This window comes from Solanum dulcamara, chromosome 5 (genome assembly GCF_947179165.1).
Source record: "Solanum dulcamara chromosome 5, daSolDulc1.2, whole genome shotgun sequence".
NCBI classification, from domain to species: domain Eukaryota; kingdom Viridiplantae; phylum Streptophyta; class Magnoliopsida; order Solanales; family Solanaceae; genus Solanum; species Solanum dulcamara.
The window spans coordinates 8,713,345-8,857,523 of NC_077241.1; the positions used below are offsets into that span (position 1 = coordinate 8,713,345).

The 144,179-nt window shown below is 35.8% G+C and overlaps 4 protein-coding genes across 13 annotated transcripts; 1 reads left to right on the forward strand and 3 right to left on the reverse strand.

The window, feature by feature from the left end:
- Window positions 1-578: 578 nt before the first annotated feature.
- Window positions 579-21,259, reverse strand: LOC129888988 (protein LONG AFTER FAR-RED 3). 4 transcript variants are annotated; one of them, XM_055964073.1, is made up of 15 exons: window positions 21,047-21,259; window positions 20,799-20,959; window positions 18,773-18,874; window positions 10,534-10,606; window positions 9,303-9,409; window positions 9,099-9,222; window positions 4,941-5,135; window positions 3,931-4,016; window positions 3,442-3,549; window positions 3,083-3,178; window positions 2,895-2,993; window positions 2,693-2,767; window positions 2,280-2,411; window positions 2,058-2,173; window positions 579-1,135 (listed from the first exon to the last, which is right to left on the reverse strand). In XM_055964073.1, exons 1-15 carry the CDS (start codon window positions 21,141-21,143, stop codon window positions 937-939), a joined length of 1,770 nt encoding a protein of 589 aa, XP_055820048.1. In that variant the 5' UTR covers window positions 21,144-21,259; the 3' UTR covers window positions 579-936. The 4 variants fall into 4 exon arrangements, with proteins under 4 accessions (XP_055820048.1, XP_055820049.1, XP_055820050.1 ...); XM_055964074.1 differs by having other exon boundaries at window positions 21,133-21,257; XM_055964075.1 differs by lacking the exons at window positions 18,773-18,874; window positions 20,799-20,959; window positions 21,047-21,259 and adding an exon at window positions 13,929-14,127.
- A 17,616-nt stretch (window positions 21,260-38,875) lies between these two features.
- LOC129888990 (uncharacterized) lies at window positions 38,876-89,026 on the reverse strand. 2 transcript variants are annotated; one of them, XM_055964077.1, is made up of 18 exons: window positions 88,918-89,026; window positions 87,762-87,913; window positions 86,774-87,013; window positions 70,505-70,651; window positions 68,077-68,155; window positions 57,177-57,360; window positions 49,189-49,254; window positions 45,634-45,864; window positions 44,823-45,029; window positions 44,370-44,673; window positions 43,549-43,708; window positions 43,337-43,445; window positions 42,552-42,684; window positions 41,643-41,698; window positions 41,270-41,569; window positions 41,060-41,182; window positions 40,119-40,808; window positions 38,876-39,222 (listed from the first exon to the last, which is right to left on the reverse strand). In XM_055964077.1, exons 2-18 carry the CDS (start codon window positions 87,889-87,891, stop codon window positions 39,049-39,051), a joined length of 3,333 nt encoding a protein of 1,110 aa, XP_055820052.1. In that variant the 5' UTR covers window positions 87,892-87,913; window positions 88,918-89,026; the 3' UTR covers window positions 38,876-39,048. The 2 variants fall into 2 exon arrangements, with proteins under 2 accessions (XP_055820052.1, XP_055820053.1); XM_055964078.1 differs by lacking the exons at window positions 87,762-87,913; window positions 88,918-89,026 and having other exon boundaries at window positions 70,505-70,634; window positions 86,774-86,953.
- A 13,479-nt stretch (window positions 89,027-102,505) lies between these two features.
- Window positions 102,506-112,710, reverse strand: LOC129888991 (uncharacterized). Of its 6 annotated transcripts, XM_055964083.1 has the most exons (12): window positions 112,310-112,710; window positions 108,472-108,589; window positions 108,021-108,355; window positions 107,802-107,933; window positions 107,621-107,719; window positions 106,554-107,463; window positions 106,170-106,359; window positions 105,827-105,929; window positions 105,481-105,609; window positions 105,262-105,391; window positions 102,986-103,076; window positions 102,506-102,662 (listed from the first exon to the last, which is right to left on the reverse strand). In XM_055964083.1, the coding sequence occupies exons 1-6, from the start codon at window positions 112,690-112,692 to the stop codon at window positions 107,046-107,048; spliced, it is 1,485 nt and encodes a 494-aa protein (XP_055820058.1). In that variant the 5' UTR covers window positions 112,693-112,710; the 3' UTR covers window positions 102,506-102,662; window positions 102,986-103,076; window positions 105,262-105,391; window positions 105,481-105,609; window positions 105,827-105,929; window positions 106,170-106,359; window positions 106,554-107,045. The 6 variants fall into 6 exon arrangements, with proteins under 6 accessions (XP_055820058.1, XP_055820059.1, XP_055820054.1 ...); XM_055964084.1 differs by having other exon boundaries at window positions 102,986-103,070; window positions 105,262-105,609; XM_055964079.1 differs by having other exon boundaries at window positions 105,262-105,609.
- Window positions 112,711-134,237: 21,527 nt separating this feature from the next.
- LOC129890448 (agamous-like MADS-box protein AGL62) lies at window positions 134,238-134,834 on the forward strand. The gene has a single exon (XM_055966001.1). The coding sequence runs from the start codon at window positions 134,238-134,240 to the stop codon at window positions 134,832-134,834; it is 597 nt and encodes a 198-aa protein (XP_055821976.1).
- The last annotated feature ends 9,345 nt before the right edge of the window (window positions 134,835-144,179 follow it).

The window sequence follows — 144,179 nt, forward strand, 5'->3', positions numbered from 1 at the left end:
CTTTTTTCTGTCCATTTTTTCTCTTTCTTTTTCTTCCTCTTTTAAAAATAATAATTAATTATCCTAATTTAAAATTTAATTTTGGATTTGATATTACAGAAATGATGATTTTACAACTTCTTAAATTAGATGATTTTTTAAATGTAATACATATATAATGCATTTCTAATATAATAAAAGAAATAAATATGAATGATAAGTGTAATATTTTTTGAATTAAATATATTATAGGTATATTTCAATGCAGGTGGTGAATATATAACTAAAACATTTTTAATACAAATATATTATAAGTATTATGTGTGACTTTCAAATATTGCAGTACTATTCAAATTAATTTACGTTGTTAGAAATATATTATATTTGTTGAAATAACAACAGTTGATTTCATAACAATGTATAATATTAGATTCTAATTGTAATACATTTTGAATATAAAATATTATGCATATTATAATCATGTTTCAATGCACGTCATGAATATACAACTAAAATATTTTTAATAAAATAATATATTCCGTTAATAAGAAAAAAATAAAAAATAATTATAATAGATCTTGAATTCAATATAATAGGCATGTTTCAATACACGTGGTGAATATATAACTAAAATATTTACTTTAAAGAGTTGTATATGAGCTCCTAAGTTCGCTTCCATATTTATACATGAGCCCCAGATTTGTATAACAACAAATTTTATTAAACTGTGGCTATGATTCACAATTATGTGAAATTATAGTTATATTAAATAATACACTAGTAATGTTTGCCAATTTGCATAGTTTTTCCTAAATTTTACATATTCCTTTATACCAGTTTCAAGACTCGTTATAAAAGTGAAGCCAGCCAAGTTCAATTAGCATATCGCGCTTCTTGACTGGTGCAACGATTTCCATTTTATGTAATCCATTTTCAGCATAATTGTCGTTGCCTGTGCTATTCACTTTTATCTTCAGGTCTTATGGAGTAAGCCTTAGAACCACCAACATATGTTGCCTCCACATCAGCAGAAACTTCAGTTGCAAAGTCTTCCCATGAATTAGTTGACAAAACCACAAAATCCGCGTATTTTCCCGGAGATAGTGAACCAACATATTTTTCAAGAAAACATGCATGAGCAGCCGAAATGGTGTACCTGCCAGAGAAAAAAAAGCCACGAAACGTAATGACAACAACATACCCAATGTAATACCACAAGTAGGGCCTGGGGAGGACAGTGTACACAGAATTTCAAGAGGCATGTTCTTGAAAAAAATACAACTCAAGGATATAATGAACCTCGTGATGGGTCCAAGTTCTTTCTGTTACACTGACTTTGTTCACCAGATATTGGAAAACATGCCAGCGACATTTAGAAATGTTAGTTTTGGTGGGAAAGAGTAAATGAATTGCAACTATTCTGTTTATCTTTTTCTTTTTTTGGTTAACGATTGGTGCCGTGGCCAACTTGCACGAACCTCGCCTATTTCACCGGGTACTAGCTGCCACCCACTAGCACAGGTATCGAGTAACTGGTCACTACGGTTTACGAAGATGAGAAGAAATTATCTAGTGTTTTTTTAATCTCTATTGGATTTGAATCTTGGCATCTAAAGTTTGAACCCACTTCATTATCGATTAAGACACACCCTTGGTTACAAAAAATGAAGTGCACTTTGATTTCGAAGCAACAATTTAACACATACTCGGCCCAGCATGTGTCATTGGCTTAACTGACTACTGTATCATCTATGAAGATTTCTATCTTATCACTGTGTACCTTTTATGAAATGAGACCTTAGCTGTAACTAATTGTTGCTACTCATCATTTCAAATGTCAAATTAAATTCAACCAGAGAGCTGAACTAATAGCGGCAGATTAGTTAGTCGACTATGATATTGATTTCCCCCCTATTGATAAGTTAAAGTGGCTTCTCACTGGTCCTGCTCAAATGAGTTCCAGGTTCACAGGAAAAACACCATAGATTTGCTACATAAAGTATTACTATATTAATGAGCAGATAAGAGTGGACTGCCGAAAAAATAAATAGGTTGAGCAGAATAACACCACTACTTACGCTTCTAACGCATTTTCGAGACACAAGCACTCTGATGGAATCCAAGCCTTTTCCCAACCAGGAGGTATTCTCTTCATCGATGTCTTTATGCTTTTCAATGGATTAATGTCTGCTACCTGAAAGGGGACAGCAACAAATACATGACATAACAATAATTAACAAGAAACTGAGTACTGAATTACTGAAAGAAACATAAACAGATGAAATCCAGAAATCACATACTGGCCAATCTGAGCCGAATGCCAATTGTGCATTGTTTGTCAGGAGTGACTTGAACAGATAAGATCCTCTTTCTGCCCTTTCAGAACCAAGTTTTTTAGTTGCAGAATCAGCATCATCCAATAAGTGATCTGGCTGTTCATTTGGAATTTTTTATAAAATATTATTCGAGGTCTTGAAAACTTAGAAATTGATATCAATTGCTCAATGCTGAGAAAAATGGATACGGATAAAGTTTGTTAGTCCTGGGTTCTTTCATATAATTTACATAGAGATTTAAATGTGAGTTTCTAAACATTTAATCAATGCTGTGACTTAAAAGCACGGATGCCCCAATCCTCATTATTTATTATATATATGAACAGAATTAGTCTAAACAGGAAAGAATGAGATAGAACAACCATCTGAAAAGTAACCTGCACTGAAGCAATTACAGATTGTTCACCAAAACGAGCCACTGTTCCTGGAGCCAAATGTTGAGCATGCTCAATCTGTGTAGTAGTAGCAGCAATATTTAGAGATAACTTGAAGATTCTACTCCTCGAAGGAACAACTGACCTCAAAAGTAGAGTTTTAATTGATTGATGAATCTCTAGTCTTTTGAGCAAGTGGATATACCCTATATCGTCGGTCTCTAATTTGTTTCTCAGATACCAAAGAAGCATACATGTCCAATATCAAGTCATTAGCTCTGTCACCTATAGCATGGATGCTGACCTGAAATGTAACTTGCAGCCCTAAGACCAGTCAATTTTGCAACTTCAAGAGAGTTGAAATGGTAGATAAAAATAAAACAAGCTAAAGACCTGAAGGCCATATTTATCTGAAGAAAGAGTCATGTTGTATAGACCATCCAGATCCACCACATGTAGCCCGTAATTGTTTTGATCATCAGCATATGGCTACAAGACACATGAAAGATATCAGAAGACCAAATACAATGAAGTCCCCCACCCCCTTCCCCTGGGTTGCATCCCAATGGGCCATGTTACTTTGAATTGCCCATGCAGAATGAAAATGGAATTGGTATTCAGAATAGTACTTGCCAAACAAGCAGGTCACGATGTCCAACAATGCATAGAGGAGATAGAATCCACAATAGAGAATTGAGAGAAATTTGTGTTTTAGAGAGGCTCTTCCAAAGCACAAAGCAGCTTATTCTTACCTCATGAAACAATGCACTGTTAGATCCTAAAGATCCATCAGCAAAAGCCTTGACACCCCCCAAATATATCCATTGGCTCAGCACGCGGCCTGACTTGCTGATAAGATCCTGAATACCAGTAGAAGATAATCAAGCTTAGTAAAAATGCATTTGAAGAGAAATGCAACATGATATTCTAATCCTACAAGGGTGAAGGAGGGGTTGGGGAGGTACTTGCAAAGATAAATACGAAACTTTAGAACCTCAGAATCCTTTTTAATCAGAAGATCTGCACCTTTTCCACATTTTTCTATACTCACTGACCAAGATAAGGTACAGAACCATCTGCAACATTAGCTTATCCCATTTCAGTTTTTAGTATGTTCGTAAAGCAATTTTACATATTCTGAAGGGTCGCACATGAGATCATGTTGACTGGTTTATCAAAAAATCAGATCTCCATATGCAAGGAAAAAATCTAAAAGTAAAGCACTGTTAATAATGGCATACCACTAACCGCGACCAAGTCTCCATTGGAAAGAATAAGCAAACTCTGGTCATCATATTTCCTGACAAATCTCCCCATTTATATACATCTGCAATTATAAGGGAAGCATTGACTAAGCTAATGATTACATAAATGTTCTACCTATAGCTAGAAGAATAACTAAATGAGCATGACAAATTGAGAGGCAGTTGAGGTAGATCTTCAGTGTTTAGCATTCGACCACCCAGCCCTGAACCATTCTTTGTGGCCTCTCGCTCTAAGCCCACAGCCCGCTTTCAGACTCCCTTTCCCCTCCAAGAAGTGGATGCAGTTTCTGATTATTTTCGGAGGAACCCCAACTTCCAATTTCCACCAAAAGAGTGCGAAAGCAAACGACCAGCCAGAGGAGAGGGGAGGGTGTTGATATAGAAATAGATGTCATTGTAGTTTTACCTTAGACCTTAACTAATCTGCATGTTAACAGAGACGTTCTTTTCCCTTTATTTTTTCTCTGTATGTGATAAATTTTCAGTAACTGATTTGGTTCCCACGCTTCTTTCATCATCTTAGTTACATCTTGCCAAGAAACTAAGCAATACAATCACGGCATACACTGCTATATCTTACTGGAAATTCCATTGGGTCAGGTTTCAATGCTGAGGCCAACAGATGCTTAACATCTTCTCAGTCCCCCAATACCTCGCCCCTGCTGGATTATGGAGCAATTCCCTCAAAACTTTGGTCCATTGCGATACTTCAGTTAGTGAAAGAGGAAAAGAAACTGTAGTTGTTAAGCTTCTTTTTTAACATGTTCAACAGACCAACTTCTATATCCTAGTTAAAAAGCTAGAAAGTTGGACCAATTTGCTCATCTCATCTCTGATCAAGTAATTTATCTTTGAAATGTTTAAAGTACCTATATTACAATTATAAAAAGGCATTATCATTTCTAGTTAAGTAACCAGACCATAGTATTCCTAAAAAGAAAAGAAAAGTGATCTAATTCCATCTTATTTCTTGTTGAAACTGAAACCTGAAAAATCCTCCCATGGGTACTCAGGTGAAGACCCTGGAAAATATCTGCCGAAGTCTACAACTGTTGTCACACCCCTCTTTAATGCATGATTGCTAGCTCTTAACAGAGCTTCCCTCCTTTCATCAACTGAGGCTTCTGGGATGTGGGAAAGGACAAGCTTCATAGCAGAATCGATCAACAGACCAGTAGGTTCTGCAGTAAAAGATCCAAAGAAAGTAAGGATCTTCTCTAAACTTGTTTGAGCATGTAAAATTTTAGCGAACTTCATTCCAGTTGATCCGGTTAATTTTTTTCATTTATTTTTTATAAGGCAGTCGATCTGACTACTTCATCGATTCCAGACTGTTAATCATAATTGTGACCATTAGTTTTCACTACTACATTTTAGTATGAATGAAAAGGTAAAACCATATATGTATGCATAACTGAACAACTTTCACAATAAAAAACCGAAAAAGATTATAGACATGCTTCAGAAATATTAAAAATCACATTACATTGTGTTGAGTTGCAGAACAGACACTTCGCTCAACACTAATGCAAAGGCAATGGCTATCTTAATCAAACACGGAAGCATCAAAAAGTACATAGATCCATTTCATTGGGTGCTTAAAAGATGAATGATATTTGACGCAGTATAAGGTTCTCATAGTTATAGATTACTGCCTCGCTTATTTTCTTGACCCACATGACCTCAAAGCTTAGTAAACTATATAAGAAACTTAGACTGTGACAGGCAATACATGACCTAGGTTAGCTGAAACTAAACCTTGACACTTCCATGATATTGGCGATTAACAAAAGATGCCAAACTATTGACAGATTATACACCCAACAATACTGCTACAGGTAAAGGACGTCCTGAGTGCATTTAATTATTTCCATTAATATAGAAATTAAGAGGAGCCTAAACACATATTTTGTTGCACTTACACCGATGAAGAATGGGAAATTTTACATCCTTTAGACGTACAAGTCAACTGGAAAACATCTATCATATTTTCACAAAAACGCTTTAATTTAGGCTTAAGAAGGCCATAGATTCCATGATGACAATATCCCGAAATACTTTTATGGAAGGAAGACAGATTTTAGATGCACATTTAATAGCAAACAGTTAATGGACTCCAAGATAAAAAGTAGGGAAGCATGTATACTGTGCAAATTGAATCTAGAAAAAGCATATGACAATGTTAAGGAGAACTCGTGGACTTCGCATGGAGATGATGGGGTTTGAAGAGAGATGGACACAATAGATAAATTTAGGATGACTGCTGTCAAATTCTCAGACCTAGTTTCAGAACCACAGAGGTTTCTTCGAAAGTTCAGCGGGTCTACAACAAGGTGATCCTACATCTACACATGCTGTTCATTATGGTTATGGACTATGTTGCTCAGACTCTTCAAAAATCTCAACGGGTGCGTGTTGGATTCTCCAAAACCAGTGTATTTTTGGAGAATACGACACGGATGCGGCATCAAAAGTGAAGAGTCCACACAACTTAGGTTATGAAAGCACCTAAGAAGATAACGGAATAGAGCAATTGTTGAAGGGTGCTTGAGGGGATTCACATTTCACACTACCAAATAAAGGAAAGACGGTGTAGTGATTAGCTCCGACACTTGAAGAAACTGTTATGATTTTAGACAGTCTGAGCTTGAAAATAAATCTGAAGAAGGACAAGATCATTCCAATGGTGACATACAGAACATTGAACATTTAGCAATGGTCCTGAGCTGTAAGATTGGCTCTTTTTCGGAGTCTTAAACAACCGTATGGAATCTAATGACGAGAGAGTTGAGAAGAGGCTAGCAAGGTGACAGAAAAATATCCAACGAAAGTGGAAAGAGAGCACTAGGAGAGCGACTACTGCTAAAGAGCACTCTTTCCAGTACACAAAAATGCTACTCATCTTTAGTATCCGCACTAAGAATTGTTGCAAAAAGATTAGAAAGACTGTAGAGAAATGCTATAGAATACCATCTAGTGAATTGGAGAATAGAAATATCCTGCATGAAAGTTATGTGTTAGGGTTAAGAACTTGATGGTTGTCTTACAAACTCCCAGGGAAAATAACTTGATGGTTGTCTTACAGAACTCCCAGGGAAATCCATTTAGAGGTTTTGGCAAGGAGTGTCATGTGTTGTAGAGGACAGTCATTATCGACAAGTATAGAATTCAAGTGGGATAGGAGGACTAACCAGATTATGTTGCCACACAATGCAACTCTTTGGATGAAGACAATAGAAGTGTGGGGATTTTAATGGATATGCTAGTTTTATACACCAAGGAACTAGAACAATTTCTAAAACAAACTCTATGGAGAAACAGAGTGATGACGTCTCTTCATAGATGCCTTCCAGTCCATCTCCAATATCCTGATCAGTAGACACCAGCAATGGCGCAATTTAGAGGGAAACAGAGGTGGAATTTTATGGGACCTGAATTTTAGGACAAACCTCCAAGATTAGAGATGGAAGAGCTCAACAGGTTGGCTGGATTACTATACCAACAAAAGAATGTCATTTATGGATAAAGAAAATGAGAAATGGGAAAAACAGAGGAATGAATTATCACATTTAAGTTTTTATGTCATAACCTAAAAGGAGTGATAGAGAATCCCCTCACTCTTCAATGAGGGTTCTTAAGACAATGAGATAAGTGTCTTAATTCACTTTAACAGAGGCATGGGAGCCACCCTAACAGTACAGAATTTGAGAAGGATAATCTACATCAGATGATGCTTTATGTCAAGAAAGTGAAAGATGATGTCAATCATTAATTGTTTCGTGCTCCATTACATACTGGCTATACTATATCTTGAGGAAACTGTTTGGAGTTGAGTTGCTGCTGCCATCACTATGAGAAGAAGGGCATGGAAAGTAGCTCTTCTGTACTCATGCGAACCAATAGGACGAGGATAGGAGAGGAAAACAAGAGCTCTTGAAGGAATTGAAAATAACTTTTGTACACATTAGTTGACTATTTTTTCTTTTTGTGAAGTGCAAATATGACATTCCAAAGACTATTGATGATTGAATGCTCTTATAGAAAGACATGTTTTGGGGTGGGATTCTTTACTTCTGTAAACATCTTAGACAGGGTTCCTATCAGTTCAATAAACTAATATCTTTATTAAAAATGATTCCAAACACAAAAAACCTTTCAAACTTATTGTCATGGTTAACCAGAATAAAAAAATGAATCATTTTGGTGATTTATAAACATAGAAAACGTAGGAAAGCCAACACCTACAAATTCCAGTTGCATGTAATGGTCCAAATTCAGTAGAAAAATTTAATTTATTTTAAAGAATCTAGTCATCAACAATAATCAACCACCAAAGTTATCCTAAATAAAAGTATTTATTTATAGCAATGGGATTAAGATTTAGGTATAATTCAAAAAATAAATGTGAGCCTTACTGGTTAAATATAGCTGCAATCTTTAGGTGAACTGAAAATAGTCTAGGTTCAAGTGAGAAAATATTTCCATTGACCTACCTAATGGTTGTTTGTAAGGGGCCATTTGACAAGATCTGCATTGCTGAACAAAGAAACGGAGTGATATATGTGTTGGAAAAACGCGGACTAACACAAAAATATATATGGTCAAAGTAGTAGAAATAAAATGAAAAATATAATGACACCAAGAATTTTACGTGGAAACCCTTTTAAATAAGGGGAAAAACCACGGGCCAAGAGGAGCAACTGATATCACTGTAGTAAGAAATTTTACACTGGGTAGTACCAAGTACAATACTCAAAAAATGACTACCGCACACTCAAAAGGAATTACACTCTTTGGATCTCCCACCTTACTAAAAATATCGCTCACACTCTATTTTTTCTTCACAGGCTATTTTTTTATAGTCTATGGAATACCTCACTTTGTTCTCTAATATTTTTCTCTCTTTGAATTTTTTGGTGTGTTAAATAAGGAGCTGAAGAACTCCTTTTAGAGGAACTCTTCCCACCAACCTTGCCTACCCTTTTTGACAAAAACGCGGAGAAAATTGCAATTGCAAATTGCTAAGCAGCAACATTTGACTTTAAGAGTCTGCAGTCTTCTTTTGTTTAACTTGTTATCAGCCTTTTATGACAAATAAAAAGTAGGGACTGGACCCCACAATATGAAGATGAGAAATGAATTACCCCCGTCATTATTCCTAACAATAGCTCCACCATTTGGATTCTCATTGTTACGTGAAATTCCACCAAGTGTTAGAGCGAATGTATTAGCTAAGCCCATATGACCATCCATCCTAGTTAAGAAGACCTGCATATGAAATACCCAATCTTAAACAAGAGATTGATGTATCTAAAACAAAAGAATGTAATTTCATGAAAATGTCTTACTGGATTATGAGGAGTAATGCTATCAATCCACGATGCCATTGGTAAATCACCTCCCCAAATATCATTATTCCAACCGCCACCCAGTAACCAAGAACCTTGTTTCACATCTATTAAAATTTCCAAAGACAGACATTATAAATTGATACTAATTAGTGTCAATTCAAGACAGCCAATACTATATATATTATGCATTCATTTTCTTTAGAAAAAATCCTCAATGGACTTCCAGGATTAAGCCTCTTCTTCTTCAAAGTGCATGCTTTTCTTTGTTAGCATATGACACACTTGGTCGACTTATCTCTCACAGATGACAATAAAAGGAGAAAACCCAAAGGCGTTGTAGTCAACTATTTTCAATAAGTAAAAATGGTTTGATATTCTCAGAAAACTTAGAGAGGGCAATCATTTCAAAGAAAGAATAACAAATATGTTATTTCCAAAAAAAAAAGATAGCTAATTGTATCTGATAGGTAAAAAACAATCTTTGGCATTGCCAAAATTTATAGCGAGCTGAAAAGGGTATATCATGTGACATTTGCTCCTTATACATAACCTTTATCCAAAGTCGCGAAAAATTTCAAACTAAATTGAGCAAGTAAAAGAATGAGCCAGGTTATGTTTCAGACGCAAATATGTACCTTTAAGTTTCTATTCAAATTTAGTAACTACTTTTGTAATACATATTTCCAGTGTCCTATTCTCAATCACTAGCAGATACATCTATTTAGCATCAGCTATATCTATTATTTAAAGTCACCCCTATTCAAAACAGAGTTCAGAAGCAATCAGACACGTGCTTTAGTGCCTTTGATGCCTGAACATAAGCACCGTGTGATCAAAGTGAAGTGCCAACCTGCGCTACACCAAGCTTCAGGTCTTAAATGCTCGTCAATTGAGCTTTCAACAATACTGTTTTGAGTAAACTACATTAAAGCATACAGATACAAATCAAAGTACATATTCCAATTCTTCAATAATTATTACTGAAATTAGCCCCTTTTCAAACTTGTAATAAGTGGGAAAGTACAATAATTATTATCGAAATTAGCCCCTTTCAAATTTGTAATATATGGGAAAGTAATTGAAAATGTCTGCTGACAAGGAGGAATGTACAATCTCTTACCTAGTGACAAGAAAGGGGTTGATCTAGGTATCAGCCAAGGAAAAGATGGAACGTGTCAAAGTGACAAACATTATAGTTTTATGAGCAGCTGGACAACCACAAACTTACTTGCAACTGCTTTTCTAATTTTGTCCACAAAAAGATCTTTTGTATTTACTCCACGAAGCTCCACTAGTGCCATCTGCCAACGTTAATAACAGGTTAGGAGAAATACAATATTTTGTTTTAATTTGTAGAGAAACTACTATAACAAACTAATAGCATTTGACTGATAGAGTGTTTGAGTAACTATTTGTACAATCATATGATGTCTAAGTGTGAATAGAGTTCAAAAACTAAAAACCTGAGAGTTTGATCCTTTGTAACAACTCCTTTGTTGATCAGTATCGGAAAGAATAGACATAGCATTTGAAACAATATTCCATCTTGCCTTGTTTGAAGGTTGTGAAAGTAGAGAAACAAAAGATATTTAAAGGTTCCAATGTCCCCATTCACAAACTAAATTAGAATGTGTCATGCTTCCTCTTCTTATTTTTTTGGGTATAAAGAGCAATGAGCAAAAGGGAGACGTGCTATGCATGTCTAATCACCTCCCCATGTTCCCGTTTGGCCTACCTCTACTCTCCCGACTCCTGTTACAGTCAACCTCTCATACCTTATCACGGGTGAATCCACACACCTCTTCTTCACATGCTCGAACCATCTTAGTCTTGCCCAGATGGTTTGACATCTTGTCTGCACAACCCTCAGTAAATGGGGTAGTAAAGAGGAAGATAAGCGCCTTATTGAGACTGCTCGCACTCTTCTCATTCAATCCCATGTTCCCCCAAGTTTTTTGGGTGATGCAGTTCTCACGTCTTGTTATTAATTAATCGGATGCCCGCATCTTCCATTCAGAATCAAATTCCTCATTCAATATTATTTCCAAAATCACCTTTATATTTTCTTCCCAAACCTTCTCCAATACGATTACTTCTACATCTCCGGCCATAGTGCCATCACTCTTGACTTAACATCGGTGTCCTCGTCAAGCATCAGGCCCAGATGATTTACATCTTGCGTCGGACCCTGCACCTACTGCAAACTTCTCTCCTCCTAGTCTACCAATTCACTATGAAAAGGTATACAATCCACTCGAAATACGAATCCCCTCTATACCTTCTTAAGGTATCATCATTTATTCTCACCACATTATGCCTTTGTATTATTTTTATCATTTGTTTTCATCCCTAAGTCTATAGGTGAAGCACTTCCTCATCCAGGATGGCGACAGGCTATGACGAGATGTCTAATTTACAAGTGAGTTGTAATTGGGAGTTTTGTTCCTCTTCCTTTAGTAAATCAATTGTTGGTTGATGTTGGGTTTATGCAGTCAAAAATTAGCCAGGACGGCCAAGTTGATCGTCTTAAGGTCCGTCTTGTTTCCAAGGGGTATACTTAGAAATTTGGGCTTCATTACAGTGATACTTTTTCTCCCATAGACAATCTATGTTGCTCGGGCTCCTTAAAAATGTTGTCACACCCGTGTCGTATCTTACAAAATGCATTACTTTTGGAGGATCCGACACACAGCTAGCCGATGATATTTTTTAGAAGTCCGAGCAACATAGGCCAAAACAACATTTGTACACCTTTTTCTATCTGTAAACTTACAGAACTTATGATTATATTATAGCACCATTACATGTATATATACACTAGCAAGAACTTCTACCAAAGACAAGAAAATATCCAACAGATCTCTCCTATGATTCTCACAGATCTCTCCTACGATTCAGCAAACTATATAAGGTAATATAATATTTACAATATTCCATCACACTCACCTTCAAGTTGGAGCATATATATTGATCATGCCCAACTTGTTACACAAATAGTTAACTCGATCTCCATTCAACGCCTTTGTGAACAAATCAGCTAGTTGCTCTCCTTTCTTCATATAGCTCGTGGAAATTAAGTTTTCTTGAATCTTTTCACGAATAAAATGGCAGTCCACCTTTATATGCTTAGTTCTTTCATGATTCACTAGATTTGAGGCGATATGAAGGGCAGCTTGATTATCACACCAAAGTTTCGCTGGTGTGGGATACTTCAACCCAACTTCACTTAAGAGGTGATATATCCATATAATCTCACATGTGGATTGTGCCATAGCTTTATACTCGAATTCTGCACTAGATCGAGATACAACATTTTGTTTCTTACTTCTCCATGATACCAAATTTCCACCCACAAAGACACAGTAGCCAGTAGTAGACCTTCTATCAATCTTGGATCCAGCCCAATCAGCGTCTGCAAAACACTCTATGTGAGTATCTCCATTGTTTCTATATACTATGCCAAGTCCAAGGGCGCCTTTCAAGTAACATAATATTTGTTCCAAAGCTGCCCAATGTTTGACTATAGGCATGGACATGAACTGACTAACAACACTTACAGCAAAAGCAATATCCGGACGAGTTACAGTGAGATAGTTTAATTAATATCCAGACGAGTTACAGTGAAATAGTTTAATTTCCCAACTAATCTCCTGTATCTCTCTGGATCATCGAAGGGATCACCATCATCTTTTGTTAGTTGCATATTGGGAATCATTGGAGTACTGCAAGGCTTGGCTGCCAACTTTCCAATTTTCTCAAGCAGGTCTAGGATATACTTCCTTTGAGATAAAAATATTTCCTTCTTGCTCCTACTTATCTCTATTCCCAAGAAGTATTTCAACTGTCCCAAATCTTTCGTTTGAAACATAGAATGCAAGAATGATTTGAGAGAAGATACTCCTGCATAATCACTCCTGGTGATGACAATGTCATCAACATATACAACAAGAAGAATAATGCCAACTGTTGATTGTCTGTAGAAGACCGAATGATCACATTTGCTCTTTGTAAGCCCAAACTTCTGAACTACCTCACTAAATTTTCCAAACCAAGCACGTGGACTCTGTTTCAGACCATACAAGGATTTCTTCAGGTGACAGACTTTCCCATTCTCCCCCTGAGCAACAAAACCGGGTGGTTGCTTCATATACACTTCGTCTTGGAGATCACCATGAAGAAATGCATTCTTAATATCCAACTGATGTAGCGGCCAATTTTGAGAAGCAGCTAGAGAGAAACAAGCGGACAGAATTAAGTTTGGCCACCGGAGAAAAAGTATCAAAATAATCCATCCCATAAGTCTGAGCATATCCTTTAGCCACCAGTCTGGATTTAAGCATAGCCACAGAACCATCAGTATTCACTTTGACCGTAAAAACCCATTTACATCCCACTGCCTTCTTCCCTTCTGGTAAGTCCACCAAATCCCAAGTGTGATTTTCATCTAATACATGTATCTCCTCGAGCATTGCATCATACTACCCAGGTGACTCAAAGCTTCCCGAACTGTTTTGGGTACAAAGATAGAATCTAGAGAAGCAATCAAAGAGCAAGATGCGGGAGGAAAGTGGTCATATGAGATAAAATTAGCAATGGAATAAATTGATTGACACTGACGCTTACCTTTGCGAAGAGCAATAGGAATGTCAAGATTTTCTGTTGGAGAGGGATTGACTGGAGTAGGATCTGATGACGAAAGAGTTGGTGCAGGACACATATCATTGGTCGCTTGTCGCCTGGAATAAACTTGAACTATCGGCGGCTTTGTTTGAGCAGGAGGAACATCATAAGACACATTTTCAGTTAACTGCTCAACACTACCAGGAACTTCCTTATGGTGTTCTGATCTCGGTGGAGTGGTCATATAGATGAGCCATTCTTCTTCTTCCTGTCCCTGAGGGGAAGAAGTGTCAGGAGAGGAAAAAAATGATATGTTCTCAGAGAACACCACCTCTATCGACACCATATATATGTTAAGGGTTGGAGAGTAGCCCCGATAACCCTTTTGTAAGCGAGAATATCCCAAAAAGACACACTTCAAGGCCTTTGGATCTAGTTTAGTAACATGAGGCTACACATCACGAACATAACCAGTACTCCCAAATACCCTTGGCTCTAATGAAAATAATGGCTTATTAGGAAAGAGAACATCATAGGGAATATCATCATTTAGCACCGTGGATGGCATGCGATTAATTAAAAAGCTAGTTGTGGATACCGCATCCGCCCAAAATTGCTTAGGTACCTTCATTTGGAATAGCAAAGCACGAGCAGTCTCGAGCAAATGTCTTTTTTTTCTCTCAGCCACAGCATTTTGAGAGGGTGTATCCACACACGAAGATTGATGAAGAATACCATACTAATTCATGTAGTTGTGAAATGATGCTGACATGAATTCTTTAGCATTGTCACTCCTCAATACATGTACAGAAGCATTAAATTGTGTCTTAATCTCAGTACAAAAATTGGAGAAATGGGAGAACACTTCAGAACGATTTTTCATAAAGTAAATCCATGTCATTCGGGAAAAATCATCCACAAACGTAACAAAATATCTAAAACCAACTTTAGACACAACTGGACATGGCCCCCAAACATCTGAATGAACTAATTCAAAAGCAAAATCAGCCCGCTTATTATTTCTAGGACTTAACGAGCTTCTGTGGTGTTTTGCAAAATGACAAGACTTACAATCTATTGAAGGTACATTACGAAACTGAGGACATAATTTCTTTAAAACTCGAAGGGATGGATGTCCCAAACGACATTGTGCTTCAAATGACGAGACAATACTGGAGCAAGCAATTGATGGAGGCACCCATTCATCAAGAATGTAGAGACCGTTTGATGATACATTTCCTTTACCAATAATCTACTTCGTCATAAGATCCGGAAAAAGACAATAATCGGGAAATAATGAGACAAAAAATTGTAGTTCTTTAGTAAGTTTACTCACAGAAATTAGATTAAAGGCAAGACTAGGTATGCCTAGCACTGAGGACAAAGTAATAGCTGAAGTGGGGTTAACGGTCCCAGATCCCTCAATGGTATAACTAGACCCATCAGCTATGGTAACAGAGGATGGTACTTTATGTGACCGGAATTTAGAGATTATTTTGGGATTACCTGTCATGTGATATGTGGCACCCGAATCAATGATCCAATTGCTTGAGGAGAAAATGAGACATTTGTTACCTGACTCAGTAAGGGCAGGGGCTGGAACACTTTCATTCATTGATTCCTGATACTTTGTAAGTCTGGCATACTCATTGGTGGAGATTGTAACAGTTGAGGGTGAACTAGAAGTGGCAGCAATAGTGGCAGTCTGAGTTTGTTGGTTGCGAGTCTGTAATTTCTTACAGTTTCTCTTTATGTGCCCGATTTCCTTATAATAGCAACAAGTATTGTCATTGTTCCATCTCCCAGCATCATTGTCTCCTCCTTTGTTATTGCTCCATCTCCCAGCATTATTGTTGTAGTTCCACCTTCCTGCATCATTGTTATAGTTCCATTTCCCTGCATCATTGTTATGATTCCATTTCCCTGCATCATTGTTATGGTTCCATTTCCCTACATCATTGTTGTTGTTCCATCTCCTTGCATTATTTCTTCCTCCTCCTCCTTTTGCAACAAGCACATTGGTCTGCCGATTGGATGGAGTACTAACACCCGACTGAAAACATCTTTGAGAGAAGTGATCTCAGAACTAGAGAGAATCTGTGATTTTGCAGTCTCAAACTCTAAGGGGAGTCCAGCCAAAAAACTCATTATCGCCATTTGTTCCCTCTGAGCTTGCTGCACCTTCATATCAGTACTAAATGGTAGAAGTACATTCAGTTCCTTGTAGGTTTTCTTGAACTCCATGAAGTATGTAGTGAGTGACTTAGCTTCCTTCTCAGAACGATAGAAAGCCTTACAAACTTCATAAATCTGAGATAAATTACCTTTGCCAGAATATAAATACTCCAAATAATCCATTAATTCTTTCACAAACTCACAGTGATTTACCAAACCAACTACTTCCTTATCAATAGAGTTTATGATTTGCAAGAGTAGTCAAGCATCTCTAAGCCAAGCCTTTTTAGCATCATCAATTGGAGGATCTTGGACAAGATGGTCATCCTTTTCAACACTACGCAAGTAGACCCTGATTTTTCCTCTCCATTCTAAATAATTAGACCCATTTAATTTAGAATTTGTAACTTAAGATAATGCTGGAACAATTTCAGTCATGGCAGATTTATCCTCAGACATTTTAACTAATGTTTAGACGAGAAATTGATTAAGAAGAGCCAAGGATCAGCAATCTGACACCAAACTGGCCGACAAGAGCAATAAATCAACACCCCGAACTGAACCAAGCACTCACAAAAGCAAAGACAAAAAAACAAATCTGGATCTTATCCGGATAGTGATTTAACACCAGAGAACTATTTGGAAAGCGTTGGAACTAATGAAACGATGCTGGGACAGCAAGCCCAGATGTGTTATGCCAAACCCAAGAAGCCGAAACCTTTCCCAAGATGCTAGGAAAAGTTTCAAATTTTCTGAACCAAGATCATGAGCCCTAGTGGCTCTGATACCATGTAAGTTAACAGAACTTATGATTATATTATAGCAGCATTACATGTATATATACACTAGCAAGAACTTCTACCAAAGGTAAGAAAATATCCTACAGATCTCTCCTATGATTCTTACAGGTCTCTCCTACGATTCAGCAAACTATATAAGGTAATATAATATTTACAATATTCTATCACACTATCCATGGTTGTTCTACGTCATTGGCCCCTTTATCAGTTGGACATTAAGAATGTTTTTCTCCACGGAGACCTTAAAGATGAAGTTTATATGGAGCAACCACCTCATTTGGTTGCTCGGGGGAGTCTAATAGCCTTATATGTTGATCGCATCAATCACTCTGTGGTCTAAAACAATCTTCTCGACCCTAATTTGGAATGTTCAACATAGTAATTCAGGTTTTTGACATGACTCATAGTGAAGCTAATCACTTTGTGTCTTATGGGCATTGTACTCCAAATATGTGTATTTATTTGGTTATGTTGACGATATCGTTATCACCGGCAATAATCAGGATAGTGTTACACATTTAGTCCTAATCAAGCATTATTATTTCACAACAAAAGTATGCCTTAGACATTCTTAAGGCGACAAGAATGACAAGATGTAGACCGATCGACACTCTTATGGATTTGAATGCTAAACCCCTACCACAACAGGGGAAGTCACCTTGTGATCTTGGAATATAAAGAGGATTGGTTGGCAAGTTGAATAATCGAGCAGCAATTAAATTTGATATTTCTTTTTTTGTGCATGTCGTAAGTCAAGTTTTGGATTCTCCCTGTGATAGTCATTGGGATGCAGTTGTTCGAATTCTGCAATATATAAAATAAGCTCGAGGCAAAGGACTACTCTTTGAGGATCGAGGCCATGAGCAGATCATAGATGTTAATTAGGCTGGATCGCCATTTTATCCATGTTCTAGGTCTGGAAATTTGGTTTCTCGAAAGAGTAAGAACAAAATACAATTGCTCGATCTAGTGCAGAAGCAGAATATCAGGTAATGGTCATAGCAACTTGTGAGCTAGTTTAGATCAAACAATTACTCAGAGAATTTCAAATTTTGAGAAATCAGTCATATGAAACTTGTATGAGATAATCAAGTTCAAGCGGCCCTTCATATTGTGTCAATTTGGCATTTCATGAGGACTAAGCACATTGAGATTAATTGTCACTTTATCAAAAAAACGATACACTCAAGAGATATTGTTACATTTGTGAAGTCAAATGATCAACTTGTAGATATTTTCACCAAGTTCCTCATTGGTACTTGTATTAGTTGTATCGGTAACAAGCTTGGAACTTATGACTTATATGCACCAGTTTGAGGGGGCGCTAGAATATTAATGGATATAGTGTCCCACTTGGAAAAGGATTATCATGTACTGTGTAGAATATAACTATAAATAGGGTTCAACATAATAACAAGGATATGAATCTTAATAGCATTTCCCAAGTCTATACTTCTCAGAGGATCATTCATCAAGCATCATGTCCCTACACATCTCAACAAAATAGGATAGTAAAGATGTTTTCATTATCATTCCAAAATATTCATTCTCAACTGGTCAATCCTTTACTCTACCTTGACAGGAATAGGAAACAAAGAAGCGCCAAATGGGAAATGAATCTAATATGTTGTTAATTAAAACCACTCTTCCTCCTGAGGATAGATATTCCTTTTTTTCCAGTTTGATAGTTTCTTTTTCACTTTTCAATGACACGATACAATATCTCAGAAGATTTATGCCCCACACCCAGTAGCACACACAGGCATGAAGTGTTTAAATTACCAACTCTGCAGCCAAACTTTGTCAAGAACCTAGAAAAATGATTAAGCTTGACAAGAAACACAGATATGAGATGGTAGGACAGATGCAAACCAGTAGTCCACCAGGGATGAAGTGCACATGGGAATCAATAAATCCAGGGACCACAATCTTTCCGTCTAGATTTAGTTCCTTGGTCCAAGTTCCTGCCAGTTCCTGCATTTACATGTAACTGAACATAAGCTCTAAATAGAGTGTATGCTTCACCTACTACTTGAATCTTCCTATTGTGTTTCTTTAGCATTTGAGAAAAGATGAAGGGATAAATGAATTAGAAATCAAGTGTGCATCCATGAAACCAAAAATATAAAGTGCGCTTAAATCCCACATTAGATCTAAGATAGCAAAGACCTTCAGATCCTAATTGTACGCAAGTACTGAAAGATGGGACAAACACCTGCATGGACATGTATTATTGGGTCTCATTAGTGTGATCTCATGAAGGCATCAACATATATCCAGAGGAAAGTTCATGAAATCAGTCAGTTGAAAAAGGCAATAGACAATGATCAAATATTAAACGCAAAGCTTCAAAACCAACAGTGATACAACGGAACTACGTGCAAGCTGCAATCTAATGAACTTCAAAGACTGCTTAGTGCTTGAATTAGATGCAAAATCTACGTCTTCTCTAAGGACACTAGACAAGGATGTGGCGTAGTGGTCAATGAAGTGGGTCGAGAACCATGAGGTCTCAGGTTCAACTTCCATCAGAGACAAAAACACTATTGTGATTTATTCTCAACTGTCCTTCCTAGCTGGTACATGTTGATAGTGTAAAATGGCAGGTATCCCGTTGGATTAATTATGGAGCGTGCTAGCTAGTCCGAACACCACGATTACTAAAAAAAATACTCCATCCGGTTCAAAAAGAATGATGTACTTTTCTTTTTAGTCTGTTTCATAAAGAATGACCCATTTTCTTTTTTGACAACACTTTAATTTCAGCTTTTCACGTGGTATGTTTAAGGCTACAAGATTAAAGGACACTTTGGTACATTTGACATAACTTTAATTTAGGACCACAAGATTGAAAAGTCTTCTTTATTTTCTTAAACTCCGTGTCAAGTCAAACTAGGTCATTCTTTCTTAAACGGAGGGAGTACCTGAATAGTAACACTTCTTTATTGCAATGTTTACCCATCCAAACCTTTTTACTCATCCTAAACAGCCACGGTATTTCACCTAACATATAATATACCTTTGTTTCAGTGAATTTTAAGCCTAAATAGCCACACTATTTCACCTAACATATAATATACCTTTGTTTCAGTGAATTTTAAGCACTTGCTAGCAACAAAAGGCAATCTGTTTTATCATTAAAAAGAAAAAAGAGGTCTGCTATTTATCTAAAACTATTACTCCACTACAACAACATACCCAGTGTAACTCCACAAATGGAGGTCTGGAAAGGATAGGATGTATATGAAACTATTACTGTGTCCATCACAAAATGCTCCTCCTACTTTCCCTGCTGAAATGTCCAAAAATGTGTGTGTTGACCCTAAAGGCAAAGCTGAAATACCTTTTCAACACAAACAGATATTCTAAGGACTCATTTTTAATCTTCTCACTCCTCAATACAACTTTATCTTTTATTCTATTGTTCTATACTATAGATGTCAAATATCATAATGGAATATTCAATTTCGTAGGATATGGATTTGTCAAATTTGGACTTAATAGATAATTTGTTTCAATTAATGTGTTACAAGCTTTATCTTTTCACAAACATTCACAAAAAAAAAAAATCAACACTTTTTTTCCAGAAAGAAGTTACTCCCTCAGTTTCAATTTGTTTACCTTACTTTTCCATTTAGTTTGTTTCAAAAAAGTACTTTCCCTACTCTTATAACTCTTATCTTTTAACTATCCATGTGACATGTTTAAGATCACACGGTGTAAGATTCAAAATTCTTACTTTACTTTCTTAAAAATCGTGTCTAAGTCAAAACAGACAAACAAATTAATCCAAACACAAATTCTTAGACTTTACAAAAAGAGTTTCTCCGGAAACCCTTGTAATATTGGAAATCCTAGGAGAATTTAGTCAATGAAAACTGGAAATCAAAAAAAGAACCTTTATAGAAGAGTAATTGCCAACTCGAAGAATTCTTCCATTACGAATAGCCATAGAATCAGCAAAAGGGAGAGCTTCATCACTGGTATAAATGGTCCCATTCGTCACCAACAAATCTGCAACTTCACTTATAATTGAAGAACTTCTCCAGTTCAGCAAATCTGCAAATTAATAAAAGGACCCATTTTTGAATGGTTGAAAATTGAACAAAGAAAAATTGATATAAGCAATAAGTAAGTAGGTAGTACATGTCAAGTAATTTCCATTGTTGTTGAGAAGAGGAATTGAAGCTATGGAAAGAAGGAGGACAAGAGAAGCAGATAAGATAACCCACAACGCATTCATATCTTCCTGTGAATTCAGCTATGGTGTTGATGCAACAGTTGGGAGATTATACAAGTTAAAATTCAATACGTAATTTGCAATTTGCACTCCCTCCGAGCATCTCGTAATTAATTTTAAAAAGGAAAAAGCGTGGCTCATGTATACGCTTATTATTACACATATATCATTTTAATCTAACAAAAATGAAATAATTAATTTTAAAATTAATTTTTTATTAAAAAATAATACATATAAGGATATATTTGTTAAAACGAAATAATGGATGTCATTTTTCCATGTGGGGCCCACCCAACTTGCCCAATTGTTAGCAAATTTCAATTTGCTTTCTACCTTCTATATTAGCTATAAATAGTCGTGTTAGTACAATAATATAGATACACTAATACGAACTCTTTCTCTGATCTCTCTCTTTTTCTTATTTTATTTTTTTTCTTATTTTGTGAAGTTAGTTTATTTTATAACACGTTATCAGCACGAGCCTCCATCGCTTTGAGTTATATTTTTAAGAAGGTAACAAAAGGAGTAAGAATTTTATTTTCTTAAAATGTCTAATATTTCTAAACTTGAATTTGTTGCTCCTGACATATCTGGAAAAGGTTACTCATCATGGGCACTTGATGCCGAAATACATCTAGAATCAATGGTCTGGCAGACATCATCAAAGATGACAATACGACATCTAGTTAAGATCATGCCAAAGCCATGATATTTCTCCGCCACCATCTTGACAAGGGATTAAAATTACACTATCTTACATTAAAGGATCCCCTTAAACTGTGGAAGAATCTTAAAGAAAGATATGACCACCTGAAGTTGGTCATTCTTCTACAGGCACGTCATGATTGGCTAAATCTGAGATTAACAGATTTTAAAAATAAAACTGAATGTAATTCTGTCTTGTTTAGAATTATAGCTCAGTTAAATTTATGCGGAGAAAAAATCACTGAGCAAGATAAACTTGAAAAAACATATTCTACATCTTCACCCGTAAATATGCTCCTACAATGGCAATATTGCGAAAAGGGGTTTAAAAAATATTCGAAATTACTTTCTCACCTTCTGATTGTTGAACGCCATAACGAACTGCTAATGAAAAATCATGATAATCGGCTTGTTGGTTCTTTGTCACTCCTTGAAGTGAATCAGAAAAATTATAACTAACGAGAAAGAGGTCATGACCCCAGTCGTGGTCGTGGTCATGATCGAAGAAGAAATTATAATCATAATGCTCGGCTGGCATCGAGAAATGATCAGCAGTACAAAAAGAAGAGTGAAAAGCCAGAAGCTTTACCAAAGAAAAATTCAAAAAGTATATGTCATAGATGTAGAGGTATGGGGCACTGGTCGTGGACTTGCCGGTCATCAAAACGTCTAGTTCAGCTATATCAGGCATCCCTGAAGAGGGAAGAAAATAATCTAGAGACAAACTTTATCTCTAAAGTTAATATTGAGCCTATGCATCTGGATGTAGCTGATTTCTTTAATTTTTTAGAAGACAATATGAATATTGATAAGCCTAATAATATTTAAATAATTTCTTTTTTATTTGTGTGTACTAAATGATATTTCTAGTCCATGTAAATAAATAAAATTTATTTAATGAGCCATGTATTAATTATAATATTTACTTTATTTTCTTTTTGAAGAAAAATATGGATATACCTCAAATTTTGTTTGGATCAATGATCAATCACGAGGATATTTGTGTAATTAATAGTGGAACAACTCATGCTATTTTTAAAGATGAGAAATATTTTTCCAACTTTCTTAGAAGAAAAGCAAATGTTACTATAATTTCTGGTAATTCAAAAATGATTGAAGACTTCAGAAGAGCTACTATATTTCTGTCTAAGGGGACAAAGATTGTTATAGACAATGCACTATTTTCTTCTAAATCCCCAAAAAACTTGTTAAGTTTTAAAGATATCCGCATAAATGGATATCATGTTGAGACATTAAATGAAATGATTATTGAATATCTTGGTATAACCAAGAGTGTCTCATGCTAGAAATATATTTTTGAAAAATTATCAATTTTGTTGTCTGGCCTATATTATGCAAAAATTAGTGTAATTGAAGCACATATGATCATAAACCAGAAGTTTATTGATCTAAATATATTTGTGCTATAGCATGATCGAATAGGTCATCCTGGATCAATAATGATGAGACGAATCCTTAAAAATTCAACTGGACATCCGTTAAAGAACTAGAAGATTCTTACGAATGATGAATTTTCATGTACTTCTTGTTATCAAGACAAATTAATTACCAGACCATCGACCCTGAAGGTTGGCATCGAATCTCCTGCCTTTTTAGAGCGTATACATGAAGATATATGTGGACCTATTCATCCACCGAGGGAATTGTTTAGATATTTTATGATCCTAATAGATGCATTATCTAGATGGTCTTATGTATGTCTCTTATCATCTCGCAACCTGGCGTTTGCGAAGTTGTTACCACAAATAATAAGATTAAGGGCGCAATTCTCAGATTATTCAATTAAGGTTATTCGCCTTGATAATGCTGGAGAATTTACATCCCAAGTTTTTGATGATTATTGCTTATCAATTGGGATAAAAATTGAATATTCTGTTGTTCATGTTCATACTCAAAATGGCCTTACAGAGTCATTTATTAAGCGTCTACAATTGATAGTCAGACCTCTACTAATGAAAACAAAATTGTCAATTACTGTTTGGGGTCATGCTATCTTACATGCAGCAGCACTTGTACATCTCAGACCGACACAATATAATAAATACTCTCTGTCACAATTAGTATTTGGTCATGAGCCAAATATAGTCCATCTACAAATTTTTAGTTGTGCGGTATACGTGCATGTAGCACCACCACAACGTACAAAAATGGGCCCTCAACAAAGGTTGGGAATTTATGTTGGGTTTGACTTACCCTTCATAATTTGATACCTTAAACCGCTGTCTAAAAACTTATTCATTGCTTGATTTGCAGATTGTCGGTTTGATGAAACAACTTTTTCTCCATTAGGAAGAGAGAAAAAGGAACCCGCAAGAGAAATTAAGTGGAAAGTTTCATCACTATCTCATTTTGATCCACGTACCCGCACATGTGAGTAGGAGATCCAAAAGATCATTCACTTACAGAAAATAACAAATCAAATGCCAGATGCATTTACTAATTTGAAACGGATAACTAAGTCACATATCCCTGCAATAAATGTGTCTATCCGAATTGATGTCCCAAAAGAACCATCTACTAGTATTATAGCTTCTGAATCCGAAACACGCCTGAAGCATGGTAGACCACTGGGTTCAAAGGATAAAAATCCTAGAAAGAGAAGCGCGAGGAATAATAAAGATGATACTACACAAGAACCTCCTAAAGAAGGTCAAGATTTGAGTAATCCTGATATTCTTGAAGAAATCAGTGAACCTAAGACTCAAGTGAATGAAGAACTTTCAACAAGTTCTACCGGTGATGAGATAAATTTAGATCGATCGAAAATTACAGTAGATAATATTTTTGCATATAATGTTGCACTTAACCTCATGCAAGATAGTGAAAGTCTTGATCCTAAATCCGTCAAAGAATGTCGACGTAGATGTGATTGGCCAGAATGACAAAAGATAATTCAATCAGAAATAGACTAACTTGCTAAACGTGAGGTTTTTGGACCTGTAATCCAAACCCCTGAAGGTGTAAAATCAGTTGGCCATAAATGAGTTTTGTACAAAAACGAAATGAGAGAAATGAAATTGTAAGATATAAGGCACGCCTTGTTGCATAAGGATTCTCTCAAAAACCCGGGGTCAACTATGAAGAAACATATTCACCTGTTATGGATGGAATAACTTTTTGATGTCTCATCAGTTTAGCTGTACATAAAAATCATGAAATACATCTAATGGATGTAGTTATAGCTTACCTTTATGGTTCACTTGATAATAAAATTTACATGAAAATTCCAAAAGAATTAAAATTGCCCAAAGCATGTACTAAGTCTTGGGAGATGTACTCAATAAAACTGCAAAGATCATTATATGGTCTGAAACAATCAGGGCGTATGTGGTATAATCGCCTTAGTGAGTACTTGATAAATGAAGGTTATATAAATGATGTCATTTGTCCATGTGTTTTTATTAAGATAACGGAATCAGAGTTTGTTATACTCGCCGTTTATATTGATGACATAAATCTCATTGGAACCCTTGAAAATGTCCAAAAGACGATTGAATATCTAAAGAAAGAATTTGAGATGAAAGACCTTGGAAAGATAAAACTTTGTCTAGGTCTGCAAATTGAACATTTAGCAGACGAGGTCTTTGTCCACCAATCTGCCGACACTGAGAAAATCTTAAAACGATTTTACATGGACAAAGCACATCCGTTAAGTACTCCAATGGTTGTTCGATCACTTGAAGTGGAAAAAGATCTATTTCAACCTCCAGAAGAGCATGAAGAACTTCTTGGTCCTGAAATACCATATCTCAGTGTTATTGGTGTACTTATGTACCTTGCTAATACAACCGGACCTGATATAACATTTTCTATTAATTTGCTGGCAAGGTATAGTTCATCCCTAACGCGAAGGCATTGGAATGGTATCAAACATAATTTGCGATACCTAAAAGGTACTACTGATATGGATTTGTTTTATATTAACAAAGGTTGTGCATACCTTATTGGTTATGCAGATGCAGATTATTTATCAGACCCACATAGAGCTCGATCTCAAACAGGCTATCTATTTACACACGGAAGAACTATTGTATTATGTCAATCTACAAGAAGTCTATTGTTGCTACTTCTTCAAATCATGCTGAAATAATAGCAATTCATGAAGTAAGTAGAGAATGTGTGTGGTTGAGATCGATGACACAGTTCATCAAAGAAAGATGCGACTTGGAAAATGATGTCAAAGTACCCACAGTTATATTCGAAGACAATGCTGAGTGTATAGCTCAATTGAAAGTTGGCTTCATAAAAGGAGATAGAACGAAACATATTTCACCAAAATTATTCTTCACACATGATCTTCAGAAGATTAGTGATATTGATGTACAACAAGTTCGTTCAAATGATAATCTTGCAGATATAATCACAAAGGCATTACCAACATCAACTTTTGAGAAGCTAAGATATAAGATTGGAATGCGTCGTCTCCAAAATATCAAATTAAATTTTCATCAGGGGGAGTAAAATACGCGCTGTACTCTTTTTTCCTTAACCATGATTTTGTCCTACTGGATTTTCCTGGTAAGATTTTTTTTTTGTACATTAACATCCAAGGGGAGTGTTAAAAAATAATAAAGGATGTCATTTTTCCATGTGGGGCCCACCCAACTTGCCCAATTGTTAGCAAATTTCAATTTAGTTTCTACCTTCTATACTGGTTATAAATAGTCGTGTTAGCACAATAATATGGATAAACTGATACGAACTCTCTCTCTGATCTCTCTTTCTCTTATTTTATTTTTCTCCTTATTTTGTAAAGTTAGTTTATTTTATAACAATATTTGATTTTTCTGACATATAATTTATTTTTTTGACTTTTTTGATTCAACGGCTAATTTAAATTTATTATTTTGATGATTCAATTTATTTTTTTGCTACTTTTCTTGTGAAATTTATTATACATCCCCCAATTCTTTTTATAGATAAAAAAACTAAATTACTATATAGCAGTAAAAATTAGCTTTAAATTACAATATAGCCACAAAAAATAGTTTTAAATTTTTTTCTTACTTTTTTCTCTTTTTTCCATTCACACTTTATTTTTATTTTTATTTTTGTCTTTTATTTTTACACCAAAGAATGAAAGAAAAAATAAAATAAGAATTAGAGACTCAAATAATGATAATCAAAGAAGTCAAAAAATTATTCATGTGTGAAAAAGATTAAATATATCCAAAAACTTTTTTACAAATAAATCCATGTATGGATATATTTTTTTATTTTATTTTTTTACTTTTTCAAAAAAATATACCCCATACATGAATTTTTTAAAATTAATAATCAAAACAAAGTAATTTTTTCACTTTCTTTAGAATAAAATGGTATATGTGAGTCATTTTTATAACAGTGAAGGTATATGTGAGCCACTTTTATAACAGTAAAGGTATATGTGAGCCACTTTTATAACAGTGGGGTATACTTGAGCCATTTATGTAATGATAGAAGTATATATGAGTCATTTTTATAACGGAAGGTATATCAGCTCTAAATGACAAAGTTGAAGAGTATATCAAGACCTTTTCCCATTTTAAAATGAGTGTATCTAATTGAAATAAAATTATATATTAAGTTATTACAAAATTAATTATTCTAAAATTATAGAGTCACATTCATAATAATTATAGAATAACTAATTTCACAACAATTTATTATCCAATCAAACAAGTACTAGTGAATTACTGCTGATTCTAATTTCTTTTTGTTTTCCGTATTAGTAGGCGCTTTAGCGCACTATAATTTTTTGTGCTCTGACTTCTGTTATTATCTCTCTATTTCTTTCTGTACTTCTATAATTCTGTACTTTTATTACTCCACTCTACTCTACTCCACTATACTTTATCTGTGTCGCTTTCGTTTTTTGCGTTATTCGATATTTGCTTTCTTAAATCGCTTTGAACTTCATAGCCTTATCTGACCTCTTTTTATATTTCTTTTGAGCCGAGGGTCTCCCGGAAACAACTGTCCTACCTTGGTAGGAGTAAGATCTGCGTACACTCTACCCTCCCCAAACCCACGCCGTGGGATTTCACTAGGTTGTTGTTGTTGTACATACAAGAAAAACTTAAAAAATCATTTAAATTAGAAAAACAAAAACACATATTTGAACTAACAAAAGATTCCTCTTTCTTTCTCTACTTTTAAATTTTGACTTGATTAATTTTAAATTCGCATCTGAAAGTCTGAAAGTAAATTTATTTTAAGATATTTAATTAAAAATAATTGAATATTTATCATTTTATCATATTTCTTTATTAATACTAATGTATCTATAAGTTTAACTCAATAAAAGAACTGTTACATCCCAAAAATTTATAATTGCTTTGAAACAATTTTTTCAAAAAACAGAAGAAATAAGTGTCAAAAACACACTTAAACTATCCTTTTTTTAAGTTTCATACCTAAATTATTGAGAGTGTGAGTTTCATACCTAAACTATCACTTCTTAGTTTGAGCTATGAAACTCACACTCCCAATAGTTTAGGTATGAAACTCAAAAAAAAAAAGGGATAGTTTAAATATATTTTTGACACTTATCTCAAAATTGAAACCTATTATAAGTGTCAAATTAAATCAGTGACCTAATGACAATCTCCTCTACTCTGTATAATGTTTCACATTCTCATGGCATTTCCTACCTTGATGTATGACAAGTTACTGACTGTAATGGTTCACATTCTCACGGCATTTCCTTCCAACCATAATCTTATTTTGATGTATGGCAACTCACTTACATGTGTATATTTGGATAATTACGGTAGATAGTCATTTAGTTATTTTAATTATTAAAAAAATAATTATTCGATGTATATTCATATATATTCATAATATATTTCATGTATAGAATGTGTCATAATATATATTTAGTGTATAACTCATGTATAAGTAATTTATATTGTATAGTTAGTATATACTTTGTATGATTTTTGATAAGCTATATTGTATAATCACTGTATATTTCCTATAATCTTTGGCTATTTTTTATATAAAAATAATTATATTTATTATAAACTAATTAGTTTATTGTATATATTTAAAATTATCCATATATATATATTTAGGATAATTTTAAAGACCTCCCTCAATGTTTAACTCTATCACACTGACCTTCCTTGTAGTTTATGATATTACACGTACCTCTTTTATTACGGAAAGTTTGTAACAATTTTTTTTTTATACCTATTTTCATTAATGTAAATAAAATACTTTTGACAAAACGCAAGTTGCTTATCCAAGAAGTTTGTTGCAAATTGCGATGATACAAAGCAGAAAATAAGATGGCCCAGAGAAAATGGTAGAGGAAGAGGAAAACGAACTTGGACCCCTATTTGCATGAAAGGTTTAGTCGAGCAAAGGGATTGTGTTTTTTGTTTTTTAAGAATTTATCAAAAATGATATTTTGATTTTTTTTAAAAACAAATTAATTGAAGGAATTTAATATCATTAAAGGGGCAAATTTTGTCAAAAGTGTTTTATTTACATTAATAAAAAAAATATATAAAAGGAATTGTTACAAAATTTTAAAATAAGGGAGGTTTAGGTAATATCGTAAACCATAAGGAAAGTCATTGTGATAGAGCTAAATGTGAAGGAAGGTCTTTGAAATTATCCCGATATATTTTTAACTCGCACTCTATCAAATAATACAATAGAAAGATATCGAACTAATAGAAATTGATTTATTCATTCTACAAACGTTTCTTTGTTTTATTTACTATTTGAGAGAATCAGAAAGAGTTGAGTGGAGAATTAATCAATTATTAACTTATTTTTTAATAAGTTAGAAGGTGTTGAGTGCACTTTATATTTCTATGTAATTATTTTTTTTATTCCTCATCTATTTCTCATAAAAATATAAGTACCTCTCGTGATTATATTTGTATATTATTACTGAAGTTAGAACAATTAAATGCACTCCTCTCGATTATACAATATTAATTATCAAAATAGCAATATTAAAAAATCAGAGATATGTACTATAACTGAAACATGCGCTTTTAAGTAAATCGATTACCTCACTTGATATAATTAATTATTACAATATTCACCTCTCTTGATAACAAATAAGTGTAGAATTAATTATACCATGAAATAGATAAATATTATTGATGAATATTAATACAATACTCCATTTAGCAATATCACTTCTTGCATCTCTCTCGATTACAAAATTAGTAATATATTAATATGCAGTACAAAAGTAGATAGATATCAACAAATTAAATTAAATAACATCCAACTATAAAGCGAATAAAAAGTTAAATAAAAAACTTAAGCCCACACATATGAAATTTAGGAGTTATACTTACTATTACGTAGAATTGTCAAGATCTGTCATTTGTTTTTAACATAATAAGAAAATTACTCCATACTAAATTTATCACTATTAACAAAAATATCCTTCTTCATTAAATAAGAAAATACAAGAAATATTCAAGACAAATAATTTAACTATTTAATTAAAAACACGAACTAGAATTATATTCAATATAAAATAACTAAATAAAGAGTGGAAGGAGAAAAATGTTTGAAGGTGATGTGTTCCAATCCCTCCCTTTCATTCAGTTACTTGATTGAAAATTTTATTTATAGAAATTTGTTATAGCAATAATGTAAATTTCAGCTTGTGACTACGTAATAATCTTCATCTAAATCAAACAAGATTCAAAAAGATTTTCATTACCCGCAAGATACAATACAATTCAGCCAAAAAAAAAGGTGAGTGCTTATGCAACGATCTGCTCCCATCGATATGGATAAATCAATGGATAAGGAAATTGAGTCAGAAAGTTTTTGAATAGTGACTTAGAAAGATTGAGCCTAGTTTAGACTTGAACGAAAATTGAGTCAAGTGAGATTTAGGATAATCCGATAATGAATAGGGGATTGAATTTACAGTTTGATTATTTGAAAGGATAGCTAATGAGTATGTACCGTTCTATGTGGTGGAATTGCTTTTCAATTCCATAGTTATTGCAACCTCTAGAATTCCTATATAATATATTTTAGATTTTTTAATTTTTGAAAAAATTTAATATAAACTTTAAACTAATAATATTTGGGATATCAATTATTGTACAATTAATATGCTATGTATTAAAAAAATAATCAAAAATTACTGCTTTTAATTACACCTCTTAATCCCCTCCTCCCCCCCCGGGCGCCTTTCCGGAACTTATATAAACATATTTGTTTTATCGCCTTTTCTGCTGCATTCTCAGTAAGTCCAAGTTTTTTATTTTAATTTCTATTTTAATTTTATACATATATTATTGAAAGTGCTATTATTTACTAGCAAAATATATCTCATTATCATTTTATTTGTTTTTTTTTCATCTTGTGTCTTTTATACCTTTTTATAAAATTTCTTAAGAAAAGAAGCCTGATGAGTAGCAAAATATTTATGTTTCCTAGCTAAGTATATCTTTTGAGTGCTTAATCATGCTCTTTTAAAATTGTGATTGTCTTGAAAAGATGTAAAGAAAAATATGACCATTTTAATATAATATCTCTCCCATAAAATATAATTTAATTAAGAGCTAGGAAATGTCTGAAGAAAAACTTTGACATGATATAAGTTATGATATTAATTCTTATTCTCATAATTTTGTTGTAATGCCAGAATTGAGATGCTTTTGATCGTTGATTCTTGAATATAATTGGTTCTTTCAGATTTTTTTCCACTTAATTTATTGTTAATCTTTTGTACGTAATTCTCATCAAATGAATTTTTAAAATTATTTGATGTCATATTATTACTTAGTGAAGCAAAATAACATTAAATTTTCACATTTTTGTGCTTAATAACATCAAAATATTATTTATCATATATTGAATCTATTTAACTAGATTTTAACTTTTTCAGTTGTCGAATATATTTAAATTTTTCATTAATCAAGTCAATGTAATAGACATATTGTTCATCAGTTTCTAATGTACTTTTCCATTCGTAGTGTTTGATGTTTGTCACATTCTGATTTAATTATAATTTAAACAATTTGTATTACTTGACATGGACTCACGCGCAACGCACTTAGAGAGAGAGAGAGAGAGTCTTCTTGCTCGTTTTATTAGACCTTGGAACGCTTATGTGATGTGCTACCATAGAGAGAGAGAGGGGGTCTTCTTGCTCATTTTTCTAGACCTTGGAACCCTTATGTGATGTGCGGCCCATCATCGCGCTAGACATACCTGAAATTTTCGCCAAATCTTGTGCAATGCACAATTAATTTACGGAATGTTTTGGTGTTTTGTAGAGCTATGAATAAACTGCAAGATAGTCAAATACTACAAAATGCGTTTTAAACGCGTAGTTAAAAAGAGAACAAAACGTGTTTTGATGCGTAGTCAAAAAGGAAACAAAACACGTTTTGAACGTGTAGTCAAAAAGGGAGGTGCAATAAGCGGATTTTACGCGTTTCTAGTTTCCTATAAATAGAGGGCCTCTTGCCCTCATTTAGATTATCCCACAAAATATAATCCAAAAGAGTAAGAACACAAAAAGAGTTATACACCAAGATAAATATTATAGTCTTGAGTGTTCTCTTTAGTAAGTTGTTCCTTTTATAAGAGAGAAGTGTTAATTGTTGTTTTCTCCTTGTATTTGGAAGCAGTGTACTCTCATATTATCATAGTAAGATCCTTCTACTCCGTGGTTTTTCCCCTTTATCTGTTTGAGGGGTTTTCACGTAAAATTCTCGTGTTCAATTTATTTTCATTATTTATTATCATATCAAATTTTAGTTGTAGCGCTTCCTCCCCCCAATAGTGGTATCAGAGCCCACGGTTATTCTGTCTGTTTTATGCGAAGGTACTATCTGTGAATAGTAAATTTTCTTGAATAGTAAAATTCAGTAAAAAGTACTATTCATATGAATAGTAAATTTCGATGACGGTACAGTTTGTCACGGTTGTTCGCAAAAATATTCAGAAAAAATCTAGAAGGGTGTGAAGCAAATAACAATGTCGAATATAACAAGATTTCATGTTGAGAAATTCAATGAGACTAATTTCTCATTGTGGAAAATGAAAATAAGAACGATATTAAGAAAAGACAATTGCTTAGCGACAGTTGAAGGCAGGCCCACAGACTTTACTGATGACAGCAAGTGGAATGACATAGATAGCTACGTAGTTGCTGATCTACATTTGGCACTAGCTGATCAAATTTTGTCTAGTGTGGTTGAAAAACGGACGGCCAAGAAAATATGTGATACTCTTACGGGATTGTATGAGGCCAGGTCTTTGCATAATAAAATCTTCTTAAAAAGAAGATTGTATACTCTTTGAATGGAAGAGTCCATGTCGGTTACTGAACACATCAATACTTTGAATACTCTATTTTCGCAACTTACAACAATGAGTTGCAAAATAGAGGGGACTGAACGTGAGGAGCTTCTACTTCAAAGTCTGTCTGACTCGTATGATCAACTCATCATCAACCTGACAAACAATACGGATAATCTAGTTTTCGATGAAATTGCTGCTGCTGTCTTAGAAGAAGAAAATCGGCGCAAAAATAAGGAAGACAGACAAACAAGTTCGCAACAAGCTGAAGCTTTGATAATGGTGAGAGGAAGACCAACGGAACGTGACTCCAGTGAGAGTCATAATCATGGTAGATTTCAATCAAGAAGTAAGAAGAATATCAAGTGTTACAATTGGGGCAAGAAGAATATCAAGTTTTACAATTGGGGCAAGAAAGAGCACTTCAAGAAAGATTGTCGGTTCAAGAAGAAGAGTGAACACCCTGAGTCATCAAATGCTCAAAGGAATGTTGCAAGTACCTCGGATGATGACGATATTTTGTGTAGTGAAGCAATATCAAATAATCAAGGTAGAAAACGTTTCCCTGATGTCTGGATCATGGACACAGGAGTAACATGCCACATGACTTCCCGGACAGAATGGTTTCATTTATATAATCCTATCTCAGAAAGGTCTCTGTTCATGGGAGACGATTATTCTTTGGATGTTATTGATATTGGGTCCATTAAAATAAAGATGTATGATGGCACGATATGCACCATACAGGAGGTACGACATATAAAAGACTTGAGAAAGAATCGATTGTCTTTGGGATAATTAGATGATAATGGATGTTCATATAAAACTCATGGTGGAGTCATGAAAATATCAAAAGGAGCACTTGTAGTGATGAAAGCTGAAAAACTTGCTGCAAATCTATATGTGCTTAAAGGTGAAATACACCAAGAAGAAGAAGCATCAACCGCTTCAATAAGTTCATTTGAAGAATCAACGATGATGTGGCATCGTAAACTTGACCATATATCGGAACGAAGTTTGAAGATTCTTGCTGAGCAAAAGCTTCTTTCAGGGCTCAAAAAAGTTTCACTATCCTTTTGTGAGCATTGTGTTATCGGTAAGCAACATAGACTGAAGTTTAACAGTTTCCCTGTTAAAAGCAAAGAAATATTAGATCTGGTCCATCTGATGTCTGGCAAGCACCGATGGAGTCCTTGAGAGGAGCAAAATATTTTATGTCATTTATTGACAATTACTCCAGGAGAAGTTGGGTGTATCCAATCAAAAGAAAGGTAAATGTTTTTCCAATTTTCAAAGAGTTCAAAGCGCGGGTGAAACTTGAATCTGAGAAAAAAATCAAGTGTTTGAGGATAAATAATGAAGGAGAATACACTGGTGATGAATTTGATAACTTCTGTAAATAAGAAGATATTAAAAGTCAGTTCATAGTGGCATATACTCCACAATAAAATAGAGTAGCAGAGCGGATGAACAGAACCTTATTGGAACGCACAAGAGCTATGTTGGCAACTACAGGGTTGAAAAAAATTATTTTGGGCAGAAGCAGTCAAAACCCCCTATTATGTGATCAATCGGTCACCATCAACCGTAATTGATCTGAAAACGCCAATGGAGATGTGGACAGGAAAAACAACTGATTATTCTTACTTATATATATTCGAAAGTCCTACTTATGTTATGTACAACACCCAAAAAAATTAAAGTTGGATCCGAAATCTAGGGAATGTATTTTCTTAGGGTATGCTGATGGAGTCAAGGGGTATCGCTTGTGGGATCCCACTGCCCGCAAGGTGGTAATCAGCAGGGATGTTGTGTTTGTTGAAAACAAAATACAAGCAAAAAAAGGTAGCACTTCGAAAGAAAATCAGAGACTACTACAGTTGAAGTTGAAGAAATAGAAGAAGCTCCAATTTCTTCTAAGGCAGCACCAGAGCATGAAGAACAAGAGCAAGCTGAGATCAAAACTCCACAAGTTCGATGGTCAACTAGGAAGAGAAGAAAACCATCTTGGCACTCAGATTATTCTATGGAGGGTAATGTTGCATACTGTCTATTAACAAAGGATTGAGAGCCTTCAACTTTTCACGAGGCTATGAAAGGTCAAGAATCATCTCCGTGGATGGCAACAATGCGAGAAGAAATTGAAGCTCTTCATAAAAATAAAATATGGGATCTTGTTCAATTTCCACAAGGAAGGAAGGCCATTGAAAACAATGGGTCTACAAGATTAAATGCAATGGTAATGACCGGTCGTTCGACTTACAACAATTCGAGTGGTCCTGGCGGTGTATGCTATATTTGACTTGTACTTGGAGAAGTTAGATGTCAAAACTGCATTTTTTATGAAGAGATTGAAGAAGAAATTTACATGCTCCAACCAGAAGGTTTTGAAGAATAGGAAAAAGAGAACTTGGTTTGTAGGTTGAACAAATCTCTATACGGTCTCAAATAGGCCCCGAGATGTTGGTATAAGAGATTTGATTCATTCATTATAAGCCTTGGATACAACATACATAGTTCAGATCCTTGTGTTTATTACAAGAGATTTGGTGATGACGATTTTGTTATTTTGCTGTTGTATGTTGATGACATGTTAGTAGCAAGCCCCAACAAATATCGTCTCACAAATTTAAAGGCACAGTTGGCTAGGGAGTTTGAAATGAAGGACTTGGAACCAACAAACAAGATTCTAGGGATGCAAATTCACCGAGACAAATAATATGAAGATTTGGCTTTCTCAAAAGAACTACTTGAAGAAAATCTTGCGACGCTTCAAGATGTAAGCCTGTAAGTCAATTTCTACCCCACTTCCTATTAATTTCAAGTTATCCTCAAGAATGAGTCCTAGCAATGAAGCAGAGAGGATGGAGATGTCTCGAGTACCGTATGCATCAGTAGTAGGAAGTTTAATATTCGCCACAGTATGTACAAGACCTAACATTGCATAAGCAGTGGGAGTGGTTAGTCGATACATAGTTAATCCTGGTAGAAAGCATTGGAATACTGTTAAGAGGATCCTGAGATATGTGAAGGGTACCTCAGATGTTGCAATGTGTTATGGAGGATCAAACTTTACTGTTAAAGGTTATGTTGATTCAAATTATGCAGGTGATCTTGATAAAAGCAATTCCACCACAGGTTATGTGTTTACTCTTGCTGGAGGAGCTGTAAGTTGGATTTCAAAACTGCAATCTATTGTAGCTACATCTACGACGGAAGCAGAATATGTAGCAGCTACACAAGCTAGCAAAGAGGCAATATGGATGCAAATATTACTGGAGGACCTCGAGCACAAACAAGAGAAGGTTGCTCTATTTTGTGACAGTCAGAGCGCTTTGCATCTTCAAAGAATCCGACATTTCATTCAAGGCAAAGCACATACGAGTTCAGTATCACTTTGTTCGTGAGAAGGTGGAAGAAGGCAATGTGGATATTAAGAAAATTCACACTAATGACAACCTAGCAGATATGTTTACGAAGCCGATCAACAGTAACAAGTTTATATAGTGTCGATCTTCTGTTGGCCTAGCAGAAACGTAACATTGCAGTAATTGGGTAGAAAAGATGGTGTGAAAACTTAATTGATTCTCAATTAAATCTTCAAGTGGGAGAATGCAAGATAGTCAAAAAGGGAACAAAACGTGTAGTCAAAAAGAGAACAAAATGTGTAGTCAAAAAGAGAGGCGCAATACGCAGATTTTACTTTTTTCTAGTTTCCTATAAATAGAGGGCATCTTGCCCTCATTTAGATCATCCCACAAAATACAATCCAAAAGAATAAGAACACAAAGAGAGTTATACACCAAGATAAATATTGTAGTCTTGAGTGTCCTTTTTAGTAAGTTGTTCCTTTTACAAGAGAGAAGTGTTAGTTATTGTTTTCTCCTTGTATTTGAGAGCAGTGTACTCCCATATTATCATAGTAAGATCCTTCTACTCCATGGTTTTTTTTCTCTATCTGTTTGAGGGGTTTTCACGTAAAATTCTCGTGTCCAATTTATTTTCATTATTTATTATCATATTAAACTTTAGGGTTTGGATTAAGAAACTTATAGGGTTTACATGTATTCAGAATCTTGATTTTTAGCGTGCACACGCTTTGACATATCATCTCATTTACTATTTAAAAAAACATGGTCAAAGGGTATGAGATGGGCGGATCGTGTTCTACAATGCCAAATATTACCTTGACCAAATTTAGAACTAGAATTAAGCAAAATCATGCATTTTCTTGAGATTAGGTCGGAAATTAGATTCGAGGAAATAACGATTTTAGTTCTTGTGTTATTGCATAATTCCAGTTTTAGTTCCTGTGTTATTTGACTATGCACATTTTAACCTTCAATTATTTGAAGTATGCGATATTGGTCCTTGAAATTAATAGAAGTTAATTATTTAATAAAATAATTATTTTTAAATATATAAAATAAAATAAATTGAAAGGTTGGTGATTCTAAATGCTTAAAAAATTATGTGGGTAAGAAAATTAAATTTAATAAAAATTAAATGTTAAATTTTTTAAAGAGTGAAGGTTGTTAGGACACCATTGATAGCCATAAGGAGCCTCTCCACCTACTAAACCCTCAAATGTAATTGTATTTGACCTTGATTAGTAACCATTGAAAAAAAGAGGAAGAATGAGTCGCTAAGGAATAAAAAACAGAGCATAGAACATTTGAATAAAATGGAGCTAATGAATAAAATATAATTTTAATTTTATATATACATAATTCTTGAAGCATTTAAAATTATCAACCCTTTATTTTATTTTATATATTATCAAATAATCATTTTGTTAAATAGTTAATTTTTGTTAACTTCAAAGACTAAAATCGCACACTTCAAATAAATGAAGGTTAAATGTGCATAGTCAAATAACACAAGGACTAAACCTGGAATTATGCAAAATCATGCATTTTCTTGAGATTAGGTCGGAAATTAGATTTATTTAAATAACGCCTGAATAATAGAGATTAGGTCGGAAATTAGATTTATTCAAATCCTATTAGTTTCTTCTATGTATTTTATCAAAACGTCTAAAGTAGTTACAATTGTGATAGAATTTAAATTATTAATTCAAATTTGCAGTAGATAACCCCTACCTGGGTGTAGAACTTGGGTAGAAATCATTTGATCAAATCCTACTTCCAAATATGTTTTGATTTCTTATATGACTTATAGTTACACTTGTATTAGAGTTTGACTAAATTCAGATTCATGTTAGAATTCATGTTAAGGTTCGATTAGATTCCGATTCCGATTCATATCAATACTCATATTGAGTTCGACTAGATTCAAATTCATGTTAGTACTTAATACTTATTGGTGATATTTCTTGAAAGCACCAAGTTGATAAAGAGGAAATTTTTGCCTAAAATTTAACTTGTTAAAGGCCAAACTTACTACAATGTCTCAAGTTTGCATGACATTAGTTCGTACATGAAGTAGTTTTTCTGAAGTTTGAATCACCGGTCTTAATCCATCCCAATGGCTTTAAGCTTTTCCAACACCACCACTTGATTTAAACTCAATTTGCATATCTGAAATTCAACATTTTCAAGCTTATAAGTTGTAACAATGGTGATTCTAATGTTGAAAACCTTAACTAGCTATGAATACAAATAAAAATAAAAAATAAAATGTGGTTGTAACATTTGCTACAGTTTGCCAAGCACAATCTGTAACGTACTTTAATACACTACCAATTGAAGAAAAAATAAAAAAAATTAACTCGAGTAAACAAGGCTTAATTTATATAAAATAATTATGCCTTCAAGTTAAAGGATCTGCACCCTAGAAGTGCTTTTTCACTTTATTTATTTTAACCAAAGTTACAAATATGAAGAATTCCATGTGCTAAAAAGTGAACAACGTAGACGATAAGTACAGAAGTTATCAATAATCACTCTTCAGAGAATTGAGACTTGTAGATATCAGCCCCAGTGGTTGCTGCAGTTTTTGGGAAAAACCTAATGGAGAAAGAGTATGGCACGGCAGGAACAAGATATTCATCATGAACAGTAGGGGACCAGCTATCGTCTCCGCCCAAACCCATGTGTTTGTGGTCAAGATGCACCTGCAATGCAGAAAATCGCTGTCAAAATGCTATTACTACATAATTTCAAGATTTCATTTGCTGCGAAGCACGATGATTTCTTTGGATCATTTTTTAATATTTGATTGGATATACCCGTGGGTAACAAAGAACGAAAACAATATTTACAAGTTGGTTAGAGAAATTAGCATGGAGTGAGTAATGAGAGTTGCAATACAAATGTTAACACCCTTATAGGATGTAAAATGTGTTATGTTGATTGTTTTCTGCACCAAACACATTTAAGAACACCAAAAACAGAAAAACAAACAATGTTGTAATACCAAATGGAGCCTTTGAAAAAATAGATAGATTGTAAAAGGAGTAGCAGCAGCACAAAGACAAGGGAGCTAATCCCAGGCACCCTATGAAAACAAATACATTTGCGATTCCTTTTTCCCATTATGATTACGAAAAAACCATGCTATTAATGCACAAATTAATTCCAAATAGCATCCTTCACAAAAGGGACATACCACATGAACAGACGAGGGCCATTCAGGCGAGAACTAAATCAGAATATGATACAAGATCTTCATTTTTCCTTCTAAAATAACTTAAGCTAAGCATGCCTTCGCCATACCCCCCCCCCCCTCCCCGCCCCAACAAAAAAAAAACAACGAAAAAATGATTTTCTCAGCCATGGTTTTCTGTACTTATGTAATAATACTTTCCTGAAAACCAATTGATGGATAAATTCTTGTATTGGAGACTAAAGAGTAAGATGCTAATTAAATGGTCCAAGAAGTTGGTTATGTTCCTCGACTACCAAACCAAATTAAATCATCTTAGGGAGACACAAAGCTAGCCAGTGAAAGTGCGCAAGTATGTGAAAGTTGAAATGCAACAACGCATGCATAAGTTAGGGACTGAAGTACCTCGATGTTTTCACTTTTCCTGAGATCCTCATTGTGTGTAGTTCTCTCGAGCTCAGCGGTGCTGTAGCAGCTTGCATTCATTTGCATGGGTGGAGAGCCTCCATGTGTGGAAGCATAAAGTCCTACTCCATCTTTATTTTCAAATGTCACCCATCTAACATCTGCTCTGCCTGAGCATTCCCCAGGAACAACATATGGCACATGCATTTCACCTACGGGTAGCTCATAAATGCTTAAATGAGCAGCAGATTTCCGGTCTGGATAACATTCAAATGGCCCCCTTCCGTACCATTTAACCTGGTCTACAGTTGAATCCAATTGAAATTCAAGCCCGACTCGTGGCAAAGGTGGAAGATCAGGACATGGGTTTACATTGCACTCTAGCACAACATCTCCTGAACCATTTATCAAAAGTGTCATGCCAACCTTAAAGAGAACTCTAGAAGTTTCCGCATTTGAGGGAGTTTCCTCCTCTGCTTTTGCTATGCCATGATAAGTAGCTGATATTTTCACTTCGTGACTGTTCATATTTTCAACAGAGCAGCTTTTTTTCACAAAGATTAGTTTGTCCAGATTAGCAGCCTTCCACCTAGACAAGTAACTCAGTGGCCCTCCCCCTTTGTCATTATCTGTTGGTGCTCTCCAAAAGCATGGATAGATGCCTTTATTCATTATTGAAACTCCATTAACCTGCAATCATTGAGTGGAACAGAAAATACAGTTAAGAAATAACCCATCTTTACCATATGCGACATCATAACTGTTAAGTTGTCCCACAATGGATGAGGGACTGTTATTTCCCTATAAGGTCACGTGCAACCCTCACCTCATGAGAGCCTTCGGAAACTAGGTCAGGGTCCATTTCTTTACAATAACCAATAGTATATAGCTTTATATAATATTGTACCAACGCTCAATTTATTGAAGCATAAAGTATATACCTTCCAGCCCTCTATACCACCAGTTTGTTTGTTAAATTTCAGCTCCCACCAGTCCTTCTGCCCAACCTTAATTATGTCATCAAGAACTTCACAAAGTAATGTGGCATTGGTGCTTCTAATGATCTAAAACAATAACAGTTCTTAAAATAGTCAGTTATATCTGAAAAAAGGACTACCAGACTTGATAAAAAATGTAAAGTATGAGCGTACGTGAGGGACAACTTCCCGTCTGTTAGGCAACAGAACTTGTGTGGACGAAATGAGGTGACCAGAATTAGCCCACCGAGTAGAGTTCAAAAGCTTTGCTGTAATTGTTAAATAAATTTCCGCTGAACTAGATGAAGTCCATGCAGAAAACCACGGGCCAGATTCCCATTTTATTTCATGACTTCTCTGGGGTTCTATGACAAGTAGAGGGAGGATCCCAGACCCAAGTTCACACCCATCGCCATGAAGTACCCAGTTAAACTCCAAAGCTTGGGTAGTATCAAAGAAATGCATGTTTGCTATCTGGAAAGAAAAGGTGTCATTTAAGAGATATTGATGTAAGTGAACAGAAAATTTAAGTGGTATACAAGAGTACCTTAATAATTCCTTCTTTAAATGAGACCTTGATTGGCTGGTAAAGAAGCTTGATCTCTGACAGAAAAAGTGTTAAACAGTTCGGCACGTTCAAGTTTAGCAAGCACCAACAACAACATACCAGGGTAGAGTTTACGCCGACCTTACCCCTACCTCAGAGGTAGAGAGGTTGTTTTCGATAGAACCTAGGCCCAAGGAAAAACAGTCCAAAGTAGTCCAGAAAAAGAAGTAGCGGAAGTACAAGAACAAGAGATGGTAACAAAACTACAACAAAACAATACTCTAGTCAAGGTACAAGGAATCAACAGATAGTAACATAAATCGAAGGACAAGAAACTATAGAAGCAATACTATGACTACTAATATGAGCAAACAGCAAGACAAACTGCTACTTACTACCCTTCTATCCTACTCTGTGACCTCCACACCCTCCTATCTAAGGTCATGTCCTCGGTAAGGTGAACCTAATCCACGTCCTATCTAATCACCTCTCCCCAATACTTTAGGTTACATGGTCCAACGTAGATACCATGCTCAGGCATGTACATGCTTTGTGCATACTGCCCAATTATTCCATCCTTCCCCTCCCCCATATATTTCCAGACATGAGGAAAAACTTGCAAGACTGCCAGCATGTTTGGGACATATTTGCTAAACATTCTGGTCACTGAAAGAAATTTCAATCAAATGAAAGATGAGATATGAGTGAAAATTAAAAGCTTTACCCCCAAAAGTACCCAAACAATTAAAAAAAAAACACTTATTCAGCATTGCTTAATGTTCCATGCTTCCACACCCTAATTTTTGAAAAAAGGTTCGATGATTTGACTTATTGTCTAATAGTCTTGCAAAGTTATTTGTATGAAAAAGGGGAAAAACAAATTATTGAACAAGATAGCTGCCTACTCACCATGTAATGCAGGATGAGGACTTCGATCAGGCCATATGACACCATTTAGGCAGAAGTTTAAATCATTAGGAGTGTCCCCAAAATCACCTCCATATGCCCAGCGCATTTTTCCACGTACTTCCTGTAATAATCCCTATAAAGAGTGCCAAATGACAGTGTTCAATGAAAAAAAAGAAGCACAATTAAAAGAACAGAAAGATATAACATCTCTACGCCTACTACTTTCCGTGTGGGAATTGAAGCTTTTTGTAACTGCGTAGGCTTCAGAATATCACGCAACAATTATGCGGTCAAATGGTTTTAGCTCGGTTCTCCATGTGACAATGTTAAAAATACAACGACATGCATTTCGCATCAAAAGTTACACTTGCAGCACCAAATGCCAGATCCAAAATCAGAAAGCTTGTGCCTTCTAAACAGGATTTAAGTATTAAATGAACCAATTCTGACTTATGCAATATGCACATAGACTAGAGACAGCCACCAAGTTCTATTTCAATAGAACAGGCATTAGTCCTAGTATTTAAATTCAAATTCAACAATCTATCCTACATGGGGTTTGCATCTCTAAAATGTCTTAGGTCAATAAACATACAATTGCTTTAACTCAGACAACAGCTTGAAGCCATAAAAATAGAGTCATGATAATGTTTTCAGAAACTAACTAGCTGTGAAATATGTTGAAGAGAAAAAAACTGCAAAGCAATTTATTTTGGCAACTACATTAACTCCTATTATTAAAAAATGTCCATAATTACAGGACCAATCCTAAACCATGAACAAACCTGATCAGCCCAATCCCATATAAAGCCTCCTTGCAGACCGAAGATACTATCTATTGCTTCCCAATATTTATGGAGATTCCCATTGCTGTTTCCCATGGCATGTGAATATCTGAGAAGTTTTACACCAAAATTTGCAACGTAAACTCATCGCATTAAAAAATTACGAGCAGTTAAATTGACAAAGAAAAAGAAGTGGATATGGAAGATCATACTCGCACAATATCAAAGGCCTCTGTTCAGTTGGATCTTTTGCTATTTCAACTATTGTGGACACACGTGCATACATGGGACATACAATATCTGTTGAAGGTGTCCTCGATCCACCACCTTCATAGTGCACCAGTCTTGATGCATCTTTTTCTCGTACCCAACCTGAAAAGAGTCTCTAACTTGGTTGGTGAAGATGACAAACTAAGGAAGGGGGTTAGTTGCAAAGGCTGCATGGATGGATCTAAAATCTAGCCTTTTCTCATCACGAAAGAAGCATGACGTATCTAATGTTTTTTTTGGCGACCTAGAGGATCAAAAATATCACATGCAGGATAATATAATATATTATGCATTTAGCCTCTGATCCTTGATTTTACTCTTCAATTGAGCATCCCCCTCTAACTTGGCTATCTATAGGGTATTTACAAACATAGTCATTCAGATAGCGTTCTGATCTATAAACTATAATCAAATATACCTAGCAGTTATGGATTCAAGCAATATATACAACAAGCCTTAGCAATGTTAGGGAAGTATACTAAAGGTGGTTCCTTCAGGGCTGGTTTTGTGGCTAAAGTATATTGAAGGCAGTCCCTTCAGGCTGGTTTTGTGGCTAAACTACTGTTCCTCTACCAGTAAAAGACCTATAGCAAATGGGGAAAACTGAAGAGCAAGTATCATCCGTGTTTGAAGTTGTGGCCACATGTATTTACCTATGAGGAAGTGTCCTTACATCCTTTGAAAAGCCTAGAACTTCACTTTTTGTAGAGCAAAGAGTTAACAAAACAGAAATGGAAAGTAAAAGTAACGAAAAAGTATATACCAGAGAGTGCTGCATGATTCGGTCCATAGCTTGCCTCATTCCCTATGGACCATATTATAATACAGGCATGATTTTTGTCCCTTTCAACCATGCCGACCACACGATCCAGCATGGAAGCAGCCCAACAAGATTCCTGTGTAGGATGCTTATAGTTTGGATAATCAAAAAAACCATGTGTCTCGATATTGGCCTCATCGACCATGTACATGCCAAACAGATCACACAACTCATACCAGCGCTGATGCTGAGGATAATGGCTGTTCCTGACAGCATTAATATTGTTTTGTTTCATCAAAACCAAATCCTACAAGAAGTAACAGGATATATGATTTGTCTTCAACAGAAAATAAGAAGATCTTACAATGAAAGTCTATAAGCATGCCTGAAATTTTACAGTGGAGAAATTCATCACATGTTTAAACAAAAAGAAAAAAGAAAAAGGATTTAACAAACCTTGACCATGCAGGACTCCAAGTTTGTCTTTCCAAGACGTGGATGGTGCTCATGCCTGTTGACCCCTCTAATTACTACTGGACGTCCATTTACTAGCAGCTGTTTTGGGGCTTTTGATATTTTTCTCATACCAACTTGGCATGATTCACAGTCAACCAAGTTCCCTGATGCATCTTTAAGGGTGATAACAAGAGTGTAGAGATTTGGCTGTTAACAGAAGAAAGAGATGGATAAGGAATCAAAAGTCTTCCACCTTTTCCTAGTTATAACTGGAAATAAAGTCCTGCAAAGCTTAGCTAAAGCTGTGGAATTCAATACATGGCAGGGTCATTCAAAATGTAGAAGTAGAATTTCATGATAAGATTTCCCAACTTAATAAAGCAGAAAGATTCCTTGCACTCTAAGCTTCCCTGCAGGGGAGTGCAGGAGAAAAAGCAGACTACCAGATTATAATGAATGATTAACATTGTACTAGTGCTACTAAAATGTAATGGAACATAGTATCAGTTCTAAACCCAAATCCTACATCAAATGAGTTTTGAGTGTGGCAGCTATTGAGATATGCAATACTTAGTTTAGACGGAGAAAAAAAGAAGCAAAAAATGTGCCCTTTATGAAATAATAGAACAAGGAAAATAGCATTATAAAACATTATCATGGTTTAGATTTCCAAAACTTTTGTGACCATATTGATTTGCCTCTCCACCTCTCAGGTAGGGGTAAGGTCTGCGTACACTCTACCCTCCCAAACCCCACTTTGAGGGACTACAGTGGGTATGTTGTTGTTGTAAAGCTAAGAAAAATCACTTACTTTCTCTGCAGACCAAAGTTTAGGTGCTTGCACCTTCCCTACAAGCATGTAGCCTTTAAATCCAAGACAAGGATCAGAAGACAGAACTAACTCCAGATGAGCAATGTTAGCAGAAAGCAAATCAATATGGTCAGAGTGGCTAAGCCAATTTCCACTGTCATAGAGTGAAGCTTCAATAATGAAGTCAGAAATATCATTATTCTTGAGTGAGTTATCAATTTTCACTTCCACCTGCATTATAGAAAGAATAAGGTAAATCAGCAAAATTATGTCATGAGTTTTTAAATCCCCTTTTCCATAAAAATAACATACTAAAATTTTTGAGCCAACCCAATCGACCAATTGCCGAAAGTGACAAAAGTTTCTCCCTGTAATGATCAAACCAGTATAAGATGTTGTGACTTTATATTTATTTGATCAAAGGGTCATCCTTTCAACTATTGTACTTATCACATTAGTAAACTTTCTTCTCTAAACTTCTCCACCTAGCTCAATATAAAAATCTACTCAAACATTTCTTACTTCATTAAAGGTAAAAACAGTTGATAAATAAAATAAAACAACCTGTTCAAATATTTCTTTTCTCACACTATTACAGTCCGTGCCACTCAAAATAGCTTTAAATAATAGGATGAAGGGAAATGGGAAATTAAAACAAATGATGGGTTGCAAGTCTGACAAGAATTTCAAATTCATGAATAACCAGAGAGACTTATATTCTAGTAGTGAAAAGAAATGAACATTGGGCCTGACTCAAACCTAAAATCAACCATAAAAGCTAGCTAGTTCATGAGGTGAGGATTGATCACACCATATAACGAGATCACCGAAGTTGAACACCCCAACTGATGTGCGAACTCAACCCCTCCCCAGACACGTCAAGAAGTAGACATATGGAGCCTGAAAATATAAGATGGGGGCCCAACATCAAATAAACATGAGAATATGGATGAGTCTCTGATATCAAGAAAGGGTATGGACACTGGGACTAAGTTAATCCAAAAGCTAGCTTATGAGGTGAGCATTGTCCAAGATCATAAAACATGACAGAAGTTCCACATATTAAAATGTGTGACCATCTAATTTAAACTCTTAAGCTAGTACTTTTTATTACTTAATTATATTATGTCTCAACATGTTCCCTCAAGTGCAGGCCTGCTTCTTTTCGTAAGCTGAACACATGAAATTTCATTTTGATAATGGGTGTGGTGATACTAGAACCCAAGACGTCTGTCTAATGATACTGTGAGAAAGAGAAGGAAGATATAACATAACTTGATTATTCCCTAAAGTTATTGGGATTTAAATAACTAAGTTTGCATGTCCTAGAAAGGAAAGGAAATCAATACATAATGATAATATACACTTACAAGGAGCAAATCAAGCTATTTACTATATTTACACTTATGCTAGAATATTTACGGGATTCTAACTCCCCCTCAAGTTGATGCATACAAATCATAAGTATCAAGTTTGCTACATACATAACTTGTTCTAGGACTAGTGAGAGACTTGGTGAATATATACTAGCTGATCATTTGACCGCACAAACTTTGTGACAATGTCTCATGAGACTATCTTTTCCCTGACAAAATGACAATCATTCTATGTGTTTGGTCCTCTAGTGGAACATTGGATTTGATGCAATATGAATGCAGCTTCATTATGACATAAGTTCCATTTTACCAATCTCTCTGGATGTCAATTCTTTCGGTAGTTGCTTGATACATATAAGTTCACATGTAGCCACTGCCATAGCTTAATATTCTTCTCTTATACTCGACCGCGAAACTACATTTTGATTATTACTTTTCTAAGAAACCGAATTTCCCCAACTAAAACGCAATATCCATAGGTAGATCGTTTGTCAGAGTATGACTCTGCCCAATCTGCATCTGTATAATCAATAATTTGATCATGTCCAGTGTTTGTAAGTAATCCTTTTGGTGGAGCAAATTTTATGTATTGAAGGATACAAATAACTACATTTCAGTGGCTGTCATAAGGAGAATACACGAACTGAGTTACAACACTAGCCGTGAACACAATATCAAGTTGAGTCACGGTGAGGTAATTCAACTTGCCTACAAACCTCCTATATCTTCTAGGACCACTAAGGCACTCCTCTTGACCTGATAGAAGCTTAGCATTGGGTTCCATCAGAGTATTAATAGGCCTCCCTATTTCATTAAGAGCATCAAGAGCATATTTCCTCAGTGAAATAGCATTTTCTAATTTGGATTGAGCAACCTCAATGCCCAAGAAGTACCTCAATCGACCAAGATCCTTCGTCTGAGTGCGGGAAGAGGTGATGTTTTAATTCGATAATTTTTTCTTTACCGTTATCAGTGATGACTATATCATCAAGATAAACCACTGAATACATGCATAAATCTGGAGAAGAGTGACCATGAAACACATTATAATCTTCTTCACTGGACAGTAATATGCTTAAATGAAGCTATATGGACAGTGAGGATTCAAATATAAGCTGACACCAACTTGCTTGGGATTGCAGCATAGTAGTTGGCTATAGAGATCCAATCTCTAAACATGTCCACATTTGGAGATAATTCTGTTGACTAGCAGGATACCAACATAAGCAAGAGAATTTAGTTACTTCTTTTGTCAGCAGCCAACCAAATAAGAAACAAAGCCAACCAAAAGGGTTAACCCTTTGCTTATCTCTGCCTCCCCAAAAAACAAAGGATATAAAATTAGCACAAAAAGAAATGAAAAGTAAATGGAAAAAGGGTAAGATAACAAAAGAGAAGCACAAGACTTTAATCTCATACTTTGTATAGTTCAAACAAAATGAGGAAACAATAAAGAGGGAAACTATTCGATGGAAACTAGTTTTCTGCTGTCTGACGCAACATGGACATAAGGACATAACAAAGGTTATCTTTATGATAACTTCCAATATGGACTAAGAGGCATTTTTCTTCGAAGACAAAACAAAGTCTTAATGCCCATTAAAAAATAATCAAAGAGGAAACTAGGGCCAACCAAAGTTGGTCAAACATTAAGGATTTTCTTAAAAGGTGCAAATAAAGATTGACAAGATATATCAGAAGACAAAAACAACAATAAAAGAAACACAGTAAAGGCCATAGGGCTCTGGTCTAGTGGTAGAAGCGCAGCTTGTGATATGTGAATTAGGTGCATGTCATGGATCCGAACCTTATCACAGACAAAATCCTAGTATTTAAGTGGAGACAGGTAAAGGGGTGGGCCCATGATCCACCGAGTTTTGAACCGTGCACCACTGATCCTCGAGGATTTCTAGGTTTTCAAAAAAATACATTAAAACCCAAAGGTTCTATTATCAGGCTTAACATTTATCAGCAAAAGTTTAGAACTCTAGCCATTCTCACTTGGCCACCTGCTCTCTGCCTTTTCCACATCCAGTATGGTGATGATGGCTTGAAAATTCCAGCAAATTTTTCCATAATTTGGTGGCAGAACTGTATACAGTTTGTATGATACACTGCACCAGTAGGATAGCGAAAAAGAAAAGGGAATCTAAGAAAGTCATTCCCTCTTTATGATTACCTCTATGTCCGCATAAGAAAAATCTTCGGCCATGTTTGTTCTGAAGAAATAGTCAGCAATAAACGTCTGCATCAGAAAAGTTGGGTAATAAGTCAGCAATGACCTAGACAAAACAGAGAAATGCCAATAGTAAAAGACAGAGAATATTAAGAGCAACAGGTCAGTCACAGTGATATAAAGAATGGTAAAAAGAAGATGAGTTGTTCTCAACCAAATCATTGCATAAAGTCATAACAAATCAGACTTCCCAAGAATCCTATTTAGTATAGACTTGCCGAGAGTGTAATGAAAAAGGGTAAGAACTGCCATATGTCAGACAGAAAAATATGGTTTAAAATAGTATGACTAGTTCTCAAGCAAAAATTACTACAATAAACCTGGAACTTAGACAACAACAACAACAACAACAACGAACCCAGTGTGGTCCCACCATGTGGGGTCTGGGGAGGGTAGAGTGTACGCAGACCTAACCCCCACCTTAAAAGGTAGGGCGGCTGTTTCCGAAAGACCCTCGGCTTAAGAGAGAAGAACAAGGGAGGAGAAACAAGGAAAAACAAGACATAGGTCAGTAAAGCCAGGCATATAACAGACAATATAAAGATATGAATAATGAGAGCGATAAAGCGATAAAGTCAGGGTAGGAAAGATCGGGGATAAAGGAGCATTAACTACTATAGATAAAATAAGATACCCAAAGTATACTGGGCCAACTAATATAAGCAGTAATCCCATGCAAAATCATATGTTAAGACAAATGAGCGCGACTACGACTACTATGGAGAACCGATCGGCCACCTAGCCCACTACCTTAGTCTGAGTCCTCCATAGCCTCCTATCTAAGGTCATGTCCTCGGAGAGCTGCAACTGTGCCATATCATGTCTAATGACCTCTTCCCAATATTTCTTCGGCCTCCCTTTGCCCCTCCTGAAACCGTCCATAGCCAACCTCTCGCACCTCCGCACTGGAGCATCTGTGTCTCTCCTCTTCACATGCCCAAACCATCTCAGTCTCGCTTCCCGCATCTTGTCCTCCACCGATGCCACTCCCACCTTGTCTCGGATATCTTCATTCCTAATTCTATCCATCCTAGTGTGCCCACACATCCACCGCAGCATTCGCATTTCTGCGACTCTCATTTTCTGGACATGGAGTTTCTTGATTGGCCAACACTCCACCCCGTACAATAGGGTCGGTCTAACCACCACTTTGTAGAACTTGCCTTTGAGTTTTGGTGGCACTTTCTTGTCACACAGCACTCCGGAGGCGAGCCTCCATTTCATCCACCCTGCACTGATGCGGTGTGAAACATCGTCGTCGATATCCCCATCTTCCTGTATAATAGACCCGAGGTATTTGAAGCTTCTTTTCTTTTGAATGGCCTGGGTACCAAGCCTCACTTCCCCGTCAGCCTCACGCGGCAAGCCACTGAAACTGCACTCCAAGTATTCTGTCTTGGTCCTACTCAATTTAAATCCTTTAGACTCCAACGTCTGTCTCCAGCCCTCCAGCTTGTCGTTAACTCCGTTGTGAGTCTCGTCAATCAGGACTATGTCATCCGCGAACAACATACACCAAGGCACCTCACCTTGTATTTGTCTGGTCAATTGATCCATCACCAGGGGGAATAGAAACGGGCTAAGAGTCGATCCCTGGTGCAACCCCATCGTAACAGGAAAGTGCTCCGAGTCCCCCCCTACCGTCCTTACCCTGGTCTTAGCTCCATCATACATGTCTTTAATCGCTCTAATGTATGCCACAGGTAAACATTTCGCCTCCAAGCATCTCCATAGGACCTCCCTTGGAACTTTGTCATAGGCCTTTTCTAGGTCAATAAATATCATGTGTAAGTCCCTTTTCCGCTCCCTATACTGTTCTACCAATCTCCTTAAGATATGAATGGCTTCTGTAGTGGAGCGCCCCGGCATAAATCCAAACTGGTTCTCTGAAATAGACACACTACTCCTCACTCTCATTTCTATCACCCTTTCCCACACTTTCATAGTGTGACTTAGCAGCTTGATACCTCTATAGTTGTTGCAGCTTTGAATGTCTCCCTTGTTCTTGTACACGGGAATGATTGTACTCCACCTCCATTCTTCCGGCATCTTCGATGTCCTGAAAATGACATTAAACAGCGCAGTCAGCCACTCCAATCCTACCCTACCTGCATTCTTCCAAAATTCCCCAGGGATCTCGTCAGGTCCGGTCGCTTTTCCCCTGCTTATCCTACGAACAGCTCCCTTAACCTCCTCAACCTTTATTCTCCTACAATACCCAAAGTCGCGACGCCTATCCAAGTGCTCCAAGTCTCCCAACACAAAGTCTCTGTCCCCTCCTTCGTTCAAGAGTTCGTGAAAGTATGACTGCCATCTCTGTCTAATGCGGAATTCCTGTACTAGTACTTGACCATCCTCATCCTTGATGTACTTCACTTGATCCAAGTCGCGTGACTTCCTCTCTCTCGCCTTGGCCAGCTTAAATAGCTTCTTATCCCCGCCTTTTTCCTCTAGTTCTGCATAAAGGCGTTCAAAGGCTGCCGTTTTGGCCGTCGAAACTGCCATCTTCGCCTCCTTATTCGCTAACTTATACTTTTTCCTGTTCGTTCGCTTCTCTTCATCATCCTTGCTATATACCAACTTTACATATGCCTGCTTCTTTGCTTCTACCTTTTCCTGGACTTCTCCATTCCACCACCAATCCCCTCGGTGCCCGCCATGGCGGCCTCGTGAGACCCCCAGCACCTCTCTAGCTGTTTCCCTAATGCAGCTGGCCGTCCTATCCCACATACTGCTCGCCTCCCCCCTACTATCCCACGCCCCCATAGCCATCAGCTTCTCCCCCATCTCTAGGGCACTAGACGGAGTCAAACGACCCCACCTAATCCTCGGTCGGTCATCCACGACCCTCTTCTTCTTCTTCCTTCTTATCTCCAAGTCCATGACCAATAGTTTATGTTGGGTCGTAAGGTACTCACTTGGTATGACCTTGCAGTCCTTACAGAGGCTTTTATCCTCTTTTCTAAGGAGCCAGAAGTCTATTTGGGTCGCCGCCCTCGAGCTACGAAAGGTTACCAATTGTTCCTCCTTCTTTAGGAAACTCGAGTTGGCCACCCTTAAACCAAAAGCCTTTGCGAAATCCAAGAGTGAGGCTCCTCCACTATTCCTGCACCCGAAGCCAAATCCTCCATGCACCTCGTCATAGCCCGTCGAAACACACCCAATGTGCCCATTGAAATCTCCTCCTATGAATAGCTTCTCAGTAGGCGGTATACTGACCACCACTTCGTCCAAGTCCTCCCAAAAGCGCCTTTTTGTCTCCTCGTCCAACCCCACTTGCGGCGCATAGGCACTAATAATGTTCAGGGTGATCCCTTCAACGACTAACTTAATCGTCATCATCCTATCATTTGTCCTCTTAACCTCTACCACCTGATCTCTAAGCTCGCTATCTACTAAGATCCCTACTCCATTCTTAAACCTCGACTTGCCCGAGAACCAAAGTTTGAACCCATCCACCTCCTTAGCTTTAGGTCCTACCCATTTAGTCTCTTGGACGCAAGCTATATTAATCTTCCTCTTCTTAAGAATCTTAACTAACTCTATGGACTTTCCTGATAAGGTCCCAATATTCCAAGACCCTACTCTCAATCTAGAAGCTCCCTCCGCCCCCTTAGCCCTCCCAACCCTGGCCCTCGATCCCAACCGAGGACATGACCCTATTCTACCATCGCACACTAAAGCCAGAAAAGCAGAAATACGCTACTGAAAGGTTATTCTCAGATAAATGGACGATCAATAGTATAGCACAAGTTAGCAATTGTTTAAAAACAGTGAGACAGGTACTTAATTTGGCACTGCAATAAATATTTATAGGCTAAAATATCGGAAATGGACTATTGGAGGTACCAACTCCAAGTTAGTAAAACCTGATCACTGTCGAAACACTGTTCACTGCCGGAAAGTAATGTTCACTGCCGGAAAGTACTGTTCACTGCCGGAAAGTACTGTTCACTCGCCGGAGCACTGTTCACTCGCCGGAAAACTGGATACAAATATATGGTCAGCCTCGGAATGCAGAGGCGACCACCCTGGGAGAAAAAACGGAGCCGAAAAATGGCCGGAAACTGCCACACGCGCCGGAGCGTGTAGCGCGTGGCGTCGCAGATCTGGGGCTGCTGGCGGCGCGTGACGGCGCGTGGCTGAGCAGATCTCAGAGGAGCTACCTGGTGTTTGCTCGCCTGAGTGTTCCGCTCCTCGTGGTGTTGTTGGTTTTGGCAGCAGACGCATAAAAATTGAGGAGAGAGAGAGAGAGAGAGGTAAAGCAAAAACCTGGAACTTAGAGTGCAATGAAAAAGAACTGCATCATCGCAACAGATAGAGATAGCAAAACCTTCCGACTTGATTCAAGGGGGAAAAAGTCAATCTTGACACTTCTGGTATTACACTTTAAGAAATGCAACATGCTATAGCCATTAAGAATCTCATTAATAAAATCCTATCCCAAATTCAATATTTATCTTTATCTGGACGGTCTCATGATAAAATCCAGTTTCTGTAAAGGAAAAGTCTCTACACGTTTATAACTTAAAGAAACTATTGGGGAAAACTCTTACTATAGATAATTTAAATTTCCCATAACTTTTGCTTTGTTAAAAACCAAAAAGTAAGCAGTAGTCATCACATATTCACCTATTTAATTGTGCCGCGTTATAACAGGAAATTAATTCATGGAAGGATCGCCATTCTTGCTACAGCCGAAGCTAAAAGTCATCAAGTAAAGACTAGAGACAAAAAAAAGAACCTGTTCTAACATCCCAATTCATTGTTTCCGATGTTGGGCCATGCTGCAGATGTCCAGTACTCTGTGTGTGTGTGTGGGGGGGGGGACATTAGTGGGATAAGGGGTCCTTGGGTCTCCTTATGTGGTCTTGAGCAATTCTCCCCTGAGCTAGCTTTTTGGGGTTGAGTTGGGCCCAAGATCCATTTCTTTATCAAAGGTTTGAAGAGAGGAAATTTATGCACTAGGTGAAAGATCTAGACCCAAATGAGGTTTTTCTACATATTCTCTCTTGAATTCTTCCTTCATGCATTGTAGAGAATATTTTGGTGACTTGATGTGTTCTTTTGAAAAGGGTTGTGACTAAATTCCCTATCTAGAGTTTGATGGACCTATTGTTTATTAATTAATATACTCATTCTTGTTTGATTGGTCTTGGTTATTGGCTATTTGTTTAACCTCATGCTTTATTAATTTTCATTGATGAGCTTTCAATTGGAACAATCCCTAATTACATGAATTGAACTCGGAAGAAGTAATTTGCGTTGATACTATCAAACAGCAGGAAATCATGTTAACTACTCCCTCAGTCTTATTTTATGTGGCACCCTTTCCATTTTAGTCGTCCCAAAAAGAATGTCAACTTAATAAAATTAGAAATATTTTAACTTTAACATTTTCCCTTTACCTTAATGAAATGATTTACAACCACATAAATATCTAAGGATTATTTTAGACCACAAGTTTCAAAAGTCTTCCTTTTTTTTCTTAAACACCGTGCCAAGTCAAAAGTGCCACATAAAATGAGACAGAGGGAGTACTTAATAGTTAATATGATCAAACGGTTGAGTTTAAAAATAAACCAACTAGTCCCATAATCACTAGCGGGTAATCAGATATTACCGTTAATAAGCTAGGAAAAGTTTAACGAAGACGATGGAGGTAGTGAAAGTAGGAAAAAGAAAGTTTATGATTGCGGCTCGAATTAAAAATCAGGGGAATGGAGTTACATGCGGTATTGGAGGACTATATGCACCGGTAGGGGAGGGATCTAAGGCGAGCTTCTGGGATGAGATGGCTACCTTGATGGCAGAGTGGGATATTCCCTAGATGTTGGGGGAGATTTTAATACGATAAGACTCCGAAAGTAAAGGGTGGTGTGTAGTGTGATATCTAGGGTAATGGAGAAGTTTTGAGAGTTAATAGATAACCACTTATTTTACCTTGCTTTAACAGGTGCTAAATTACATGGTCTAGATCAAAGGACTCAATATCTAGATTATTGGTGTCCACCGCTTGGGATGAGATTGTTTTGAATGTGATCCAAATTCCACTACCAAGACTAACATCAGATCACTGACCTATCTACTTTTGTTCAAATTCATCGTTTAGATGTCTAACAAACAATCATTTCTACAAAGTTCTACTCTTGCTTGTTATTTCTACCGCTAGTAATTATTACTCCCTCCATTCCAGTGGAGGTGGCAAAATATTTTCTTTGTTAATTTGTTCCAAAAAAATGGCAACTTTCTAATTTGGAGACTTTTGATTTTACCCTTACTGAGAAGTTTTAATAGCCACAAATGTTTATGTAATGTTAAGACCACAAATTCAAGAAGTTTTTCTTTTCTTTCTTAAACTCCATGCTTATTCAAACTTCTCCAAATAAATTGAAACGGAGGGAGTAATTTTTCTTTGGTATAAATAAGAAGTGACATTCTTAAAAAGTTAAGATACTAGATATCTGAACTAAAACAACTGCTTTTTCAGGAATTTTGTTAGGATTAGCGTTTTGCCTTTCTATGAGGAGAATTGTTTTGGCTTCGCCTTGATGAAAGAGAAAAAGAAAGAGGGAATAGGGAAGTTTATTGTTGAGTATTGATATCTTTTGATGATTAACACGATGTACTCTATGAAGAATTGTGCTAAGAACCAGGTCCTTAATGCTTATGTGTTACGAGCTGAAATGTGTGTTGAGTTATTGTGTCGAGATTTATTAGGAAGGAATATATGGGAAAATATGTGTATACTCCATTATTATTCGTGCAATATATTTTGGATATTCACAAAATCTTTCCATCAAAACCAGGTCCTTAATGCTTACTACCTTGCAAGAAATCATTCATTCACACTAACTTGAGAGGTACAACAACAGTCCAGCTTTCAAGTAACTTGTTGTTCTTAAAAGTACGAAGACTGATCATCTAAGAGTGAAGAACCAGGAAGAAGACTCTGGTCCTTGTGTCATTTTTTCTAGAAATCAAGTCCAGTTCTAGTTCAGTAGTATTAGAATTCTGAGTTGCAATTTAGAAGCTCTGTTACGTTGTTGTTTGTTTGTTGTGACGAAACACTTTTGTTGTTGTTTCAAGTCAAGAGTGACTTGAGGAGAGTATAGCAATTGGGGTTGTGATCTGATTTTCTGGCTCACTTTGTTAGTGGGGTTTGGAGTTAAATCCTACTAGGGTAGGTCGTGATTTTTGCAGCTTTTGAGCTAGGTGTTTTTCCACGTTAAATCATTCCTACTATTTCACACTTTACTGTTATTGGTTATTGTCAGAGTGGGTTAGAGTTCCACATTGTTTGGGGAATGAAATGGTGGTCTACTTATATGAACTTGGGCAATCCTCCCCTCATGAACCATCTTTTGACGTTGAGTTAGGCCAAGGTTCCATATCTTTATATAATATCAGAGCCAGGTTCATCCCCGTTTGGCTGTTTGGACTCCCGATCCACACTCCAATTGGGCCTGGGTGTAAAGGGGGTGTTAGAGTGGGTTAGAGTCCCACATTGGTTGGGGAATGAACCGGTGATCTGCTTATATGGACTTGGGCAATCCTCCCCTCATGAGATAGCTTTTGGGGTTGTATTAGGCCCAGAGAATTAGGTATGAATCAATTCAACCCCACCCACCCTTGAGTCGTTAAGGTGCAGTCACACTGACACTGGTGAACACAGAGAAAGTGATCATACAGAAGGCAAGTAAGACAAGGACACAGTAGTTTGAGGCAGGGAATGGGAGGTAAATCTTTAGCTAAAGGGGGTACAATAGTTCTTGTCATATTTCTATCATTAATATTGAGGAAAAAAGAGGACAGACAAGAAAATACCTTTCTAGGAAGTTAGTTTTCTTTTCATCGCCAGTTTCCAGATTCCAAAAATAGTTCCAGAGAAAAAGGAAATACAGAACTTATTTGGAAGGGAATATTCACACCTTAGGCTTTGATAGAAGTAGCACATCGCGGTGTATCCCTGATAACCACCAATGATCCTGATCTTCAAGATAGGAACCATCACTCCATCTCATCACTTGAACAGCCAGACAATTTCCTTCTCCTGACCCACATGGATGGCAAAATCCTGTGATCTCAAATTCGGCAGGGAGTCTGCTATCCTGACTGAACCATTCAATAAAAATTAGATCAATCATCCATTACAAAGATCCATGTAACTGAGGCTTTCATCTGTACTTTAGCTTCAAGCCTCTCAGCCCAGCATGAGAAAACATCATAACTGGTTTACCATGTTTAAAATCAAACAAAAACAAGTAAAATATCACCATAATCTGAGAAATGAAGGAGATGAGATATATGAAAGTATTGAAATGAAGAATCCCAGAAACAATCCATGTAATTGGAATGAGTAAGGAGTTCAAATCCAAGAGAGTGAATTATCAACAAGAATACAAATACGAGGTGAAGAACTTCTGAACTTATTTAACAATTTGCAACAGCTTTCAAAATAATTGCAGAAGTGACATTTAATGATATTGTGACAAAAATGAGTGACAGCACTAGCTGGAAATAAGTGACAAGATATAATGCCACAACCTCAGGTTTGAAGATCTTTATAGCTTTGATCCCTTTCTACAGCTAATGTGGAAAAATGATCTAATCAGATTTTTCATGCTACACAAGCTACTTAAAGATTCTGATACACAATGTCAACTTCCATGTTCGATTATCTTGTATTACCCTTGCTAGAATCCTAGAAAACATTAGGAAATATTCTACTGAACTCATTGTGAGGACTATTTATCATGTATGTTGTTTATAGATGTAACTCATTGACTTAGGGGTTTAATACACAAGGGTCAGCTGGCACTGAAAATAGAGGGAAAATAAACTAGAATTATCTTGAGTTAATTGCAACAAAATACAACTCTCCCTAAAAAGGAGTTTACTACAGTAGAAACAAGGAAAGTATATACATGATAGAAGGAAAGATATTTAATAAGGAAAATCTCATAAATGGCGGTATTTCCTAATTAATGTAAGAAGAACCTTATCTACTATAGAGCTAAACACATTGAATATGCCTAGAACATTCTAACATATAACTGTACTTGAACTTGTAAATTGAAACTGGAACGTCAAGTATGCCAGAAAAAGTTATTGTTGAAGATTCATCCAGAATAGGTAAAATGACGTGAATCTATAATATGGTTAAATTGGCAACTAAAGAGCAACGAGGAAAGTTCCCTGAACATGACAGGAAATTCAATATTCCGAGAAACAAATTAATACCTGAACTTCACTACCACATTGGAGCAGTGCCGGAAATTCAATGTTCATCAGAGAGACTAAATACCCAAACACTGATAAGTGGAAATTCCATTCAGAAGAGAGACTCAAAGCCTAAACCTTATATTGTCAAGAAGAAGAGAAGAACTTAGGAGTGTGTTTCGCTTGAGAAGAGCCGGACGAGTAGTCAACATAGTTGTCTGAACAGATGACAAGATTGTAAGGTTCTTTTCAGGTAGATTGAAACTATTTAGATCAGGAACACAATAGAAAGGGAAAATCTGTTTTGATTTGGATGTAAACAATACACAAGAGGGGTCCTTAATGGAGTTTATGCTACTAGAAACTAGGAATTTTAGACTATACGAAACAACAGTTATTATTAAATATAAGAAAATTACCTAAATATCGAGATTCCTGAAAAAAACTGAAGGAATGTTACAAAATCTTAACCCAAAAATATAGAAGAAATCAAAAACATTTTGGTTTTGGAAACAAATGGATCAACTGGATTAATGTCTCTATATCTGGTGTGAAGTTTTCCCTTATTGAAGGCAATCCTAAAGGTTTTTTCCAGTCACAAAGAGGTTTGAGACAAGGTGACCTCATGTCACCCTTCTTGTTTATCTTAGTTATGGAGGGTCTCAACTCCATGATCAGGAAAGTGAGAATGGGTGGTTGCAAGGTTTCTGTGCAAATATAAATAGGGGAGATGCTATGGAGATCTCACACCTGCTATATGCAGATGACTCCTGGGTTTTCTATGGTGCAGTTAATAAAATAAGACACTTGAGGGTCATTTTAACCATCTTTGAGGGCATATCAGGAGTCCATGTCAATTGGCACAAAAGTTGTTTATGCAGGTGCTTGCTGAAAACCTAGGATGTCAGGTGGCCTCCCTCCCAACAATATACCTTGGAATGCCTCTTGGTGCTAAAAACAAAGAAGTCGAAGTTTGGAGTGAAGTACTGGAAAGATGTGAGAGGAAGCTGACAAGATGGAAAAGCCAGTATCTATCCTTGGGAGGCAGAATAACTCTTATCAAATCAGTGATGGATGCACTCCCTACCTATATGATGAGCTTATTCCCAATACCAAGAAGTATACAGAAGAAAATCAACAAATCAAGAAGAGTCTTCCTGTGGCAGGGAAATAAAGAGAAGCTTGGATATAATCTTGTTAAATTATAAGAGAAGTTTGGTTTTCACACAACACAAACGGAAATAGAGATAGCTGCAAGCAGTCACCGAGAATCACACAATGTCTTTTCCTCCCGGATATCACTGGTAAATTGCACAATGATCATTTTCCTAGCTCTGATACCATGTGAAAAGTAAAAGCTGAGAAATATTATTAAGATGCACAAACTATATTATAACACCGAACCCTATTTATAGATAGTACACTATAATCCTTTTCTATGTAGGACACATATATAAATCATATTCCTATTCTAACACAATTATTTAAAACCCTCTGACGTCTATTGCCCCGTTTTTAGCCATTATCATCTCTTTTGTCATATATTTTGGCTGTAAGAGTTCCCCTTCCCTTTCCATCGTTACCCTTGTTGAATTAGTAATTATCTCATCTAAAAGCTAAGCTTAAATTGTGAGAAAGATTTATTTACTTAATTATAACCTCACCATAGCCTCTCACGTGCATGCATGATTCTTTTTCATGGGCCGAGCATGTGGAATTTCGATTTTGGTAATGAATGGCGATGAGACTTTAACTCGGGACCTCTGTTAGTTCTTATACCATGTTGAATTGTGTGACTTTCATCTCAAAGCTAAGAACCATTAGAGAGCATATGTTTTTATTTACTTCATTATGCTTCAACACATCTCATCCTGTTCTCCTCCCTATTTCTTCACCACCTCACACCTCCCTCATCCTTCTCTCTTCTCCCTCTCCTATTATCTCCACTTCATCACCCCCTTCCCCTACGGAATCTCGGTTCAAACTCCTACAACCATACCTTAAAACCATCATTCTTCAATAACTACCCGAATTGGGGTTCTCTCTCCCTTGCTCACATACTTGCACACCTTAAAAGCTTAACCCTAGATATATTAGACATGCTACACATGACATCACCAAAACCTCATCATTAGAGGTGTTGAAATTCCGACAAAGCTAATGACACAACCCCACTTAGCTGTCATGGCTTCCATACACTCACTCCATCATTATAATTTTAAGAAATATCTCCCCATTCATCTTGGTCTTCATAGAGGACTTTCATGGCTTCCTCTTCATTGGCAACGTGAAAGAGGAACCTGAAGTTCCCTAACTGTAATACCTTTAGGAACTTCTTAATTCTCCAAGCCTCAATTGCCTAGAAGACCACAAACTTCCAACGAACTGACCCATTTAACGGAGCCTCCAACCAAGCAAGTTCTAAAAGAACTTTTCTCTTCTGTGCGTGAATATGAGGCACACAAAAAATGGGTTCTTTTTCCAATCTTCTACGACTTCCATCCAAGTCTAGCACCAGACATGTTATAGCATCTATGTATGTATATGGCTTGAGTTTGTGAGACACTAAAGGGAAAAATCATCCTTTCCATTCATTTTCACTAAGTTTTGAGTCTACCCGTTTTACAGTGGGCATACGGAGGATGCCCAGATGGGTCAACTCACAAACAGTAAGTACCTCATTGGAGAGTCGTTAGAATCCATTTCACATGCTCACACATGTAGTATACTCATCGATATTCTTTTCTCGACATGTGATGGGAGTGTAGGGTTGCCAATAGGGATGTGGTTGGCCGGGCTTAAGTTGCAGTGTTGCACCAATGCTCCGAGGTGGTTGCGATGCTGAAACTCTGATGTTGTTGGAGAGTTCGTTTGAGTTCAAGTTCTCTCTCCTTCAAAGGTCTATGGTTAGAGATCACTACATTCATCACAAAGCACAGAAGGCCTAATCTTTAAGGATAAATACTCGGCATATTAAGACAAAGTTTAGATTTATTATCTTCAAAACATGTCGTTTTTTATCCCTTCATAAGTCACTCCATAGAAAAGGGCTACAAAGATTAACTTATCAGGTCATATTATTTGAGAAACAACTTTTATTACACCTCAATCCCAAAAAAGTTGGGTCAGCTACATGAATCTTCCTTGACCATGCTTCTCCATTTAAACTCAACCCATGTTATTACCATACCACACAAAAATAAGTTTGGAACAAACAACAGTAAAGATATGACACCTGGGCCTAACTTAACCCCAAAGCTAGCTCATGAGGGAAGGATTGCCCAAGTTCAAGCAGATTGTCAGTCCATTCCCCAACCAATGTGGGACTTTTATCTACTCAAACACCACCACCCCTCGCATCACGCCCAGGCCAACTAGAGCGTGGATCGAGAGCCCAAATGGGGATGGACCTGGCTCTAATACCATGTTGATCATTGCCAGTGATAACAAGATCATCAACGTAAACAACCAAATAAATACATAGATTTGGTGCAGAATGCCGATAAAAACACTGAGTGATCAGCTCCACTACAAGTCATGCCAAACTCTTGAATTACTGTACTGAACTTTCTAAACCAAGCTCGAGGAGACTGTTTCAGACCATAGAGTGACCTACACAATCAGCATACAAGGCTACTAAACTCCCCTTGAGCAACAAAACTAGGTGGTTGTTCCATATAGACTTCTTCCTCAAGATCACAATGTAGAAAAACATTCTTAATGTCCAACTGATGAAGAGGTCAATGATGAACAACCATAGATAGAAAAAGACGGACATATGCTATTTTAGCCACAGGAGTGGAAGTGTCACTATAACTAGCCTAAATATCTAAGTATACCCTTTCGCAACAAGGCAGGCCTTTAGCTGATCAACCTGACCATCTAGGCTAATTTTGACTGCATAAACCCAATGGCAACCAACAATAGATTTACCTGCAGGAAGGGAGACAAGCTCCCAAGTACCACTCGTATGTAAAGCAGACATATCTTCAATCATAGTCTGCCTCTATCCAGAATGAGAAAATGCATTACCTATAGTCTTTGGAATGGAAATAGAGGGCAAAGATGATACAAGGCATAAACTGGTGATGATAGACGATGATAACTCAAGAAAGTATAATATGGGCTAGCATTTCGAGTGGATCGTATACTTTTTTGAAGTGCAATTAGTTGGCTAGGAGGAGGCAAGTCCGCATTAGGAGCAGGGTCCGGCGCATGACATGAATCATCTGAGACTAGTGCTTGAAGTGGACGACAATGATAAGTCAGGAGTGGTGTCACGACAACTGGAGATGTAGATGTAAGTTTTGGTACCAAAATTGTACACTCTTATTCATCCATAGAGTTACAAGTTTATAGTACAAAAAATTAAACTAACTAGCAATCGTATCCTTGATTCTAGGAGATTTAAGAATCAAGGAATGATTTTATTTGATCTTATATTCAAAACTATTTAATAGCATATCAGATATGATTTTATCAGATCAATTTAAATCCTACAAAATCATATTTGATCACACTTAGATATTTACAAATCAACACTCCCCCTCAAGTTGGCATGTAAATATCTGTCATGCCTAACTTACTTACAAGAATTTCAAACTTTGGTTTAAACAAGCCTTTTGTGAAAATATCCGCAATTTGCTGATTTGTTAGGACGAAAGGCATGCACACATTTCCTTCTTCAATCTTCTTTTATATGAAGTGCCTATCCACTTCAACATGCTTTGTTCTGTCATGTTGAATTGGATTGTGAGCAATACTTATGGAGGCTTTGTTGTCACAGTACAACTTCATTGGTAACACTAACGAGTTTTTAAGTTCTTCCATCATCTTCTTGAGCCAAACCATTTCACATATCCCATGGGCCATAGATCGGTATTCAGCTTCAGCACTACTACGGGCTACGACATTCTGGTTTTTACTCCTCCAAGTCACGAGATTTCCCCAGATAAAAGCACAATATCTTGATGTAGACCTCTTATCAATAGTAGAACCTGCCCAATCTACATCTGTAAAGCTTTCAATGCCCCTAAGTTGACCTTTTTATGAAAAACAATCCTTTCCCTGGTGAACTTTCAGATATCTTAGGATCCTGTAGACCGCTTCTTGGTGCTCTTCCTTCGGGGAGTGCATAAATTGACTAATTAAGCTAACAACAAAAGCTATATCAGGTCCAATGTGTGACAAGTAGATCAACTTCCCCACTAGTCTCTGATATTTACTTTGGTCAACTGAATTTCCTTCTTTGTTTCCGAATTTTATATTCAGATCAATAGGTGTTTCAGCTAGACGACAACCGCTCATCCTTATCTCTTTTAGAAGATCTAGTACATACTTCCTTTGTGACACCATAATGCCTTCTTTTGATCTTGTTATTTCCATGCCAAGAAAATATTTCAACCAGCCCAAATCTTTGATCTCGATCACCGAGGCCAACTGTTTTTTTAAATTCTTTGTAGATTATGGTACAAAAATTGTACACACTTATTCATCCATAGAGATATAAATTTATAAAATAGAAAAATAAACTAACTAGCAATCATATCCCTTGGTTCTAGGAGATTTGAGAATCAAGGGATGATTTTATACGATCTGATATCCTAAACTATTTAATAGCATTATCAGATATGATTTTATCAGATCAATTTAAATCCTACAAAATCATATCTGATCATACTTAGATATTTACAAATCAACACTCCCCCTCAAGTTGGCATGTAAATATCTGTCATGCCTAACTTGCTTACATGAATTTCAAACTTTGGTTTAAACAAGCCTTTTGTGAAATTATCAGCAATTTGCTGGTTTGTTGGGATGAAAGGCGTCCACACATTTCCTTCTTCAATCCTCTCTTTTATGAAGTGCCTATCCACTTCGACATGCTTTTTACTGTCATGTTGAACTGGATTGTGAGCAATACTTATGGCGGCTTTGTTATCACAGAACAACTTCATTGGTAACACAAACGATTTTTCACTTCTTCCATCATTTTATTGAGCTAAATCATTTCACAGATTCCATGGGCCATAGATCGGTATTCAGCTTCAAAACTGCTATGGGCTACGACATTCTGGTTCCAAGTCATGAGATTTCCTCAAATCAAAGTACAATATCCTGATGTAGACCTCCGACAGTAGTAGAACCTTCCCAATCTGCATCTGTAAAGCTCTCAATGCCCCTATGTTGGCCTTTTTTGAAAAACAATCCTTTCTCAGCTGAACTTTTCAGATATCTTAGGATTTTGTAGACCGCTTCTTGGTGCTCTTCCTTCGGAGAGTGCATAAATTGACTCACTAAGCTTACAACAAAAGCTATACCAGGTCGAGTGTGTGACAAGTAGATCAACTTTACCATTAGTCTCTGATATTGACTTTGGTCAACTGAATTTCCTTCTTTGTTTCCGAATTTTATATCCAGATCAATAGGTGTTTCAGCTAGACGACAACCACTCATCCCTGTCTCTTTTAGAAGATCTAGCACATACTTCCTTTGTGACACCATAATGCCTTCTTTTGATCTTGCTACTTCCATGCGAAGAAAATATTTCAACTAGCCCAAATCTTTGATCTCGAACTCTAAGGCCAACTATTTTTTAAAATTCTTCATTCGGGCAAGTCATCTCCTGTAAGTATGATATCATCGACAAACACTAACAGGATAGTTGTCTTTCCCTCAAAAGAGTGTCGAATGAACATGGCAATCTACTTGCCCTTGTGTGTACCGTTGTTTTTTTTACAAACTGAGCAAACCTCTCAAACCAAGCTCTTGGAGATTGTTAGAGCCCGTATAGAGATTTTTTTAGCTTGCACACTCTAATTTCATACCTTTCTTCAAAACCCGGAGGAAGATCCATGTAGACTTCTTCTTCGAGTTTTCTGTTCAAGAATGAAATCTTCATGTCTAGTTGTTGAAAGGGCCAATCAAGATTGGCAGCAATGGTCAGAAGAACCCTGATTGAATTCGACTTGGAAACTGGAGCGAATGTCTCAAGATAGTCAATCCCATAGGTCTGAGTGAACCCTTTTGCTACCAAACATGCCTTGTACCTCTCCAGGGACCCATCCAATTTAAATTTGATGGTGAATATCCACTTGCATCCCACTGTTTTCTTTCCACGTGTAGTTCCACCATTTCCCAGGTTTCATTTCTCTCAAGAGCATTCATCTCTTCTAGAATTGCCTCTTTCCACTAAGGAATATTCAAAGCATCCTGCACATTTCTCGGTATCTCCATTCCAGATAATTGAGAAAGAAAAGCTATATACGGAGGGGATAAGTTTCTATGGTTTGTGACTTTTCTTACCCTTTTACGTTTGGCAATTGGAAGATAAAGGTCTAAAGTAACAAGGGGCAAATCAGAGTTAGGTTCTGGAGAATTACCTTGTATATCAGTAAGATCTTGCGGAGTGGACATTTGGTTTTGATGAGAGTCCTTAGTCTTTTTTACTTGATTTTGATTTATTCTCATGTAAACCTGTAATTCTTTCGTTTGTTCCCTTTCCTTGTCATTAATTGTATTATGAAAAGGCTTTATTGTCTCAGTTTCCTTATTTTCCTTATTTAAGTTGGAATTTGTTACCTTATCTAGGTTGTTATCAAAAGTACTATTTCCCGTATCTATCATAAAACCTGGATCCTTTTGTTTCTCACATGTGAGGTCGCGAGAATTCTTACTATCCATTGAATCTTCACTATGTTTCTCCCCCTGAAGATGAGTTCTAAGAAATAATTGAGATTCAAAAAAGGTGACATCCATTGTGACAATAACTTTCCTAGTATTTGGTTCATAACACTTGTATCCCTTTTGACTAGGGACATAGCCAACAAAAACACATTTTTAGCTCGTGGATCAAGCTTACTCATACTATGATCATGGACATGAACATATATACTATACCCAAAGACTCTCAAAGATAGATCAATGGTCAATCTAGTAGTAGGGAAGTATGTTTTGAACATACTGAAAGGGGTTTTAAAACCTAGAACACCGGAAGGCATCCTATTAATAAGATAGGTGGATGTCAAAAAGAGCTTCTCCCCAAAGAAATTTAAGGACTACACTTATGAATATTAAGGCTCTAGTTACCTCCATAAGATGCCTATTTTTTTCTCTCGGCTACTCCATTTTGTTTGGGGTGTATTAGGACATGAACTTTGGTGCACTATTCCCTTGGAAGTAAAAAATTGTCTAGCTGGTCATTAAAATACCCTCTCCTTATCACTCCGAAATATTTGAATCTTCTCATGAAATTGTGTAAATTGGTACAGTTAAAACCCTAAGATATGAGTAAGACCTCAGATACATCAGGTTGATTAGAATATGTATAGTAAGGTTGAGATTCAAAGAATGTGACATCAGCGAACATAAGATATCGATGAAGATCACGTGAATAACAATGATACCCTTTTTGAACTCGAGAGTAACCAAGAAAGACACATTTGAGGGTATGAGGGGCTAATTTATCTTTCCCTAGGGCTAAGTTATGAACAAAGCATATGCTCCCGAAGACACGAGAGGGGATAGAATATGTGACTGAGGAAACAATATGGAATGTAGAACTTGATTCTGAATAGAAGATGAGGGCATTCTATTAATTAAATAACAGGAAGGACTACATCTCCCCAAAAGCTAGCTCATGAGGGGAGGATTCCAATCCCCATATTTTTGGAACCAAAAACATCACTCAAAAGACATTTTTGCGAAATTTGACTTGAAAAAACAAGAAACACTTGATTACAGAGATTTGGTTGTCTGAAAAATCCAAATCTCGCCGGAAACAACCTAGAAATTGCGGAACCCTAATTTCGGCGATCGAATCTGGTCAAGAACTATAAGTGTCTGGTCGGAATGGCTGGACGACCCCAACAGAAAAACCAAATTGCTCAAGAAAATTGACCGGAACAGCCCTCATGTGCCAGCGCGTGAGCCAGATCTCACCGAGAACTGTCACCTCCGATCAGCATGTGAGAGCGCATGGGGTGATATTTTTTGGTGATACTGGCTGGGGTTTGGTCGCCTGAGCTTTCTGACCCTCATGGTGGTGTTGGTTTTTGCACAACACCCACAAAGTAAAAGATGACACCCAATAGTCGTCGGAATCGACGCATGGTGACTTATTTCTGTCCTTGAATTTTCTCACCAATGCTCTAATACCATGTAAAGATATGACACCCCGGCCTAACTCAACCCAAAAGCTAGCTCATGAGGGGAGGATTGCTCAAGTCCATATAAGTAGGCCGTCAGTCCATTCCCCAACCAATGTGGAACTTTTACGCACTCTAACAATAACCATTGTCCCGAGAACAAGAACCTCACTAGAACAGGTGCAACCTCGATCTCGGGAACGTGTAGTTTTGGTTCTCTCATAAGATTCCTCCAAAATGAAGGAAAGGGATAAACTTGTGCACAATTTTGATACCAGAAATTACAAAACAAAAAATGTACACAAATAGTGTACATGACTCGTCTCAACGTAGCAAACATATGATAATAATGTTCAAAAGTAAGACCACTAAGAAAGTAAGAGAACCTAAAATAGATGTCTTAATAAAGTATTCAATTAGAAAAGAGAAAAAGAGCATAAAGATATCAAAATGCAACACAAACCTATATCCAACTGGGACTCCATTCACCCAAGCGTAGAAGGCTGAATCAACCGCTTCAAAATGTAAAAATATCCTACGACCTGTCAAAAAGTAGTTGAAGATCACATAACATTATTGACAACCAAATGAAGATAATGAAAATGCAACACAATTTACATTAAAAAGGATAATGAAGATGCAAATGTACACATGTTTTTCGTAACGAATGTAATGAGGATAAAGGTATAAAGACCAAACCATGGACTAGTCAATAATTAATAAAATACCATAAGAAAGGGACCAGACTGTTTTAGTCTCCAATTATCCCGCCTTGGGGGCTTAGGTTTATTGTATATTGGTTAAGATGGACACAAGATTTGAAAATAACCCAAATCATGTCTGGAAAGTAGGGCATGTGATTGAAGAGGGGAGATTCATTCTCAATTTGGTTTATTCTTGTCTTGTTATTCCTTTGCCATGGAGTAAGACTATCATGGGTGAGGTTAGCAGTTCTAATTCAGTGTTACGGTCTTTTGGTTTGGATACAAGTTATGATGAGATTAGTTATGTTGGGATAAATTATGCTGGGATAAATTATGCTGAGATTAGTTTTTATTGCTTGTTTGGTTCTTTATATTCAATGCATAAGTTCTAAGAATAAATTGTTTGTTTACAAAAATACCTTCATCTTATTTAGTTTTTTTTTTTACATTTTCTTTCCAAGCTTTAGTTAGTCAGTCTTAAAAATAAAATTTTCATCTTATTTAACTTAAATATTTTTGTGTATGCATTTCCATGATTGTGCCGTGTGTTTTTAAAATTAAACTTTCATCTTATTTAACTTAAAAATAAAACTTCCAGTTTATGTTTATTAAAGTAAAAGAAATTATTTAAAATTAGCTACAATTATAGTTTTTAAGTGTGTAATAAACTATTTTATTAAAAATATGTAATTTAGTAGTGGAGTGAATATTTTTAGAGAAATCAAAATATAAATAAACATAAGAATTAGACAAATAAATTCAACTTATAATATATTCATAAATAGAAATTGTATTTACAAAATGTAATTTGTTAATAGAAAAATATCATAAAAACAACGATTAATTAAGGTTGTGAATGTTATTATAAATGTTGTTGAAAATTATGTTAATATACATGAATGTAAAAAGTGGTGTATAAAAAAGAGTTTAAGGGGGGGATTTTTGTTATTTTACATACTTTATCTCAGGATAAGTTATCCTGGGATTACTATTCCACCCTCAGGGAGGGATAACTTATCCCAGCACTAATTGTTAACCCTGGGATAAGTTATCCCAGCCTTTGCAACCAAACAATGAATTAAAGAGCACTCAAAAATTATCCCGGGATTAACCCCTCTTATCCATCACACCAAACGACCCCTTACAGTGTTAGCTTCAAACCTCCTCCCACTGTCGACTTCACCTTTGTCCTGCCACCCCACTCATAGCTCCTACACAAAATCCAAGTACCCTATCCTGCATTGAACCACCCATCTATTTGTTTCGTCAAAATGATTTGATAGCGAAGTCCCTCCTTACCAACCTCTCCTACAACATCCATATCGTCAAAAGGGAACAGTAAAAGATGCTTCACTATTAGATCATGCTGCAAGTTTCTATCGGTAAAAAATCAAGTTAATTATGGTCTTGTAAACAATTATGCAAGACAAAGGTTCTATATAAGATAGCTTTCTTTTCTTGGTTAGAGGCTGAGCGAGCATGTCTAACGATTCTCATTCCAAAAAAAAAAGAAGACTAGAAATTGTCCGGTAGAAGTTTCCTGACTGAAAAAAAAATAATCGGAAAGTATCAGTCATTTATTATGCATTATCTTGTCTCACTACAGCTTTAGCAGTTTTTTCTTAAACATTCCGAGATTCTGTTGGGTAATGCTTAAATCTGCACCGAACTTACTTAAATGCTGGAATAAAAAATGCCTTAACCCCACTATGCACAAAATATGGAATACCACCCCTTCTAGCATCTGGTGCACACTTTGGAAAGACAGAATTTGATGTTTTGAAGACAAAGCCAACTCAGTTCAGAAGATAAAGTTTAACTGTACATTTTGCTTTCTTTTCAGTGTAAACAGGATATTGCAAATAAGGCAGACTCTACTTTAGAATTTATAGATTCCTCCAATGATAGATAGGGAGGTTTCTTCTTTTTTGGGCCATTCCTCTACATCATATATAATATAACACTCTCTTAGTGTTGATTAGTTCTTTAATAAACTTATACCTTTTTAAAAAAAGAATAGGGGATAAATTTTGCCAAATAATCTGATATTAAATCAACAAAATAAGTTACTCCCTCAAATATATTATATGATATAAAATAGGTAATTCTATAAGAGAGATGAGTATGGAATAGAAACCAAGCAGGAAATTTTAGGGCGACACAAAATATAAAAATATAAAACCTCACCTTCCCACTCTTCAGGAAGGAAGAAAAAAGTTCTGTAGCAGCCAGTAGGATTATCATCTGGAACTTTAGGTGGATTGAAAGCAAATGGATAAATAGTATTTGTGTAAATAGGGCGGTCGTATCCATGCATCTGCCAATTCGAAGGAACTGTATTGATTAGAAGAACACAAAAGTCAGAAAGAGAAACTGATTAAAAAAAAGTCAGAAAGAAAAAATGACCCGCTTAATAGCTTGTTTGGTCAAGCTTCTAAAATCAGCTTATTTTGGAAATTACTTTCGGTGAGAAATAGTTTGTGTTTGTCCAATAAATTTTAAAAGCACTTTTGACCAGCAATTAGTGTTTGGCCAAGCATTTTTGAAAGTGCTTCTAAGTGCATTTTTCTCAAAAGTGCTTTTCAAAAAAGTGATTTGGGAAAGCTACTTTTTTTAGCTTCGGAAAAACAACTACAGCTTCTGCTACCCTAGAAGTACTTATGTTCTCCCAAAAGCTTGGTCAAACAGACTATAAGACAGATGAGTATACCAGTAGGTACTTTCCACCATAAACATGAATGTATATCATAAATGAGCAAGACAGACATTTAAATAAACTTGAAAAAAAAGTTATATGAGGAAGCGTTTAGACAGCTTCATGTGTTTGCAGATATTAGTTTTCGAATGCATTAGAATCATTTAGGAATGCATATCCAAACATGGTATTGCAGAAAGGTCTGAAAATAAAAAAACAAAACCTATTCATTGATGGTGGGAAGTAATAACTTTAGTTAAGGCTAGGGGCTGGAAGAACGAATTCTGACATTAGTTCACAGAAGGGGTTGGGGGGACTTCATGTTTTGAATGTAATACGATCTTGTTCTGTAGAAATGTTAAAGATGTAGGTACTGATAAATGGGTAAATAATCATCCATAGATGCAAGAAAAAATAATAACGATCATAAGATGAATCCAAATAAATTTAAATGTAGAGGTGGATGAGAATGGAAATGTATCAGTAGATGACAATTACAACTGATCATTACTTTCAAACAGTTCAATATGGAAATAAAGCTAAAATACACCACTGTCCCATAGAAGTTTGTGTCGGCTATATTGTGAAGATATGGACCTTGGGTCTAACTCAACCCCAAAACACGAGCGTTTTTGAGTGAGTATTACACAAGACCATATAAGGCAATAAACAACCCATCCCTTTAACAAAATGGGGCACTTAACACCACCACCACCACCACCATGTCCAGACTTGCCGATTGGAGTGTGGGCAAAATAAAATGGGGTCCAAAATTGGGACACACCATAACAGAGATGGGACTAGCTATGATAGTACGTGAAAAAATGGAGTTTGACCTAACTCAATTATAAAGGTTAGCTCATGAGGTGAGGATTACACAAGATCATGTAAGAGACAAGCAAACCATCCTTCCACTAACATCAAACATTTAAAAAAAAAAACTGGTAAAGTTGTATTCCTCAACATTAAGGATATGCTAGCAACCTCCAAAAATTACAAAGTTCCTAACAAATCTACAAGTTGATCTATATCCTCCATACTCTGTTTTTTGCACCAGAAAACAAAGATACAATACAATTCCATGTAACTTTTGAATGGAGTTGGATTTGTTTTCAAAGCATCTGCCATCTCTCTTCTTCCGCACTGTCCACCAGATGCAAAATGGGATAATCCTCTACATCTCTTTTGGCTTTTACTTCTAATCCAGCAGCTTAGCAAATCAGTTGTGTGTTCAGGCATGATCCATTGTGAGGATGAGGAAAAGTGTCCACAATTGAGCAGTGAAGCTACAATGGAGGAACAAATGCTTGTTTGTTTCCCCTGTTTTGTTAGAGAGAAAACAACTTGATACCAATTGCTTTTCTTTCTTCTATAGCACTTCATGAGTAAGGCAAGCTCTCTTTACCACTAACCATGTAAAATATTTCACCTTGGTAGGAAAAAGACTTTTCCAGATATAGTTCCAAACACATAACACGGATGAATTCTCACTGACCATATTTCTCCATTTAAATTCATCTGACCAACACTATACAAAATAAAACGTATCAGAAGTTCTCTATAAAACAAAATTATAAGGGAAGTTCTCTAAATTTTCTACTGGCATAAAATCTCTAATAGGACTAAAAGACTCCTAGAAAAAATAGGAACTAAAGTAAAGGCACAATACATAAATATGTCCTTAAACTTGGCCTCAACTGATATCTATGCCCTCCAATTTTGGATGTGCACAAGTAGACACTTAAACTATCCAAAAGTTAAACAAGTAGGCACGCGTGTCCTATGTGGCATAATACATGCAGGACACAAAACTACCACGTAGGACACCACATAGGATGCGTGTGTCTACTTATTTAACTTTCGGATAGTTTAAGTGCCTACTTGTGCATGCCAAAAGTTCAAGGGCATAAATGCCAGTTGAGGCCAAGTTAAAGGGAACATACATGTATTATGCCTAAAGTAAATGTACTAACATACACTACACCATACTCTCAACCTATTGATATCTCCTATATAGATCTTTTTTTGACGAAGCCTATATAGATCTTTTTCTTTCATTGTGTCTTATCTTTTGCTAATTTACATGATTTCCAGAATTATAGGTCTTTCGAAACAACTTTCTTGTGATTTATGGTCTACCTCGTCTACTTTCACTCACCATGATTTCACACCTATGGACCGGCCTTCTGGAGGTCAACACTGGACATGACCAAACTATCTAATTTATCCTCCAGGTGTGACAGTTGCACCTTCTGCAAATGTGATCATATTTATACTTTTTTAATTTTGTATGACCGAACATCCATTTTGGATCTACATCTTTGCGACACTCATCTTGCGGATGCATTGGGATTTTAGCAGCCCAACATTCCCTCCCATATCACATCATAGATCTTATAATTGTTCGCAAGGAAGGTTAAGACTCTACTTACCTTAACCTTGTATAGTCTTAACTCCCAATAGTCCAATTATGTCAATATACATCAATTATAACTTAAACATGTCCTGCGGGGTTTAGTCCTTCCAATTACAACCTTCGGTTATGAGGCCTCAGACCTAATCCTAATTCGTAACTTAGGGTAAACTCCTGATTCACCCATACCATTCCCACTTCATCCATACACTTTCTATGCCATTTATAATCTTACAAGACCATTTGAGAATGAAGTCCAATTTTACCTCTTGGTCGCAAGAACCCAAAGTTGGTACTCTTAGTGGTTTGGCTAAACTTCAAAGAATCTAAACAAAAAATATGATTTTTGGATTTCAGATTAGCTTTAGGATGTTGGAATAAAATAAATAGCTAAAGAGAGCTTACCTTAGAGTTGACGATTGTAACACCTCGCAACTTCTAAGCAAAGGTCCGAACCATTCTTCGTATGTGTATCCGCCCAAACCCGATAAATTTGAGTGTGACTTGGTGTAATGGTCCAATCATAAGTGTGTCAAGTGTATTGCATATGAATTAAGGTCATAAGGGACTTCTAGCATATGAAGAGTTTCCTGGCCTAATACCAAGAAAATGAAAGGTCTTGAAGTCTTCTTCCCAATGCATTTGACCATTTGTCAATCCTATGCCTATTTTACTGGGCACTACGCAGTCTGCCCAACCCGCCACGTGAAGAGGACATCAATCGCGCGACCGTGCGATAAGGTCAGTGCTACTGTTAAGGCTGTGCGAACAGCCACGTGACCTAGGCTCCAGCTGCACAACTGCGCACGTTTCCTTGGAATTCTTTTAGTTTTCTCATCTTTTCATGTTCTAGAAGGGGTGTTTTCATCCTTTCCTCATCCCATAACCCCAACCCATGACTATTAACTTCCCTCATAAAGCCTAAGTCAATCAAATTTCAAAAGTACAACAAACTTCATCTCCAAGAACTCCATAGAAGGGTTTCTCCAGTTCAAGCTATAAAGTTTCACGCCCAAAGCTTTTCTCCAATAATTCCTAAAATTCAGCAAGGTTGATTTCATCAATGGGTATCCTTTCACCCACTGAGTCCAAAGTAAACGTGTTTCTTCTGTTAATGATTTCTATAGAATTTAGGATTCTTATGAAAAGCATTTTTTTCATCATATTTCTACCTATAATTTAGTATATTCATATAGTTATTTTCATTAGCCCACAGAATAGGGAAAAGTCATGTCTTGAACCCCGACTATTAAATTGCAGGTTCCATTAAGAGTATAGAATTCATGATGAGTAGTTTTAACATTAGTCTTTCAGTTCCACATGTTTAAAGATGCTTTCAAAAAAAGCGTCTATCAGTTATTATCAGTTTATCAGTATTCATGAGCTATTCAGATTATCCATTTTCTCAGAGCATAATTCAATATTATCAGATTATTAATATTATCAGTTTATCAGCATAAATTCCACTGGGAGTATTACTTGCACCAAGCAGACATATGGATGAAGACTCACCATTATCAACATCGGCTAAGACCTTGAGTAGCAATCTCTAAGTCCCAGAACTACGTGCCACTATAGGTTATAAGGGTCCCCCGTCAGTGCGGGCTTGACTCCTTAGTCCTTTATGGACAATCAGCTTAGAGGATCCATGCCATCAGCGTCTCTTGCCCTGGCAAGGTATAAAGTGCCTTCCCAGCTGGGGTACAGGTTGGACTTCATTTAGCTAAATGAAGTATGTCGGTTATTAGTAGCTCCCACAACTTAGTTTACAGTTAATTGCATTGACCATGTCTCTCTGCTATTACAGTTTCAGTACTTAACAATTGCATGTTTTACTACTTGTTCATTGTATCAATTCACGCATTTCAGTCTATACTCAGTTCAACATCTAGATTTTATCATGTTTAGTTTATTAGATTTGTGATGCATGTCTCACATACTCGGAACATTCAAAGTACTAACTACATACTCTTTGCGCTATACTATTTTATAATATAGGTTCAGAGTCAGCATCCGACCCGTGATTAGTACTACTTCTGATTAGCTCAATAGCACTTTTGGTGAGTCCTCATCTTTCGAGGACAACCCTTACGTTTACTTCAGTTGTTTCGTCTTTTAGTTTTCAGACAGTTAGAGTCAGCTGGGGGCTTGTCCCAGCAACTCATCTTAGTAGAGGCTTTCAAACAGTGAGATAGTAGTCTCAGCTTTATAATTTGTTGAGACATTGTCCATTTAGTGTTTTGGATTTAATACTTTTTTTTCAGCTTCTGCATCAGTTATTTTCAGTTGTTATTTGTCATGCTAGACCATGGGTTAGCTTGGGGTCACTCGTGACTCTAAGTACAGTGTTACGACTAGAGGATAGTCTCTGTTCGTAATAACGATGATACTTGGGTGAAAATCCCTTAATAGAACTTGTGTGGAATCTGGGAAAATGAAGGAAATAGGTTAAATCCCATCTATGAGGGTCTTTAAATAGTCGGTGTTAGAATAGGAAAAGGTATATACAATCCTACATAGAATAGGAGTAGGAATAGTATATAATATCCTACTTGATAAAACATTGTATTATATATAGGGTCTCTGCGTAATAATTTAGATACACAATTCAATAATATTTTTCTCCTATATTTTTCACAAATAAAGCATTGGTGAGAAACTTCAAGCGAAGAAAACTCGGTCAAAAAAGTCACCGTGCATTAATTTCCAGCGATTGTTGGGGCTAATTTGTGTCATTTTTGTTCAGTGGATGTTATGCGAAGACAGAATGCGGCTCAGAATGCTTAGGTGACCACACCCCAGCAATAACCAGCGAAAAATATCACCTCACACGTTCTCATGCACCGTTCAAAGGTGACAGTTTCCTGCGAGATTTGGGTACGCATCAGTGTGTGAGGGCTGTTCCGGATGATTATTTTGAGCTGTTGGGGTCATCCAGTCATTCCGAACAAACACCTACAGTTCTGTCCAGATCTGATCACCAGAATTAGGATTCAAGCAATTTTCAGGTTGTTTCCGACGAGATCTGGATTTTCAGACAACCAAATCTCTGGGTGTGTTTGGTATGAAGGAAAATGTTTTAAATGGAAAATATTTTCTTGGAAAACAAGTTGGGTTCTAATTTATTTTCTCATGTTTGTTTGGTGAGTGGAAAATATTTTCTATTGTTTGGTTGTTGAATGAAAAATATTTTCCAATTTTTTTTTTTTACTTTTGCCTAGAGTTGAAATTATTTTTTAAAAAATTAGTTTTTGATATGAAAATCAACTCCAATAATTGATTTGAAACCCGACCCCGATGACCGATCAGGGATCCAATCTCAATCCCCGACCTGTGAGCTGACCCCGACTCCTGACCTAAGACCCAACATTCAAACTGGAACCCGACCTCGACATTCGATCCGAGAGACTTCCAATTCTAGACCCGACATTCGAACTAGGCTCCGACCCCATTCCCGACATCCAGATCGGGACAAGACATCGACGATAGATCTAGAATCCGACCTCAAGACTTGACCTAGGACCTGATCTCGATTTCTGCTCGAGACCTGACATTCAAAACAGGACTCGACCTCAATATTCGACCCGACACCGACATCTGACTTGGGACTTAACCCTAAGATCAGTCATTCAAACTGAGACCTCACGCCGACCTCGACACTCAAACGGGGACACTACCCCGATGATCAATCCAAAATCCAGCCCAAAGACCCGGCCCAGGACCTGACCCCGACACCCGAATCTGAACAAGATCGACCAATCTGATATCCGACGACACTCGAAACAGAACCCAACTATGACACCCGATGCAGGACCCAACTCAACTTCCGACCTAAGATTCGACTTTCAAATTGAGACTCGACTCCGACTTCCAAACTGAGACACAACCATACCCGACTCAGGTTCTAACTTTCAAATCGGGATTTCAATTTTTTTAAAATAACAATTTTCTTAAATAAAAAAATTGTTTAGGGGTGGGGGGGCTGGTAGGGAGTCGGGTAGATGTGGGGTAAAAAATTGAAATTTTTAAAATTTAAAATATTATTCAAAACAAACTTTTAAAAATTTTATTTTCTTTGTGTGGGGGGAGTGGTTGTCAGGGTGGGGGACTGAATTTTTTTAAATTTGAAGTACTTTTGAAAAACAATTATTTAAAATTTTAATTTTTCTTTTTTTTTGGGGGGGGGGGGGGCTAGTTTGGGGGTAGGGGGCAAAGGGGGGAGGGTTAAATTAAATTTGAAATTTTTTTAAAAAAGAAATTTTAAAAATGTTAATTTATTTTGGAGGGGGAGGGTCAGGGACTCAGGGTACCAGGTGGGATAAGAAAAGGAATTGTAATTTGAGGTTGGAGGAGAGCTTTGGAAAACGTTTTCCTTATTTTTTGGTGGTAAGTCATTTTCCTTAAATTTCGGGAAAATAAGTTGATTTGAAAAACATTTTCCAAAACATTTAAGCAACCCAAACATGAGAAAATTGGAAAATCCTTCTTGTTATTTTCAAGTGAAATTTCGCAAAATGTCTTTTGGGTGTGATGTTTTTCACTCCAAGAATATGAGGATTGGAAGGTCAAACCCTATAATCACTTCAGAAGCATTAATGGAAAGGTCAAACTATTTAGCTTGGGCGTCCTCGGTTGAACTGTAGTTCAAGGGTCAATATGTCCAAGATCACTAACACTTAACAAACAATGTTTGTGTGGTAGATGAAAAGGCAAAGGCTAGTGAGAAAGATGCAAAAGCCAAAACACAACAGGAGAAAGTGATGCTCAATTATGTAGTCTTCTATGGCGCTCTATAATTCCAAGTTGATGCCATGTTTCGTGCATTCAGACAGGTTATTCAGTTTGGGAAAAGGCGCAGTGTGTTTGGTATGTTCCTATTTTCTCATGTTTGGTTGGCTTAAATATTTTGAAAAATATTTTTCAAATCAACGTATCTTCCTCAAATTTAAGAAAAATAACTTGCCTCCAAAAAGAAAAATATTTTCAAAAAGTCTCTCAATCTCACACCTCAACAGAGTAGAAAATAGTTTTTGATCCGAAAACCAACCCCGATATCAATCGAGTCTCAGTTCAAATGTCAGATCTCAGGTCGATGTTAAGGTTGGGTCCCAAATCAGGTCTCGAGTTAGGTGTTGGGGTCAGGTTCCGAATCAGGTCTCGGGTCGATGTCGAGGTCGGGTCCTGAATAGGTGTCGTGGTCCGGTATTGGGGTTGGGTCCCAGGTCTAATGTCGGGATCGGATCTTGAGTCAGATGTCGATGTTAGGTCGAGGTCGATCCTAGTTCGAGTGTCGGGTTCCAAGTTAGGAGTCAAGATTGGGTCCCAAATAAAGCGTCAGGGTCGAGTCTCGAATCAATTGTCGGTGTCTATGTCAGAATTGAATCCCAGATCAAGTGTCAAACCCGGAGTTGAGTGTCGTTATCGAGGTCGAGTGTTGATTTCGAGTCTCAGCTCAGGTGTTGGGGTCAAGTGTCGGTGCTGACGTCGAGATTGGGTCCCAGTTTAAATGTCGTGTCCCGATTCAGGTGTCGAGCCTCGAGTTGGAATTTGGGGTCGGGTCACTAATCAAGTATTGGGTCTAGGGTCGGATCCTGGTTCGGATGTCAATGTTGGGGTTGAGTGTTGAATTTCTAGGTTCTAAATCGGGTGTCAAGGTCGGGTCTTAAGATCGGATCTCGAAGCAGTCGTTGGGGTCGGGTCTCAATTCAGATGTCGTGGTCATGTGTCGGTGTTGAGATTTAGTCCCAATTCAAGTTTGTGTACTAGTTCAGGTATTGGGCTCTGAGTTGGGTGTCGTGTCCCAATTTAGGCATCAAACCCCGAGTCGAGTGTCATGTCTTGAGTGTCGGACTTCAAGTCGAGATTCAGGGTTGGGTCTTTGTTCGAGTATCGTGTTCGGGGTCAGATCCTTATTTGAGTATCAAGTTCAAGGTTTAGTGTTGGGTTTAGGTCCCAATTTAGGTGTCAGGATCAGAGTCGAGTGTATGTGTCAAGGTCGGGGTTGGGTCCCGAAAGGGGTATTAGGGTCAGGTCTCGGGTCGAGTCTCGACTCCTACTCTTGACTCGAGACCCGACACTAGACCCAAGACACAACTTCAACACCCGACCCCGACGTCCAATCTGGGACCCAACCCCAACACCTTACCCAAAACCCAACACTCGAATCGGGACCCAACTGATCATCAAGGTTGGTTCTCGAGTCCAAAATTATGTTTCTAAAAGTATTTTCTTCTCTATAGCCAAACATAAAAGATATTTTCTAAAAAATATTTTCCATTCACCAACCAAATACTAAAAATACTTTTCACTCACCAATCAAACATGAGAAAATAAGCAAGAAATCAACTTGTTTTCCATGAAAACATTTTCCTTCATACCAACCACTAATAACATATCTCGATTGTATGATGTGATATTTCGGACGACCAACTTAAAGAAACAAGAATCCAATATGTCTACTTACTTGGGATAGATACGGGCAGTCATAGAGGAATTTGAAATGTTGATATCAATCATTACGAATGTGGAAAAACAACAAAAGCACAGGCAGACATTGTTTCTAGTTCTTAAACTTGCTAGAAGTCCTATGGACCATGATTCAGAGCGTGATCAGATTTTCGCTAGTCCTACGGTTCCTAAAATTGATGAATTATTCTCTCATCTACTTCGCCTTGTTGCGCCTCCGGTCACAAAGTAGTTTAATCACCCACCATTGACTCGTCTATTCTCACATCTCAAACCATAGAAAAACGTACATATCAATCTATGAAGAATCGGCGAGGAGGAGGGCGTTTTGGGAAACCTCGACCGAAGTGTAGTTATTGTCATAAACTTGGATACACTCATGACATATGTTATATTTTGCATGGTCCACCCACCAAGTTATGATCCTATTTCTCTAAAAGAATATAATGAGCTCCTTCGGAATCGCACAAGTAAACAGACATCTTCACAAGTAGCATCTGTTACTCAGCTGATCAACCATGCAATAATGGTCATATTGCTCGGACAGAACATGATGAGTTCCTTCCATATTGAGCAAGTAAGAAAACGTCTCCACGAGTAGCTTCAGTTGCTCAACCTGATGTTTCTGTTGTGGTTAATTCTTTTGCTTGTGTTTCACAATCTAGTACTCTTGGATCATGGGTCATGGACTCGGGCGCTTCTGATCACTAATTTGGTAGCAAATCACTTTTGTCCGATATTGTTTATTCACAATCTCTTTTTGCTATTACTTTAGCCAATGAGATCCAAACAAAACCAAAAGGGGTTGGTAAAGCCAAACCATTATCTACTGTCACTCTAGACACTGTTCTTTTAAGTCCTTGGTTCTTTTAATCTAGCATTTGTTAGTCATTTGACGAGTGCCCTACATTGTGGCATAATACTTTTTGATGATTTTTTTCTCATGTAGGACCATAGTACAGAGCAGATGATTGGCACAAGACATGAATCACAAGACCTTTACTATCTTACCTCTTCAAATTCCTTCATAGCATGCTCCGGTACAAATCCTCTAGACCTAATTTACAAATGTTTGGGACATCCGAGTCTATCCAAGTTGTAGAAGATGGTGCCTAGTTTGTCAGCTTTATCCATATTAGATTGTGAGTCGTGACAACTTGGGAAACACACCTATGCTACATTTTTACATAGTACTAAGGGTCATTCAGAGTCTATTTTTTTTCATTAGTTCATTCTGATATTTTGGGTCCTAGCAGAGTCAGTTCAACCTTGGGATTTTGTTAGTTTCATTGACGATTATTCAAGATGCACTTGGGTTTTCTTAATGAAAGATCGTTTTGAATAAGTTTCTATATTCAAAAGTTATTTGCTGAAATACAAAATCAGTTTGGTGTTTTTATTCGTACTTTTTATAGTGATAATGCCTTAGAATACTTATCCTCCCAATTTTAGGAGTTTATGGCTCACCAAGAAATTATTCACCAGACATCTTGTACGAGCACCCTTCATCAGAACGGTGTAGCAGAAAGGAAGAATAGGCATCTCATTGAGACTGCTCGCACTCTTCTCATTGAACTCCATGTTCCATTGCGTTATTGGGTGATGCATTCCTTACATGTTATTTAATTAATAAAAAGCCCTCATCTTCTATTCAGAGTCAGGCTCCACATTCCATATTGTTTCTTCAGTCATATCTCTATTCTATCCCCCATCGTGTCTTTGGGAGCACATGCTTTGTTCATAACTTGAGCCTTTAGAAAAGATAAATTAGCCCCTCGCGCTCTCAAATGTGTCTTTCTTGGTTACTCTTGAGTTCAAAAAGGGTATTGTTGTTATTCACCTGATCTTTGTCGATACCTTATGTCTATCGATGTCACATTCTTTGAATCTCAACCTTATTATACATCTTTAGATCATCCTGATGTCTCTAAAGTCCTACCCATACCTCAGGTCTTCCATGTACAGAATTTTGAGGAATCCACAGTTACTTCTACATCTCCGATTGTTGTGCCACCAATCCTGACTTATCATCATCGTTTGCGTCCAGCACTAGTCCCAGATGATTTATGGCATGCGCCGGACCTCCTCCTTGCCAACCAGTTACACTTCAAAAAAGTATATGATCCACTCGAAATCCTAACCCACAATATATTTTCTTGAGTTATCATTGTCTATCAGCACCCTATTATGCCCTTGTATCATCTTTGTCCTTTATTTCCATTCTTAATACTATAAGTGAAGCACTTTCTAATTCTGGATGGAGGCAAGCAATGATTGATGAGATGTCTACTTTACATACGAGTGGTACTTGGGAGCTTGTCTCCCTTTGTGCAATAAATCTATTGTTGGTTGTTGTTGGATTTATGTAGTCTAAATTGATCCAGATGGTCAGGTTGATCGGCTTAAGGCTCGCCATGTTGCCAAAGGGTATACTCAGATATTTGGGCTAGATTATAGTGACACTTTCGCGCCCGTGGCTAAAATAGCATTTGTCCGTCTTTTTCTATCTATGGTTGTCATTCGTCATTGGCCTCTTCATTAGTTAGACATTAAAAATGCTTTTTTGCATAGTGATCTTGAGGAAGAAGTCTGTATGGAGCAACCACCAGGTTTTGTTGCTTAGAAGGAGTCTAGTAGCGTTGTATGTCGATAGCATAAGTCACTCTATGGTCTGAAACAGTCTTCTCGAGCCTTGTTTGGGATGTTCAGTACAGTAATTCAAGAGTTTGGCATGACTCGTGGTGGAGCTGATCACTCTGTGTTTTGTCGGCATTCTACACCAAATCTGTGTATTTATTTGGCTGTTTACGTTGATGATATTATTATTACCGACAATGATCAAGCTGGTATCACTAATTTGAAGCAACATCTCTTTCAGCATTTCCAGACTAAAGACCTCGACAGACTAAATTATTTTTTAGGTATTGAGGTTACTCAATCAAGATTAGGCATTCTTATTTCTAAACGCAATTATGCCTTAGACATTCTTGAGGAGACACAAATATTAGGATGTCGACCCACTCCAATAGATCCGAATGTTAAACTCCTTTCGAGATAGGGGGAGCCACTCAGTAATCCTGGAAGGCATAGACGGATGGTTGGAAAGTTGATTATCTCACAGTGACTAGACACGACATCTCTTTTCCTGTGAGTGTTGTATGTCAGCTTATGACTTTCCCTACTGATAGTCATTGGGATGCAGTTGATCATATTCTACGATATATAAAATCAGCTCCCGGTAAAGGACTATTGTTCGAGGATTAAGGCCATGAGCATATCACGGGATATATAGACGCTGATTGGACAAGATCACCCTTTGATAGACATTCTACATCTGGATGTTGTGTTTTAGTAGGAGGTAATTTGGTGTCGTTGAAGAGTAAGATACAGAGTGTGGTTGCTCGATCTAGTGCAGAAGCAGAATATTGAGCAACGGTTATAGCAACTTATGAGCTAGTTTGGATCAAACAGTTGCTGAGAGAACTAAAATTTGGAGAAATCGATCAGATGGAACTTGTATGTGTTAATCAAGCGGCCCTTCATATTGCATCAAATCAGTGTTTCATGAGAGGATTAAGCACGTTGAGATTGATTGTCACTTTGTCCAAGAAAAGATACTCTCAAGAGATATTGTTACAAATTTGTGAAGTCAAGTAATCAACTTGCAAATATCTTCACCAACTCCCTCACCGGTCCTCGTATTAATTACATTTACAACAAGCTAGGTACATTGTTAGAATAGGAATAGGTATATACAATCCTATTTAGAATAGGAATAGGAAAAGGAATAGTATATAGCATACGTAAAAGATTGTATTATAGTGCCTATAAATAGGGTCTCCATGTAATATTATAGATACACAATTCAATAATAGTTCTCTTATATTTCTTACAGGAATGTGGATCTTTGAGTGAAGCAATCACACAACACAATCGGGAGGCTATTACCTCTTCCTTTCAACTTGGGGTGATTGCACCAACTTTTGTGCAAATCATATTATTCATTTAAGTGGTCATACCTTTTGATAGAAAAGCCCAAACAACAAATGGTTTAAAGCGTTGGAAACTAAACTTCAAGGGCTACAATTTTCATTCAGAACCATTGGCAAATTCGATTTACATTGAGATTCATGCTCTTTTGGAGTTCAACCTTGTTTCGCTTGTTAAAATTTCTCACGATGTGTTTTTTTCCTACTCCTCTTTTCCTCGAGCTTCTGATTTAATTCCAAAACACTTCCTTTGATTCCAATCATCCACCAAACATATCCTCATTGTTCCAAAACATAAAACCATGAATCTATCACTTCCTACTGTAAAATTAGGTCTTAGGCCTAACTCACACCCCAAAAGCTAGCTCAAAGAGAGGAGGATTGCCCAAGCCTTATAAGGAGTCAACTCATCTCATTAACCACCAATGTGGGACTTTTTGTCAATCTTCAACACCTCACCTCACGCCAGTGCTTAGCATCTGGTGCGTGGACAATTTTAATTTGGGGGCCCAACATTGAATGAGACGGGTCCTGCTCTGATACCATGTAAAGATATGGCACCTGGGCCTAACTCAACCCCAAAAGCTAGCTCGTGAGGGGAGGATTGCCTAAGTCCAACAAGGAAACCAACAGTCCATAGTCCATTCCCCAACCAATGTTGGATATTTTACCCACTCTAACACCCCCCTTCACGCCCAGGCCCAACTGGAGCGTGCATCGAAAGTCCAAACGGGGATGGACCTGACTTTGATACCATATTAAATTAGGTCTTAGGTCTTAGGCCCAACTCACACCCCAAAAGCTAGCCCATATAAAAGAGTTGACTTGAGCGATGTAGAGCATAGAACCGACTGGAACGCTTAACAAAATATTTTTCAGGATGCCACATCTATTATACGCTTTCTCCAACACTATGTACATATAGTTCTTCCTCTCAATAAATTTTCATCAATCTTTTTAGCAAGAATATAGCCTCCATTATAGATCTACTGAACATATATCTGAACTGTTTTTCTATCACTCTTGTAGTGTCCCTATGTCTAAGCTTTGTCATTCTTTCCCCAAGTTCCATCATATGACTCATAAGTTTATTGTCACGATAATTCCCACAATTTCAGGTATCTCCTTTGTTCTTATAAATTGGAATCAGGGTGCTCTTTCTCCCTTCATTGGGCATCCTACCATTTCTTAATATAACACTGAATAGCTTGGTAAGCTTTCCTAATCCAACCTCTCCAAGACACTTCCATACCTCTATGGGATAACATCTGGACCACAAGCTATTCTAATCCTCACATTTTTATGGCAATTTTTACCTCTACCAACATAATTCTACAAGTATAGCTAAAGCTTCTCTCAAGCACAGATGTATGGAAATCCAAAATATTATTCTTGTGGTTCGAGTTGAACAATTGACCAAATAACCTCTCCAATCTCATTGTCGCTTGTCAACACTTTTTGAGAATCATTCTTAATATACTTCACCTGGTTTATATCCTTACTCCCTCTGTTGTGCTAGGTTGAGCATTTTTTCTCCCCTTCTCTTGTCCCTGGCTTTTGGTAGTGTTAATATTAGATCTATTATAAGGATCTTCTTCCACTGCTGTCAATTGCTTTAGAGTTCTGTGAGTTCTGGTTGTACTTCAGTCCATTCGATTCTCACTTTGATGTTTCATATGTCTGCTCAAAACTACAAGAAACTCTAGTGAACATTATCACAGAGGTAGGATCTTTCGATGGTAAAGTCTCCATTTTGACATATGAGTGTCATCACTCATCAAATCAAGCAGGTCACAAGTTTTCTCATCATCCCAACAAAAAATGACTCAAAAAGGGGGAAAGGAATTTTCAGGTATTAATAGGTTAAGCAAGCTATCCACTTGAAAGCAAAGCAAGCCATGCAAGTTCATTCTCACATTTTCCAACAAGCATCTAGAGAATAACCGCTGACAAATTAAGTACAAGATCGATGAGGAAAAAACCCATATCAAATCAAAAGCAAGCAGGATGGTGTCAAAGTAGATCAGCACAAGGCTGAGGAGAAAAAAAACCTATCGACTCCACATGTACGCAGGCAATATCATCCAAATCATTTCTTGGTGATACACATACTGTTAGTGTCAAGTCAGACATTTGCTCCTTAGTTTTTGGGTTTGATCAATCCCTTCAAACAAGAAAAACTTCGTCATTGTTTGCAGAGTCACGACCGTTGGTAACTGTCATAGAATGGAGGTGTTAAGTGAAAAATGCCGTACATCGATCAACTTTAAGAATGCTTCATAAAGATTTCGTAGAGAGGTTTTTGGTTATTTTGTTCATACTATTTCACTTCATGGGTCTTGCAAGGACGAATGACTTTTACAGTTTGCCGTGTGTGGATATAGCAGACCCCAGTTTGCTTGGGATTGAGGCAAAGTTTTTGTTTTGTGTGTGTTTTTTAAATTTTGTATAATCCTCGAAAGTTAGGAGGACTGCAAATAAAGAAAACAGAGAAGGGCAATGTAAAAGAGAAGTTAACAGGAAGCCGCATAATCCGTAGAACAGTAAAAGAACATTTGCATTCCTACCATCATTTTCTTCGAGGAAATCCAACAGTAGATCAGAAACAACAGTGTGTACTTGTTTTACTTGAAGGAAGGAGATGAAAACTTTAGACGTTGACAGTACATTATCCAACAATATACATCTCCAAAAGATAATATATCTACTATTGTGAAAGAAATCCTAATAAAGGAAGACCCATAGAGGTCTGTCCGCAATCAATACAGGTACTAATAGTAATGAAGAATAAGTACTCAAAAAATTCAAGCATTCAAGAGAGCAAAGATCAGAGAAGGATTATGATCTGAGCCAGGAACCTTTTTATTTTAAAAGTAAGTAGAGCTCTATCATACCTGGTATTGTTCCCCATGAAGAATCTTGAAATGAGCTATCATAAAAATTCAATGGAACGTTTGTAGGGCCAGGAGACAACCAGAATTTCCATATGCCAGATAACGATTTAACGAAAGGTAAATCCTTAACCCAGTAAGCAGCACAATCAAGAGCTTTAGAAACAGCATCATCATCCCAAACTGCTGACATCGAAATCAATAGATCCACTTTGTTGCGCTCATTCCAGTATCTCAGAGATCCTAAATACGAAGTAGGAGCATCAGAAACAAACAATTCAACGAGCACCCAAGGGTGACAATCAAGTCTATCCAGTCAAAAGGTGACACAAAACTTATGGTGTTTAAATTTCTTCAACTACCAACGATCAACATCAGTATCAGGCTTTATCTAATATCCTAATAATGATTCCGGGAATGCATTAGGGTCCTACTTGATAATAAAAAGGAGAGGGAGTTCTAAGCACAATGACAGTGCACAATCTGCATGAAGGATACTATCAAAGCGGAATATTTCAACAAAGACAATGAAGATAGCGAAACATAAGACTTGGCAAAGTGCAAAGACTCTGGAAGCACCAGAGACTCTGATAGCTTAGGTAAGTATAGTATAATGTGTGATCTTTCACTCTTATCAGTTAATTGCTAAAACAGTTCTTGACAAATGACAACGCTTTGGATGTGTGGAGCTTCTAATTGATCTTCATGGCTTCTAGTGAAAGACTACTTATCTGCTATTCATGGATTAATATATGGGTATAAGCAGGTTGCAGCAAGCAAACTCGCTATTCAACCTAACAACCTTCTTTCAAGAGGTTCAGAAATGACCATGTAAGCTATCAATACAGATTCAGGCAATCAAAAGTGACCAAGGGCGAAACCTCACCCCTGTAAACCAAACTATTGATAAGCACAAGAGGAGAACCCTAACAAGAACAATCCCTTAGCATGTCGTTGCTAGTAGCATTATATAGAAGCAATTGAGTATTACCTTCAACTGATTCATGGCAATGGAGTGGGACATGAGAGTCTCTTTTCCTCCACTTGAAAAAATAAGGATCTTCCCATGCCTTGTAACCATTATTTGATGGAAGAACCATTTGACTGGTTAAAGAAGACATCACTTTATTTAAGGTTGCACCTCTGCAAATACAGATTTATGTCTTTAGCCTGGTGATCATAAATAAAACAAATGTGCAAGAATCTCAGGATTGAATATCAAGGCACACCCAAGGGTGTGGCCTAATGGTCAATGAAGCCGGAGGAGAAATGAAAATCACGAGGTCTCAAGTTCAAATCCCTACGAAAGCAAAATACATTCTCCTATCCGCTTGGGACGTGGTGGGTAGAGTTATTTGGTACCTATGTTAGTGGATATAGTAGGTACCTAGTGGAATAGCCAAGTTGCGCCGTAAGTTGCGCCAGACACCATAATCATAAAAAATTATCACAGGCCAAACACAACATTTTGTCAGATCCAATTAAATGTCTCATTCTCCTTTTAGACCATCTTTACGCCTGACCATTTTGGAATTGAAAAGTTCATATCTCTCCATGTGTTTTGTATTGGAGGAAAACACTTTTCAATTTTCTCATTTTGGTTGGTCAAAATCTTTAAAAAAACATTTTCTCTAAAAAAAATAAAAAACAAGTTCTTTAAAATTAAGAAAAATGACTTCACTACAGGAAGTACAGAAAACAAATTCTACAAGTAACATTCCAAGTTGATTATCTCCTCCTCGCCTCCCAACATGTCCCTTCTCCACTCCCACCCCATAGGCCCCATTCCTACCACCCCACACCCCTACCCATCCACCCAACCTCTAGTAGTATTTTCCTAGACTATATACAAATGTTTGACATAATATAAACCCACTTATTTTCCAGGAAAACATTTTCCAAAAAATGATCAAATATGTTTTCTTTCATACCAAAACACACCCACAGTCCATTCTTGGATTCAATTTTAAATAATCAATGAGATATGAACTAAATGATATATATGTATACTTTTTCTTCAAGTTACAGCACTAAATAAGAAAATTGATTGGTGTCTCATTGATGAAACTTGTTATAGATCATCTAAATTGTTCATAAATTAAGAAGAATCAAACAACAATTTCAATGCTAAATCACAAATATCTTACCTAAAATTGAGATTAGCAAAACTCAGACGATTTATAAGATCGGATATAGTGGGGAGCTCGACTCTGCTTCAGTGAATATGCTCCTCTAATGGTCAACACTCTTGAGTTTATCTCAAATTTATTTATGTAGTACCTTTTAAAATAATTTAAGTTTGAATTATTATTTTTTTATGTTTAATGACATAATTTTATACTCACACATTTATAAAATATTTTAGATGACAATTTTGAACAAAATTAATTAAATTTCCATCCACAGTAAAATATGTAACTATAAAATGGGACAAAACGAGTTACTATATTTGTATATCATTGTATCATTTAGGAGTCGTTTGATAACTGGCGAAAAAAATAACTTATTCGTGTATTAATTTTCGTATCAGTTATACAAAGTTTGGTAGACAGATAAAGACTAAATTATTAATGTATAAAATTAATCTGATGTTTGGTTGACAATTTAGAAACTTGCATAACTAATACATTTATAAGTTATGAGAAAATCAATATATTATTTTATGATGGATAGAAGTTGGAATAACTAATACATGAATAATTAATCTTTGCATAACTAATTATACTTAAATAAAATAATACATATATTTACTCATAAAGTCATAATTAATTCCTACATTACTAATACATGCAAAACCCTTATAAATTACCCAGCGACCCCTTAGTTTACAAAGGTATAATACACAAACATACCATTTAACTTGGTCTCTGCTGACATCTATGTCCTCCAACTTTAGATGTACACAAGTAGTCACTTAAACTTATATAAAATTAAACAAGTAGACATAAGACGTCACGTAGGACGAAAATTAGTCACGTATGATGGTACATAGGACACATATGTTTACTTGTTCAATTTTATACAAGTCTAAGTGATTTTCTGTGCACTCCCAAAATTGAATGACATAGATATAACTTAAAATCAAGTTAAATGACACATTTATCTATTATACCGTTTATAAACTTTTAAAGATTTAACTTCTAGCTAATATTTGTCTATAGCTCAACATGGATAGAGTTAGAAGAAAATATAACATTAATTTCTTTAGGAATTATAGAAAAATAAATTGGAGAGAGAGTAAAGTTTAATTTCTTCCTTTTTAAAGTATAATGTTAATTTCATAATTAATATTTGTAAATGAAACTACAAAATATATCAAATATATGTAGAGAGAAAAAGTCAGGAAGTAAAGTTTAAAAATGGCGGAACCCATCGGTGGCTCCTGAAAGTTGGCACCAACTTTCACTTAGACACTTCAACTAAGATTTGTTAATTTTAGACACCTCAAGTAAGGTTCCGATGTGTCATTTTGACACTTTTTTTACAATTACCCAAATATCTAAAGTGTGTATAATACACTTGCCGCTGATGTGTCAAAGTGATCAATTAAATGAAGTTAATGACCACTTTTTTTCTAATCAAAAGTTATTATTTTAAAATTATTTTTGATATATCTGTCACATTTCTTCATTTAATTGGTCACTTTGACACATCAGCGTCAAGTCTATTACACACACTTTAAATATTTGGGTGATTGTAAAAAAAAATGTCAAAATGACACATCAAAACCTTACTTGAGATGCCTAAAATGAACAAAACTTAGTTAAAGTGACTAAGTAAAAATTGATGCTAACTTTGAGGGGCTACCGATGGATTAGGCCTTTAAAAATACAGCAATGGAATGTGTGGCCATGAAAATTAATGTGGATAGGTCCAATATTTGTTCATAAAGTACAGTGAGCTATTGTGCACTAACAACTCAAAATGAACCTTCGGAATTCATTGGAGTTCGATCAACAATAATCAAATATGCTATTCAATTAAAAAAAAATATTTCGACTCAATGAAATCGACGAAATAGACATCGCGATCATCTTGACGAAATGTCAATCAAAGATAATACTTTAATCAAAATTATTAAAAACCACCAAGGTGCCTTAAATGAGTCTGAAAAAGCTTCGGAATCCAAACCGAAGGTCCTACTATTTCAAAATCCATGTTTTTGGAGCTAATAGCATTGAAAAAAATCTCATCCGAGCTAATTTACTAAGAGTGTTGATTATTTCAATTTAAAAGCTTCAAAATTAGAAAAACCTTTTCAAAACTCATTCAATCACCTTGAGAATTGCATTACCCATCCCAATAAATCATAAAAGCATGAAAAAATTATAAAAAAGATTAAAATAATAAAAACACACAAAAATAAAATAAAAATAACCAGAAGAGTCATTACACGTGCCATCTCCCACTCCCTAATGTGCTTGACTTTCATGCTTATTTTCTATGGAATACTCCAATCTGCTTAATGGTCAATTTTGTTTTCAATTTAATCCTTTAATTTTCCTTTGCCATCTAATATCCCACCATCGCTGCAAATCATTATGTCCCCCCCCCCTTCTTATCTTTTCTTATTTTTCCTTTCTTTTTTTGCGGTTTTTATTTATTTTTGCTCCAAATCTTTTCATCTTTACACATTAAAAATATAATATTAAGCAAAAATTAATATAATTAATACTCAAAAGATGATTAAGGATTTGTTTGGAAAGTCACTCTGCAATTGGATTTGGTGTAATTGGATGTAATTACATTGTTTGGCATACTTGGTTGGCCATATAATTACATGATCAACAGGTAATTGAGTGTAATTGATTGGGGGTAATTACACTCTCCAATTCTTAGGGAGAGGTTGTGAATTGGTGTAATTATATGGTGTAATTATAAGCTGATTACTTTTTAATTTTTTTCCTTTTATTTCTATTTTTATTTTTTTGTTTTAATTTATTTTTATTATTCTATAAAAAATAAAAAATATATATTTGATTTTTTATTAGTTATATTTTATTTCGTTCTCATTCTCAACCTTTACTTCATATGATTCTATGCAATTTTTCATATTACCCTTTTTTTAATTCTATGTTTAATTTTTTCATTAGCATAAATTTGTTAGAGTTCTAATTTTTCAATTAAAGTAGAAGTCATTGTTGAATAAAGTTATAGACTTACGATTTTCTTTTCTTTTAAATCATATTTATATACGTTATGTTGAAATTTGACATAATAATAGTATTATGTTAAAAAATTTATTTTGAATTTAGAACTTATGCTATATTTTCAGTTTCATTTATTTTAGTAGTATTGACTTGATATTTCACATTGCAAATCATTTATTTTTTAGTTAGATTTGATAGATTATCTTTTTTGTCAAATGTTTTAATAATTTTATGACTTATATTTATAATATTAATATTTTTGTCAAACATGCATTTTATGATGCTCAAAGAAATCTTGTATTTTTAGTTTTTATGATTAATTTAATAAGAATATACTAATTTAAAAAATATAAATCAATTATTTTTTATATTATTAGTAAGAACATATGTTTATTAATTAATATATTTTCAAAAGACAATATATATCTTAAATATTTAATTTAATATCATTTATAAAAGTCCTTATTTGTCTAATAAGATTTTAAAGTTTAGATAATCAATTTTTATTTTTAAAATTTAATATAACCTTGTAATTACACTGATGCAACCAAACAACACACTTACGATTACATTGTAGTTACGTTGTGGCAAATAAATAAGTTATCGTAATTACTAAGTTGTGTAATTATTATGTTGGTAATTACTATCCTTGTAATTACACCAATTCCAATTACCAGGTGATTTTCTAAACAGACCCTAAAAGTATTAAAATATGAGTCAAATAATGGCTAAATATATGTATTTTTGATCTAACATCATCACCCCACACTTAGACTCTTGTTCATCCTCAAATAAGCATTACGTCTCATCTAAATAAATCAAGTCTAGGAATACCATTACTTTGGTTGATACAAATAATTAGGCCCTATAGTAACTCACAACATCATGTACATTTTCTAATCATCATACAAAATATACAAATCAAAACGGTCAAACAACAAAGTTTTAACCTCCTAACCTCATTGTCGAACTCTAACTCATAAAATTTAAGTCCGTTCACCTATTATGTCAAACAAAGCTAATAAAGTTACCTATCTATCATGAAACAAGTATCCGCAATTGGCTAAGATATGGGTAGGACAACTATATAATACTGAATTACACTTTCCTAATCACTCTACACTTTCTAAACATAACCCATTATTTGTTTCTTCTTATCTTAAACCCTCTCTTCATCAATTATTTTTAGAAGTAATTCTCATCATATCTAGAACGTTTCAATCATTTTCAAGGAAACTTTTTTTTCTTTTTTCTTTATGCACTCTTTCAAATAGGGTCTAATCATCACTTAGCTAAGGAGGGGTAAGTGGGTTAAAGAAGCGTCTAGACTAAAAGTAGGTTCTTGAAACATTGGGACGTTAACGGGAAAATCCATAGAGCTAATTAAGATTTTAAAGAAGAGGAAGATTAATATAACTTGTGTCCAAGAGACTAAATGGATAGGTTCTAAAGCTAAGGAGGTAGACATGTATAAGCTTTGGTTCTCTGGTAGATCGAAGTATAGGAATGGGATAGGCATTTTAGTAGATAGTGATTTAAGGGATCAGGTGGTGGAGGTTAGGAGAGTCACTGATAGGATGATGTTGATTAAGGTGGTCATTGAAGGGATCACGTTGAACATTATTAGTACTTATGCGGCAAGCAGGCTTAGGCGAGGAGAATAAGAGGCATTTTTGGGAGGATTTGGATGAGTTAGTGAGAGGCATACTGCCTACTGAGAAGCTTCTCGTAGGAGGGGATTTTAATGGGCACATTGGGTCTATTTCGGGAGGGTATGATGATGTGTATGAAAGCTTTGGCTTCGGGGACAGAAATGGAGAAGGAGTTTCACTTTTGGATTTCGCAAGAGGTTTTGGGTTGGTGATAGCCAATTCGAGTTTCCCAAAGAAGGAGGACCACTTGGTAACCTTCCATAGTTTGGTGACTAAGATTTAGATAGATTATTTACTCCTTAGGAAGGATGATAAAGGTTTTTACAAAGACTGTAAGGTCATTCCAATCGAAAACCTTACAACCCGACGTAAGTTCTTGGTAATGGATTTAGAGATCAAGATGACGAGGAAGAGGAGGGTCAGGGATGACCGACCTAGGATCATATAGGGGAGTTTGACCATGGCTAGTGCCTTAGAGATGGGAGAGAAATTAAAGGATATGGGGGCCTGAAATAGTAGCGGGGATGCGAACAGTATGTGGGATAGGATGACTAGTTGTATTAGGGTTGTAGCAAATGAAGTGTTGGGAGTCTCGATAGGTAGTCGTAGTCGGCATCGAGGGGACTGGTGGTGGAATTGGAGAAGTGTAAGGGGAGGTGAAAACAAAGAAGATGGTGTATGCGAAGTTGATAGAAAGCAAGGATGAGGTGGAGAAGTGGATGAATAGGGAACTTTATAAGATAGAGAGGAAGAAGGCGAAGTCGGCGGTTTCGACGGCAAAAAAGACAGCTTTTGAACGCCTTTATGCTGAACTAGAAGAGAAAGACGGGGATAGGAAATTGTTCAGGCTATCCAGGGCGCGGGAGAGAAGGGAACACGATGTGGATCAAGTGAAGTGCATTAAGGACGAGCATGGAAAAGTATTGGTAGATGAGATCCTCATTAAATAGAGATGGTAGTCCTACTTCTATAAACTCTTGATTGAAGAAGGAGACAGAGAGATTGTGTTGGGAGATTTGGAACATATAGGGAGGCGTCACGATTTTGGGTATCGCAGGAGTATTATAGTCAAGGAGGTTAAGGATGTTGTTCGTAGATGCGCTAGGGAAGAGCGACTAGGCCTGATAAGATTCCTGTGGAATTTTGGAAGAGCGCGAGCTTGGTAGGTTTGGAGTGGCTGATTAGGTTATTTTATATCATTTTTAAGATGGCAACAATGCCTAAAGAATGGAGGTCGAGCGTAATGATCCCTCTATATAAAAATAAGGGGGATATATAGAGTTGCAACAACTATAGAAGTATCAAGCTTCTCAACCATACTATGAAAGTGTAGGAAAAAGTGGTAGAGATGAGGGTGAGAAGAGACGTGTCTATTTCAGAGAACCAGTTTGGATTTATGCTGGGATTCTCAACTACAGAAGCCATCCATCTTATGAGGAGACAGGTGGAGCAGTATAGGAAGAGAAAGATAGACTTGCATATGGTATTTATCGACCTAGAAAAGGCCTATGATAAAGTGCCACGAGAGATACTATGGAGATGTTTGAAGGATAAAGGTGTACCTGTGGAATACATTTGGGTGATCAAAGATATGTATGAAGGTTCCAAAATCAGGGTAAGGACAGTCGGAGGGGACTTAGAACACTTCCCAGTTGTGATGGGGTTGCATCAAGGATCAACTCTTAGTCTGTTTTTATTTGCCTTAGTAATGGATGGATTGATGCGATAAATTCAAGGCGAGGTGTCATGGTGTATGCTTTTCGCGGATGACATAGTCTTGATTGATGAGACTCGTAGCGGAGTTGATTTTTGCGGATGACATAGTCTTGATCGATGAGACTCGTATCAGAGTTAACACTAAATTGGAGGATTGGAGATAGAACTTGAAGTCTACAGGGTTTAAGCTGAGTAGGACCAAGATAGAGTACTCAGAGTGCAAGTTCAATAAGACACCTCATGAGGTTAGTACGAAAGTTAGGCTTGGTGACCAGACCATCCAAAAAGAAAAGTAATTTCAAGTACCTTGGATCTATTATGCAAGATAGTTGGGAGATTAATGATGATGTCACACATCGTATTAGACCAGGGTAGATGAAATGAAGGCTTGCTTTCGGTGTGCTATGTGAGAAGAAGGTTCCACCATAACTTTAGGGCAAGTTCTACAAAGTGGTGGTTAGACCGGCTATGTTATATGGGGCGGAGTGTTGACCAGTTAGGGTATCTCACGTTCAAAAGATGAAAGTTGCTGAAATGAGAATGTTGAGATAGATGTGTAGGCATACCAGGAGAGACAAGATTAGAAATGAGGCTATTCGGGACAAGGTAGGAGTGGCCTAGGTGGAAGACAAGATGTGGAAAATGTGACTGATATGTTTGGGCATGTGAAGAGGAGAGACATAGATGCCCCAGTATGGAGTTGTGAGAAGTTGGCCATGGATGGTTTCAGAAGAGGTAGGGGTAGGCCGAAGAAATATTGGGGAGAGGTGATTAGACAGGACATGGCGCAGTTACAACTTACCGAGGACATGACCTTCGATAGGAGGGTGTAGGGGCCCCACATTAGGGTAGAAGGCTAGTTCATAGTCTCATTATTATTTCTTATTAGTAGGCCCATTAGCGCACTATAATTTCTTGTGGTCTGATTTCTGTTATTATCTATCACTTTCTGTACTTTGATTGCTCTATTTTATCGGTGTTGCTTTTGTTATTTGCTTTTCCATATCGCTTTTAACTTATTATCCTTATCTGACCTCTTTTTATGCTTTTATTGAGACGAGGGTCTTTCGAAAACAACCATTCTATATTGGTACAAATAAAGTCTGCGTACACTTTACCCTCTCCAAACCCCATATTATGGAATTTCACTGGGTTGTTGTTGTTGTTGTAATAGTCTAAGCAATACTGCTTAAGAAAGTAGAGTGCAAAAACTACTAATTCAACAAATGGATCGAAGCAAAAATATGACTACCGAATGAAAGGTCATATATTGTAATACCCCAAAAGTGCCTAATTCAAATGAAGTTGAAAACTTATAGAAACATTTGTTGAAGTCTACAAAAGTGACTTTTATGGACAGTATTTATGATCCGTACAAGGTTATACAATCTGTAGATGTCATCCGTAGAGTGATGCTTAGAGTTGGAAAATTTAGGACTAGGGTTCACGAGAGTTTATATGATCCATACAAGTTTTCACGAACTATAGACCCTATCGTAGACCAAGGTTCATGAACTTCAAAAATGTTAAGCCTTAGGCCAATTTGTAAGAGCAAACAGGATAACTAGTAAATAAAAATATGGGTCGTGGTTGATCTTGTGGTCTTAATCTTCAAAAATTTAAGATTTTGGTACTTGAGTTCTACGGAGGGTCAATACGAACCATAGAAGAAAATACGGTTCGTACAAATAACTCATTGTTGGTGATCAAAACTTAGAGAAAATTTCAATACTTGGATTTTACGGACGGTTGTAGGGGTCGTACTGATATTTATGGATCGTAGAAAGGGGTCGTGATTTGAAGTTCAGAGTGCTGGTTTTCAGGTCACTTTCTACGGATGACCTTCTATGGGCCGTAGAAGGTTTTATGGTCCGTAGATGCCTCTAAAAGGTGATTAGGCAGTTTTAACTCAGAAAGACTATAACCATTTTTCTTAAGGCCTAACCTCCTCATTCACTCTCATTCTCTCAAAACCCCAAGTCTTCTTCAAGTTTTCTATCAAGATGATTTAGGGTTCTTCAAGTTTTCTCTTCCAAGTTCAAGGCTAGGATTCATCAAGGTATGTGAAAAGTTCATTAATGGGTCCCTCTTCACCCATTGAGTTCCAAAGAAACCTCATTTATCCATTTATAATTCTACCCAAATTTTCTAGGGTTTTCATGATTTTCTTACGGGTTCAAGTTTATTTTATATTATTCATCTTATTATGCATAATTTGATCATAATTACATGTTCTCAATGATTTTTACATGAGTATTTTATGATTATGAAATAAACTATATTAATATGCATGCATGAAGATTTAAAGTGTTTATGAATCAAGAATGTTTTTACATAAAGTATTAAGTATGTTTCATGAAACTGAAGGCTTCCGATTGAAGTATTCTCATTATGAAAGATTATCATGATTTAGATGCTTTAGATAAGTGTCTTTTATGAGTATGTTATGAAATCATGATTTAAAGGAGCTATTCTTATGATATGAAGTTATGAATGATTTAGTATCACTAGATTCTTACCATTTCAAAGATTATGAATATGACATGTTTATGTATGATTTCCGTTGGGAATTTACTTAGAACCGAACGGACTTTGGGATGAAGGTTCACCCATTAGTAGAGGTGAAGTTTTTTAGAAGCAATCTCCTTGTCCCATAACTAATTGCCCCTGTAGGACTTAGTCTTAATTGACTCTAGCTAGTGGATCCACCTAAGATCATGATTATGGTCCTTATTTTGTCAAGTAGGACACTCTCTTTTCAGTGTGGGAGCAATTACTGAACTCCATGTTATAAATCACATGATTTATGTCGGTTAACGGTATCTCCCACAACAGTCTATGATTTCCACAAAAGCTTATGATATGACTATGATTATGATTTCTCTTATGATATGATTATGGCTCTTTCAGAAATATTGTATTGACATTGTTTATGATTTATAAACTCAGCTTATTAGATTTCGATATGTTTTACTTGGTCATGCATTATCAATTTTCCAGACTTATCATGTTTATGTTATAATTATGCATGTTCTCTATATTTAGTACATTCCATAGTACTGACCGCATATTTTTGCCTAATTATCTCATAATATAGGTTTTGACGCACCCTTCAGGCCGCAGTTAGTATTAGATCCTGTCAGCTTTCACTATATAGTTGGTGAGTCTTCATATTCCAAGAACGATGTTATCTTTCCATTTCATTACTTCTCTTTTTGTTTCAGATTTTAGAATTAGTTAGGGACATGTCCGAGTAACTCACATATGTTAGTAGAGGCTTTCAGACTAAGAGTTAGAATTCTGTATATGTGTCTTCCAATATCGTCTTTTGCTATATGAGACGCTTATTAGACTATTCATGTTTTATTTCTGCTTTTCAATTTTGTATGTTATCTTTATGCCATGTGGTTTAGCTTAGGATCCCTCGGGACTCAAAATACCATGTCACGTCTAAGGGGTAATCTTGGATTATGACATAGACTCAAATGTCTAACTAGCACTAACAATACCTGAGTAGGCTACAATTCATAAGATATATCAACTTCTAAATAGAGTAACATATTTTTATTTAGCTTCAATAACCTACAGAAAAAGTTCTAGACTAAGATGCAAAACATAAATTATATGCAAGAAATTCTCACCTCTCATTGTACAAGTCTCAATCAAGATAAATTGGTTCTACTCTGAAGACAAACATGGTCATCGCGACTTACAAAATAAGAACAAGTTATATATGGAGTCACTATCGTGAGCTTATGTGTCATAAAGTTTGCTATTTTACTTATCACTCAAGCAATTACAAAAAAGTATTACTCAAGCTCAGACCTAAATATACTAGTATAAAACAAGTGAAAAGGAAATTTTCTTCCCTTTCTCCCTTACTACTCCTAATGAATTTTAAAAAAATTAATCCTAATTTTTTAAAAATATTACCCGTTTCAAGCAACATCTTAGGAAAAGAACTAATGTACAAATAAAAACAAAGCGGAATTATTAACTAGTCTCTTCATTTTAATCTGTTTGTCCAATTTTGACTTATCGCGCAGTTTAAAAAAGTAAAAAAGACTTTTGAATGTTGTGGTCATAAATTAAAAATATGTTAATATACCAAAATATTATTTAATCGTGTGATTTTAAACTATGTTAATAGAAATATAGAATAAAGAGTTGATAAAAAAGAAAAAATAATTTTTTTTTAAAAATGAACTAAAAAAAAGAATAGAACAAACAAATTAAAACAAAAGAAATATCTGATAAAGTAGCACAAAAAACATCCAAGCAATCTCCTCATCCCACACTTTAAATTGTACACTGCCCTCAATGCACCCCATAAACAATAAGGTGGTAAAAGACCAAAGCATTAGCCGCTCATGTGGTACTCAGACTTCTTTCAATAAAATTCTCTCTTCGTTTTAAAAAGAATAACATCTTTTCCTTTTTAATCTATTCCAAAACGAATGATCTTTTTTTTGGTAAAATTTTAATTTCAACTTTCCAAGTGATATGTTTAATGTCACAAGATTAAAGGGTATTTTGATACATTTGACATAACTTTAATTTAGGACCACAAAATAAAAAAATCTTCTCTTAAACTTCGTATCAAATCAAATTAGATCATTCTTTTTGAAACGGAAAGAGTATGATTTTTTATGCAGCACCTCATACTTAATTTCAACTTTATGGCCTACTTTAACATACCTCTAATGGCTTTATTTTCTTTCTCGTACTACTATAAAAATAAAAACAACACTATAAAAAATAAAATTGGATTGCTTCTCAACAAACTCGATTTAATGTTGCGGCGTGACTTTGAACTACTTTTTGCCTCGACTTCGTACTTATGAGTTGGACTCGCAATTTTTCTTCTGCTTTATGATTTTGTCCTTAGGGCAGTGCAAATTATTGCGAGCCAAAAATCAAATAATTTTTTATGTACTTTCTCGCTTTCAACCAAGGAACACCTTGCCTATACGGCCTTGAATATTTTGGAATGAATGGCTCATCTACCTCTTTCTTTGATTGTTGTGTTGGCTCGTATTAATTATTTTTCATATATACTTACGAACACAATGTCAAAAAATGCTTGGAGTGAGGACCAATGGGCTCAAACTAAAAATTCAACTATTGAACTCCTCTTGTTGACACATACTAGAGTCAATTAAGATGTATTAACAAGGTCCTTAGTTGACTCTAGTACCACTTCTTCAATATTGACATCATCAAATTCTAGTTGGTTGGGTTGTTGATATTGTACTCTGAACTCTTCCATTAGAATGTCAGTTTCTTCCTTTAATTCAACCACTTCTTGGCTACTATCTACAATTCTAGCTTTATGAGCTTTTAAAACTTGAACCAGTTGGCTCCATTGAGCTTCCAAGATGTGGATAGTTATCTTTTTGTAATTGTAGTTATTCTTTTATCATCTTTCTCCACAAGACATTTAAAGAGATGATGTCGGTAGTTGTTCTTGTTTAGAGGGATCAGGTCACCAATCGATGACATAATTTAAAAATGAATATCTGTAACTTCCATTCCAGTACGTAAACTACATATTTTTTATCTCCTTCATGTCATCATCCCATGGTTCATTGTTCATATTAACTTCATACGAAAAAGTAGAACCATCATAATAAGGGGTTGGCGGAGGATATGAAGTATGATCACAATCATAAAAGTGACCATATCGACCATCTTGACCATCACACACGTTTCGTGCATAAGATTGAGTTGGTACACATAACTTGTTCTCAGAATAATTTAAATAATATTGTCACGAGTGATTTCCTGTACTACGCATATTGATGATTTAAAGTACTTATCAGTACCTAAGCTCGCATAATTAGCAAGATGTCATGTTTGTCAAATCAGCAAGTAACTAAAAAAAGAAAAAATGAAACAAGAAAAAGTTCAAACTTGAAACCTAGCAATAGTTACAACTACAACCAAATGGTTAATTCTTCAGCGACGACGTCAAAATTTATCACTCCCAAAATTAATCCTAAAAAGCATAAGCAATCGTTGTAAATATAATTTACCTTTTATGTTTGGAGTTGAATCGCACAGAGAACTAAGACTTTAAATATAACTATTCAATATCACTAGAACAATAAGTTCGAGCAATTATTCAATTTTAAATATTAAGGTTTCTATTCCTAACTAATAAACTTACAAATATTAAAGCAATAAAATTATCAACCAATTATAGAATGGTTGAATTCAAGATTAATGAGGCTTATAATTATGATTTCTCGCTATATTATCGCCTATTTATTCTCTACTAATCATGAGCACTTTACTTACCGCAATTCTCCCTCGTGAAATCACAATAATTTACTAGACGCACTCTCACAAATTGCTCTAGCTAGCAATTTCTCACCGCGTAATATGACTACGTCAAATATTCATTATCTCTAAATTTGTGTTTAAACCCATAGTATTGATATGTCATATACTTAGGAGTGACCCTTAATATGCATTCTTTCTCCGGAAATACATAATAAATAGTCACAGTTAAATCATCCTTCAAAAGGTTCCACCAAAATCCTAGATAGAAAATTAGCTACTCCTAAACATATGTGAAAACACAATACACCAACAATGAAAAATAAGAAGAAGAAAGAAAAAACTTCTTGTCAATCTTTCTTCTTATTTCACGGCGGTTCCTCGCTCTCTCCTTAGGCCTAACCACCTTATATCTAAAGAAGTCTTCCAAAATGTGTTTATGAACTATTTATAAATATAAAAAAATTCTCAGATAAAATAACTGAATTCAAAATAAACCAAAATTGGATGGCCCGGAGCACCCACACGCTTGATTCCAGTGAGCATATTTGTTGCATCACTGCCTTTCTCTTTTTGCAGTTCAATTCTTTCCTTTTTCTTTTGCCATTTAATATCCCACCATCATTGTTAATCTGTCCCCCTTCTTGTCTCCTCTTTTTCCTTTTTTTTTTTTTTCTGTTTTTTATTCATTTTTGCTCCATTTTTTTTCATTTTCACATCATTTTATTTTTTACATATCAAAATATAATATTTTTTTGATTCAATTTGATCTTTTCTTCAGTTTGTTTTAAATAATACCAAACCAAATCAAATATAACTGATTTTTTAAAACTTTAAATTCAAACCATACCGAAACCAAATAAAAATCGATTTGATTTGATTTTCAATTTGAATCAATTTTTAACCAAACGCAAACACCTTGCACACAGTAGATATTTGGTCTTCCAACAGAGTCATTCATTATGGTACTGAATTTGTTCACTTTGACATCATATCAAACCAATTATTCATTTGCACATTCTTGTACTTTGTGAGTCTTGAATTCAACTAAAACTGATTGATATTTCTCCTTTTCTTTCCAATTAGGACGCACTACAAAAAAAGAAAGAAAAGGAAACATTAACTGCGGGGATTAATTTTGCAATTTGCGGCGATTTAGCAATATGTCATCACGATAGTTTTTAAAACCCTTGAAATAATTTGCGGGTATTTTTAAACAACCACTGTAACATTTAGCGACGGTCAAATTGTGGCGGTTATAACCCCGGAATTTGGTTTTTACAAAAAAGATATACTGTATTTTGCAATAATAGATTACACCTGAATATTTTTTGAAATAGAGTTTCCAAACAATGACTAAGAAGGCAACGGAAGATGAAATAGAGTTCCCAAATTGTACACAAACTACAGTTTACCTTCATGATAACAACCGCATCAAAATGTAGAAGCTATAGCTGGATATATACTACCTCCTTCCCAATAAACTAAACTTGATTTGTCCTGCAACTTTATCATAGTAAAATCTTTTAGTAGACTAGTACATTGACGTTAGTTGAAATGAACAATTGAATAATATCCAATCAAGTCAGAAACAATATGAATTAGTTTAAGTTTGTGTTAATCTAAACTGTTGGAGGGAGATACTTTTGAAGTACTACTCTTGGTAGATTACAACAAGTTACACATCAAAAACAGTTTCTCAAGCATGAAACAAACTAGCTAGGAGATTCCGGACTAACTGATGCTAACTCTTTAATGATGTTAAATATCATGAGCAGCCCTTAAGCCAAGCAAGCTGATCCAGAATATAAATTCTGCTGGCCGTTCAGTATCATTTGTCCGATTGGGCATGTGATTTATAGCATGCAGCAACTCCAAGAGGTCATCCTGGCTGCTATAGCTAGAACTAGTTAAAAATATTGTTCCAATATTCATAGTTTAGAATCATTGGTTGTTAGCTAATCAAATCTCGTCATTACAAATATGTTCATAAAACAACAACATACCTGGTGTAGTCCAACAAAGTGAGGTTGGGGGAGGGTAGAGTGTACACAAACCTTATCCCTATACCTCATAGATAGAGAAGCTGTTTCCGATAAACTCTTGACTCAAGGGAGAAAAAAAGTACAAGAAATAACTGATGGTAACAAAAAAAATATACATAATACATAAATATGCCCTTTAACTTGAACTCATTTCACATTTATGCCCTCCAACTTTGGATGTGCACAAGTAGGCACTAAAACTTGTATAAAATTGAACAAGTAGACACATGTCTTACCTGACACAATACACGTAGGACGCCACGTAGGACACAAAATTGCCATGTAAGATGCCATGTAGGACGAATGTGTTTATTTGTTCAAGTTTTGGATAGTTAAAGTGTCTACTTGTGCATTAATAAAATTAGAGGTCATAGTTGCTAGCTGAAGTCAAGTTAAGGGTCATATTTGTTTATTATGCCAAAACAATATAGTAGCAGAATAAGTCTCCTCTCTTATTCTATATTATTTCACTCTCACTTTGTATTTCTTCATAACTTCATAACAGAACTACAATATTTGTGATCTTTGGTTTTTCCCCATAGAACAATGTAAAGCCTCACAACAATCACAACACCACCAAGTACTCTGTCCTTGAGTATAGTAGAAACAATAGTAACAATAGCTACACATGTATGATATTTTTTTTTCCGACTTTTGATTGAATTTACCATGATGATTTTTTCTACAGGACAGTATGATAGATTTTTTCCTATCAGACCAGCTAACCAGTCAAATTTTAATTCACTCCAGAAACATCATTAGTCAAATTTACAGTTCTTAAGGTACGTGTTTTTCCTTCTTCATGATCACTTTGAAAAGTACTGCATATATCACTTTGTTAATCACTATGTTTTTGCAAGATGTTTGTAGCTTCCAGTACTACAAGATAATTAGATACTATGATTTTTTAAGACAAAAAAACTCTATAGCTGCCTTTACAGTTTTGTTGATTTAGTCAAATATTGGAAGTGAACGCTTCTAGTTTCTACTTATTGTATGTTACAATATAGGCTATGCACCACCCTATATTGTAAGCTTGGCTTAGTATAGTGAAGAAACTTGTCTATTTTAGAAAAACAATTGAACATAAAATGAAGAATACACGCCCCTAGCATTAAATTCTGTAACATTTTGTAGACCATGAATCTCTCTTGTTTTCAAAATTACCAATAATTATGTGTAATCGAAGTTGTAGTTTGAGAGAGGTTATGTTCATGATGAAGATAAAACCTTCCAAATTCCCATGTGTAACTATCTGATGGGAACAAACGAAAAGTATAAGTTCAATAAGCTGGCAATTGTCTGATATTTATGTATTCTTAACACAGAATAAACAATTAACACCCTGAACAAATTAGCAAACTAGAAAAAGAAACTTGCTAGAAGCAATTATTAAATTTCATGTGTCCAAAGAGGGTGGTTGAGCATTGAGGCATACGAGTAATAACATGGAGATTCCATATCAAAATCCCAACTATAACACACAGTATGAATTCATTTGTTCTAGCTTTGATGGACAGATTAACTCGACCCATTTGATTGTAGGCTGTAACAGATTTACTCCATAGACTGATAAAAAGGTATGTGCTTGAGCAATAGAAACAATGACAAAAAAGGGTATAAAAAGGAGAAAAAACTCTTCTTACTTATCTTTCCGGAGCTTGAAGGCTTTTCAATCTAGTTTCACCAAGGCTGAAAGCATGCCACTCAGGTGAACCAACATGCTCATAAATGGCATAAGAGTAGACACCAGAGTAACCATACAGCAAAATAAACCTGTTACACCATCATTGGTCTGATTACAACATTGATAGTATCCACATTATTCTCATTTAAGCACATATGGAATGTTTAAGAATAGGAACCCCTTTAGTCAAAATTCAGCGGAACAAGTTTGCCTTGGAGGGAGGGACCCCATGGCCGCGAAATGAAATATCTATTTGATCATCCATCTCCTTTGTTAAGTTGACAAAATACTTACATATATCTTCTTCCTTCAAGAAAATATAAAAAAACAGATTTTACTACAATCACAACAAACAGAAAGCAGAACAGAGAAGACAATTACAAAGCTGAGAAAAAATTGCAGAACAGAGACAAAAAAACAGTGCAGAACAATGAAAGAAATTATGAAAGAGAAAAAAATTGCACAACAGATACAAAAAACAGAGCAGAATCACCCTAACAATGCTTGTATTAACCAAATTTTACCTAAAGGAACTAAATTTAAGCAGTTAGAATATCTGATTGTCAGGAACTAGCGAGACCTATGCATAGACCTCATCAAATGTCACATCCACCTGTAATCCAACACCTGAAAACCAAATGCCAGATCACTACACAAATAGTCAAAATTTTCTACACTCAACACTAAACAGAGAAACCTACATAAGCAAATATTTTAACCAATCTGTACCAAATTTTCAACAAAACTGACACTTAGTTGAGGAAAAGTATACTAACTTGTAGCTTGACATCTACAATATGACATAAACCATGAGGAGGGAGGCTATAAGCTATGGACAGGTACTCAGAGAGATGATTAAAAGGTGACCTTGAGGTAGGTACACAACAACAATTCCTTTCTTCGGCAGCGAAATCAATGGGCCAACACACACATGCCAGAGCTCCATACACACCAATGCCACCACTGGCGGAGTTGACGACTTCAAATTCGAATTTCCAGATGCCGCCTCCGATGAATTCAAGACACTGGCGCCATTGTTTCTTCTCCGACATCATCACTATCCATAGTATTTAGATCAATAAGTCCACACATCATCTTTGAACTCTAAGATTAGACACTTTGAAGATGTTAATTAGGACGTATGAAGGAGCACTGAGATAAGGGTTTGGAGAAATGGAGTGACCAATTTGGAAGAGAGATTATAAAAACGGTACAATAGTTGGGGAAAAAGCACAGGAAAAGAAAAATTACCGTGTTGATATAGCAGAATTTTTAATCTTGAGGGTTACGGCAGTTGATGATCTCCACAAATTGCACAGAAATTGGAGGGGTTGTTTAAGCCTCTGAAGTTTGATGCAATTTAGGGGGGTTATGTTAACCTCCACAATAAAACCTCCGCAATATAACACTTTTTTTGTAGTGGCGTACGTTGCCTGCTGTTAGAAGGTGAAATTTCTTGCCACAACACAACTTTCATAATATCTTCTTTAATGTTTTTTTGGTGAGGTCAGAAAAGATGAATTCTATTGATCAAACATTAGTACAGGGATAGAGGACCATGGGTCCATTTGGATCCTGAAGATCATTACATAAAAAGGGGGGGAGTAGGGGAGGGTGGAGTACAAAAAGTAATTTGAGGCGTCTGGGATCGCAGTTCTCCTTTTGTATTGCAATGCTTGTAGTGCAAAATCCAGAACAGCTTCAAAAACAGGAAGATAGGGTGAATCCCTTCACCTAGCTTCTTTAAAGTTTCTGATAGATTCCCACATTTTTATGCCCAAACCACTCATCCATTTCCTCATTGCCCCTATTTTGAAAATACTTGTTATTCAATTCATCACCATTTTCTCTTTCATTTCCAGTCTTCCACCTTTCTTGCTTCTTTGCATCTCGAGACAATTCACTGTTCCCCCCTAAAACAGGAAAATCAACAACCTGATTCTGTGACATTGTGCTCAAACGATCTTCATACTCACTCTCAACTAATTCCCATTCCTCATCTGTTTCTTCATTCAATTCACCAAAATAAGGACGTGTTAGACTAATGATTCTATTTTGTTTTGTAGATCCACAGGAAGAACCTGCACAGCTAGATGCTTTTGGTCGTCTATGATCACATTTCAAGCACACCGTGTTTCTTTTGAAATTGATGTAGTTGCACCTAGCCAAGGGGAAAAATTGCAAAAGGCAATAGACAGAGAGTTAAGCTAGAAAGGAAGATACAAAAACACATTCAACTTATATTTACCATTGATCATACATAAGTAAAAGTGTCTACGGCTTATTTAAGAAAAATAAATAAATGTTTATGTGCTTACGATTCACACTCCCACTCTCCAGAATTAAGCTGCCGTGTAGGTGGTTTTTCTTTACACTGCCAACACCTTGTATTCCTTGCAAAGTTCATAAAGTGGCATCTGCAAGAGATTGGAAGTCAAATGACACCAAAACTAGGATATAAACTTATCTACATGCAAAGTAATCCAACTGCATTCCTACTTGTCGCAAATCCAGTCGCCTTTCCTTAATGGAGGATGATCCTGCTCCTGTCTTAGCTTGCTAAGTCTTTCGTGAAATAAGCCATTGCACCGTAAGCACTTAACATTTCTAGAAAAATTTAAGAAGTTGCATCTAGGAACAAAACCAAAAGGATATCAGAAAATTAGGATTGGTACATGGAAGTATTATGTCATAAATGCATTAAAATATCAGACTTACTTGGGACAAAACCAATCACCTTGTTCCCTCAGAACATTGATCTGACCTCCTTCTTGGTGATCACCCTGTACAGATGGATTGCAAGGGTTTGTGGATTTCTGTGTTTCACAGATGAGTTCCTCAGAACTGAAATTCACAATTTCTTTCAACAGCTTTCTTGCTGATTCCTCAACTCTTTTGTTCAAGGATGGTTTATTCTCCACAGCACCAGTAGTTGGATTAAGTCCATAAGTCAATAGTAGACGCATAACATCAACAGTTCGACCACCTTGATCTTCACGTGCGATGATGTATGCCCTCTCACAACTTCCCCTGAATGTACAGAAGCTGCAGACCTAGTAAATGCGTCTTGTTAGAGGTGCAGACAGGTGTTTTCCTGCTCTTCATACTACTAACACTGATGGAGATTTCTTGTCTAGGTTAAACATAACAACAGCATTTAAGTACATACATTTCCTTCCTCGATGCCGAACAATACCCTAAGGCGCTTTCCAGAGTTGACAACTTTTCTATCCATGCTTGGACAGCCACAACCTGCAAGCACCCCAATATCTTGCCAGGACAAATATCTGTTACCATGGCCCTATTTGCTTAGATCAGCAATAAGATTGAGAACATTCTCATTACAGATAAAACAGAATGTAATTAAACCAATACTGCTTTCTTTAGGGCGTCCTTAGGGGGGTAGGTGTTATGCATAAATATTTTGACAATGTCATACAATATCAACAACAACAACAACCCAGTGAAATCCCACAACGTGGGGTCTGGGGAGGGTAAAGTGTACGCAGACCTGACTCCTACCAAGGTAGGACGGCTGTTTCCGAAAGACCCTCGGCTCAGTACAACAACAAAATAGCTAGTGAAATCCCACAAGTGGGGTCTGGGCGGGTAGAGCGTACGTAGACCTTACCACTACCTCATGGAGGTAGAGAGGTTGTTTCCAAAAGACTCTCGGCTCAAGTGCCGCAAATCCAAGTACAAAGAAGAAGAAAACAGTGGATAAAACATAGCAACTAACAAGGGAAGAAATGCAAATCCTCCAAGAAAGGACAAGAACAACAGAATAGTGCACAACAGACGATGATAGATATCAAAAACAAAATTACGATAATACGACTAGTACAACGACAAACACCAACAAGCCTAAATCCTAAAAAAGCAAGACAATAGTCCACTACCTATTAACCTTCTACCCTTATACGAGTCCTCCACGCCCTCCTATCTAAGGTCATGTCCCTGATAACCTAAAGTTGCGTCTTGTCCTATCTAATCATCCTAATGTTATACAATATCAAGCAATTGAATACTTGGAAGTATGGTTATGAGATTATGAGGTTGGAGGATTGGTAACTCTCCACTGTTTCTTTCAAAATCCTAATCCTCCATGGATTCTACTTGCTTGATATTCAAATTTAGGTCTTCATGATATTCAAAAGAAGAGTTCCAATTTATTTCTTCATTTACTGAAATACCGGTAGAGTTTACTGAACAACTCATCTCAACTTGACTTCACAACAAGAACTAATACTACATCTCGAGCAAGTTGTGCTTAGCTATATGAATTTTCATTAACCATGCTACTCTAATTAAGTTCATCTTAATAATAAGTAGTCCCTCTACACATTTTATGTAACGCTGTTTGACTGAGCACAAAGTTTAAGAAAAAACACTTCTGAAACTTGTGGTGTAAAACATGTCATATACCTTTCTGTAACAACCGGAACCTCCATTTTGAGCATTTGTACTCTTTTATGTCATTTTATGCTCTGGTTAGCTCTGTTATCATGCCTTTTGGACTTAGTAGGATGGTCCGGGTAGAAAAGGCTCGGAAAGGTTCTTTAATGCGATCTTGTTTTGGATGGCTTAAAAGTCAACTTGGGGAATCTAGCCTCTCCTTTTGAGTTTTAGCTTGTCATTGGGTAATTCGAGACAATGTATAGGCCTATAATATGCTTTTGGACTTGATGACATGTCCAGGTTTGGACTCGAGGGGTGATTCGGCACCTTAGGAGGTGTTATGGTATTCGCTGAAATTTGCTGGTGTCTGGTGCCTTCTTCGCAATCACGAGGGACAGGGGGCTAAATCATTGGGATCACGAGGCTAGGCGTGGGGAACGATTGTGAGGTCATACACCGATCAATGCTTCACCATGACCGCGTGAGGTCCAACCGTGAAAGTGATGCTTTGCCAAGTCAGGGTCTGTGATTGCAATGAAGGCCTTTAAGCTATATACACCAGATTTTCAAATTCTAAATCAATTCATGTACGATTTTTGGGGTTTTGAGACGATTTTGGCTCGTGATATGGATGATCAAAAGGTGGAATCTCGTCCTAAAGATCTAGATATGGATTCCTAACACTACCTAGTGATTATACTATAATTTCATAGGATTTGATCCATGGGAACATGTAGAAATTAAGGGATCAAGTAGGCACTTTAACCATAATCCGTATATGAAAATTCTTAAGTTGGATAGGTAATTGATATCAAAATAAAATTATGATTATTGTTATGAGTTCCCTAACTTATGGATAACGTGTCCATGGATTCAATTTTGAAATACGGATTATTCACCTGAGGGCCAAGTTTTAGTTGGCTAAGAGTTGACATTGAGCCAGAGGTGTCCTAAAATTATGAGAATAGTTTTCCTAGACTGTTTGGGCCCATTAATGATGAATTTGAATAGATTGAGATCATTGGAGCTTGTTTGGGTGGACTTTGACATTTCAAGTGAGATTTTGACTACCATAAATCAAGCAAATATGGTTTTAACTCTTAGTTTGCTTGTTTTTAAATTAAAAATAGCATATATTATATGATGTTTATGTGCATTTAAACCATTTATGGGTCGTTTGGTAGGATGCATTAAAAAATAATACACGCATTAGCTTGTTGTATTACTAATACCTTATTTGGTATATTGTTTTAATCTATGCATTAGTTATACATTCTATTTGATATTATGCTATGTATAGCCAATACATGTTATTAGCAAAGCAAGGATTTTTAATGCATGCATTAATATGGTTAAAAACACATTGCATTGCACCTCAAAACCTTTTCCACATCCTTCCCACCATATTTGTGAAGGATATTTTTTGTAAACAAATAACATTTTTTAGAAATTATGCAGTGCATGTTATTTTTAATACACCAAACCAAACAGTGCATAAGATATAATCTCAGCATAACAACATCCTTTTCAGCACTATTCTTATACACCATATCAAACAACCCCTTAGTTGGTGTGAGTGGGCAAGCATGAGCCAAATTGGATAGTTTCAAGTGTCCAATAAATGACCGTGAAAGTCTTTTAATGTACTTTCGCCTAATTAGAGATTTGCACCAGATCTCTATTGCTTGGATGTTTATTCCACTTTATCATCTCCTCAGATGAGCATACTTTGTCTGGTCTAAGGGGTATTCAGCCAGAGAGAGATGCTAAAGTTATGGAAACTCGGGTAGGATTGTGAGTGTATCATTCCCACTCCGGAAGATGGGGTAGGACATGAACATATAAGTACCATGTCCCGTGAGCAAATTTTCATGTTCGGTATTTATCATGCATTACTTGTTTGTATTCATGATTTTAGATTCAGCATAGTATCTATATATTATTCTTATACTTGTACTGCTTTATGTGCTTTTATGCATTACGAGCGATTTCTAAGACTTGCCCCAGAGGTTAGCTGAGAGGGTGTATCGGGTCTTTTAGACTCACACTTATTGTTTGGGTGTGTAGGAACTACAGGCAGAGATCAAGTAGCCAATTCTTGACTATCCAACTTTATTCAGTCCAGTTTTAGTCTAGGTGAGCCACCATTAGATCATGGGAGTCTCTTCTTCTTTAGCAAACTTAGTATCTATTTCCGAGTTGCCACTCATATTTTGAATCCAGACTTAGTAGCTCCATGACTTAGCCACTTTATGTATTGTATTTTCACACTTAACTATATATTGAGATTGTTAGTAGATAATCATTTATTCTTTTATATCCATATGTTTAGTTATGTAGGGTTCCCCTTATAGGTAGTAGCTCGTCAGGTGCCCTTTTGCGGATTAAGTGTCAGATTTGGGTCGTGACAGTTTCTGCAGCTATAAAACATCTCATTTTTTAAAAAGTTTAAAGTTAAATTGTTTCCGTGATTAGAAGGTGTCATTCATTTTGGGGCAATTATAGAGAGAAAAAAATACAGAAATCAATTCCAACAAATCAACAAAAGCTTACTAAAACCAGCAATAAATTTGCTAAAACATTCATTTCAAACAGACTATATTTCTAACCTTATCAGATCAATTCGGTCTCGAGCAAAATTCAAACAAGCAGTTCTAATTTGGTTAGTATCCATTTCAGCATTTTCAAAAGGGTTTCCGACTCCCTCAAAATATCCACTTTTTAACAACTTCTCCATCAAGTTCACCCATTCAGGCCAAATTCCAGAGCTAGGTTTTCTGGAAAACTCAGCTTCTTCATTCTGCTTAGTCGTTGATTGAAGTGTTTTGCCTTCTTCAAGAATGAATTGGATTGCTGGGTTTTTGGTATGGAAATTGGAGATGGAACATTTTTGAATAATTTTGACAAGAATTGAATTGCTTCCCTTTGATGTGAATAACTTGAACATCCCTGAGTTGTTTGAAAGAGGTTTGGGATTTACCACCGGAGACATGAGGGGTTTATGCTTAGACTTGGCACGAACACAATATATGTTAATAATTTTAAAAGAAAATTATGTGATATAGTCAAAATTTGAATTAATAAAAAAATTATATATTTTTCAAATGTGTTTGAGTTGTTAATTGTTACAATTTATAGTATCTCTTATATAATTTTCACATAATATATGTTACTTATTTCATCTCAATTTATGGCATATAGATAAAACTAGAAGAGTTAATCTATTTTTTATCGATATATTAAGTTGTTAATTATTTTGATATATAGTACTTTTGACGTAATTTCACATAATATATGTTACTTCTATTGTCCCAATTTCAAGAGTTTATCAATTTTTTTATAAAGTTCTTAGATATTTAAATTATTAATTATTATGATTTATAATATTTTTTATGTAATTTTTAGATAATATATATTACTCTTTTCGTCTCAATTTATGTGATACAAATGAAAGCAACCAATATTTTTTTAAAGGTTTTTAGATATTTAAGTTGTTGATTATTGTAATTTATAATGCTTTTTATATAATTTTTAAATAATATATACTATTCCTTATACTAATTTATGTGGCATAAATGAATTTGTGAGAATCAAGTAAATTTTTAAATGATTTTTTTGTTAATTTAAATTATTGATTATTATGATTTATAATATTTTTATGTAATTTTTAAATATATAATAAACTAAAAAAAAAGATATAGAGCCCGTTTGGATGGGCTTAAAAAAAGTAACTTTTATGTATGAAGTGCTTTTAGAACTTTGAAGTGCTGAAAGTTATTTTTATAAATAAGCAGTTGAGTGTTTGGATAAAACTGCTTATGATGTGAATTTTAGGGTTAAAAGAATAAAAAAAAATAGTTTGGGAATTTAGTTAAAATATAAGGGATATAAAAGTAATTTTCATGATCAAAGAAAATGACTTTAAGCACTTTGAAAAAAAAAGTTAGGAATCCTAACTTTTCATTTTTGACCGACTTTAAGAACTTTATGGCTTAAAGTCAGCATTAGGCAAACACGTCCAAAAGCTAAAAAGGGGCTTTAAGTGAGCCCGTTTGGATTGACTTTAAGTTGGTCAAAACCAGCTTAAAGCCCCTTTTTAGCTTTTGGACGTGTTTGCCTAATGCTGACTTTAAGCCATAAAGTTCTTAAAGTCGGTCAAAAATGAAAAGTTAGGATTCCTAACTTTTTTTTTTCAAAGTGCTTAAAGTCATTTTCTTTGACCATGGAAATTACTTTTATATCCCTTATATTTTAACTAAATTTCCAAACTACCTTTTTTTATTGTTTTAACCCTAAAATTCACATCATAAGCACTTTTATACAAACACTCAACTGCTTATTTATAAAAATAACTTTCAGCACTTCAAAGTTCTAAAAGCACTTAATACATAAAAGTTACTTTTTTTAAGCCAATCCAAACGGGCTCTAAGTTTTTTGTGGAGCCTAATTTATGTTTGAAAAATGAAAGTTGAACGTAGGGTCCACCTATTAATAAGGATGAAATAGAAATGTAATACCTTTTTACCGATAAAGGGAAAAGGTGCACAAAATGTAACATGAGAATTTAAATTAAGGTTGTCAAAAGAGATTTAAAATTAAGAAAAAAATGACACAAATTTTAATTATTGAATAATTGTGATAATTTTAAGATTTTAAAACTCTCAAATTTTATTAGTTACACAAAATCTTATCTTTCCCATCCCGCCCCTTCCCCTTCCCGTCCTACCCTTTACCGAAACCATCCCCTCCCCTTCTGTCGTTGTCACTGTTGTCGTCACCACCTCCATCACCATCAATTTTTCCTCTTTTTCCTTCATTACCACCACTTCCTCCTCTTCCACCACAACCATTTCCTCCTCTTCCTCCTCCTCCACCACCGCTGTTGCCACCTCCTTCTCCTCCACCGTTGTCGTCACAACCATCACCACCTCCACCTTTACATCAACATCTACTTTGTTTCCATAACCACCATCTCTTTTACCTCACAACTACTGAAGTTATAGCAACAAGTAAGTCATCTGTTGCAACAGGTTAGCAGTTTGTTGTAACATGTGTCGTATCTGTTGCAACAAATAATGACATTTGTTTCAACAGATAGGGATCTGTTCCCATCTGTTGCAAAAAATATGTTATTTGTTGCAACATATCAGATATCTTTTGCAATTAATAGGATATTTGTTGCAATAAATTGTTAACTTGTTGCAACAAGCAACCCGTTGTAACATATTACTAACATATTACAACAGGTTGTAAAAATAATGACCAAAAAAAGAAAAAGAAGAAGAGCGTGATAGAAGAAGAAGAAGAAAACTTTTTCAAATTCAAAAAGGGAGGGAGGACTTTTCAAAATTTTTGCAATATTAATATAAACCCCAAACTCTTATTACTTTAATCAAGTTTACTTTTCATTTAATCTCATTTGACCAAATCAAAATCACTAAAAACAAAACCAACACTTAAAAGACACCTTTTGTTCAATTATCGCATGTAACTGAGCACAAGATGATGGAAGCATTATAAGTGAAAAAACCGCTCAAAATTATTGCAATATTAATATACACCCTAAACTTTTTAATTACTTTAATCAAATTTATTTTTTATTTAAGCTCATTTGACCAAATCAAAGTCACTAAAAATAAAATCAGCACTTAAAAGACACCTTTTGTTCAATTATCGCATGTAACATTGAGCACAAGATGATTAAAGCATTCAATTATAAGTGAAAAAACTAAAATGACAAAACTATACTTTAAGGACAAATTAATTGCAAGAAGCACACATATTATCCGACACGTGTGCTTCTAACATTTTATTCTAAGTAGAATATTTCCTTTAGATAATCTTTTTGACATTTTTATTTTATTCCATTCCTAGTATTTTCTTTTTCTTAAAAATTACAAAATTCACTCTTTAGGATGTAATTTTGTCTCATTTTCAATATCAAAAAAAAATTATTAGTTTTTATTAAATTGGAATTATTTTCCCCTGGAATTTTTCCTTAAACTATGGAGCACTTCATAGTTTTCGTGAATCTCTTCCCTTGTGATTTTTCCATACCAGAGAAGGGTGTGGGTTTTACTTGTATTGTGATGCTTCGAGAGTCGGCTTAGGTGGTGTGTTGATGCAAAAAGGGAGAGTGATTGTGTATGCTTCTAGACCGTTGAAGACTCATGAGAAGAACTATCCTACCTATGACTTGGAGTTACCAATTGTAGTCTTTGTACTAAAGTTGTGGTGTTACTAATTGTATGGTGTACATTATGAGGTCTTCACCAATCATAAGAGCCTTCAGTATACATTCAGTTAAAGGGATCTGAACTTGAGGCAACATGGATGGATTGAGTTGGTGAATGACTATGACATGACTATTTTGTATCACCTAGGGAAGACCAATGTAGTGGCGGATGCCTTGAATACAAAGTCCTCTAGTATAGGGAGTCTTGCCTCGATTCGAGTTGAGGAGCGACTGTTAGCAAGAGAACTTCAGCGACCAGCCAAAAACCTTATTTGGTTGCATATTTCGAAGGATGGTAGTTTTTTTGCCTTTGTTAATGCTCAGTCTTCCCTTATTGAGCAGATTGGAGAGAGGCAGTTTGATGATGAGAAGTTGTGTATTATTCGGGACAAGTTGTTGAGGGGTGAAACTAAGGAAGCAACACTTGATTTTGAGGCAGTGTTGAGGATTAGGAGTAGGATCTGTGTGCCAAAGGTGGGTAAGTTGGTCAAATTGATCTTAGAGGAGGCCCGTTGTTTGAGATATTCTATTCATTCGGGAGTGGCCAAGATGTACCACAATCTGTGTTAGCACTATTGGTGCTGCGGTATAAACAAAGACATCATGGGGTTTGTGGCTAGGTGCTTAACTTGCCAACAGATCAAGTGTGAGCATCAGTGACCTGGTGGTGTGTTTCAAAGGATGCCTGTTCTTTCTTGGAAGTGAAAGAGTATCACCATGGATTTCATGGTGGGTCTGCCTACTATAATAGGTGATTATAATTCTATTTGGGTGGTTGTTTGTAGATTGACCAAGTCCCCCCATTTCGTTCAGATTAAGGTAAAGTACACGACCGAGAAGTTGGCTCAGATCTACATTAGTAAGATAGTTCGATTGCACGAGGTTCATGTTTCTATTGCTTCTAATCGAGGTTCACTCTTTACTTCGCACTTTTGGAGGGCACTACTACATGGTTGGGTACCCAGTTAGACATAATTATAACTTTTCGCCCAGACGTATATACAGTTTGAGCGGACCATTTAGATATTGGAGGACATGCTCCAGACATGTGATGCCCATTGAGATTAGCATTTTCCTTTAATAGAGTTTGCCTACAACAATAATTATCATTCCAACATTTAGATGGTCCTATTTAAGGCATTGTATGGTAGAAGGTTTAGATCTCCAATTGGTTGGTTCGATGTTGTTGAGGTAGATGTATTAGATATCGACTTTCTTAAAGATGCTATGGATCATGTCCGTTTAATTTTGAGTCGGTTATTGACAATCCAGAGCTGATAGAAGAGTTATGTCAATAAGAGACTCTGAGATTTGAAGTCTATGGAGGGTTATCGTGTTTGAATCAAGGTTTCACCCATCAGCTGTTCACCCGATTTTTCATGTTTCTATGCTTCGGAAGTATGTATCGGATGAGTCCCATGTGATTTCACTTGATTTAATGGTGTTGGGTCCAGACTTGTCATTTGATAAGGAGTCTATAACTATTTTGGATAGCAAGTTCGAAAGCTAAGGAAAAAGGAGATTATTTCAGTGAAGATGCTTTGGAAGCACTATCTAATCAAGGAGGCTACTTGGGAGGCAGAGTCTGACATGTGTGTTAGATATACTCATTTCTTTGAAGCTTCAGGTATTTTCTTTTACTTTATGTTTGAGGAATGGTTTTTAGAGGTGGATAATGACCTTGAAGATCATTTTTAAAAAAATTGCCATTTTAACCCTCCTGATAGTTATTCCGGATCATATTTGGTCAGTTTTGGAAATTGTTTGAAAAGTTATGATTTTTGGATGTTTTTGAGTTTTGGAGACTTTAAGTTGTTAAAAGTGATTTTTGGTAACAACAGCAGTTACGAGTCTCGAAATGGAATTCCTCCATTTCCATCAGCCTTAGAATGCAAGATTTGGTTTAGGAATATTGTCATTTTTCTATTCTGGAGTCTTTACGTGGATTTGAGCCCTTGAGTTTGAAGTTTAAGTGAAATTAGGTTAAGAGTTGACTTTGATCAACATTTGAAGTTCGCACAGTCAAATTGGATTTTCGACGATTCCATTAGATTCAAGGAATGATTTTAGTCTTAGAGAGGCCTTGATTGAATTTTAGGAGGTTTCAAGGGCAGTTTTGTCATGACCCAAACTAGGCGTTAGGCGCAACAGGATGATTAGAATTCCGAGAGACCCTAACAAAGCCTCTTGACATATCATAAATGTGCACACATAAGGTAAATGTAATAATAAGACTAAATGGTAAATGCAGAATAAAAGTCTCAGCATGAATATCTCAGCGAGAGTATATCATCATAAAGGAAAACATGGTAAAATCTCTGAGAATGGGACAACATAGACTCCATAACAATCTAACATTCCTCTACTAGTCTAGACGTGCATAGGATAAGCTCCTAGCTCACCAACACAAGAAGTAAAAGTCATAAGGAACAATAGAAATCATAGATGTATCATCCTTGAATTATGAGGACTCACTAACAAGAGGAAAGTAAGCTCAATATCTAGCTACGAGCAGAGTGTGTAGAGTGATCGCCAGACCCTACAGTAGGATATAGTGTAGGCAAAAGTATGCTATGCACTAAGTATATGAGAAGCATGCATGAATAATGGTAATGAAACATAGTAAATATAAACATGTGATGCATGACCAATATTTTGAAAAGATGAGTAAAACTCAAAAATATTTGAAACATATCATATGGTCAATGCATCATAAAACATCATAAGATCTTATATCATAACATATACATGTGGGATATTAACCTTAATTGACATGTAAGACCATGTGATCTATAACATGGAATCCGATGTATACTCTGTATCATAAACATAAACATGAGCTATATATAGATCCTTTAGCTAACCCATAAAGGCAAACCTATGGTGGCAAGGGCTGCTACTAGGTTTTCCTCGTGGATCCCCACCATAAAGTTTGCTCAGTGCAAATTATCCCAATGGAATACATAAAACATAGTCATTAGGAAAGGTAAATCAACCAACCTAACATCATGAAAATACATCATAAGAATAGCTCCTTGAAAACAATGATCGTAACTTGAACTTGTGTATACTTACCTTTCTAAGCATCCAAATCATCATATCTTGCATATTGTGAGAAAACCTTTCACCATTCATGATTTTATACTTGAAAGCATACTTGAATCATAATACATAACTTTCATTAGTCATATATGAATCCTTGATCATAAATTCATGGTCTAAAACTCGAATTTCATAATATAGTGCATGGGTCATTGTAAAACTTATTGAAAATATGTAATTTAACTCAAATCAAGCATGAATAGACAATTGGAATTAAGTAGAAGCATAATTGAATTGACCCAATGTAATTTGATCAAAAATCCTAGAATTTGTAGAATTGAAATTGATAGAGAAGAGAGAAAACTTTGGGACTCTATGGATGGAAATGATCCATAGATGAATTCCCAACATACCTTGATAATCAAAGCCTTACAATAGTGGAACTTGAAGAACGTTAAGATTGAAACCCTAGCTTTTCTTCCTTGAACTTGAGAGAGAATTTGGAGAAGATGAGTTGAAGAAATTTTGAGAGATTGAGGGAATATGAGGGAATAGGGTATATTTCAAGTTAAAAGCGGTTATAGGGGTAAATTTTGAGAGATTGAGGGAATATGAGGGAATAGGGTATATTTCAAGGCTAAAAGCGGTTGTAGGGGTAGTTATAGGTCCAAATTGACATAGTTTAGGGGTTAAATGAGTGGGAAAAGTCCAAAATACTTCCACTTAAAAAACTGCCAATTGACCTAAGACTGGGACCTACGGGTCGTAGGTCCTTCGACGGGTCACAGATACAGTGCTCCAAAAGTTGAGCTAATGGAATTGTACCTTTGAACCTATGATTCAAGTCTACGGGTCGTTGATAAACTTACAGGTCGTAGATGTAATGCCCCACAATTTCTAAGCAAAGATCTGTGTATGCATATAGGTCTTAATCCGATGACTTCTAAGTTGTACATATATGTTAAGGTCTTTTTCTAAGTATTTTAAGTGTATTGGATGTGTTTAGAGTTATAAGGAACCTCAAACATCAAGCCAAGTTCAAAATATTTTTATTGGCTAAGTTTTCGCATGAGTTCATATAATGATCAACTTCAAATGACATATCTCTCAGTGTATAAGGAGTTAGGTGGACCATAATCTATCAAATTAAAGGCCTATGATTGTTCTTTCCAACACAGCCAAATTTGTATCATTTGGAGTTATGAGTAGAAAGTTATGGTTGTTTTATTGAAGCATGTACGGATAGTGCTATTCGGCAAGCTCACCTGCCAATTTGGTGACTCGCCTAATGGCTCGGCGAATAGCCGATCTAGCTTGCCAAATGGGTTTGAATACCTTCAAACTCTGAATATTTTGGTAATCTAAATCTCCCTTTTTGCAACCCTCCGAATAGGTCGGCAAAGAGACCTCTAGTTCACCGATTTGGCCGATGGGATTTATTAAAAGGTCATTTTCTTTAATTTTTATGATTTTCTTACATTCCTAGAAGGGTATTCTTGACCGTTTACCCTCAATTAGCTTTCCTAAGTCTACCTTATAGCCTAATAACCTCTCCATTCATGCCCAACCCTAAAAAAAATTAAATTCGCACGTTCTAAATTCTATCAGGAAGGAAGAAGGGCTCTTTACCTTCAAGCCTTAGTTCAAGGTTTCAAGTCTGTATTTTTTCCCCAGGTATGTAAGGCTTCAATGAGAGCATTTTTTTGCTCTCATGCCTAAATATTTTTGATTATAATTTGAATTATTTTTAAATCTAGGGTTTTACCCAGTCTTCCTCAAGGTATGAGTTTTATGCAAAAATTAGAGTTTTCATGAAAGATTTCTCATGCATATAAATGAATTACTATAAATTACATGTTTTATTTTATGATTATGATTCCCCAAGTATATGTCAATATTATTTATGAAGTTATGGAAGCTACTTTTGAGTATTTTCAAATTTAGCATGATTTTTATGGTCTCTTATGCATTTATGACTTTTAAACATGAAAGCAAGCATGATACGATTTTTGAGTTTAGTCTCACTTTGGTTTAAGATATGAACTTTGAGCTTAGTCTCACATATGATCCAGATATATGAATAGTTTTAATTTATGAGCAATAATATGTATTTATGTTATTTTGGAAGGACTATTTAGTATCGAGTTGTCATGCCCTGAGAGGGTACCCTAGACGTGACCGGCACTCAGGAACCATTTCTGACTCCCAAGCGAACCACATAGCTCGATCATACATCCGTTCATTCATTCATTCAGCGGAAAGTTTAAAAATAAAGAATAATTTAGAGGGCAACTCAAATCACCCATCCAACTCAAAGAATAAAGGTCGTGGGCCAACAAATCAATTAAAATATTTGTCATTAAAAATAGTTTGACAAGAATAACTCAAGGAAAGAAATACTCAATCGACCCATCACTATCTAGTCTATGAAGCCTCTATCAGTACTATCTAATTGGTGCCAATGACATGTTCATGGCTACCTCAAATCAAATGACAAGGGCTAACTCGATGCAAGAATAACATAAGAGGTGTCCTCCGAATGTAGGGGAGGACTCACCAATACGCTGAATGCGAATAGATCCCCAATGATGCTCCTATTGACGATCTCTTAAACCTGTCTCTGCATCATGAAATGATGCAGGTCTAAATGGACATCAGTACATGGAATGTATGAGTATGTAATATGGCAGAATGAAACATACCTCAAGAAAGAATAATGTTGGTTCAAATATCTCCAAATCAGAAAGATAAGAGAGACTTAAATAAGGCGTCATAAGTCTAAAGTAAGAATACATTTCTAGACAAAGACCAATCACACATCATACAATCCAATCTAATCATACACAATACAGTTCAATCAAATTATATATCATTCGATTCAATCCAATCGTATACAATCAGTTCAACTCGGTCATATACGATCCGATCCAATCTATTCATATATCCTTCCATTCAACCCAATCAACATATCATCTAATCCAATCCAGTCCAATCGCACACTATCAAATCACAATTCATCTAATCCAATCTGATCAATGCAATCAACTCACAATCAACTCAAAGGGGCTCAACTCAATAAATATACAAATTAAGTTATGCAATGTCTTACAATTCAACTCAATCATCTACAATCACAATCAAACCAATCAGATCAAGCACAATCCATTCAATTGGGAGTTTCTCTAATCGATAACCATCACCATATGAGCGAGTGATAGTACAATAAGCCGATGTTGTTGCCGCGTCCGTTCATACCTTGCCAGGGTATGAACGCATCAACCAATCATGGATCCAATCCAACCAAATCCTATAATGTCAGGACAAACATTTTGGGGAAGCATCCGACTTTAACGGTTCAATCCCCTCCTATGTTTGGCGACGTAGTTTATTGGTTCTAGTACGGACTATACTCTTACCCAATTCGGTGCTCGATACTTCTCCCAAGACTCAATATGCTCATATCTATCAAGTGACTAAAATATTCAAAATGCTTATTTAGTCTCATCAGACTCTTTCAAATCAACTCATTTAGTCTCATTGGACTCTTTTCAAAACTCAATCAAATCTGGCCTCATTGGACCTTCTTTCAAATCGACTCATCTCAAATCATCAAACTCTTCTCTTTAAAATCTATACAATCTCGAAAAAATTGATATTTTAAAGTAAAAATACTCAACTCACTTATACTCAAAATACTCGTGTTCAAAAATAATTAAAAGACTTTTCAAACTCAACTCATGCTTAAACTCTTTTTAAATCATAGATGAAAATAATCATTTCTTAAACTCAAAATAGTGTATAAATAGTTTATGCAAAAATTCTCACAAATCATGTATTTAAAACTCCTTCTCAAAAGATCCTTTATTTTTAAAAATACTCATAAGACTTCAACCGACTCAAAATATGCAATTCACATATCACATAATCACATTAGACTCCAATTCACTTCATCACATAACCTCCTCATCAACATACCTCTTCATCAATCATTCTACATATATTAAATAATCACTATTCACATTATCACTCACACCATCATCAAAACATCGTCACTCGCATCATTATTACACCATCATCAAAACACCACCATTCACATCACCATCAAATATTATCATCACATCATTGTCAAATATTATCATCACATCATTATCAAACATCTACTCTACAATCTTCATTTTAGTCCTATGTTCAAATTATAGAAACAAAGGGACATTCTTAACTATCCAATTCATTCTTTCCATTCCAATTAATACATATATACACACAACTATCCACTCAGCCTCAAGACAATTATAACAAAAGAAATCTCATCTTGGGTTCATGTGAATGAAACATGAATCCTTACTCTCAACAAAACTCAACTCAAAAATATCGTCAATACCTATAAATATATATACAAAGGTACATTTGTAGTCGATAATATGAAAAATAACTATTTAGTAACTCAAGTCATTAAAATCATCAATCAACCATTAGTATCTAAAAACATTCCATCGTTTAGGGAAAACTTTCAAGAAAACCTTTCTAGAAGGTGCAACTCTTTCACAACTTCTAACCAACACATCTATGGGCATATGGAAGAACTCAATCCATATTTTAGGTTAGCCTTACATACCTTGTTTGAAGACTTTTGAAGAGACCTTGATGTTAGGTCTTCAATGGAAGGCTTGAATTCTTGAAACTCTTGAAGGCACCCTTTATTGGAGATGGATTTGGAGAAGAAGAAAAAGAAGAAAGGGAAAATATTAGGGCTTTTTAGAGAGAGAGGGAGGACTGAAAAATGGTCCAAAAATGTCCAAGGATGGTGTATATATAATTTGGAAAAAGTCCAAGTTGCCCCTCTTCAAAAATCTGGAAAATTGGGCAAAAGTCTTGCTGGCGCTATAGTGGCACGTCGCGCCACTGCAGTGCCAAGCCAAAATAGGCTTAAAACACTGCACATCTAATAGTGGCGCGTCGCGCCAAGCCCCAAACTACTGAGGCTGTTTTCTGGCGCTATAGTGGCGTGGGGCGCCACTGGAGCGCCAAGCCTAAATTTTGCCCAGGCCTGAAATTCCTGCAGTACTAGTCTGTAGTAAAATGGCCATAATGTTTGAATCCGAACTCCAAAAATTGTAATCTTGGTGGAGTTGGAAATAAGACTCAAATACCTTTAATTTGGTAGGTCGTGGGCCACCCAGCTCTTTATATCCTAGGAGATATGGTCGTTTGAATTTGAACCTTATACTAACTCGTCTGAAAACTTAATCGATAGGAGTTCTTTGGATTTGACTTGGTGTTAGAGATCCCTTATGACCCCTAAGCACATCTAAACACTTAAAATACTTAGGAATTAATCCTAACTCATGTGTAGAATTACAAGTCCTCCGGTCCGAGTCTATCCACACGTGAGGAAATATTCGAGTCTTTGCAAAAACATTTCTGGGGTGTCACAATCGAGTGGACTTTAGGGATAAAAATTTCTATCAGTGTCCGTGGACCTTTAGTAGCAATTTTTAAGTCCCATAAATATGTGACATCGTAGAAATTGAGTATATCGCTTTGTTGGGAAACTCTATATGGCCTTGAAAGGCACAAACTAGTGGATCCATCTAGATAAGGTATGGTCCTATACCCTAGCAAGGTATAGGGCTGACCTCCTAACTTGGTTAGTTGTTGGACACTATGAGCTCACGTGGTGTATATCGGTAATAAGTAACTCCCCAGTTATGCATTTTTACGATGCATATGGTTATTTTAAGTATGTTATGTTATGTATATGTTTATGAAAGATTTCTGAAATAGACTTATGTCTATATATGCTTTGAAAGAAGATTTTTAATGGTATTTACACATGAACTCCAATTGTTTTCTCTTTAAGTTCTCTCACTATGTATATGATTTTTGAAAACCTTATTTCACTATACTCGTTATGATATTTTCATGATTATGTTAGTATTCCTTACTTACTCAGTATATTCCATGTACTGACGCATACTTTCTCTGCGTTGCACCCTTTTATGATGTGGATTTCGGCACTCATTCTCAAACTCATGGTTAGTGAGGTTGCATCAGTCCTGGTCATCATTTGGTGAGTCCTCCTTATTCGGGATCTTTATGGAGTAGTTTTAGTTAGCTCTTTAACTAAGTTATGGTAGCCGAGGGCCATGTCCCAGCAAACTTATTTCTTTTGACTTAGATATTAGAGGTTTGTTGCAGTCATTATTTTTCTATCTTCATTGATATGTTATCTTTCTAATAAGATCTTTATGCATATGTGCTAGCTTCCGCTTAGTTTTCTTATGATATGCTTTGATGTATTATGCCAAGGGTTATGTCAAGCCTCGAGAGGGTACCCTAGACGTGGCCGGCACTCGAAGACCATTACTGATCCCCAAGCGAATCACTTGATCTAATCACACGTCCATTCATATCAATCAATAAGTAGAAAGTTTAAAATAAAGAAATAATTTGGTGGATAATCCCAAATCAACAATCTAACTCAAGAAAGAAAGGCAATGGGCCAACAAATCGAACTCCAATCTATGTCATTAAATAGTTTGACAAGAACAATTCAAAGAAATAAAATACTCAATTGACCCATCACTATCTAGTCTATGAAGCCTCTATCACTACTATCTAATTGGTGCCAATGACAGGTTCATGGCTACCTCAAATCAGAATGAAAAGACTAACTCGACGCAAGAATAACTTAAGTGGTATCCACCGAATGTAGGGGAGGACTCACCAATAAGCTGAGTGTGAATAGATCCTCAACGATGTGCCTATTGATGATCTCTTAAACCTGTCTCTGCATCATGAAATGATGCAGGTCCAAATGGACATCAGTACGTGGAATGTACGAGTATGTAATATGGCAGAATGAAACAATACCGATTCAGATATCTCAAGTCATAAAGATAAGAGATACTCAATCAAGGTGTCATAAGTCTAAAGTAGGAATACAATTTAGACAGAGACTACTTATATACAATCCAATCCAATCACATACAATCCGATCCAATCCAATCATATGTAATCCGATCCAATCCAATCATATATAATTCGATCCAATCCAATCGTATACAATCCGATCCAATCCAATCATATATAATTCGATCCAACCCAATCATGTACAATCTGATCCAATCCAATCGCATACAATCCGATCCAATCCAATCATGTACAATCTGATCCAATCCATTTGCATACAATTCAATCCAATCCAATCATGTACAATCCAATTCAATCCATTAGTTTACAATTCAATTGCATACCATCCAATCCAATCCAATCCAATCATATTCAATCCAATCCAATCCAATCTTATACAATTCAATTCAATCCTATCCAATCGTTTACAATCCAATCACATACCATCCAATCCAATCCAATCATATACAATCAACTCAACAATAAAGTGAAAAGACTCAATTCAATAGATATGCAAATTAGAATTTAACAATAATTTACAAATCAACTCAATCAGATATAATCTCAATCAAACCAATCATATCAAGCACAATCCACTAAATTGGGAGTTTCTCTAACCGACAAACATCATCTATGAGCCAGTGATATGCAATAAGCCGACGTTGTTGCCATGTTCGTTCATACTTTGCCAGGGTATGAACGAATCAACCAATCATGGATCCATCAATCAATCAAGTCCTATCATTTCAGGACAATGAAATGGGAAACATCCGACTTTAATGGTCCAATCCCTTCCTACGTTGGCTACCTAGTTCATGGGATTCGAGTATGGACTATACTCTTACCCAATTCGGTGCTCAATACTCCTCCCAAGACTCAATATGCTCATATCTATCAAGTGAGTAAAATACTCAAAATACTCATTTAGTCTCATTGGACTCTTTCAAATCAACTCATTTAGTCTTATTGGACCTTCTTTCAAATCAACTCATCTCAATCATCAAACTCTTCTCTTTAAATTTGATACTATCTCAACTCAATGAATGCAGAAAATATTATATGCATTTAAAACATAATTTCAACTCCTCAACTCAAACTCAAAATAGATATTTTAATATAAAAATACTCAACTCATTTATACTCAAAATATTCATGTTCACAAATGATAATTCAGAGATTTCTCAAACTCAACTCATACTTAAACTCTTTTTAAATCAAAGATGAAATAATCATTCTTTAAACTCAAAATAGTGTATAAATAGTTTATGCAAAAATGTTCACAAATCATTTATTTAAAACTCCTTCTCAAATAATAATTTGTACTCATATGTCTCCAATCAAATCAAATTATGCAAATCACATATCATGTAGTCACATTAGACTCCAATCCATTTCACCTCAAACATCGTCATCAACATACCTCTTCATCAATCATTCTACATATGTTAAATAACCATCATTCACATCATTATCAAATATCTTACTCCAAAATTCTTATTTAATTATATATTTCATTTATTGAAACAAAAAATGACATTCTAGCTCTACCAATGTTTCATTTCTTTTTATGCCATTCATATTCATAACTATCCCAATTCATTTTTTTCATTCCAATCAATACATATACACACAAAAACCATTAATCTCAACCTCGAGACAATTATGACAAAAAGAAGTCTCATCTTGGGTTCATGTGAATGAATACATGAATCCATACTCCCAACAAAACTCAACTCAATAACACCATCAATACATATTAATTTATATACAAAAATTCAGTATTGTCAATATGTAATTACGGTTTGTGAAATAAATATGAAATATAATTATTCAAGAATTTAAGTCATGAAAATCATCAATCAATTACTAGTATATAAAAATATTCTAGAGTTTAGGAAAATTTCAAGAAAACCTTCATAGAAGATTCAAGTCTTTCACCATCTTCATCCAACACATCTATGGGGCATATGAAAGAACTCAATCCATATTTTAGGTTAGCCTTACATACCTAGAAATGAAGAACATCTCACCAAAAATCAAAGGAATGACTTGAAGATCTTGAATCTTTGAGCTTTTGAGAGGATTTTGTTGGAGATGATTTGGAAGAGAAGAGGGGATGAAGTTTAGGGTTCTTTGGAGTTGAGAAGACTGAAACATATTGATCCCAAAATGTTCCAAGTTAGTGTATATACGTTTAGGAAAAAGTCAAAGTTGCCCTTCATCAAAATCCGAAAAAATGGGCTAAAACCCTGCTGGCGCTATAGTGGCGCGCCGCGCCACTGTGGCGCCAAGCTTAAAATTTCTGAAATCTGGAAAATGGGCTTAAAAAACCTATAAGTGATTTAGTGGCACGTCGTGCCAAGGTCCAAACTACTGAGGCTAGCTTCTGGCGCTATAGTGGTGCCGGACGCCACTGGAGCGCCAAGGCCTGAAATTCCTGCAGTGATAGTCTATCGTAAAATAGTCATAACTTTCGACTCCGAACTCCACAAAATGCAATATTAATAGCATTGAAAAGAAGACTCAAAGACCTTTAATTTTATAGGTCATGGAAACATAACTCTTAGTATACCGAAAGTTATGGTCGTTTGAAGTTGACCCTTATACAAACTCATTCGGAAACTTAATTGATAAAAACTCCTTAGACTTGGTTTGGTGTTAGAGATCCCTTATGATCCTAAAACACATCTAATACATTTCAAATATTTAGGAATTGATCCTAACTCATATATGAAACTATAAGTCATTGCGTTCGATCCTACACACACAAGAAGAACGACTCGAGTTTTGGCGGAAAAAAATCTGGGGTGTTACAGGTTAGCTTGGAACCACTCGTGGTTCTAAGTATCGTGTCTCGGCTAGGGTGTAGATTCGGATCGTGATAGTAGAAATGGTTGTTAAATACCCCAACACTTGGTCAAATTTCTAGAATTTCGGACCCACCTTATGAGCCCAATCTACGGTCTTGTGGGTGGTAGACCCTACTCCCCCTGCTAACTTTTCCAAGTCTCAGAATCCAAGTTTTTGAACTTTATCTACTCGTCCTTCCTATGGGTCATAGAAAAACTTATGGTCCATAGGAACCCCTTGTAGAGTGGGTTCATACTTAGTGAAATTTTCATTCTTCAGGACCTTTCGACGAGCCTTTCCTACAGCTCATCAAACCTTCTACGGATCATCAAAGTGACTCGTCTCAAACTTTAAAATTTTTCCAAGTGCCCAGGCCTTCTATGATTGCCTTTCTAGGACTCATAAGACTTCCTATGGATCATAGGTTGGCTCGTAAAAGCTTGCACCAGATCAGGTTTTTCTGAAAATCTTTCTATAATATTTTCCTTTATTTGGCCTTTTGACTTCCGGGGTCTTACAAGTTTTGTATTTTTAGGTGGAAGTTAGTTTATTACTACTAAAATGGGTTCTGGGTTAAGAAGACCTCAAATCCATATTCGGATGGTTATATTTAGTTCAAAACATCGAACTAAGTTAGGTAACATGTCTGATTTATGTACATGGGATCCTAAATAAATGCTAAGGGTCTTTTCAGTGAATTTTGTGTCTTGGTATAAGTTGTTGGTTTGTTGTATTTGATGCCTTCTTCACATTTGTAGAGCTGGTGACAGCGCTCGTAAAGGGTTATATGTGGAGACCTATGCATTTGCAGAGGCTTGACTGCGATCGTAGAGGGTTAGGATATTGATCTTCGCATTTGCGGGAATCAATCCGCAATCACGAAGAGTGGGGGATTTTGACCTTCCCATATGCTAAAGGGGTTATGCATTAGTGAAGGGTTGGCCTCCGCATTCGATAGCCTTAAGATGCAATTGCGGAGAAGAAATGATCGATAGTAAATAAAATTTTCTAAAATAGGGGTTTTTCCCCATTTCACCCTTTTTGAGCTTTGGGAACTGTTGGAGGCAATTTCAAAAGGGGTTTTCAAGATAAATCATTTGGTTAAATGTTGTCACCCTGAACATTGTTTTTCCATTACTTCATTATGATTTTTAACATCCAATTCTTGATTTTGAATTTCAAAGTTTGGAAATTTTTCAAGAACTCAAATATTTTTGATAAATGGTGGTTAAAGGCCGATATTAGCTCATTTTTCAATGGAGTTTTCACTATTGGATTCCAAAATCTTTGGGTGACATAATTTATACAAAATTCAAGATTTAATCCTACTTTTTGGGATTTGGTTTTCGGGACAATTTGACCCCGATTTCAAAAATCATTGATATGGTTTTGTTGGTTTCAAATTCTTATTGTGATTCAATATTTGAATAAAGTATGTTGATTTGGAGATCCATCGAAGAGGGAAAGCTCACGTGTTAGGTTGATTGTATTTGTTTGAGGTAAGTGGACTTCTTGACCATTTGTTAAGCATATAGATTCTTGTATTTCCTTATTGTGCGAGATTGAGAGAAATGGAATTGGATGAAAGGTTTGATATATTTTGTGTATTGTTGTATATTGAATAAATTCTAATAATGATAAAGTGCGGTAAAAGAAGGGACTTGTTGATAACGTGATATATTATACCTTTTGAATAATGTTATATGTTTATTCATGATGTTATATTGAGATTGAATGTATTGGGTTGATTTTGTGAAGGTTACGTTCCTCTCTTGATCATATGCACTTATGTATTTACATTGATGCTATATTACTGTTGTGATGATGATTTGTGAGGTGAGATGAAATAAGGAATGGGAAACACGTCCGCGGTAAATTCATATTGAGAGGAAATAGAGATCGGCCCACGTCCGTAGTGGATTCACATTGAGAGAGAATAGGGATCCGGCCGCACGATTGTGGCTGGTGCATGGACTGAAGAGTCCCCTATGAGTCCGGACTGTGATTCAGTGGGTGTGTATCTCTAGGATAGACATGCATCATTTTATATGACATTGCACTTCATCTTTGTATTTTGATAATTAGGAATGGTGTTATGGTTTCTGATTGTTGAATTATTGGAGACTGTGGTGATTGTTGTACATATATATGTGTGTGTATGTTGAGGTGCAAGTTGTGATATACTATTCGTGTTCTATTGTATTGAGTGAGATATATTAGATTGGGCTGATTTTTGTGTAGGTTGTAGTTATAGAGGTTCAGATCTATTGTGATAGGATACATGCATTCTGTATTGCTTTACTTAGAAGTAGTCGTTTACTTACTAGTAACGTATTATTTGGTAGTCACTCCCTTGCTTCTACTCTTGTGTAGGTTAGGAGTATGGATCATCGTGATTACTCATTCTTCTCTTCTCTTTATTATTTTCTTGTTATGTTCTAGAAATAATGATATTGAGATTTGTATTTTTTTCGAATTTATTGTATTATATTAAAGGCTTGTACACGTGACAATCAAATTTTGGGGGTTATATTTGATTTATGCTATGTTATCCGCATTATTGAAACTGTATTAGTGTTTAATTCCATTTTTACTTCCACATTTTCCTATTTTTGTTGGATTTTAAGGTTGACTGGTCTTGGTAGGATGAGACAAGTGCCATCACGTCTGTTTTTGGGTCATGACATCATTGCAAGAAAGATTTTCTCACCTATAAATATGGATGATCTTACTCTTTTTTGAGTAGAGAATTCTTATTAGTTGAATGAAGATGTTCTTTTTGTGGAGTTTTGGACTCAACTCTTGTCTAGAGTATGTTGAGTTCTACTTTCTGATTAGGTTGTTGTATCCTGAAGGGGAGAAGTTAAGAGGACTACTACTAGAACGGTGAAAAAATTTGCTACAGTGGATTTGAATCTCCTTAAAGAGAGCGAGATATCCTTGCCTCAGCCTGACAAGATTTTATTTTCTTCATTATAATTTTTAGTTGTAATTTGTAATCTGTAATTTTCACCAACAATTTTAAGGATATTTTAATTGCAATAATTGATTAATCCGCAGATGTCAAGATGGTATATCTTAGCAAGCCATTTCGGTTCAATTTTAAACATTTTAAAAGATAGAAGGGTAAAGTACTTTTTTTACTTTAAGTCTTCTCATTTTTTTTTATGTGCTAACTGAGGAGAATCCTAACAAAGGAGATGACACACCCATGAATGAGGATGAATTTATTTCTCTTCAAGAGAAAGTGAAAAAGTATGATGATGATTCCTATAAGTGTCGGAAAAAGTATGATGATGATTCCTATAAGTGTCGGTGTTATCTTCTTAATTATCTATCTGATAATTTTTATGATTATTATGATAGAACTTACTCTAGAAATTTTTTTTGGAAAGAATTGCAGTGTAAGTATGATACTAAAGAGGCCGGAGAAAAAAATATATAGCTAACAAATATTTTCATTTCTAAATGGTAGATGACAAATCAGTGGTAGACCAAGCTCAAGACTTTATCATGATAGTTGGAGAGCTCAAGTTCGTGGAGATCAAAATTGGAGATAATCTTATTATTTGTGGCATAGTAGATAAACTTCCACCTTCTTGGAAGGAATTTCAAAAAACTATGCGCCACAAATAAAAGGAAACCTCTCTTGAGACGTTGATAATGAAAATTTGTATGAAAGAGGAGGCAAGAGGCAATGATGCACTTTTACAATCAGAATAGAGCAACATCACAACAAAGGTAAATTTAATTACGTCAAATAATGCTACTCCTGTTTCTTACAAAAATACTTCTATGTAGCCTAAGAAGAAATTCTCCCAAGAAAAATAATGGTGGAAATAACAAAGTACAAAATCAACAAGATAATGGACCGTGCTTTGTTGTGGCAAGAGTGGACATATTGCTCGATTTTGCATATTTTGGAAATGTACTTCTCATTCCATTGTTTATTATTTTAGGGAAATTATTAATCAACTTCTACTTTCACCCTAGTATAATATGGCCTAGTCTAATTTCTTGTAGTCAAATTAACCTGTAGCTGTTTATCCATTATTATAGCCATGCAAAAATTGATTCTTTGACAAAATAATTGGGAAATAGGTCTGAGAATGAAATCCACGCTATAGATGTTGTTTCTTCATCCAAATTTTTAAAAAAAGATCCTACTTTAATTTTCTCATAAGATATGCCCAATTCATGTATGTAATATAGAAAGCGAGTTTCGAAAGCAAATTAACATGGTCTTCTAATAGAGAAGGCCTAATCAACACATATCTATTTTGTAGTAGACCTTTATTACATTCACCTTTCAATTCACATTGCTTCAACATTAATCTACAAAGTTCTTTAATACTAGACCAACTATAAAAAACTTCCCCACTAACGCTTATTGGAAGTTTTCTTTAACAATCATGCTTCTTATCATCACCTCCTCCTCCTCCCAGACTATATTAGATTCTCCTTTCAAGTGCAGAATAGGTTACATTTCGTTAGAATTGGTGTGGTCAATATGGGTGTGGTAGCTCGATTCAAAGCTGGTGCACATGTAGTTTAAAGGTTATATTTTAGTCGTGATTAATGATTATGGTACTGGTTGATGCTGAACAATCTCACCATGAGGTTGTTTAGTGGCTAAAGTGGCCATGATCTTGTTGGAAAATCTGAAAAGTTTATTAGAGATGGCAGCCTAGGTTTCTGACTAGATAGCGTTTTCTTCTTCGGACTCAAAACTGGTCATTTTTTTTGAGTTTTAGTTAATTCTCAAAATAATATAAATGACATTATCATTTAGGGATTGAATCACAAAATTCTTTACTAGTTGTACATATTACAATTAGGTTTTACGAATTTTTAAAACGCTACAAACAACTAGTTAATTATCTTTAAATATTAAATTTAGCACTCAACTTTTCATACTTTAATATGCATATGATATTAGACGTATTTTAACGGTACCTAAGGGTTAAACATATCTATCGAACTAGAAGAAATTTAGGATGTACACTAAATCAATTTAAGAATGTTTTTACCTAATTAATATGTATGATTTTATATGTGAAATTACTAAAACTTTTACCATAAAAGAAAGGTTTGCTAAATTTCTATTATTTTATACGTGAAATTACTAAAACATCTACCATAAAAGAAAGACACAACAAAACTAAATTCTCTACTCCCACCTAACATAAAAGGTACCTTTTTCATTACTTTTCTTCAATTTGTTATAAAAAAAAATGATGGTCTAAGTGCAATCCAATAACATAGTTCTAATTTAGAAAAAAATATAATATTAAATCATGATCATAATATAATGATACAAAAAAGGAAATCTAATTATATTTATTGTGATTCAGTCAAATCCTTGTAAAAAAGGAATTAATATAAAAATCTTTGACTCTGTAAAACTACAAGATATTTATTTTACTATAAATAAGTCTTATGTTGAGACCCAAAATCACATTTTATCTTTGTTTTTTTTTATATCAAAGGATTTAAACATGCCAAGAATAGCTAATGGTCGAAAGAAAATTGACATAGTGAAAATTCAAGATGATAAAAGATTACAAGTCACCTTTTCAAAGCGCCGCGCTAATCTCTTCAAGAAGGCTAGTGAACTTTGTACAATGTGTGGTGCCGAAATTGCCATTGTAGGTTTTACCCCTGGTAATAGTGTTTATTCATTTGGGCACCCTTGTGTAGATAGAGTCGTGGATAGGTTTCTCATGGTGAACCCTCCACAAGATATTAATATTTCTGACCAACTCGTTGAGGTTTACCGGAAAGAGAGAATTCGTCAGGGAAATAGAGAGGTAAGCGAGAAACAAGAGATGCTAGATAGGGAGATAAAACATAGAGAAGCGCTACAAGCAATGAAGAGGGATACTGCTTCGGGCCAACATTGGTGGGAAGCTCCAATTGAAGATCTCAACTCTCCTCAACTTAAACAAATGGAGAAGGCCTTGGAATTCATAAATGAGAGACTTAGAAGAGAGGCACAACGCCAACAAATGGTGCATGGTACTATATTCCCATTTTCAAATTTTGGAAGTTCTTTGACTCCTACTGGAAGTTCTTCCAATGCAAGACGGTCTTAATTTCATGATTTATCTCTTTTCAATGTCAAAACATGTCTCAAAGGACTCAACTTGGTGCTCATATGGCTCGTGAATTTATTTTTTCAGTAATTTTGAATTAGTTCAATATTTACAAATGATATACATTTTTTTCGTGTTTAAAATGATCTTATATAGACATATTTCAATAAGTTTATCCTCATCGCTAGCTATAGTTCAGTGTGAATAAACTATCCTTAATTAAATTCGCAATATCTATGATTTTAATTTTATGTTTTTAACGTTTACAATTGTATGGAATGGACGATATTTATTTAGTATATGGTAATTACTTATTGATTGACATAGATTCCATAGCAAAGCTCTTTGACATTTCAAAACAGAACAACAAGACTCAACTTTTATACAAATAGGATCTACTTGTTAATTAAATAGTTTGCAAGAAGTTCTACCATTATAACCATGCTTTTATGTATTTGAAATTATCTTATATAAGCATAATAGCATGTAGATTTTGTTATTGTTGTTAACAATAGCTTGGTGTGGTAAACTATAATTTAGTTTAAAGTATCTCTAATTTTATTCTTATTTTTTCAGTATGTTTACAACGGAAATAAAAAATATGTATGTCATTTTTCGAGTTTGCTCAATCATTAATTGATTTGGATGTTCATATATAAGTGTTGAATGCTAAATTTGTAAGAGACTAAATTTGAACACGATAAAGAAAAGTTATGTTAGTCTATTTGAAGTACAAATCATCTCATTTTAAAAAAGAACTAAAACCTAATGAAATATGAAAGAAAGAGTTGCACATTATGACACTTTCTAGTTCTTTCTTTTTCCTATTTTGTAAGTTTAATAAAATCCAACTTTTACGTGTTCTTTTTAACTTAGTGAACAACAAAGTACATTTAGCGTCTTGATTAAAAATTTCATCATCGACAATTTACGAATTGATGAGAGTTATGCAAATCATCTAATATATATGCTGAATCACCAAATTCTATGATAATTTTGCAGGCCAATCCGTATGATAATTTTTTCTCATTTATTTTTATCTGGCTTTCTATTCTTATATAGTGTGTTGTGTTAATCTCTTGTAATTTACTTTCAGTTTTTGATGGTTTTGACTTATATCACATGTCTTGAGGTATTTTGGTTGAATTTCAACGCATTGATATTAAAAGTGGAAAGACCTTAAGCTTAAAGTTAAATTACTAAAACATCTTTCTAAATGGTTTAAATATCCTATATATAAAAAAGAAAATCATATTGCTTCGTACTCTATCGTTAATAGCCACAAATATTCAACTCACACTAAAACTTGTCTTGATCAAGACAACCCAACACAGTAAAACTTGTCTTGTCCAAATTAGTTGTTTCTCTTCTTTTTTATCTTGTGAGACAACAAATTACAAATAGACCATACATCTTAGGTAGTAAATTGTTAATTATTTATGCTTTATATCCCATATCATTGTCTTTTGTTCTTGTTTTTATAATTTTTTGTTCCATTAATTTCAATTATGAACCCAAAAGTGTCAACTATAGCTTTCCTACCCAGGAGAGAGCTCATCTTTTTTAACGATTCGAGGTTGTCTGTTAGGATGAAAGAGAAAAATGTTATGCTTTTTTGGGCAGGATAGAGGTCAAGGTCTGACATGGTTATCATAGATACTATTTTTGTCTTTGATCAGATGGCTATGGTCTTGTTTGATTTAGGTTCTACTTACTCTTATGTGTTAGTTCAGTTTTCTTTGGTTTTTGATTTGATCTGTTATATACTTGATGCCCTCATCCATGTTTCTACCCTTGTTGGAGAGTTTGCCATAGTCACCCATGTGTACCGTGCTTGTTCTATTTTGTTTATGGGATTTCATACTTGGGTGGATCTTGTTATTTTGGACATGGTTGATTTTGATGTGATCTTAGGTATGACTTATATGTCCCCCTATTATGTTCTACTTAACTATAACGTTGTGACTATGGCTCTAGAGCTCCGCAAAGGGAAAGGTTAGAGTGAGAAGGTGTGTACAAGCCTAAGCCAACCAAGATCATATCCTTCATCTGAGCTAAAAACTAGTGGGCAGGGTTGTTTGGCCTATTTGACTTATATTCGATATGTTGATACAGGTTCCCCCTCCATTGAGTTTGTTCCTATATTTTAAGAGTTTAAGAAAGTGTTTCCTACTGATTTGCCCGGTATGCCTCCGAATAGGGATATAGACTTTCATATTGATTTGGAGCTAGGCACTCACCCAATCTCTATTCCTCCCTATCGCATGGTCCCAACTGATTTAAGAGAACTTAAGACTCAGATCCAAGAGCTCCTTGATAATGGTTTTATTCTTTCTAGTGCTTTTCCATGAGGTGCTCCAGTTTTGTTTGTGAAGAAAAAGGATGGTAGCATGAAAATGTTTATAGACTATCAAAAATTGAATAGGGTTACCATCCACACCCCTTACTTCATACAGATGATCTATCTATTTGATCAGTTGTAGGGTGCCTCAGTCTTTCCAAAAATTGATATCTGGTCGGGATATCATCAACTGGAGATTATGCCTGACGATGTACCCAAAACAACATCTAGAACTCGATATGGGTATTATGAGTTCTTAGTAATGTCATTTGGATTAACTAATGCATCTGCAACCTTCATGACTTTGATGATAGAGTGTTCAAAACATTTCTGGAGTTCTTTGTAATTGTGTTTATTTATGACATCCTGATCTATTTGAAGAGCATGCAAATCATCCATGTATTGTTATGGGTCTCCTAGGGAAACATAAATTGTATGCTAAATTCTCTAAGTGTGAATTCTGATTATCTTTGATTTCCTTTCTATGGAATGTGGTTTCGAAAGAAGGGATGATGGTAGATCCTTAGAAATTTGAGGTAGTCAATAATTGGGTCTGGCCTAGTTTTGTGAATGAGGTTAGGTGTTTTTTGGGGCTTGCATTTACTATCTATGGTTCATGAAGAATTTTGTTGCTATTGCTACACACTTGACCATGCTGACTTAGAAGGAGGTACCTCTTGAGTAGAATGATAAGTGTAAAGAGAGATTTCAAATTCTCAAGATGCTTCTGACTACAACACCTATCCTGACATTTGAAGGTAAGGAATTTACTGTCGATTGTGATGTTTCACATTCAGACTTTGATGATGTGTTTATGCAGGATAAGAATGTCATAGCCTATGCCTCAAGGTAGTTAAAAGTTCATGAGAGAATTACCCTAAGCATGACTTGGAGTTGGAAAAGATAGTGTTTGACCTCAAGATCTGGCAACATTATCTCTATGGTATCAAGTGTGAGGTGTTTATTGATTATCCCAGTCTACATCATATGTTCACTGCGAAAGTTTTGAATGTGGGGCAGCGAAGGTTGATGGAATTACTCAAGGATTATGATGTCACCTTTCAGTACCATCCAGGTAAGGCTAATGTGGTGGAAGACGTATTGAGCTAGAAAATAGTTAGCATGGGCAGTCTAGTTTGTTTGGGTGTATCTAAGAGACCCTTATCTAGAGAGATTCAGTTTTTGGAGACTAAGTTAATAGAGTTAGGCATCTTAGAGAAAGGTGGGTTATTAGCCAGTATTGAGGTTAGACCCACTTTTATTTGGGATATCAAATCCAAGTAGTTTGAAGATGAGAGTTTGAGAGATCTTAGAAAGAAGTCAGTGTTTGTCAAGGCTCAAGATGATGCTCTTGACGCGGGCAGTGTGCTTAGTTTTAGGGGAAGGATTTGTGTTCCCTAGGCCGATTAATTGATCCAAAAGCTGGTGATAGTGTCTCATTGTTTGCGATATTCTATTCTTCTTGGTGTGACGGTGTGACCAAGATGTATAGTGACCTTATAGGCTTTACAGGGGGCCCAAAATGAAGAAAGACATAACTGAGTTGTGGCTAAGTGTCAAAACTTCAACAGGTAAAGTATGATCATCATAGTTCTGCATGTTTACTTCAGAGAATGCCGATTCATGAATTTAAATGAGGGAAGCTTGCTATGGATTTTGTGGTGGGTATTCCTAAGACCTTGGGAAAGTGTGACTCGATTTGGGTGGTTATTGATATACTGACTAAATCAGCCCACTTCATCCCGGTCAAAGTGGATCATAATGCTTAACAGTTGGAAAATATATATGTTAAGGAGATAGTAAGGTTACACAGGGTTCCCCTTTTTATCATCTCATATCATGGTACTCATTTTACTTCGAAGTTTTGGGGGAAATTGAATGAGAAGTTCAACACTTAACTCACTTCCAGCACAACCTTTCATCCAAAGACTGATAGTCAGTCGAAAAGGACAATTCAGGTATTGGAAGACATGTTGAGGGTGTGTGTGATCGATTTTTTGGGCCATTAAGATAAGTTCCTACCCTTGTGTGAGTTCTCTTATAATAACAGTTAGCCTCTAGCATTGACATATCACCATTTGAAGTAGTTTTGGAAGGGAATGTTGATCGGCCATAGAAAGGTTAGAGGCTGGAGATGTGAAAACCTTGGGAGTTGATCTAGTAAAGCATGCTCAAGATAAGATAACGAGTATACAAACTAAAATTTTAGCAGTCCAGAGTCGGCAGGAGGAATATGAGGAATGCATTATAAGAGATATGACATTTCAGGCTAGTGAACAAGTACTACTGAAAGTGTCACCCATAAAAGGGTTATGAGGTTCGATAAGAAAGGAAATCTTAGCCCATGCTATATTGTCCCATTTGTGATTCTTAATTATGGGGGGCAACAGTATTATAGGCTGGCTCTATCGCTCAGCTTATTTGGAGTCCATCTTGTGTATTATGTATCCATGTTTAAGAGATACCATGGGGATAGAAATTATGAGATTTAGTCTTCCTAGACAAAGATCTCTAGTATGAAGAAGAATTGGTTGCAATTCTTGATCGTGATGTCTGGAAGTTGAGGAATAAAGAGATAAAGTTAGTGAAAGTATAATGAAGCATCGACCGGTCCTACCTAGGAACTAGAGAAGGACATGCGAGATAAGTACCCTCTTTTTTTAATTCAGGTAATATTCTACTCTTGTCTTAGCCCAGTTTTTCTTGTTTGATTACTCGAAGACGAGTGATAGGTTGTAAGACCTCGAAAATTTGGAAAGTCCTAAAACAAGAAACAAAGAATGAAAATGCAGAAAACTAGAATCAGGTGTCGACCACAGAAAGCCATCACGGGATGTGGTACACACCACGCCCCGTGGTGAGCCACTGTGTTGGTGATTTAGAGGCTCAAACTGTAGGGAATGGTCCTTGATGAGGGACCATGGACCGGGATTAGCACCATGGGCTTTGAACCCTCCGTGGTGACCCCTTCCCAAATCCCTCAGGAAACATTCAAAGCCAAGGACCATGGATGACCACCATGGGCCATTGTACTCTTCACGGACCGTGGTGAGCTTCCGTGGTGGTCACTCTGTAGGCATTCGTTAGGATTTGTACCAAGGCCATATTTCATAGACCGTGATGCCCTTCACGAACTATGAAGACCCTCGTAAAGAAAGTTCAGAGACCTACCTTGCAGACTTAAAAAAATATTTCCCCAAGTCATTCATCACAGGACACCACCACGGGCTGTGGTGAGCACCACAGACCGTGAAGGGTCCTCGTGAAGCCAGTTTGGTCAGTTTTTAAAAGGAGCATTTTGGTCTGTTTTGCTGTATTTTAATATTGAAGTATGATCATTTTGGGGACTGAATTGACCTATCTAAAAGCCCTAAACTATCCTCAAGCCCTCATTCTTACACTTATAATTAAAACACAAAATTTCCTTCCTCTCAAAGTTCTCGCAAGGGTTTCAAGAAAAGCTAGAGTTTTCACTCCAAGGTTCTTCAAGTCTCCACTCTCAAAGCTTGCTTTAGGAAATTATTTCCCCAAGGTATATGGGTCCCATTCATGGGTTCTTCCACCTATGGAGCCTAAGTGATTTCTAAACTCAATATTTTAATTTTAAATGATGAAATCTTATGGGTTTTTACATAATGATTACAAATGCATAGATTGTTGTCTATTTGAAGTTTATTTACCCGTGACTCTCAATTTCATGAAATGAATGGTTTATCAAAGTCCCTATATGAAGGCATGAAAGTAACGTTAAAGTATATTAGTGGGTGTTTTAAAGATATTTTAATTGATGCATTTCCATCATTCTTATGCATGCCAAAATTGTTTTAAATGTATTTGAAGGTTGAATGAAGTGAACCCACCTAGTTTCATTATGTTGAAATGAAGTTGAATTGAAAGGTTTGACTCCAAAATAGAAGTTTATGAAAGAAAATGTTTATGATTAAATGGAGTCTTATGAAATGAAAGAATGATTTAATGATGATGAAGGGCTTCTCACACATTTGAATCAAATGAAATATTTTAATGAGCTATTATACCATATGATGATTTGATGTCTAAAGTTATATTAATGCCTATGTTATTTTGAAAATTCAAATTTTATTCCATGGGATTTCACCTAGCACCGAATGTAGCATGTAGATGGGGACTCGACCTAAGGGGTCCTTAAATAAAGTTTCATGTTGCCTTAACTATGCGCCAACATAGGATCCCTTGTAGGGTATTTAGGCTAGTTGATCCACAAATAGCCATTAAAGTTGAAGTTACAGAAGTAATTAAAGTTGACAGAGTTCTATCCGGCAAGTAGTCTTCCCGTGCCAACATAGGGGTTATGTTGGATTCCATGTAATAGCTCATATGGTATTACATGTCAGTTACAGTCATCTTCCCATAAAATGAATATTTAAAGGTTATTCACATGAATGATTATGAATGCATTGCACTATATTTTTTATTACACAGATGTTCTAATGTTTCTCAAAGGTTCATGCATGTATACATACTTAGTACATTCAAAGTACTAATGTATACTCTTTTGTCTGCATGGTATCACCATGTAGAGACCGGCGTTGCTCCACATTCTCCTCCTGTTGGCTAGTTGATTACGTTGAAGGCTACTACCTTGGTGAGTTCTCATGTTTCGGGGACAATATCCTTTCTTCTTTGTAGCTTATGACATGAATAGACGTATGGTTATGTTTTGCTACTTTTGACACTTATTATGAGAGTGAGCTAGGAACATGTCTTAGCCCCCACCAAGTCTAAAGTAGTAGAGGTATTGTTGGACAAATTAAGCGTTGTTTGATATTGTTAATGCCACTTGTTCTATGTTGTTTCCCTTAGTCCCATTATCCCCTTTATTTTTTACTTATGGTTTTAAAGTTATTACCTATGAAAGCTAAATGAATGCTAAGAGGCTTGGATGAGGAACCTCCGTGTATCTCATTCGCCGTATCACATCTAGGCCTTAGGCCTGGGTCATGACATAGGTAAATTGATACCTATTGTAATGACCGATTCCTGTCATTATGGATAAACCAATGGGGAAGAAATTTAGGCCAAAAAACTTTTGAGTAGTAGCTTAAAATTTTTGAGACTAGGCTAGACTTGAACCGAATCTTAGTTAGGTGAGGGCTAGGGAAATATGGTAATGGATTGAGGTTAATTTCTAAGGTTTTATTGTTTGATCTAGTATCCAAGACGTTACGAAATTTATAAGGCCTTATGAAAATGAATTCGGGTGAGTAGATCTCCCAGAATTGAATTTGTCCTGGAAAGCTTAACTTGGAACGTCAGAATTTGAGGTGTGTTATGAAATAGGGGCTTGGAACATGAATTTCAAGTTTTTGTCTCAGTGAAAGCCTCCATATAGTGGGGAACGCTATAGTGGGACAGTCGCGGGTCTTAAGTCAGAAAAGTTCTGAAATTATTTTTATTTTTGCAACTTCATTTTTGGGAAGCTAGAAATGACCTAGGACTATTTCTTTCCAATTTTCCACCAATTTCTTTGGTAAAGTTAAGTTATTCATTTCTCTTACTTGTAATTCGATTCTTAAGCCTTAGAATCTATGCGAATTTTCTTAGGGGGAAGTTTTTTCCTGAAATTAATGGTGGAAAAAGTCTAAATTGGGCGAGATGATCAAAAAATTGGCCAACGTTTAGAATTTTGATATAATTTGGGTAATGTAGGTCATTGTTCATTGGTTACTTATATTAAGAGTGAGCCAAAGCATTAGAAAAAGGAAAAAAACTCCAGTTCTTTAGAGTTCAAAGGCGTGTTCCGAGGTAGGTGATAACTGTATTTTCCCATTTGTGTTATATATTCTTGTTAATTACTTCACTATTATTGCATGGATGATATATAATTGGTGAAAAAGAAAGAACATGAAGTGAAATGATATCTTGTGATCAAATTGTATACAATGAATGTATTACTTAGTTGTATAAGCATGTTTGCTTATTCACTGTGGTTGTGATTGTAATGTGTGATGTATAATTCCATGTTTGAATCAGGTACCACACTGACATATTTGTATTGGGTTCCACTTCAGTTTGATTGGATTGGGTACCATGCCGGTATATTTAGAACGGTTACCACACCAGTACACTAACTATTTGAATGGGTACAATAATTGCATAACTGTGGCGTGATTGTATTGTGACTGAGTATGTTTACATGTATAATGATATAAAAGGTTGCATAACTATGGTGTGATTGTATATTGTTTCCTTACTATGTTGAGTTTCCTATTCATATTTCATATACCGCATGATCCTACCAGTACACTTTGGTTGTGTACTGATACTGCACTTACTCTTTCTTTGTTGAGTATATGCATATTCAGGCGGCTATTGAGAGACCTTAGTTAGGAGATTAACGATCGTTTAGATTCAAAGGTGAGCTAGTTCTTTCTGGATCTCGTGGATTCATCTTAGTTCTTAATCCTTTCTTATTGGACTCAGAATTTTAGATTCTTACTTATTATTTATTGTTTTGTCGAATCCCCTTATTCTAGACCCTTGGATAGAGTTTTGATACAATGATTTTCAGGTTCTCAAGAGGTAATTTCCGCATGCTTTTGATAACATTATCTGAGTTTATGGTAACTTAACTATTAATCTAATTATTTAAACTATTTCTACGTATTTAAAATCGTGTTGGTTGATAGTAGGCTTTAGTTTGGTGTAGTATTGGTTCTCCCACCGAAGGGTTAGTGTGGGTTCCACTCACAACGAGTCAAGATTGTGACATGATCTTAATTGCTTTTGGTTGGAGAAATGAATTTAGTCCTTTCTTGTGATTTTTGGAAACCCACTAGACCTAAAAAGCCTACCATTGAACTAAATGTATCTCTAATTGACCCCTTTTTAGATTGATACCATTTCTATGGAAACCACATTACAATCCTTACCCTTTTTGAGAAAATGAATCCTTCCCTCTTTGAACTCTAAAAGGAATTGGAAAATGAGGTTAAAATCCTAAGTTGGGGCTGATAAAAATGGAT

What these genes read in the sequence shown, in the direction of transcription:
- LOC129888990 (XM_055964077.1), bottom strand. Translation starts at nt 87,891, where the DNA reads ATGTCTTCTTTAACCAGTCAAATGGTTCTTCCATCAAATAATGGTTAC. An exon ending in TACTTCTATCAAAGCCTAAG is followed by an intron (nt 49,255 to 57,176) that starts GTGTGAATATTC and finishes TTTCTGATGCAG; the next exon opens with ACGTTTATTGCTGACTATTT. An exon ending in TATGGGATTGGGCTGATCAG is followed by an intron (nt 42,685 to 43,336) that starts GTTTGTTCATGG and finishes CACTCTTTATAG; the next exon opens with GGATTATTACAGGAAGTACG.
- LOC129888988 (XM_055964073.1), bottom strand. Translation starts at nt 21,143, where the DNA reads ATGAATGCGTTGTGGGTTATCTTATCTGCTTCTCTTGTCCTCCTTCTT. An exon ending in CAATGGAAATTACTTGACAT is followed by an intron (nt 20,960 to 21,046) that starts GTACTACCTACT and finishes ATTAATTTGCAG; the next exon opens with ATTTGCTGAACTGGAGAAGT. An exon ending in GCATTACTCCTCATAATCCA is followed by an intron (nt 9,223 to 9,302) that starts GTAAGACATTTT and finishes TTTCATATGCAG; the next exon opens with GTCTTCTTAACTAGGATGGA.
- LOC129890448 (XM_055966001.1), top strand. Translation starts at nt 134,238, where the DNA reads ATGCCAAGAATAGCTAATGGTCGAAAGAAAATTGACATAGTGAAAATT.
- LOC129888991 (XM_055964085.1), bottom strand. Translation starts at nt 112,692, where the DNA reads ATGTCTCCGGTGGTAAATCCCAAACCTCTTTCAAACAACTCAGGGATG. An exon ending in GGCGACTGGATTTGCGACAA is followed by an intron (nt 107,720 to 107,801) that starts GTAGGAATGCAG and finishes AATCTCTTGCAG; the next exon opens with ATGCCACTTTATGAACTTTG. An exon ending in GGAGAGTGGGAGTGTGAATC is followed by an intron (nt 107,464 to 107,620) that starts GTAAGCACATAA and finishes CCCCTTGGCTAG; the next exon opens with GTGCAACTACATCAATTTCA.